This window comes from Arvicanthis niloticus, chromosome 14 (genome assembly GCF_011762505.2).
Source record: "Arvicanthis niloticus isolate mArvNil1 chromosome 14, mArvNil1.pat.X, whole genome shotgun sequence".
NCBI classification, from domain to species: domain Eukaryota; kingdom Metazoa; phylum Chordata; class Mammalia; order Rodentia; family Muridae; genus Arvicanthis; species Arvicanthis niloticus.
Genome location: NC_047671.1, coordinates 51,038,888 through 51,183,066, shown reverse-complemented (window position 1 = coordinate 51,183,066; position 144,179 = coordinate 51,038,888). Strand labels below are relative to the sequence as shown.

The following is a 144,179-nucleotide window of genomic DNA, read 5'->3' as shown; positions in this document are numbered from 1 at the left end:
CAACAAAGGATATATACAATGGCAGTATGAAGGCACAGGCTAGTTGCCAAAGCCACAGAGTCCCAACACATAGACACCTTTTGCCTAGCCATGTTTCTCTCTGTCTGCACCTTCTTGGTTTCCCTATACCAGGCTCCTCTGGGATCAAATCAGCACAGGTTTCCACTATACAGTCACACACCGTCATGAGGCATCTTCATCCACTGCTTGCCCAGGGAATACAGTTTAAAAGTGAGCACTGTGGAATACATAACAGTAATTAGAAGACTTTCCTAACTTAACACTATCACCAAAAATGTTTCCTTAAGACATTCATGTTTTGAAAGCCAGAGAATAAAAGGAAGGCATGGTGGCACTCACCAGTAATGACTTCAGAGACTGAGATGGAAGCTCAGGTTTGAAACCAGTGTGGGCAACATAGCAAGACCCTTCCTAAATAAATAACCAAACAAATTTTTTTTTTTTTTTTTAAGGCAGAAAGAACCATTCTCCTACCAGAATGATCAATGCAGAGTCAGGAATCTTCCACAGGGTCTGAAAAGTTTTGCTAACACAAACAACACTTCAACCTCTCATTCTTGGAGATCCCCTCTTCCAAAGGCACCAGCTACAAAGATCCTTCCCCAGCCTGTCCTCACCCAGCCCCCAAGTGGCTCAAGGCCCAGCCAGCCACCCAGTTTTACACGTCTAAATCTGAAATCAAAGTCCCCGGCAGGGAAAGGGATTGTCACAAGTAATTACAACATCCCACAAGAATTTGGGAGTTAAAGGGAGCCAAACCTGGGCCTTCTCCAAAGCTTGCAAGTCTGAGCTTTTTGAGAATCACATTTGATCCTTCCAAAGTGTTAAATGTAAATGTCTATCTTGGGTCTTCCTGGAAGCTCGAGGGGACTATGCATGGGCCCCTGCTAGCCCACAGTGGTAACAGGTGCAATATTTCCTTGAAAGAGGACAGAGTAAGGAATGGCCTGCCATGAGCCACATGCCCTCAGAAGTGGCCTCTGAACGCCACCCATGGGAGGAGAGATCAAGAAATCAGTGAGAGTCAGGTCCCGGATGGATGCAGGGAGAGACGTGGATGGGAAGAAAAAGGCCTGGCATTCTGATTCACCTATACATCCTTTCTCAATAGCTTATATACTAGCTGCCCTTTCCCTAGCCCCTGCCTTATCTCATTTATTTCCACATTTTGCCTTTAAAGGCATCATTTTGAGATTATACCTACCCTCTGTTTTCACATATAGGGGTAAAAAAGGAGCTATCTTAAAAAACAAAACACTGTAGCTGAGTGTGGTGGCATTTACATGTAACCCAGGCACTAGACAGGCTGAGGCAAGTGGATCAAGACTTTGAGGACTTAGTAGTCAAATCCTGTCTTTACAACTGGAGATGAGGGTACTGGAGACCTGGTGCAGTGATTAAGAGCACTGGCTGCTTTTTTAGAGGACCCAGATTCTATTCTGAACACATATATGATGTCAAAACCACCTATAACTCCAGTTTTAGGGTATATGACACCCTTTTCTGGCTTCCCTGGGTATCAGACACACACATGGTACATAGATGTACATGTAAACAAACACCCATACACATAAAAAATTTCAAAGGTAGCCTGTCGATGCAGATACTATCTTCTTCATATAAAATAGTAGCACTTGGCCCTTTGTGCAGGACAATGAACAACATTAATTTTGTGACTCCTCTCAACAATGTTTTTGTTTGGTTGGTTGATTTTTTGTTTTTTTGTAGACAAGGTCTCTCTATGTAGTACTGGAACTTGCTGTGTAGACTAGGTTGGCCTTGAACTCACAGAGATCCTCCTTCCTCTGACTCCTGAATGTTGGGACTAAAGGCATGCACCACCACTGCCTAGTGAGACCAATATTACTATTCCCCATCAAACAAAGAAGAGACCAGGCCTGGCAAGATGAAGTAGCCTGCTCTCGGCATCCCAGTTGTTTGTCTATCAGAGGACCTGGGGAAACATCACCATGGCACATTTTTCTTCCTCACAGCAAAAAGGAAGGACAAAGCAGTGTTCTCAGCCTCAGCAGTTTAAAATATCCAGGCATGGTTGGAAGGGATGTTCATGTCACATCTTTTCAGTCTTCCCAGGCTTCCCCTAGGTAATCCAGAGGTATTGATGTATGATGCCTTAGCAGTGGGGATTAAGAGGAGAGTAGATGGCCTGTAGGTTGTATGGTGGTATCTTGTAGTTTAGAACTACATTGCTACAAGCATGTGGTACCTAAGAGACCTCTGAACTCTATTCCTAGTTCTTCAGGCTGTTTCAGAGGAGTGACATAATTTCTCACTGACACTACTTTAGCCCTGGCTTCAAAAACTTTTTGAAGAAGTCCAGATTAGACAAAGCAAGATTTTCTGCTTGGAAGCCAAGAGTATAACTGACCCTCAGCCCAGTTTCTTTTCAGCATAAACTAACTAATACCTCTGTCCCCTGTGCTAATTTACATGGTAGGTTTATTTAATTAGTCAGAGGTAAAGTCAAAGTGCAGCTTGTCCTCAGAGTCAATTAATATTTACGGAGTCACCCCACAGTGCATGACGCCAAGGCTGCTGTGTGTTATCTCTATCAGCTTAGGGAGCAGACTTCAACCCCTCAAACCTGGCATGAGCAGGAAACAAGAGCAGCCGAGGAGGAGGAGTGCTTGATGTGTCTCTGAGCCACTGTGAGGAATAAGTAAGGTCATGACCCTAACTCAGTGATCATGCTAACCACGGCCCTGGTACTTTCTAAGGGGACTTAGAAATTGATGGCTGTGTTCATAATTTAAAAAAAAAAAAAAAAAAAAAAAAGAGTGTCAGAGGAAGGTAGCTGGTAGCTGGAAGATCATGTCCCTCTCTGGGGCCGATTCGAGGGGACAGAGGTGTAATGGGAACAGAAGCTACAGGGGACACATTCCCTTAGCTGTGCTCACCAAGCATCACACATGAGTAAATGAGTCGAGCATCCTCCTACTTCTCACTTAGTCCTTCCCAGGAAAAGGAGCAGGACCAAGTGACTGGTGCCGGAGGAATTCAAGCATCACGAGCTAATGAACTCACCTTTAGCTGTGGCTCGGTTGCAAAAGAAAGAAAACCTGGCCTGGGCAAAAGAGCACTAGACTCTGTGGTCTCATTAGGCCAGGCCTTTCTCTCCTCTCGCCCTCTTCTGTGTATGTGAGAATCACACTCTTACCCTGAAGCCTTTTTGCCTGCCTCTTTTCCTAGATGGTACTTCATTGGGCTCTTAGCCAGAGCTAGCCCTCTCTCATGGAGAGTGTCTGAACAAAGCCATTACTGGGACAAGATCTTGCCATAGTGCTTGCCCTCTACCCTTGATGTCCTCCTGGACTGCCATACCTGACAAGTATCTCACAGCTTCCCCTAACTTTCAGTGTTGGGTGGCATGGGAATTCCATGCTCCAAGCTGCCTTTATGGGTGTTAGTTCAGAAATGCCAGCTCTTGACTCTTCTGGAGTCTCCACTCCCTCCCCCATGGAAGTGACAGCGCAGCCAGATGTGTCTGGCATTTTCAGATGAACTGCTGGGCTTGACCTATCAGGGCCTGCCATAGGGTCAGGTTGTAGGGGTTACCATGAGGCAGCCCCACCCCCAGGCATGGACAGGCCCTTCAGGAAGCCACGATCAAGTAAGTAGACATGCCACTGAAATAAGACTCGGTGGTCAGCCTGTCTCCAGCTGCCAGAAAAAAAAAATGACTTTTATAAGTCAAAGAATGGAGCGTGAGTAGCCAGAGACCTTCCCCACCCAGATTTGGACAGGAAGACATAGGAAAGCCTGCAAGTGTCATTCCAGGTTTGTTGTCTCTGTGCAAAATCAGAGGCTGTATGGGATGTGAACTGCTCAGCCACCTGAATGACTGGCTGATGGGGAAATACAATGGGTGATGGGGTAGAAACTGACATAGCCAGATTGTCAGCTATGGTCAGCTCTGATGGGTCTAAGGGTCAGAAACTCCTGCGCCCCCTGCTGGTCCCGCAGTCAGGCTTTTGGCTTCCTCCCCAGGAAGCTTCCTGGTCTTCCTTTCTTGCTGCCCTGTACTGGAATGGCTGCTTCATGGTTTGCAGCATTCTTGCCTTTGAACCTAATGGGGAGCTGCTTTCCTGCCCCACCCCAAGTGTTTCTTCCTTTCCTTCAGGTACTCCTGAGTCTCACCAGATTCTAAAAGAAGCCCTGGACTTGTACTTCCCAGTATATGCTGCCCAGGATAGTTAAGTGGCAGCCTTTCCAGAATGCTTGCCTGCTTCCCCTAGAGAGGCTTCCTTCCCCGCATTTCTCAATGCTGAACCATACCCTCATTGGGCCTCTGAATTTGGCCACCCCCCCCCTTTCCCAATCAGCCCTCCATTCCACTTCAGACAGACCAGGAGTAGTCTCAATTTCTCTCTACAAATCCTGTCCAGTTGGGGCATTTTGATTGCTCAGTGTTCATTATCCACCCTCAGCATACTTCCCCCGCCCCCCAAGGCACCTGCTGCTAGGCCTTTTGCTGTGTCTCCAGTTGTATTGGCCTTATGAGACTGGAAGTACCCATAGGTCGAAAGCTTTAGCTCCCATAAAGCCAGGACAGTGCCATTCTCCCTGGGGGCACTCAAGAACCTTTCTGAACGCTGAGCCTCTCCTGAGGAAACTCCTCACACCCACTCTCCTGGGTGTGGCAGGCCCAACTTGGAGCCGAGGAAGCTGTCATTGTCAGGTCACCGCAGGAGAGAAGGAGGCTTTGATTTCCCAGGAGGTTGGGTGAAAGATAAGACCCCTAGGTGTTCTCCATCACACCGCTGGAGAGGCTCACACGGGATTTGGAGACAACCTCAAGTCTCATGATGGTTCTGTCCCATCATCTGCCCTTATTCCTCCCCAAGGCCGCTTGCCTCCCCTGTTCCCAGTCCGGCGCCAGATTCTGGCGTGACCTCGGGCGGCGCCCAGTGCTGCTGTGGACAGCTCATTCCGCTGCGAAGGCGGCCGCGCCCTTCGTGTCCCCGCGCCGCCAGGGGGCGAATGCGGTGCCCGGCGGCTCCTGGGCCCCCAGAGCGGCCGCACGGCGCTGGGGAGGGGTCCGGCGGGGTAACACGCTGTCTTTGGCGACCTCCAACCCGACCCTCCGGCGCGCCTCACGGCTTGGGGCTCCCCGGCCGGGGTATGGGATACGGCCAGGTCTCCCGGGTATCGGGGCTGAGCGGGCTCTTGGCGCTACCTCCCGCCATCCGGGGCCCCTTGGCTGCCTGGGCTCAGCCTCGCGGTCGCCCACACCTCGAAGCCGGCGGCCGAGTAGGCCGCATCCGGGGCGCCGGGAGCCGAGGACGCTGGAATGTCAGGAGGGGTGAAGAAAGACGCCGTTTGCATTCCCGCTCTCTTCTCACCCCTCGAAAGAGGCCGGGCGAGAGCCAGTCTCTGCCCGGTGCGAGGAGCGGCCCCCGCGCCCGCCGCTGGCAGCTCTGCGGCTCCCGGGCGCGGCGAGCACCTGTTAGCGCGGGTCTCCGCCTGCAGCCCCCGAGCGCGCGCGGCCTCCTGCGGCACAGGCCACCCGGGCGGCGGCATGGAAACGATCAGCTTTAGAATGTAAAGGAAAACAACCCGGGGGGGGGGGGGGGAGAAGGGTAGGTAGGGGTGGAGGGGGTGAGTTTACAATTACATTCCAGGGCTGCTTCCTGAATCAACTGGATGCTGCAGCTCACAACAGTTCCAGGCCCGCAGTAGACAGACTGGTAAGAGGTTCTTCCCATAGAGAAATACTCTGGGATCACAATCAACCGTTATGAAAACTGCCAGAATAGGAGGTGGAGAGCGGGAGGAGCTCTCTGTGTGTCCACACTAACCTTCATCCTTTCTAGGTATTTCTATTGATGAAGAAATCCTTCCTTTCCAAAAATGATGTCAAGTTGAGATTTCATGTTAAAGAGACTCCTTAAAGTAGTACATCTCTGCTTGTGTACTGATCCATCCCTCGAGTTTTGGGTTCAGTTGGTTTAGATAAGACCTGAGGGTTTTGTAATTTCTCAAGTTAAAGGATGAATCAACTCTCAAGTCTCCCATAAGCATCGGGTTTATGTCCAAGCGTTCAGAATAGCTTTCCATCTTGGCAATATCAGGTCAAACCTGAATTCATGGCTGATCAAGTAGACACTCAAATCCTTCAGGGAGGGAGAGGATCCTGAATAAAACAGGATCCTGAAGTGTACTGCACTCCAGGATGTCAGGATGCCCACAAGAGGCCTGCCTCCCAAGCAGCTCTGAGACAGTACTAAATTAAAGACAAGTATAGCCCCTGACGTTCTAAAAGCACCACTTTGTATGTTTATAGGACTATGACAGGTACAGACATCAGTAGAGAATTACAAACAATGATAAAGAATTCTAGAATGTATAGAGCACATGGGGGGGGGGGGGCACCGAGAGGAGAAGGGAATTTGGTGGAAGGGAGCATCCCTGACAGAAGCTTTCCTGAACCTGTGTCTCCACGGGAGACTGCAGTGCCCTTAATGGTCACTCAGGTTTACTGGCCAGCTTAGTGGTGACATACCTCATCTTGTCCTCCATCAGGAGAGGTTAGGGTTTAGAACTTGTAATAAAAACTTCTAAGACAGGAGCCTAGGTTTTTGTATGCTAATATTTGCACACTGCCCTTCTCAGGTAGCCTCCATACTCCTGGCCCTCTGGCTGACTCATTTTCAAGGTCTAGCTGGGATAGATACCCCCTCCCCCATCCCTGAGTAGAGTGTCAGGACTTAGGCAGCAGAGCTCCAGGCCTGGAGCCCTTCTAACAACACAGGCATCCTAGATGCAGGGGTCTGCTTGGATTGTGTTTCTCTAGCTTGGATCTGGGTGGTGTGGGCTGTCCTGCTTCCAGGTAAAGATCACACTGCCTGGACAACCAGAAGACTGCTGTGTTAAAGACTAGTACAGAGATGCCAGCAGCAGACCTTGGTAGTCCAGCCCTCCACAGACTGGCTTGGGTAAAGTTGAGAATCCCTCTGCTCCCCTGAGCCTGAGGGCAAGAATCCTCAGAAAGGTGAGCTCCTCGTTAAGGTGGGAACAGCATCCATGGCTGGAGGATGGGAAGGTGTTCTATAGAGCACTGGGAACTTGACATAGGCCTTAAAGAGCAACAGTGTAGCCAGAATCACCAAGTCTTTGTGTATAGTCTTGTATTCTCCCTAGGAGACAGCTCCAGAGTGGTCTGCCAGGGGATGGGAGTCCCTCTGCAGATGGCAGAGTCCCCATGCCAGTACAATGGCTATGTTGCAGCAGCCTGCACTTGATGAGGCAGCCTGTAAACTTAGTTCGCTTCTTTTTCTCGTTACAGCCCAGTCATCCCTCCTGAGCCATCCCTCCTGCTCCTCAGCATCTGGAAGTGGTGTGCAAAAAGAAAAGGCAGTGCCTGCCGTGGACAAGGGGTCTGTCACTCCCTTATCTTAGTACATTGACATCTATAAGGTACTGTAGGCGTTAAAAAGATTCATTGTCAGGCTGCACAGCACTGAAGAATCCTGAGTAGATGCTGGGAAGACAACAAAACCAACCAACCAACCAACCAACCAACCAACCAAACCTTAATGTGCATACTCAGAGTTAAATGCATGAATCTTATTATTTAATCCTTTTAAATTAGTTATTTAATCCTTTTTTTTTTTTTTTTTTTTTTTTTTTTTTTTTTTTTTTTTTTTGCCCTTGCAAGTCTCTAAGAGACATGTACTGTTGTTACTCGACTTTTCATAGCTTAGAAATAAAGTTTAGTGTGGTGACACACGCCTTTAATCCCAGCACTCAGGAGGCAGAGGCAGGTAGATCCCTGAGTTTGGACCAGCCTGGTCTATAAGTCAAGTTAAAGGAAACCCAGGGCCATACAGGGAAACTCAGTCTTTAAATGGGAGTGGGGTGTTGTTCAAGATCAACTAGGTTGTTCACTTCTGGGTTTCATGGTTTCTATTTCTCCATCATCCTAACCCCCAGGTCCTTGGGCATGGGAAGAGCATTGGAGAAAAGGAATGGGTATATTGGCATCCTTGGCCTTTTCCCACATCCCTTCCACTCCCACGGAATCGGCCTCCCTGGCTCTGAATATGGTTACTTAAAAGTGGACAATGGGTCCTCCAGGTGTTGGGCAGAGCAGTGATGGCTCATCAGCTCTCAGTTTCCGTGTGCTTCTGGTGTCTGACTCCCCCCACCCCCACCTGGGCGACATGCCTCCACTCCCACCCTGGGCCTAATTAGTGACCTCCCAAAGCCGTGGCACCTAGCAGACAAGCACCAGAGGACGGTAAGCCTGGGGCTCAGCACAGCCATGTGGAGACTCCCCAGCCCCAGGATTTCTCCTACAAACCACACACACAACCACAGCATAGCAAAGAGCGGCCCAGAGTTGGGGGTTGGGCATGGGGGTGGGCTTTTCAGAGCTGCTACAACTGGAATACTCCAGAGTTACTTCCCCCACCCCCTTCTCAGAAGGCCTCCTTCTGTGAGAACAAGGAGAGGGAAGAGTATCCTGTGGGAGAGACTGCTCACCATGCTTACAGCCACCCTCCAGCTTGTGACAAAGGGATGGGGGAAAGGGAGGGAAAAGAAGCCTTGCGCGGGGGGGGGGGGGGGCAATGTCAGCTGTGGGAAAGGGGTCCCCCCTGTACCTGTTCCCCCCCCCAACACCCACAGCTCAACTGCGTGTTCTTAAAGGCTCCAGATTTGACCACTGTTCTCTTGGGGCACCCACTCTTCGGGGGTCTTACATATTAGGACCAAAGATGAAACCGCCTTATCTTGGCCAGTAGCAGTTGTAAGATGAACCGTACTTGAGAAGGCAAGTATGCTGGAAACAGCATAATGACGGCCACTTGAAGTAAAAGTCCCGGTACTTAGGACAGATGCCTGGGATAGTCAGACCATTTGAAGGAGGGGAGGAGAGGGAGAGAAATCAGCAGGACTGTCTTAGGGAGTCAAGGGAAAGAGTAATGAGCAAGACAGGGACCATGGATTGATAGGCACAGGTTTCCCCACAGAAGGGCCCCTTTAAGCATGAGTCTTTTGAGGCTACTGTAATAGGGTCGGTGCGGTAGACAGTCAAAAAGAGAGATGAGTAGGTAAGAAGTCAAGGCCCCGGGGCAGGACCTGTGGGTTTCCAAGCCTGAGGAAACAGAGACAGCCAGAACCTCCCACGGTCTCCCGGACCTAGCTGCGAACCAGCCGGGGAACATTCCAGCCTAATCGCAGCTCAGATCGGCAGCTGCAGAGGACTTGGCGCCTGCCGGCCCGTGAGTTCGCTAGGGGCAACCCAGCTGACCCAAGTGGGGACTTAGGAAACCCTCCAATAGCTGGAGGCCCAGGGGTTTTCCCTGTCTTCAGGTCAGGGGAACTGAGTAAAACTGGAGGGAAGGGCGGGCTTGGAGCCAAAAGCCCTCGGTTGGGGAGAAATTCAAAGATCCTGTCATGAACGAACGGACCTCGGGACTTCAGAGTCACCACGGCTCCGGCTCCGGCTCCGGGAGGTCCTGCTCTGGCCTCTATTTCTGAAAAGATCGCTGTTATCCTCTACAGGAGGGGAGGAGAACATCCCGCCCCAAAGGCGGGGTCACAGGGCCAGCGGGACAGATTTAACCGACAGAAATGGCCCCTTTTTTCCTGGCATTCCAGAGGGAACCTCCGTCATCATCCCAACTCAAGGCCTTGTCTTTTACCTTGTTTCAGGGAAGCAGGCTCTCTGGCATTGGTGGAGACAAAAGTTAAAGGCAGACACCTCAGGCTAAGGGGTCCCCACGCCACTTCTCAGGCCAGCCAGGATACCTAGCTTTCTGGAGCGCTTGTAGCATGAAACTGGGACCGTGACTCTCCAGAGACCTCTGAGTTTCTGGTATGAAGCCCAAAGATGGGCTGCCTGCTACCCCAACACAAGATCCAGACACACCCCCACCCTTTCCGGAACCACAGGTCACCTCAGTCCTATCTCCAGCAACAGCTGCCTCAGTGACATCGTCCTAGGCTGTCATTTCCCTAATACTTGCTGTGTCCCAGCTTTGCACCACAATTTTTCATTCATTACCTTTAAAAAAAATATTTACTTCATGTGCATTGGTGTTTTGCCTGCATCTATGTCTTTGTGAAGGGTTTGGATCCTGGAGTTACACATAGCTGTGAGCCTCCATGTGGGTGCTGGGAATTGAACCTGAATCCTCTGGAAAAGCAGCCAGTGCTCTTGACCACTGAGCCATCTCTCCAGCCCCACCTTTTTTTTTTTTTTTTTTAATTTAAATCCCTCACCAACTTCATGAGAGTTTAGTCCTGTTTTACAGATGAGTTTCGAGAAAGTGTAGTTGGTCCCCCAAGCTTGACCTGCCTGACTCCAGAAGATACAAAAGCACTCAAGCACCTCCCCCAGGAAATAAGCTATGCCCTCCCTCCCCCACCCCCAAACCCAAAGCTTCCCAGGCAACTTTCTCACACTGCAAAGCCACCTGTCCTTCACCACCCTAGAAATGTCCAGAGGTGGGCCATCCAGAGCTGGTGAGAAATAACAGTGGGTTCAGAAAGATTCCACTGTTCCCACACCCCTAACCTCTGCTCCCAGGATTGTTTAATTCTAGTGTCTCAAAAGTGAGAGCCACTTAAGTTTTCATGAGGGGTGGGCAGGCAGCAAGCCAAGATGTCCTGGCACATGAGAAGAGACCGAGCTCAGCTTGGCACACTGGCCGGGCACAGCCTGGCCAGCATCGCAGGACACGTGGGTGTGTCAGAGTAGCCATAGTTGCTTTTGTTAGTTGGGAATGACTGCTTTCAGAAGTGGGGAGGAAAGGCCCAGACCGAAAGAGTGAGGGAGCTTCCCAAACTCCTGGAGTTAGAATGCAGTGATCTGCAGCTGAACCTGCCAAAGAAGGCATGCTCGGGGATCTGGGTCCCTTCCCCTCCCCCAGCACAACCCCCAGTCCTGGGACTCAGTGTCTACCTGCCCTTATCATTCTGGGTACTCTCAGGGGTTGCATGACTCTTGTGCTGGAGAAAAGGAGAATGGGACATTCCACCCTTACTCTAGAAGATCTGTGCACATCATTGGCATCCACGAATGTATGGCTTAATAGGACTCAGTTTCCCTCCAGGCAACCCCAGGATCTGCCTTCGACTCCCAAAAAGGAGTCCAGATTTTAGGACCATAGCAAGTTGGGTTAAAATGTCAATGCCTTTGCTTTTAGGTGTGGGACTCTAAGCCTCCCTGGGTCTCATATTTCTAGTCTCTGAACTGGCAGGAAGTTGTGGCAAAAGTGCCCATCACGGGCCTGGAAGGATCGTGCAGTGAGGACGTGCATACTGCTCTTGCAGAGGATTCAAGTTTGGTTTCCAGAATCCACACCAGACAACTCCCAAGCACCTATAATGCAACTCCAGTCCCAGGAGGATCTGATGCCTCTGACCTGCTAGAGCACCTGCATTTCCATGCACATAACCACACATGCATGTTTCTAAAACTGCTCTTAAAAATAACCACTGCCTATCAAGTGCCTACTGCACACCAGTCTATTTCATGGATTATTGTACTAAACCTTCAAAAGAATTCTGTGAGCCGGGGGAAGTGAATTCATTGTGCACACACACACACACACACACAGAGAGAGAGAGAGAGAGAGAGAGAGAGAGAGAGAGAGAGAGAGAGAGAGAGAGAGAGAGAGAGAGAGAGAATGAATCCAAATGTGGCAGCGCGTGCCTGTAACCCAAGGACCAGGGAGGCAGACACATGGGATCCCTGGAGCTTGCTGGTCAGTCAATTTAGCAGAATTGGTGAGCTTCAGGTTGAGAAACCTTGTTTTAAGAAAGGAAATGGAGAGTGAGTGAGGAAGATGCTCAGAATCAACCTTTGTCCTCCATGCACACTCAGATTTGCACGTGCATGTGCACACACACAAACTCTCTGTGAGATTGGTGCTATTAACTGCCCCACCTTATAGACAGACCACAGCTTGGGTTAAGCTGCAAGCTGCGTAGCTGGGATGTAGATCCTGCACCCTGACTCTATGGTTCTCTGTATGGTCAGCTACTCCTGTGTGCTCCCGACTGGTGCTGCTAGATAGCCACACCTGGGTGGCTCCCTACCCCTGCAGTAACAACCGGAAATGCTGAGCTCACCCCCTGCGCCTGCCCTTTGAACTTGTGACAAGCTTTTCCTGGCCACCTCCCTGAAAGTCCTTACTCCTTCCCCAGGGCCCAGCTGTGGCCTAACATCCTGTGGGTGTGTGCGGGGACGCAGCAGCAAGGGCAGTGGGTTCCGGTTCCGGGCAGCCTGTGTCCTCTACTGTGTTTGCGTTTGCCTTCTCCCATAAGACCACTCTCTAGGCCCAGGAAAGCTCAGGTCCATTGGGTCGTCATAGTGCTTCCCAGGAAGGACTTTTCCTGGACAGCCCTTCTTGCTCATCTGCAACGCTCAAGCCTTCATCTCACTCCCTCAGGAAATGTCCCAGGCCAGACCCTCCCCACAATGCAGTCAAAACTACTACTCAGGTTCACAATGGCTCTGCTAACCGGGATCTCCCTGCCCAGCACAGAACTCCCCTATGTTAAATGAGTGACGGAAATGGAAGCTTGCCTAGGCCCCATGTCCTAAGGAAGCTGAGAAGCTGCAGGATGCCCCGCACCCCAAACAGAGACAGATCTATATTCAAGCAGAAGGTAAGACCTGTCCCCATCCTACCTTCCTGAACCAATTCACAGCAGAAACCAAACCAGAAGAACAGCCTGCTCAGCTCTGACCCGCCTCTCAGCTCGGCAGCCTGGCAGCCTGTTACTAGAGCATCAAGGCTACAGCCTGGATTGCCAGTTTCTTCTTCAGAAGCAGCACCCCCACCCCCATGACAACAGCTGGTGTCACTCAGGCCTTATGTCCCAAGCCCTGTGCTTTCAGCACCTCACAATAACCCTTGGAAATAGTATTTCTGTTTCCATTATACACTAGAGGAAGCTAAATGTAAGAAAAGCCCCATCTGCAAAGTTCTCCAGCACAAATCCAGTGAGTGACACTACATGGTCAGGGCTGGCATATCTAAGTCCCAAACTTTTGCTCCTCTGAGACATGCAGTCCAAGGTGAAAATCTGGATGTGTTGCTACCTAGTAGGCTACGTGTATTCAAGCATGCTAAGTTCTCTGAATCCTGAAGGCAGTCTCCACCCTCACTGTCTAATTAGGGTACTGATTAAGTTGACAAGTATTTACAGACTACCTACAGTACATAAGATACTTCAGCAAAAAAAAACAGCCCAGAGTCTGTTCTCGTAGAGTCTACGCTAGTAGGAAATAGGTAAATGTGTGTCCTATTACAAATAGCCATAACGTAAAGGAAAACTAGAGCAGACACCAAGTGATAACCAGCAGTAGAATTTAGACTAGGGTGAGGGAGTGGTCAGAGATAACATTTATACAGTAATACAACAGGCTAATTAGCCAGTTGGTTAGTCTAGACCAGAGAGGTAGGCGGGGCCTCCTGCCAGGACTGCAGAGAACCCGGGCTTTTCCGCATTTTCTTTTCCGTGCCCGGTAGGAGTGGGGGATTGTGGGGAAAGAATGCTACAGCCCACGGCCATTTTGCTATTTTCTGAAGTAAAGAGCTCCTGAGATTGTGACTTCAGAATAAGGGCGACAGAAGTCATACTTTTTTTTTTTTTTTTCCCGTCCCTCTGGGCTAAAACAGGAAGGGTAGGGTCTTTCACGCCCTGATGCATTGGAGCAGCTAGCTGGCGTCTTACCTCCCTCCCCAACCCAGAGTGTGGTGCTTTGTCGCCACCTGGTGGTTGTGGCGGATACTGCATGGGGTGGCCGGACCCTGCCGCTTAGGGTAGGATACTGAATGCTGCTCTTTTGGCGCAGAAGCTAATGAACCCGCAGGAGGTTTGGGTGACTTCCCGACAGGGGGCAGAGGTGGGGAGAGGGAGCGAGGGTGGTGCTTGGGGAACCGCTGCTTGAAAGTCAACTGACTGGGGACCGACAATGGCTTCATTGTGTCCGGGGCCTTGACCTTGATTTCCTGCCACTCTCATCCCTGGAGTATGGCATCACCAGGGTCTGATTGGCCAGAAATCCTCTTGGCGACAGTGGGCGGGCTGGAGGGTTGGACACTTGTCCTTCGGCTCCCTAAAGACCGAGACGGTGCTGGCCCTGCCCCCCAGGAAACCCACGGGGCGGGGCAGCTTGTGGCTCTTGACTCTTGGGAGTCAGCTGGAGGTCCTTCACCAGCAGGAGGCAGACGCTGTGGATCCTGAAAGGCAGTGAGGCCTCAGACCCGGGATCTGCAGCTTGTGCCACCAGGCTTCGTCCAGCTTCACCTCCAGATTTGTTTTGTCTTTTAATTGTTCACACATAGTTATACATTTCTAATATAAAAGGCTTTACACAATGCAATTAAAACTAAAGCGGCTGCCTTTGGTCAGCACTCCTCAAGTAGCTTATTCCTTTACTGTGTAACCTTCCTGATCCCATTCAATGTATTTATACCCCAGGTTGTGCATATAAAAATGTTTGGTCAGGGCAGAGCCTAGTGACACAGGCCGGAAACCCAACTCTGGAAGCTAAAACTCGATGATGGTTCAAGACCAACCAAGGCATCTTAAGGAAACCCTGTTTCAAATGTTTTCCTCTTCTTCCTCCTCTTTCTCTTCTTCCTCCTTCTCCACCTCCTCCTCTTCTCCTTTCCTTCTTCCTTTTTCTTTTTAACCTGAAAAGAAGGCCAGTGATATAGCTGAGTGACAGAGAGTTTGCCTAGCCATGTGGTGAGCTTCTAGATTCAAAGGGTAGCACCACGAAATGAGGAAAGACAGACAGACAGGGTGTTCAGTTGGAGGGATAACCCAGCCGTGGAGAACAAGCTGAGCATGTGCAAGGTTCAGGGTCAATCCCATTCACTTATGTTCTAACTCTGAAGATGGGAATGAAATTAATGACTAGAGAGGTTACCTGGGATAATTAGCATGGTACTTGGCACACAGTGTCTCAATTTTCTTCTCGTCATTGTCTTCAGACCCCGGAGCCCAGCCACTCTTTCCACCCTCCATACACACACAGCCTGCTCACCCCTCCCTCCATCTCCCTCCTAGTGAACCAGACTGATAAAAATCTGTGTCCCTAATGCCTGTGTTTTTGAAAAGCTAGAAAGAGCAGCTGGTGTTTTTACAGAATGTTCTCCCCCTCCCCTCCCATATTTGACCTAGATGCGACCACTCACTGCAGAAAGAACATTCCTATTCTGTGACAGAAGAAGAAATGTCGGTGGCCCACTGTGGGTCTCCGTGGTGACACTACATACAGAACGGCCCCGGAAGAATGCTGAAGAGAAGGCCAAGAGCTCTACCAGCTCCCTGGAATGCAGCCAAAGGCACACTGCTTAACCTCAAAATACTTAGGTCCTTACCTGTCCAACCTGTACAGTGGCTACCACGCTCAGGGTGTGTGAGGATAACAGATGGAGCAGTGCCTGGAGGGACCTGGTATTGAGAAAGCCCCTAATAAACAGTGGGTTTTGTTGTGTTGTAAAGCAATATAGTGTGTTTACTCCACACTTGAAGTATGCAAAGGCATATAACCACAGCAGTTGGGAGGCTGAGGCAAGAGGACTGAGTTCCAGGCCAACCTGTGCTAAACAGTAAAGACTTCTTCCTTCTCTCTAAAGACTCTGACTCTCTCTCTCTCTCTCTCTCTCTCTCTCTCTCTCTCTCTCTCTCTCTCTCTCTCTCTCTCACACACACACACACACACACACACACCTCTGAAGCATGTAGGAGAAAATTTGGTTTTGACCCAAGAGTAACTGAAGAAAGGAAAATGACCTGGAGTCCCTGTTAGAACATCTGTTGTCACCTGTTGAAGCTGATGCTGGTCCCCCAAATGTCCTCCACCCAGAGACCACAGGACACTGAAGAATGCTATTCCAGAGGATGCAGTGGGAAATACACAAAACCGCACAGGAATGGCACAGGGCCAACCCCCAGGTTGAACAAGCACCCTTTGGCCACCTGCTGTGAGCCCAGGTGGCCTCTACAGTGATTCACAGTCAGCGGTCCCGACGACGACACAGCAATTTTATTTGGGAATTGGGAAAAACACGTGCTGTGAATACTGACTAATATTTTTCTGAGTTTTCTAGGTGCCCACGGTTTTAGAAGGCATTAAACAGGACGATCAGATTTTTGCCTTCAAGCAACTTGTCTTTCCGTGACTTTCCTACATATGGTGTGTTCTCTACTTACTGTTTTTTTCTTTACTTATTATTTTTTAAAGGCACAATTTCCAGGCAGTCACCCTTTTAAGGATATAGCCTTGTGAGCGTTGACAAATGCGGCTGTATAACCATCACCATAACCAAGATATAGCAGTGCACTTCCACTGTCTCTACCACCTTTCTCTGCGCTTTGGCACGAATCTATCCTTCAGCTCTAACCACTGACCAGCACTGCTCCCATTTCTATTCTTGTAGCTCCTCCTCCTTCAATCTGAATGAAATCTTACAGTGGGTAGCCTTTTTAAAACAGTAGTGTGTGTGTGTGTGTGTGTGTGTGTGTGTGTGTGTGTGTGTGTGTGTAAGAGAGAAACAGACCGGCAGACACAGAGACACAGAGAGAGCCAGAGTGCACATGCCTGTAGAAATCAGAAGACAGCTCTTTCTTTCGGGAGCCAGTTTGCTCCTTCCACAGTGGGTTCCAGATCTCCAACACAGGTCATCAGGCATGTGTGACAAGTGCTTTTGTCCCCTGGGCCTTGCTGACCCCAGCGTGTAGCTTTCTGTGTAGTTGTTTTGATTTTTGTTTGTTTTCTTGGTGCTGAGGGTTGACTCTGGCCCTTGTGCCAGCTAGGCACATGCTCTACCGCTGAGCTATGCCCTACCCACAGCAGCCTTTTGCCACCACCATTTTGACTTGCTTTGGGGCTCCATCTTTATTAATGTGCATATCATTGGCTTATTTTTTCCTTCAACTTTATATTATGAACATTTCCAATATATAGTTAAGACAATAATACAAGGAACTTACAGGCCTATCACCTAGATTAAATAATTGATTGCATTGTGCAATGTTTCTTTAAAAATCTCTAAATATAAACATACATTTGCTGAACCATTTGAAAGTAATTTATTAGGGCTGGAGAGATGGCTCAGTGGTTAAGAGTGCTTGCTGCTATTGTAGAGGACATGGGTTTGGTTCCTAGCACCCATATCCGAAAGCTACCTATAATTCCAGTCCCAGAGAACTGACACCCTCCTCTGGCTTTCTTGGGCACCTACAGACATATACTCTCACACACATACACATAAATAAAAAGAAAATATAAATCATTAAGTCTTTTATTGCTTTTAACTCATCTACTGGGACTGTCTTCTTCTTTTTCTTTGTTGTTGTTGTTGTTTGAGACAGTGTTTCTCTGTATAGCCCTGGCTGTTCTAGAACTCACTCTGAGATCCACCTGTCTCTGTCTCCTGAATGCTAAATGTGTGTGCCACCACCACCTGGCTGGTTTTTTATTGTTGCTTTTGGTTTTGTTTTTGTTTTTAAGAATTATTTATTTTATATATGTGAGTACACTGTAGCTGTCCTCAGACACACCAGAAGAGGGCATCGTATCCCATTACAGATGGTTGTGAGCCACCATGTGGTTGCTGGGAATTGGATTCGGAACCTCTGGAAGCGCAGTCAGCGGCTCATAACTGCTGAGCCATCTCTCCAGCCCATGGCTGTTTTATTTGTAAACTTTTGAAACTGGAAGCTTTTTGATGTGAGTGTTGAAAATTGAACCCAGGTCCTTTGCAATAGCAGTAAGCACCCTTAACCACTGAGCCATCTCTCCAGTCCTTATAAATTACTTTCAACTCATCCATACAATGTATTTTATATAATTTTGAAATAATTATTCTCACTGGAAGTTGCGAAGCCAGTAGGTTCCTAACCTTTCCCCAGTTTCCCCCAATAGTGACATAGTATATAACTGTAATATAAGACCAAACCCAGAAAATTAATATTAGTACATTATTTATAAGTTGAAAATGTGTGTGTGTGTGTGTGTGTGTGTGTATGTGTGTGTGTGTGTATGTGTGTGTGTGTGTGTGTATGTGTGTGTGTGTGTGTGTGTGTGTGTGTGTGTATGTGTGTGTGTGTGTGTGTATGTGTGTGTGTGTGTATGTGTGTGTGTGTGTGTGTATGTGTGTATGTGTGTGTGTGTGTATGTGTGTGTGTGTATGTGTGTGTGTGTGTGTGTATGTGTGTGTGTGTGTGTGTATGTGTGTGTGTGTGTGTGTGTGTGTGTGTGTGTGTGTGTGTATACTACTGAGCCATCTGTCTAGTGCCCTTATGAACATCTGTGTATAGGGTTTTGTGTGACCGTGAACTGCATGTCACTTGAGATAGGTAGGAGTAAGATTGGTGTGTCACACGGGGGTGGGGTGGATGTTGGTCTTTTTGAGAAGCAGCTGCACTCTTAGAAACTATACTCATTCTCACCAGCAGTGTGTAAGTTGCAGTTGCTCTGGGTAGCATCTTTCTGGTTTTGTTATTGATACGAGGTTTTGCTATGTAGCCCAGACTGGCCTGAAACTCATATACAGCCCAAGCTAAGCTCGGACTCTAGGGTTTCCTGCCTCAGTGGACTGCATGCTGAGATTACAAACATCCACCATCATATCTGGCTTATAATGCTTACTGGTCTTAACCCACCCCCAAAGATAGAGCTTGGCTTTCCAACAAGGATCTCCAGTGTTTAAGATGGTGCATGGTGCACAAAAAGCATTAGTGCTTGTGGGGTGAGTGTGTCTAGGAAACCTCTTGTGACCCTCCACTAATCCTGTGCCTCTCATTTTTCCCTGCTGTCACTGTGGCAACCAACTTGCAGTAAGTAGGGCTGTTTGGCCTGTCCACCCCTCTCAGGGGTCGCCTCCCTTCCTACCCCTCCCCCTCCCCCCCCCCCCCCCGATTTCTACTGTGCAGCCCAGAAGCCTGGCGCATGGCACTGGAAGCCGATGAAACATAATCTTTTCTCCAATGCTCACTGGACACTCGGATGCGTTCTACACTGCTCTGAGGTTTATTCCCACTGGGTCAGGCCCCAGGTGTCCCACATAGATGATCATTTGCTCTCCAGACCCTTACTATTGCTCTCCAGTGTCACAGTATCTTAAAGGCACCAAGCAACCCCTGTCCTATCTTTCCCTGCTTGCAATGAAGTAGCAGAGATGGAAAAGAAACTAGAACAAATATGTGGAACTTACAGACCAGTGGGAGAGGTCAGTAATAATTCAAAGATGGACATTTGAATAATTTGAAGTGGTACTTCATAAAATTTTAATCTATTCTCTGAATTTTTTTATACATATATAGAATTCATCTTAACCATATCTCTTATTTTCCACCTCCTCCCAGGTCGCTGTGTAGTCCTGGATGGACTGGAACTTATTGTGTGGACCAATTGGCCTTGAACTCACAGAGATCCACCTGCCTCTGCTTCTCAAGTGCTAGGATTAAAGGTGTGAGCCTCCATGCCCTACCAGCTACTTACTTTTTAACAGTGTTAGAATAGTTGAGTATCTGGCTGGATAAGATAGTTCAAGTGGGTACAAGATAGTTCAAGCTGTACAAGCCCAAAGGCCTGTGTTGGTTCCCAGAACTCATGTAAAGATGGAAGGTGAGACTTGACTCCTCAGAGTAGTCCTCTGACCTCCACAGAGTATTGTGGCAAAAGCACACACACACACACACACACACACACACACACACACACACACACAAACATACACAGAGAGAGAAAGAGAGAGAGCACATCATAATACACCACACACATACATCATACATTAATAAATACAATTTTAAAAGAATTATTAAATATCCATAGGGAGGGGCTGGAGAGATGGCTCAGCAGTTATGAGCACTGACTGCTCTTCCAGAGGACCTGAGTTCAATTTCCAGCAACCACATGGTGGCTCACAACCATCTGTAATGGGATCTGATGCCCTCTTCTGGTGTGTCTGAAGACAGCTACAGTGGACTCACATACATAAAATAAATCTTTAAAATAAATCTATATGGAAAACATTGCAATTCAATCTTAACTTCACACAATGCTTAAAATAGACCCAACAACTGATTGTTTTTTGAAGGAGTTTTTGAATGGGCCCCAGCTTAGTAACTACTGGAGCATGTGGGAAACCTTGTTTGGATTCTTAGCAGAGAGAAAAAGACAGGGAAATGAACACATAGTGGCTACACACTAGAAACAACTTTGTACTATCTATTTGCACATAGTTGTGGGTGTGTGCAAATGCAGTGTAAGTGTGCATGCACATGGAGGCCGAAGGAAGCCGCTCTGCTTTATTCCTTTGAGACGGGACCTCTCATTTAAAATTTTCTGTTTGTTTGTTATCTATATACAGTGTTCTGCCTGCAGGCCAAAGGAGGGCACCCAGTCTCTTTACAGAGGGTTGTGAACCACCATATGGTTGCTGGGACTTGAACTCAGGACCTCTAGAAGAGCAGTCATTGCTCTTAACTGCTAAGCCATCATCTCTCCAGCCCCTCCATATAGATATTTAATCATTCTTTTAAAATTGTATTTATTAATGTATGATATATGCAGAAGAGCAGCCAGTGCTCTTAACCTCTGAGCCATCTCTCCAGCTCTTCTTTCTTACTTATTTTTGAGACACACTCTTACTATGTAGATTAGTCTGGCCTTGAAGTAACAGAGGCAGCTTGGATCTCCAGTGAGTGATGTACGTTTGTTTGTTTGTTTGTTTGTTTGTTTTTGGCTAGCTGGGCAGTTGGCAAGCCTGAGCAATGCTCTGGCCTCTGCCCTCTCTAGAGCTGTAATTACAGGCGTGTGAGGGACCAGGCAGTCGTTGTGTGGGTGCTGGGACCAGAACTCAGTCTTCATGCTTCTGCAGTGCGCATCCTTAACTGCTGAGCCCTAACTATATATTTTTTCACAACAGATTTTTATTTAGTAAGAAATCTTACAATTCAGAGTACTACGACAATCACATTAAAATATGGATGAAAGAGTTTAACAAGTCCTCAGACTATAGTAAACACATGGAAAGTTTCTCAACATCATTGGCCATCAGGGACCTATACATTAAAATTCCAGTGGAGTAACTATGTAATACCATGCACCAATTAGAATGGGTAAGTTTATTGTTGTTGTTTGTTTGTTTTTAGGCAAGGTCTCACTGTGTAGTCTTGGCTGACTCACAGATGTCCCTGTCCCAGCCTTCCAAATACTGGGGTTTAAAGGCAACCTCCAAGTTTGGAATAGCTAAACTTTGAAAGACTGAAAATGTCGCATGCTTCTAAGCCCAGCAATCAGGAGGCAGAAACAAGTGGATCTCAGTGACTTGAAAGCCAGCCTGGTCTACATAGTGATATCTAGACCAGCCAGGATGACATAGTGAGTTCATGTCTCAAAGAAAACAAACAACAACAACAATAATTCTAAAAAGAACTAGAAATAACACGTGTTGGTGAAAATATGGAACAATTAAAACTCTAGCATGGTGGCTGGAGTGATAGCACTTGCGGCTTTGCCAGAGGACCAGAGTTAAGTTCCCAGCACCCATTTAGGGTTGTTGACAGCTACCTGTAACTCCAGCTCTAGGGGATCCAATGCCTCCAGCCTCTGAGGGTAACTGTACTCAGGTGCACATACCCACATAGATACACATACATACACATAATTAAAAATAAATATTAAAGTTAAAAAAAAAAAAAAAAACAAGAAAGCTTGCGTGTCGCTAACAAGAGAGTGAACTAACGCAGGAAGGCCAGGGCTACACAGAAAAACCCTGTCTGCAAAAAACAAAAAAGGAGTACAAACTAGAAAAATTACTTTGGGAAAAAGTTAGGATTCCTTATAAAACTGAACATACTCTTTTCATGAGCCCAGCAAGCTCCATAATAAACATTCACTAAAAGAAGAAAGAAAATATCTGGTTGAACAAAGACAAGGATTGTCAAAGCAGCTTTGCTTATAATACCCAAAGCTGGGAAGGGCCCAGGTATCCATCAATGGTGGATAAATTGCGGTAGATTCCAACAATGGCTTATCATTCACTAATAAAAAGGAACAACGGACTGTTGAATGCTACGACATGAGTTTGTGAGTATGCTGATTAATTTTGTCAAGTTGACTTCTGGGAAGAAGAAATCTCAATAGAGGAATTGCCTCTGATTGCTTCTATCAGATTGGCTTGTGGGCATGTCTGGAAGATATTTTTTTCCCCCTTTGATTAATGACCAGTGTGGGAGGCTACAGCCCACTGTGGGTGGTGTCACTCCTAGGCAGGTGGTCCTGGGTTCTATAAGAAAGCAGGCCGAGCAAGTGGTGAGGAACAAGCCATACACAGCACCCTCCATGGCCTCTGCATTAATTCTGGTCTCCAGGTTCCTGCTTGAGTCCCTGCCCTGACTTCCCTTAATGATGGACTCTGACATGATAACATAAGCCAAATAAAACCCTTCCTCCTCAAGTTGGTATTGGTCAGAGTTTTATTACAGAAACAGAAAGCAACTAATATAATGAGTGAACCACAATCAAAAACATGCTACCTCAAAGAAGCTAGGCAGAAGACTGTCTGGTATGCATGTTTCAACCAACATCCTAAAACAAGCCGACCTGAGGAAGGGAGACAGAAAACAGCTCAGGAGACCCTATCTCAACAAACAAAGCAACAAAATGAATGAGCTGTATCATGTAATAAGTCCTAGTGGGAAAGAGATGCATAATAAGAGGCACTGAAGAAAGGACTGTGGTTGGCCAGCCAGGGAGAGAGAGGGGTGACATCTGAGCAGTGGGTGTCAGGAGGGAGCCACCCATACAAAAACAAGGTGAAGGGCATCCCAGCCAAAGGGTATTTAACAAAGGCCTGAGCTGGAAGTGGCACACATGTCTTTAATCCCAGCACTCAGGAGGCAGAGGCAGGTGGATCTCCGTGAGTTCGAGGCCAGCCTGGTCTACAGAGCAAGTCCCAGGACATCCAGGGCTACACAGAGAAACCCTGTCTCAAAAACCAAAACCAAACCAAATAAAAAAGGACAAAGTCCTGGGATCAGGAATAAGTCTGGTGAGTCTGGGAACAGTCTGAAGGCTGTGGTAACTGACCAGGCGGATCAAGCAGAGCCGGTAGAGAGAGAGCAAAAGCCAGACCCTACAAGAACTCATCAGCCCTGATAAAGACTTAGAATTTGAAAATGTAAATCCCTCACAGTCTAATGAGCAGAAACAGATGGGTACATATAAGAGTCATGGGTGCCGGTCAGTGGTGGCGCACGCCTTTAATCCCAGCACTTGGGAGGCAGAGGCAGGTGGATTTCTGAGTTCGAGGCCAGCCTGGTCTACAGAGTGACTTCCAGGACAGCCAGGGATACACAGAGAAACCCTGTCTCGGGGGAAAAAAAAAAAAGAGTCATGAGTGATAGCAGAGAGTAGGCTTAAAGCTAGATCTCCAGCCTAGGCTCTCATAGAATAGGAACCAGGGTGTAGTGTGAGATCATGGAGAAGGCCTGAAGGGGTGGAGGCGGGGCCTCGGGGAGTGATGAACTGCCAATCATAAGTCCATCTAGGTTGAGGAAAAGAGCCGCTGAGGAGTTGGAGGACCTTGACGGTATAACTGCCAGAGTTGATTTTCACCAGGAGATCCATAGGCTGCAAGCTCCGGATTCAGATACTTTGGATGGAACCCAAGAATCTACATACATAAAAGTGTGCCAGAAAAATTGGCAGGCTATGGAAATATTACTTAAGTGGTGTGATGGATACAGGGGATTTGTCAAAATCCATTTAACTGTGCACCTTAAAAAGTGTGCAACTTACAGAACAAAGATCTGCCTAGGGAAGAAAGAAGTGACTCCCCCAAGTGTGGTGGTTCGTGCCTACTCTGATACAGGTAGGCTCCATATCTTGTGGCTGCCAATTCAGCCTCTCCGGGCTCCTGGAGTTGGAGGGCAGAATGGAGGGCAGAATGGGCACACTCTCACCTGCATCAAGGCTGAAGTAGCCAGAGAGCCAGGTAAAGGCAGCATATATAAGGCTCTGGACGTGACATGAACAAAGGTAGCAGCTTGTGTCTCTACCGCTGCAGCTGAAGAATAGCAATTGATTGGCCCTGGCTACCCCACAACACAACGGCTCCTGATCATCTTGTATAAAACAATCATGGTGGTCTATTCCTGCACTTGGAAGGTGGAGGCAGAAGAATCAGAACTTCAAGGTGTGAGTTTTAAGATCAGCCTGGACACATGAGAGCCTGTCTCAAAAACAAACCAAGAGACCCAGCAATTAAGTACTACAGCCTTTTAACTTGTGTGGTGTGAGTGGACAGAGCAGAAGGTTCCTGGGACAGTGGTGGCTGAACCTGAGCCTTAACGGTGGTTGGTCCTTTTGCTATTCCCAGTTAACAGATGAGGAAATTGAGGCTCAAAAAGATGAAGTTAATGGTTCTGGTCCCAAAGTGAGAATGTAGGCGAATACAGCCCCCTGGATACTCTTAGCCCCACATAGCACTGTGCTCTCTCCCTCAGAATAAGAGAAGCCACAGGGTAATCAAATGATTTTCACAGCAGAAGGGGTGGCTGTGTGTATAAGCTATGCTCCTGCCTCCCGGAAGGTATGGAAGTCCTCCTTGTGTGTAGTTTGAGTGGCTTCCTAGGAGAAGATTCCAGAGAAGTTGGAATTTGGAGCCTCATGGTGCAAACAGAAGTAGAAGGCTCCAGCCAGCAGCACTTGTCTGGATCTTCTAAGAATCTCACAGCAGTGCCACATGCCGCTGCTTTATCCAAGCAACAGGAGGAGGTGGTGGAGGCAGCAGCAGCAGCAGCAGCAGAGCTGTCCCCCTGCTCAACAGTGCTGTTTTGCTCTGATGAGACACACTGGCAGATGGCTGTAAAGTTACTATCTTGAGACTTGATAGAACTGGGATTTTTTTTTTTCTGTGCCAGATCTCATTTCCTTCTGAAACAATTCTTGTAGTAAACAGAGGTTTTCTGATCTTGTTAAGATCCAAGGATGGGATTCCTTTATACGTTTTAAGTATGAATATTTTCTTGTGGAGTAATGATTCATTGTGTTTTGTTGCTTTGTTGTTGTTTTGTTTTTGAGAGTGTTTCTCTCTGTAGCTCAGGCTGACCTGGAACTATGTAGCCTTGGCTGGCCTTGAGTGCTGCTTGCTGGGTATTTCTCCTGTCTCGGCTTCTATAAAGCTGGGCTTACAGGCATGGGTCAACACACTTGGCTTGTTGCAAATGTGCAGATAGATGATAGATAGATAGATAGATAGATAGATAGATAGATAGATAGATAGACACATAGTATATATGTGTGCACCTGTCTGTATGTATGTACACTTTGTGCATGGAGGAGTCCTCAGAGAGCAGAAGAGGGCATCAGATTCCCTGGAACTGGAATTACAGGCAGCTGTGAGCCACTGTGTGGATGCTGGTAACTGAGCCTGGGTCTTCTGCAAGAACAGCCAGTGTTATTAAACCCTGGCCCATCTCTCCAGTCCAAGGTGTTGTTTTTTTGAAGCAGAGTCTCTTCATGGAGTCAAAGTTAGCCTTAAACTCCATATATATAGCCAAGGCTGATGTTGATCTCATGACCCTTCTGCACCCACCTCCCATGGTGCTAGGATTACAGGTGTTTTCCAGCAAGGCCAGCTGGAGGTATTCTATTGGTGGTAGAAGCTATTCTGTGTCTCCCTCCCCTTTTTTCTCCAAAGGCCAGGATGCCGAGGCACCCCAGAGACCAACTCCAGTTACAGGCCACCCTGGATAAACCTTTCCTATGTTTCCCTGTTGCTACCATCTCTTGACAAATGGACCAACAGGAATGAAAAGCTTGCTGGGTGTGGGAGGCCCCAGGCAGAGGCAACATGGAAGGACCAAGAAGTGGGTAGATTGTGACTTGCAGGAGGAGAATTATTTTGAACCAAGTCTTGCGTGCTGACAGCTTAATGATCATTATTAGGGCCTCAGATATAACATGAAGCCCGCCCTAAAGTTAAATTTTCCCTTTCAGATAAGCATGGCCTGTCAGCCTTGTGTAAAATGGTTCTATGCCAACCTCCTCCACGACATGGGGTTGGAATGTTCCAGCTACTCCCTCCCAGTTACCATTCCCAAAGGTTTTTGCTTCTTTCTTACCTTAGTCTTTAAAAAAATCAACCTAAGAGACTGGGTGGTGGTATGCATGCCTTTAATCCTAGCACTCAAGAAACAGAAGCAGGCAGATCTCTGTGAGTTCAAGGCCAGCCTGGTCTACACAGAGAAACCCTGTCTCAAAACAAAACAAAACCAACCTAAGAGATGTAAGCAGCACATATACAGGTTTCTTATATTTAGATTTAGGCTTTCACAGGAACAGGTCTGTGGCCAGGATTATACTTAGCAGGTTTTGTTTGCCTATTATAGTATTTTGAAACTGGGTTTTGCTTTATTTTTGTTTTTCCATTAAATACTATTTACTGAGTTTTGTTGAAAAAAAAAAAAGAAAGAAAGAAAGAAAATGGGAGGTGGTGAGACGTTTCAGTGTAAAGAAAGCGCTTGCTACACAAGCACGAAGATGAACTTGTACCCACAAAGATGAACAGAGTGGCACATGTTGGTAATTCTAGCCCTCCTACGGTGAGATGGGAGGCAGAGATAGAAGCTCATGGGCCAGCCAGCCTGGTGTGCGTAGGCAAACACCAGCAACCCCTGTCTCAAACAAGGTGAAAGATAGGGACTGACAGTGGAGGTTTTTCTCTGATCTGAACTACACACACACACACACACACACACACAGAGGGAGGGGGAAGGGGAGGGGGAGGGAGAGGGGAACACACACACACACACACACAGAGAGAGAGAGAGAGAGAGAGAGAGAGAGAGAGAGAGAGAGAGAGAGAGAGAGAGAGAACAAAACCTGAGTACTTGCGAGACAGAGACAAGAAAATCAGCATGAGTTCGAGACCAGCCTGGTACACAGACTGAGTCCAAAGCCAGCTAGGGCTGAATAGCAAGACCCTATCTCAAAACTACTGTAACAGATCAGAGAGCCTGGCCACACTGAGCCATGTTCCCCTGGACAGATCGCTGCTACTTGGATAGAGTAGTTGCCTCCTTTTAGTAAAGTTTGTTCTCCAGTTTACTGTAGTCCCCTCCACCTCCAATCGCCTCCCATTCACCAGCTAGAAGAAAGTAAAAGCTAAAGGCAGGTAAGAGTCTATGGATCTCAGCCTCAGCTCTGCCACTTAATTTCCATGTTCCTTTGAACAGATAGATATTTGCCTCTCTGTCTTTTAAGACAGGGTCACAGGTATCCCGGGCTGTTTCCAACTCAGTATGTAGCCGAGGATGGCCTTGAACTCCTGATTTTCCTGTCTCCACTTCCTCAGTGCTAACAGTCCATTTTAGCCACTGTATCTGGCTAAAATATGTTCCTTATTGCTACATTTCCAGAGCCTGATATAACTCCTGGCACATGGTTGTCTCTCTGCAAACGTGTTGGATATCTGGAGTTTAGTGTCTCCCTGACTTTACCCTTAGTGTATCCCATTTTAAATTATCCTTGGCTTATTTTTTAGATAGAAGTTCAAAGGAACTGATGGGTTTACCATTTCCAAATTATATGTGCTGGTTTTCTTTTTTGCTTCTTTAAAAGGTTAAAAAAGCAGGAAGAAGTTTCAGAGTTGTTGGAACTTTATTGTAGTCAGCTGAGACCCAGCCCAGGAGAAAAATGCACGCTCCTCCGGGACTGGCTCCTCTAAGATCACTATCACGATGCCCAGCCACATCAGAAATCAATGCTTCAGAGGGTTACAATTTGAAATGCATGCATTTATGTGCTGCCCCCTGAGAGCCCTGGATGCTGTACAAACGCACTTAGGGTATTAAGTGCTCCTTGAAGTGCCTTCCTCAGAAACTATGCTTTCAGAGAAGGATACATTTCCGTAAAAAACAAACGCCAGTCCATTGCTCTCAGTGGCTGGACTCTGAGTGCTGGAGTTGCCTCCCCATTGGTGTCCCATTGCTGGAACACCAGAGAAGCTGAGTGATTCTCAACTGAATCGAAGCCTATTAGAATAGTCTATGACATAAGCCTTCTAGAATTTTCAATGGGCTGATGCTCATAGTGTGGGCAGCCTGTAGGGGTCAGCTCCTACTTTTGGCTACTGAACTTCTGCTTTCCTTGGGAAGCCATTTCTTCCTCCTGTGGAATTTAAGGAGAATGAGTTTATGTTTAGCTCCAGAGAACACAGAACCAGCCAAGGCTTCACACCCCGCCTACAGAATTCAGAAGAAAGCCAGTTCCATATGCCATTCAAACCCAAGATTTCATCCTGGAGCTTTCCAGGTGCTGTTGAAAGCCTTTAGTCTCCTGAGACTTTCAGCTGGGAGAAAGTCCTCAGACATTGGGGGACTGCCTGCCTGGGTAGTCCTGAGTGAAGACAGGGAGGAAACAGGGAGAGAACCAGAGAGGAGATTCCTGCTGTCAGGGTTTCACCACAGCTGTCAATCAGATGGATGTTTGGACTTTGAATTTCCTGAATTCACATGTTATCACTTGGGCTTAAGGTGATTTGACTAGTCCTTCAGCACTTGCAGTAAAGGCAGTTGTGACTAGAAGATCGGAATTGGCAAATATAGACAATAGGAAGGCATGAAACTGAGATCCATTGCTCAGATGAAGACCCACAGGCAGAGGCTGACAAGCAACTTTGCAATGCACTTTCCTTCACATGCACTTTAAATTCCATGAGAGCACTGGAGGAGGAAGCAGTAGTTTTGGTTAGTCACAGACTGTATAGCGCAGGCTAGACTCAAATTCTGTAGCTCTGGTCCTCCTGCCCTCACCTCCAAGTGCTGGGTTTACAGGTGTGTGTTACTAGATTAGAAGTGATCCCCTCCCCCCCCCCCCCCCCCATTTCTTTAATCCTACTTCATAGAAGGAGACTCTGGCCATTCTCCCCTGGGTTTTGAACATGTCTGGTCACATTCACATCTGTTTTTTGTCTCCCTTGGGAGTGGGAATAGCACTGAAATGAGCCAGGTCTTGGGTGATTTCTCCTGGACTTTAAAATTTGCTGTGCTTGACTGAATAGAATTTTTCCAGCAGTTCCTGCTAGCCTGGTAAGTTCCCAAAAGATGTTCAATTTATGTACCTACTTACACTCACTAATAGGGTTACTGAAGATGCCTTGTGCCAGGATCCGACTCCTATACAGGGACCACCAGGGTGGGGACGAGCTTTCTTTCTTGGGCATGGTAGCTTCTAGCTACTAGTCAGTCCTTGATCTTTTGAGGCTCTGCCTTTGCCATGGCACAAAGGACCCAACCTGCATTCTGCTCTCAAATGTTTCTTCACAAAACAGTGCATTCTGTTCCCATTTCCCAGTTCCTTCTCATTTCTTCACTCTGAATAGCCTCTTCTGCTTAGCTCTTAATAAAACTTTGATTCCAGAGGTTTCTCAATCAGTCCTCATGGTTGCTGTAAAGCAATTAACAATCTTATCTCCATTTTTACAACCTAGGGAACAATTGCACAGCAGTTAAGTCAACTTGTTCTAGGTCACATGGCCAGTAAGTCTCGGTGTCCCACTAAAATCCTGTCCTTCCAGATCCACACCCCATGTGCCTAACAGAAGAATCCATTATTTCGAAAACTCCTCTGCTATCTGTTCTATCTCTCTTTTCCAGAACTTCCTGGTTTTCATAGCCTGCTTAGGTTAGTCTTCTGGCTGTCTACCATTCTTATGTCATCTTTACTTATGTGCTGAATCACTCATCCACTCCTTCCCTCAATAAAGGATTCACCAGTCTGAACTTACATCATCGTAATTCAGTTACCTTTGCGTATTCCTGCATCCGTTCACTCATTGAGCCCCTGGTGCAGATGCGCTGAGACCCAGAATACCCACTTTTGCCGAGGCTTTGGTCTAGACTCTTCCTTTCTTAGAGTGTACCTTCTCCAATGGAACTGGCGGTGCTCTTTCCATGAATGACGAGAGTTTACAATTCAGTTTCACTATGGCTGGGGAATCCCCACACTGCTGGGTCTTCCAGTAGGTGTTGGATGTCTGGAAGACCCAGCCAGGGTAATTAGAAGCTAGCTCTCTTCCTTCTCCTTTGGAGATGGGGTCTAATGTATTCCAGGATGCTTTGGAACTTGCTTTGTAGCTGAAGACAACCTTGAACAAGAGTTCGTTCCTATGTTCCTGCGTCTACTTCTCAATTCCTAGGACTATGGGTATGTACCACCACTCCCAGTTTTATATGGTATTATTTATTGTTTATGTGGTACAGTTTTATGTGGAGTCTAACCCAGGGCTTCATGCATGCCAGGCAAAGCACTCCACCAGCTTAACCACATCCCCTAGTCCAAGAAGCAGTTTAATTAAAAAAAAAAAAGTTCACTGTGAATTCTCTATAGCCTAGGATGAACTTCGAGTCCTTCTGTCTTTATAGCCTAACTGCTGTGATTACAGGTATGCAACACCATGCCTGGTTTATGTGGTTTTAGGTCCAATACTGGGCCTCATGTATGTTAGCCAAGCATTCTATCCACCAAACTACATCCATAACTCCCAGAATGGCTTTTGTAATAGGCTTTTAAAAGTGTGAAGGCTCGCCAGGCAGTGGTGGTACATGCCTTTCATCCCAGCACTTGGGAGTCAGAGACTAGTGGATTTCTGAGTTTAAGGCCAGCCTGGTCTACAGAGTGAGTTCCAGGACAGCCAGGGCTACACAGAGAAACCCTGTCTCAAAAAACAAAACAAAACAAACAAACAAACAAAAAGTGTGAAGGCTCTGGGAGTGTAGTTGAGTGATAGATCACTTGCCTAGCCTGTGAGAAGAATCAGATTTGATCCCTGAAAGCACAAAAGCAAAAAGTTATGAATCTGGGTTTTCTGTGCCCTGAGAGTCACTTAGAATTTACAATAGTCTTGTGAGGTAAGTGGTGTCATCATTTGGCTCTTGACTGGAGACTTGCCCAAGTTCACAAATGAACAAACCTCAGAGTGTAGATTCTTTTCACTGACCCATGCTGCCTGCATAGTCTTTGGATGACTGCTGTAGATGAACACATGTTGAAATTTCTGTGGTTAGTGGACTTCCCAAGACATAGGCTTTACCACACTTTTTTTTTTTCCAGGAACAGAAACACACCCACTGCTATTGTGAAGAAATCTGATGACAGTCCAGCAACTTCTACACAAGGCCTAATGTTTATCCTGGGACATGGTCAAATCTGAGAAGAAAGGCATGCAGCTGTGCCAGCCTCTGGCCACATCTCTGGTTCTTGGAACCTGACAGCAGCAATGCTAACTTTTCTACTCATGTGCTAGCAGCTCCTTCCATCATCGATGGAGGTAGGGTAGTGAATGTTTTGATTTTTCTTTGATAATGGTTCCTTCACTGTGACCCTACCTACTCAGAAAAGGGGAGTAATAAGAGGCCATATTGAAAAGATGCCCTTTTCTTCCCCAGAACAGCTCTCCTATGTCCCAGCCTTAAGCAGATGCCATAAAGCTCTTCAAGGCAATTACACTTCTTCATCTCCCTCCACCTTGCTCACCAGACAGGAGACATGTTAGCAAGGGCCTAGAAATATTCCAGACAAAAAGAAAAAGCCTGTTATTAGTCTGGGTTCTCTAGACAAACAGAATCGACAGGACTATGTCTTGATGAATACTGTCGGATGCAGTTATGGATCTACCCACATCTGCTTTTCCCCCTGCTTCATAGTTCTGCAGAGTGGCTCAAACCACATGATGTCCCAGAGATAGTTTTGGGGGTACACTTGGGTGACCTTCAGTCCTCAGTGGCTAATGCACAATGCTGCTCTTTGTCAGCCTATCATGTGGCCCCGAAGGCACATCAGCTGCCAAAGGTGTATGTTGTCATCTCCCCAGCCCTGTTTCTTCCTTTCTTTCAGGCCTTCCTCTTGCAGCCTCTCAGCTGTCCTGTGATGTCCTTAGCCTGCCTTCACCTCCTCTTCCCTTTCAGCACTACAAAAAAACCACTGCCTGCTTCTCCCTTCTGCTAGCCCCCAGGATCCCTCAAACCTCACTCTGGCCCAACTCTCTCCTCTCATCTCGGCTCTGACTTGTTGTCTAGTTGGAGGTCTCCTTGGTTCTGCCAGATACCCCAGGTCTGCCTCTGCCATGTACCCATGTTCCTTCTTCTTCCTTCTCACTGTTCTCCTGGACTCAAGTTTTCTTTCTCTTCCTTCCTTCCTTCCTTTCTTCCTTCCTTCCTTCCTTCCTTCCTTCCTTCCTTCCTTCCCTCCTTCCTTCCTTCCTATACAAACAAACAAACAAACAAACAAACTAGAGTCTCATTCCATAGCCCAGGCTGACCTTGAACCTGTAAAGACCCTCTTATCTGACACCCTTTCATGCTGGAATTATAGTCCAGGCCTCCTGGTTTTTTTTTTTTTTTGTTTGTTTGTTTGTTTTGTTTTTTGAGACAGGGTTTCTCTGTGTAGCCCTGGATGTCCTGTAATTCACTCTGTAGACCAGGCTGTCCTCAAACTCAGAAATCTGTCTGCCTATGCTCCCAAGTGGCGGGATTAAAGTTGTGCGCCATCACTGCCCTGGCAGGCCTCCTGTTTTCAATCTCTTTTCTCCTTTAGCTCTTTCTCAGTAAAGCCATGGTGCTTCTCTGCTTTCTGCAGCTGTCTTTCTTCCATGTATGTGCTACTAACAAAACAAAACATACAACCTAAATGTAGAAGCTAGGACGTACTAGTTGGTAGGGTTATTGCCCAGCATGGGTTTGATCCTCAGCGAATAAAAGCAAGTACAATGTCACTCACCTGTAATCCTAGCACTCGGGGTAGAGGCAAGAGGATCAGAAATTTGTCATCCTCAGCTACATAGGAAGTTCAGAGCCAGCCTGGGAAACATGAGATCCTGTTTCAAGATTAATGCGTAATAAATAAAATAAGCTGAGAAAATGGTCGGGTGTAGTGGTGCATGCTTTTAATCCCAGCACTCTGGAGGCAGAGGAGGGTGGATCTTGAGTTTGAAGCCAGCCTGGTCTACAGAGCAAGTTCCAGGCCAGCCAGGGTTCTTGCTCTTTTACACAAAGAAACCCTGTTGTGAAAAACAAAACAAAAAGATATGAACTATGGTCAGGCTCCCTATGTATTTTTGATTTTCCAATGCTATATATCTTAATCAGCCTGGCCTTTAATACTCAGTAGAAGTTAGTTGTAAATTAACTTCTTGGTCAAAGATCCTATTGTGTGAAAGGCAGGGAGGACAGACAGACAACCTCTTTTAGAGGTTCAGGGAGTGGGAGAGTAAAGCTGAAGTGGAAGTCAGCAACAGTGAGGCCCTCTTCCGATTTTCATCTCATTTGTTTACATTTTCACAGTCTATTTATTAAGACTGGGTAGTGACAAAGGTGTAAAGATACTAGTATAGCAATCAACACGAGGAATTTGGACCACTTCCCCCTTTCTAGGCAGGTTTAGGGAGTCAGTCTAGGTTTGTACATGCTTTACAAGCACGCAACCTCTGAAATACGCATTTCACCCCAGCCCAGAACAATCAGTTTCCAAAATGAAAATTAAGCTTTTTTTTTTTCTTTTCTTTTCCCAAGTAGAACTAGAAAGGTTGTTATGGGTTGTTCTCTGGGACCGGTTTAAAAATTTCTCTTCCTGTGACAATAGGGGATTTGAGGAACTAGAGGTCCTGGTCTGGACACTGGCCCTATCCTGCGGATTCTTGCAATTAGTCTCGTTACATTCTCATGCATTGGTCACACTACTGCAGCAAAGTTTATGGGAGGTAGCCAAAGTGCAATTTAGTTATCAGCCTCAGCTCTCAAGTGCAGCTGGCTAGTAGGCCCCTGTGACCCTAGCAGAGAAGAGGCCAAGCAGCAGCAGCAGCAGCAGCAGCAGCAGCAGCAGCAGCAGCAGCAGCAGCAGCAGCAGCAGCAGCAGCAGCAGCAGCAGCAGCAGCAGCAGTCCTACATGCTGTGTACTGAGCTGCTCCTCAGAGCTCCTGCCCTTTTCCCCAAGCTCCGTTCTTAGCGATGTGGGGCGGGGTGCTCGCAAGGACCCGGAGAGAAACTCTAGATACAGCCCGGGGACCACAGGGAGCTAAGGGACAGGTTGAAGTCCCCTGTGTGGTGTGGAAACACAGAGACGCGGAGGGGGCGGGGCTCGCGCTATGACGCCGCCCTCGCTTGGTTCCGCCCCCTCGCGCGTTGCCAGGGAGATCAGGTGACTCCGGGCTTCCAGCGCTTGAGGCTCGGGTGACGTCAGGCGCGCCGCTGCGGCTCAGTGGCTCGCGGCAGGTGCGGCGCTGTTAGCGTAGTCGGGTCCAGTCTTCTTCAGTCCAGACCGGGTCAGCCGGCGGCTGCTTCTTGGAGTAGAGAGGTGAGGGCTCTGGGATTGGAGCGGGGCGGCCAGCCTGGGCTAGGGCACAGTGAGACGCGGGTGGCTGCGCGGGGAGAGCTGGCGGGACTCGCGGAGCGGCGGATTGGGGCGCGCGGCTCTTAAGGAGAGAAGACCCCGCTGCTGCCATCGCCCTGTGGCGGCCTGGGGCGGACTGAGTGTCTCCCGCAGTCTGCTGCGGCCCGCTGGGTTAGGGAGTCTGCGGGCTGGGTGCGGAGCGGGGCTCGCCCCACCCTGTCTCCAGGGATGTCGGCCGGAAGCTGCTGGATTTCTTCGCCTTAGGCTGCGGTTTCTGAGGCTCTGCGACGCATGTAGGGTCGAGCTTGCTTGGGAGTGGGAGCTCGGTGGCCGGGTGAGCCGGTGTTAAGAAGGTGTAGGCGCAGGGAACCCCGGCCGCTTGCTAAAGGGCGCAGGATCCGAGTGTACACCTGTTGAGATAAAACCGGAGAGGGCTTTGAGTGAGGACAGGGAAAGAGGGACCTCTGAGGAAAAAGACCCGAGCCTTGAACTCTATGGAGTGTTTACTGGGCCTATCTGGGATGAAGAGTTTGGAGCAAGAAGTTGTGACCTGTTGGAAAACGGCTTGAGCGTCTAGCTGAGGCATTGTATGCTCTAGGGAGCCATTAAGACGTCGACTGGTTTGGGGAAGTGGGAACACTATGATAAGGATACACTGAAGTGGTTGGCGTTATATTCTGGGAGAGAAATGACAACAGTTGAACTCTGATATATTTATAGTAAAATACCGGTAACATTTTATCAGGTTTTTGTTTTTATTCTAGAAGGGACATATCCAACTGTGTTTTATTTCTTGTATTGACTGGATAGAATGACAGGTTGAGAGATATATGCTTCCTTTTATTTGCTTGGAGACTGGAATGTTCTCAGCACATTGCCCTTCAGAGATCTCAGAATGTTTTGCAAAAAAAGTTCCTAACCCTAGGGTGAAATCCAAACTAAACTGATTGAAAGGAATTTTAATGTGGTAAGTTTACTAAAGAGAATTAGCACCAAACTATGATATGGATTGTTGAGTAAGATGTAAATTTTAGGATGGATTTTTTTCTACCCAACTTCCCTCAGAATAAGATTGTTTAACTATGCTGCGCGTGGAGGGTGTGTTTGTGTTTCTGGTTTTGATTTTGAGGAGATAGTCTCGAATGTAGTCCGGGCTGGCTTCTGCCCTCATACAGCTGAGTCCAAGGCTTTAAACACTTCATCCTCCTGTCTCTACTTTCCAAGTACTGGGTTTACAGGCAAACACCATAAACGAAGCACTTAAGCTTTGTTTAAATATTAGGCTATTTTATTTTGATTTCCTGAGAAACCAGGAAGGTGTATTTTGGGTTTATAAGGAGGAATGATTTGGTGATTTTTATTTTTGTATTCCTTAAAATATATTGATGCTGTTGAGACATCAAATCTTTTGTTTTCTGTAAAGAATTGAAGTGACCAAACCGATTTGCATTGTATTTGTTTGACTTCAGGAAACAAAATTGGACCTCTGGGGATGCTGTACAGTACAAGGCAGTTTAGGGAATTGTTGAGAACTTAGGAAGGTGTCCTCAGCTGGTTTATGTGTAAATGTAGAAACTGGTACAGCACTCTGGAGAGACTATCTAGAGTGGTTGAGACGGTAAAAAGAACTGCTTCAGTCAGCTCAGTTAAATCAGTCTCTGTAAAGGAAGTCCTGAGAGGTGATTTTAAAACAAATTCAACCACAGAACTGCAATGTGCCATAAGGCCACAGGGCTTCTTGTTTGTTTGTTTGTTTGTTTGTTTATTTTGAGACAGGGTTTTTCTATGTAGTCCTGGCTATTCTGGAACTTGCTTTGTAGACCAGACCAGACTAGACTGACCTGGAACTCACAGAGATCTGCCTGCCTCTGCCTCCAAGTGCTGGGATTACAGGTGAGTGCCACCACCACAGGGTGGCACGGTTCTTAAGTGTCTCTGCAGGAACCTAAGAATTTTTGCAAATTAGGTGCCTTGGGGTACATCAACTTTTTTTTTCCCTGTTAAATGGTTTTCCAAACTTCTGATCATATTTCAGTTGGTGAACTAATTTTGCCTCCTCTGGAAAGAAACAGGTTTCCCTCCTCCCCTCCCCCTTCCAGACAGTCACTGGGAGCTGTAAGGACAGTTAAGTAGGCTGAGAGGTTTCTTGGAAATTTTCCACTTTCATTCACACTCGCCACCCCCATATGTTTTTCTCATTGGTAGAGAACTTAAGAGTTCATTGTCAGGGGAAAAAATGTTAGTGTGTTTTCCTAAACACAGGCTGTGGTAAACACCAGGGCTGGCCTTCCGGCATTCAAGATCCAAGGTTTTCCTTACATGGAATGGAGCCAAAGACTAGTGATGTAGCTCACTGTCAGACTGCTTGCCAGGTATACACATGACCCACATGGGGGTCCATCCCAGCACCAAAGTGGAAAACATTGTTTGCTGTTGTGTTGTGGTAATAATTTAATCTCAGTCCTGGGTTTCTACCCCACATTAGATTTTATTTTGTTCCCAGATGAAAGACACAAAGCTTTTATATTTATAATAAGCCTTAAAAGCACTAGAGCTGGGAAGAGATCAAACCCCAAAGCTATTATGTCTACTTCCCTATGAATAACCCTGAGTTATACCTTGCCATGTTTCATCTGGGCAGGTCTTAAGTTCAGTTGGCCAGCCCTCATCACCAAGTTTTCATAACTCACCTACCCCATGGCCCCCTTTTCTCTCTCTACCTTCTTCTCTTTCTCTCAGTCTGGTCTAGCCTCAGACCCCAAGCCCAGGAACCAAAACTCCACCTCTTTCTCTTTTGCCCAGCTGTAGGCTGTAAGCATCTTTATTCAACCAATAGTTTTAAATTAATGAGCAAGGTTACGCCATTTTGCTTACAGGAAGATTTCCTCGTTCCTGGGTCAAACCATGGCCAATATTTAGCAGTACAATATATAGCAACAGACCCAATCTCAGCATGTTGTAATTCCAGTGATAAGGGAAATTGCTAGTTCCAGGTGGGTTACTTATTGAATTTGAGCCAAGCTTGGTCCATGTAGTAACACTGTCTCCAAAATAAAATAAAATAAATCAAAAGAATTGGGCTAAGGTGAGAGGCTCAGACTGGTATATCTTGAGGCCTTCATCTTTGTCAGTCTCTTCTTGTCATTGTCTATACCCTCTTCACAGAGATGTAATGTATAAGAAGCTGTATGATATTTGAACTGCTCCAAAGCAAGACATGTCAATTTCAATTTCTGGATAAGTGGTGTATTTTGAGATGTAGCAATTTAAAAAAAAAAAAAGGTGAAAGTTACAACCTTTTGCTGACATACCATTTATACCTAGAGGCCTTTTACTCCACCCCCCACCCCCCACCCCATTTCAACCCCTGGAGTTTTTAGAATTAGTTACTAATCAACCTATGATCAAAATCTAGAGTCCTGAGATTACACACCTGTTTTTATTTCATGTGCAAATAAATACACTTTTCCTTTTCTTATACTCTATTAACACATGTTGATTCCCTCAAGCATTTGCAGTAAGCCAATAACAGGGTATGCTGTGGGGCCGGCAGCTTCCTACCCAGGATCCTTTGATGCAAGATTGTTACTGGAAACTGTCTTAGCCCTTAAGGCAGAGGTAGAAGCTGACATTACTGCTCACTAAATTGGATGAAAATCGAATAGTTATCTTTGACATTTTGCTATCTTGTTCAGCCATGGGTCTGGCTATAGTGAGATTCAGGCTTTGCTGTTGTTGCAGGGTCTCTCTGGAGCTATGAAGGTCAGCCCTCATATTCTGACATTTGTTGCCCGAGTAAAGCCTTCTTACTTGAGAGAAATTTAGAACGAAGAGACTTCCTGTTCTCCTCAAGCTAAGCTGAGTGCTATGTCCCAGTCCTCAAAGCTCCCTACATTTGTCCAAGGCAAATAATTGGTTTGGCTATAAAATGGAGGTCAGCAATTAAAGACAGCAGGGTAGGAGCACTGGATAGGAGTCAACTCTCTAGCCTCAGATACAAAAGTTCATGCCACCTTAAGAACTGGATAAAATGGGCTCCAGAGCAGGAAGGTTTTAGGAAATGTGGAATATCAGTACCCCATCTACCAGGGTTCTAGTTAACATTTTTCTATTTTATAGTGGGACAAAATTTTACCCATATAACCATTCTTGTCTTTTTTTTTTCTTAGTATAATGTTCAGTAAATTACAAGAGATTTTCAATTCCCCTCTCCCCTGCATGTACCTCCCCCCCCCCTTTTTTTTTTTTAAAGGAATGAGATCTTTTAAAAGATGGCAGGCCTAACAGACTGGCCTCAAGTTGCCATATAGCTGAGGCTAGGCTTGAACATCTGGTCTTCCTGCTTCTACTTCCTAAGTGCCGGGATTATAGCCATGTGACAACTCTACCCAGCTCTCAATATTTTATCGTAGAATGTGCTTTTTGAATGATTTTGTACAACTTCTGTCTAATGGTAATTTAAATACATTTAAGGTAGGTTGAGCTAAGCTATGGTATTTACTATAGTAACTGCATTTTAAAATTTATATTTCCATTTCATTGGTTTGTCAGGGTGTAACTCCATCATAAGTAGAGGAACACTGAGGCTGATTTAGGCCTCATAGCCAAATATGTACAACTACTAGGATCTTCACATCAAAAACAAGGGAGACAAATGATTTAAGTCTGACCTTTGAGCAGCAGACAGCAGGAGTGATTGATAGTTTTCTGAACTCTTAATTAGATGGTTGGTAGTCATGGTGGGAGGATAGTTTACCTGAATGTGCTCATTAGGGAGTAAACACTTTCTTTATTCAAAGATGCCTATCATTAGTTAGTTCCCTGATGACTTGTGCTTAAGAATTGTTACCTAGTCCCAAGAACATTGGCTAGAAAACATACCACATTTGAAAACTATCTAGACATGCTCAGTGGCCTGAGAAGGGCAGGAATAGTGAACAGTTGAGCAGTAGAAATTTCTGGGGGTGGGTGGGAACCTGGGGATGTTCTAGGTGTCTCAGCATCAGGACAGGAGGCAGAGAGCAGTTGGTGAGATGTGTGAGGAACAGACGCTTGTAGGAACATGCCTGTCTCAGGTCATTAAGTCTTTGATGTTTCCCTGATGCCCATAGTAGCCTCCTGGATGCTCCAGCTGTTCTGAATCCTCAGCAGTTCCAGCAAAGCCCACTGTCAAGCTAATGGCAGATCCCAGTCAGAAGGCAACCTCAGCCTTCTGGCTCTGCTGACTCCTGAATTAGGATTGTTGATCATCAGTGTCTGACAGTGGCTATGAAAATACTAGGACAGAGTTTTTCAAGTGAAAAAAAGGAACCCCAGATGTTTCTTTGTGGCACAGATGATTCATCTGTGTTCCGTATGTCTGATTGATTTCTGTCCTATCTATGTGCTTTCCTTGCTGTTTTTTTAAAAGATATTTTTCATTAAAGATTTTTTTCCCTGTGTATGGCTGTTTTGCCTGTATGTATGTCTTGTGTATCATATGCATGCCTGGTGCCCATGGAGTGCAGAGAGGGCATTGGATCCCCTGGAACTGAATTTAAAGACTGTTGGGAGCTGCCTTGTGGGTGCTGGGAATCTTCTAATTTGGACCCTCTGGAAGAGTGGCCAGTGCTCTTAACCACTGAGCCATCTCTCCAGCCCCCTAAAAGTGACTCTGAAGTGACTAAGGTAACCACATCTTGTCCTGTTTTGTGCATGCCTAGACATTCCTCAGCCTTCCACCCTCCAATAACCACATTCACCTTGACTTTGGGACCGCCCATGACCCTGACCATGGTCCAAATGTTAACCAAAATAATTAATGGTTGTGCAAGCTGAAACATAAAACTAAAATGAGTAGAGGAAGTGTAAATCAAATTAATTGTTGTATATTGTATGGAAAATACTGCCTAAGCTCCGCAAAAGGACAGATTTTTTTTTGACAGATGTTATAAAGCTACTCCAACCCCCTCGAACACTGATGTAATTGTGGGTTTTGCCTTTAAAAATGCTGTACCCATAAGCTTTGGCACCAAGAGACATTTTAGAGGCATTAACCTCTTCTTGGTCTGACCATTATTAAAGGACTATTGTTATTGTTTATCATCATCATTATTTTGTTTGAGGCAGGGTTTCTTTGTGTAGCACTGGCTGTCCTAGAACTTGCTCTGTAGACCAGGCTGACCTCGAGCTCACAGAGATCCACCTGCTCTGCCCCACCCAAGTTCTAGGATTTAAAGGACGTGACTGCACCATCACAACCCAGCTTTCATCTTGGTTTTTCAAACTTGAAAATTTTGCTCTCAGACTCACATGGTAGAAAGTGAGAACTGCCCCTCACAGATTACCCTCTGGCTTCTACTGGCATATCCTGTGCTGTATGATACATGTGTGCTAGAGTGCATACACGCATACTAAATAAATGTAATAGGTTTTTAACTTGAAATTTCATTTATAAGGGAAACCATCCCTATCACTGCCTTTAAGTTGAAAACTACTGTATTAGCTGTCACAAGTAGAAGGTGAATATTATAAGCTAAAATTATGCATGATCTCTGAATCATAGTGCGTCCATATCACCCAATGAGATGACTCACACATGGTGAGCTTTCCAGGTGGCAGCAGGTGGGTGGTAGAACTAGTTTGGGTAGGCAGACCTTCAGAGAAGTCTCCTTAAACCCTGTCCTAAAATTTGTGCAACAGTCTGATACTAAGAAAGCCATAGAATAAAGAATCTAGTTACTGAGAATAAGTAGCTAGGTTTAGTAACACACAGCAAACCTACCTTAGGTAGCTAAGTTAAAAGGATTGTAAGCTCAAGGCCAGACTAGGCTACATTGCAAGACTGTGACTTAAAAAAAAAAAAAAAGAAGAAGAAGAAGAAGAAGTAGTATAATATAGAAATCTCTGTCTTATTTATTTTTTCCAATTAGAAATCTGTTTGTTTGTTTTTTTCCCCACAAAGCCAATCTAATGCTCTTGGAGGCTGGTGGAACCTGGCATTGTTGATGCTATCTATGATATAGTACTGTCCTTTCTGTGCAAGCGTGCCCCTGGAAAACTTGGGTTTTATTTATGCTATTAGTTTCTAGTTTTGCTGGTGCCACTAACTGCTTTGAACCCTCTGTCTTTTTAGAATGTTGAGTGTTCTTTGTGGGTGTTAATAGTGACAGAAAATTGTCATTTAGCATTTGTTTCTTCTAGACGTTATTATCCATAATGCTTATACCTTTAACAGTGTTAGAAGAAGGGATGGGAGACTGCTGCTGGGGTGGTACAGCTAAAATTTACTGTTGTATGTTGAGAGAGCTACCTGCTGCGTTGACAGAGCTGTGGCTCTCTGTGTGGGTTAGAAAAGTGACTTTCATGGTGTAGCAGTCAGGGCCATTTGGGTATTCATCAGGAGTCAGGAGCGCTTAGTTAAAATTGCCAGCACATTAAGCTGTAGGGGCCTTTTACTGAACCAACAAGCTCAGCTTTCCCACAAAGCCCAATCTAATGCCCTGGGAGGCTAGTGGAACCTGCCTTTCAGGGGCTGTGCTGGTAGGGGACCTGACCTGGGAAGTGGCTTTATCAGGCTTGTTGGGAGGGATGGCCCTGTCCCTTTATAGTATGTCCTCTCAACTTGGCAGGGGGCAGAGTTCTTCCCTTCTCTCTGGCTCTAACCTCTCCTTTCATTTACCTAACTCACTTTCTGTGTTAACAGCTTTCTTCCCCCTTTCCCTTCCCTTCTGTTCACTGCTGCCCCCTCTTTTGATCCTTTCTCTCACTGGGCCTCATTTTCTCTCCATTTTCACTTTGAGGGCTGACTTGTTTGAAGTTCCAGAGTTAGTGCTGTCCTGTGACTGGATGACTGGATGTTATTCAGAGGCCCCATCCTTTTTTTTTTTTTTTTTTTTTTTTTTTTTTTCCTGAGGATCAGCCTGCCATAGGCTTTCAGATAGCAGCACTGACAGCACTGACCCAGAGTCTGAGTCAAGTGACTGAGTGAGGTTCCAGATACAGCCTAGTATGAAGCTGCTGTGGGTTTCCCAGCAGTATTTGTACACTGGCCACCACCTTTTCTATTGACAGGTAATGTTTATAAGAGATTCTCTCTACAGTTCTTAGTCAGGCAAGGGTCTATGCTGGACCCCAGAGACTCCTTTTGGAAGCTCAGACAACCTGTGGGTTTTGCCACAGGACCAAACACAGTGAAGGCTGGAGCAGACTGGTGACGAGCTTGCCTGGGAACCTACTAGTCTGCTTGCAATTATGGGTCCTGCCTGGAGCCAGATATTCCCACATGGTTTCTGGAACAAATTCTATTTTCCTTGTAGTTAGAAGCATCCTTTTCTTCTCAGTAAAATAAGAAACAATTTTTCCCCTAAAAGCAGTGTGGCATTTAGTCAAGGATAATTAGCAGGAATTTGAACCTTTACTGTTAATATGCCATACAGGGCATGGTGGCATACACCTTTAATCCTAGCCTTCCAGAGGTAGAGGCAGGCAGATCTCTGTGAATTCAAAGCCAGCTTAGTTTATAAACTCATAGTGAGTCAGGACAGAGAAGCCACAAAGTGAGACCCTGTCTCAAAAAAAAAAAAAAAAAAAAAACAAAACAAAAAAAAAAACAAAAACACCCCCCCCCAAAACAAAACAAATAAACCTCAAAACCGAACCAAAACAAAACAAAAGACCTGCTTGATCTATATAGACCAGCCAGAGTTACAGAATGAGACCTTGCCTCAAAAAAGTATAACATGTATACAGTGTACTCAATAGTTGTATTCACTAATACAACCATTTCTTGTGATCTAATTTTTGTTTTTATTTTGTATAAGAGTCTTGAGTGTAACTGGATGACTTTGAATACAGTATGTAGACCAGGATGGTTTTGAACTTGTAATCTTACTGCTTAGTTCTCCTAAATGTTAGGATTATAGTCTTTGAAAATATAAATTGATTTTTACCTACTTATTGTTTGTTTGCTTGCTTGCTTGATTGATTGACTGAGAGAAGATCTCACTGTGTATTGCTGGCCACCCTGGAATTTAAATTTACTATGTAGACTAGGTTGGTCTCAAACTCACCTGCTTCTTCTTCCCAAGCACTGGGATTAATGCCTGACTTAAAACTTTAATTTTAAATCTAAGTAGCTAAGTGAATGCATGGTGCTGCAGAATGCTGCTTAGCTTTGTTGGCCGCTGCCGTCTAACTACACAGGTCCATGTAGAGAGCTACATGGTCTTATTGTTCTGAAGGGTGTCAGGTAGCAGTGTTACTTCTGTCTATGGTTTGTGAGTACCTGGGTTTATTTTGCCTTAACTAATGATAGACCTTTGAGATGCTATATATCCTTTTTGTGTGTTATAGGCCCGTTATGAATTTACAATAATAAACCTGTGCATATGTATGTGAAGTTTTAGAATCTTAGCATACTGCTGTAATATATATCTGTGGGATGAAACCCCTAGAAGTAGACCTTCCAGTTCAAAAGATAATATGTTCATTAATTATTTGAGGTATAACTTTAAATATGATCTGGGCAAAGTGACACACACTTGTAATCCCAGCACTTGGGAGGCTGAGGCAGGAGGAGTTCAAGGTTCAGACTAGCACAGGGACATAGGGAGATGTCAGGACAAAGCAAGGTAGAAGTCCTTCAGTAAACACCTTTGCTTGTGAGTTAGGGGTTGAATATGAGATATTTTCCTCAGCTAGCTGCACATTTACTGTTGTAGTCTGACTTCTGCTTGGACACCACCTTCAGTAACATTGTGTAGCCCTGAAATACAGCTCCTGGGCCTCCTAACTCTAATTTGTCCAGTCAGAGTAGCAGACTACTTTACAATACCTTTGAATTTAGAAAACTACCAGAGTTTCCTTCCTGATGCAGTAACAGACTACTGGAGAAGATTGGTAAAGCCCACACCAGTGTTAGAGAACGTCAGTAGTTACTTCACAATGTTAAGTAAGTAAGTGATTGGGCTGAGTAAGCGATTGGGTCAGCTTGTGGTACCTGGCAAGTAAATAAAAATTTTAAGATTCTCTTCAAAAACAGTGAAGAGTAACTATAAAAACACATCCTGAGCAACTGTGTTACTTTTAGCCTCTCTGTACAACAGGCCCCTGCCATAGTGACCCCTGTCCATTTCTGAAATGTACTTTTTTTTTCATATTTCCCAGATTGTTGCTTCTGACTAATGTGTGGAAGTGGAGTCATTGAATTTCTGTGTTTGCTTAGCTCTTGATAGGATGATTGTCACTTCTTAGAAACTGACCTGCCCTGACTTCTCCTTTACTTCTGTGCACATAGTACTCTGCTTCCCGCCTTGTAAGTTGGTCTGTAATGGCTGCTATCGTCGGTCTGTCTCTGTAGTCTGAACAGGAACTGACTCATGCACACATCATCTCAGCAGTGCCTGTAACTGCTAGTGCTGAGTTACAGTTGATGTTCTGGGACGGTTTCATGGTCTAAAGAAGTGACCTGTCTAAGTAGCATAAGGTGACATGCCAAAGGTACAGTTAAGTGAGAACTATAAATCATGGAGATAGATGGTTGTACAAAACTAATAATTTTAGAGCTTTTTTTTTTTCTTAAAGATCAACAATCTGTACTCAGAATTAAGGGGCAGACTCAAAAGTTGAGGGGCCTAGAATATAAAACAGTGTATTTATGAAGGTCCTGTTAGAAGAGAAGAGCAGCTGAAAGGAATGGGAGCCTTTAGGTTAAGATCTGCCCTTATGGGTTTTTAACTTTAAAGACAGTTATACAAGCTGCTAGGAAAGATTCTTAAGGCTAGAAGTATCCTGGCTTCAGGCTTCAGTAGTGTGAATGTAACCCAAAGCAATTGTATTTAACCCCCCGCCAAGTATCATCTTAGTTATGACAAAGTCATGACAAAAGCCACAGCAAAAAAGCAGCGACGAACAGATGTGCAGTAGATAGTTACTGAGGTAAAGCTGGTAATTGGGAGGGAAATTGGCTTCTCAGAAGTGGCCAAGTCTTAAGAGGTGAAGTAGACATTAAAAAGGAGCGAACCACATGAACATATCAGAAAGCACTATGAAGACTTAGTTTTCCAAGCTTACCTAGAGTGTCAGCCATCTTTAAGTATAAATAATCATATAATAATAAACTGCCTCTGATTTCAGAACTCTAAGCAAACCATTGTAGATTTTTTTCCTTATAGCTAAGTATTCTCTGTTTGCTTTACAATGTGTAGAATATGAAAACTTGACTGTTCAACCCAGTGGATTTATATTTCTTATGCAAACACGACCCAGCTCAAGATACAGACCATTTCTGGCAGTTGAAAGTTCCCTCTGTGTCTCATAGTGTCCTAAAGCCGGGGCTGCGGTTACTCCCAGGTGAACAGAATCATGAACATCATGCTGGTGCTTGATTCCAGCAGATTTTGCTTGCCTGACTCTGGAAGTCACAGGAGGAATCATTCTTTCATTGAGTATTGATAGGATATTGTTGTATGTTCCTTATAAATATACCATAGTTAATCTGTTTGGCTGCTGACTTAGTTTCCAGTCCGAGCTACTCGGTGTATCTGTGTAGGTTCTTGTGTTTCTTCCCTTCAGCATACATACTGAATACGTTTTGACCAACAACTGCTGCATATACCAGTGTCCCACTTAAACTGCTTAGTGATCTATAGTAGAATTTATAGTTTGTAAAAAGATACTCTGTAGTATTTGTATAGGCAAGTCACCAGTGACACAGTTCCTCAGAATTTGTACTGAAATTTAAATAAAGAGTGACACTGTTGCCTCCCTGATTTCTCAGAAATACCCTGCAGTTAAGTGAGGATAACCGGTTATCAGGACAAGAATTGCTAAGTCATAGGACAAATTGAACAGATGACGTGCATTTTCCTAAAAGTTTGATGCTTTAGCTGTTATTTATAGTTCTATGATGTGTTGTGTTATTTTTGTATATAAAGCTAGGAATTTCCCCACCCCCACCTTCAAGATAGCTAATGAAATCCAGACTGTTTACTGGGAACTCGATCTTTTCCTTTATCAATGGTATCGGTATCCTTATGATAAATTAAGGACTGTACTCTGTGAATTTGTTTTAGGACTTGTCATACAATTTAAAATTTTTAAAATTTAATTAGGGACTAACAAGATGGCTCAGCGGGTACAGGCACCTGCCACCAAGTCTGATGACTTGAGTTTAGTCTCTGGGACCCACATGGTAGAAGGAGAGAACCGACCCCCAAAAGTTGTCTCTCACCTTCACACAGTGTCATGGTATACTCATGCTCACAACAACAACAACAACAACACATACACACACACACAAATAAGCATAATAAATTTGGATAATTGCAACAAAAATTGAACTTTATTTACTATTAGAGAGAAAGCGAGCGAGAGAGACAGACAGACAGACAGACATGTGGAGGTCATATGCTTGCGTAGAAATTTACAAATAAGTTATGTCTTTAGCCCAGGGCTGTTCTACTACATTGATCTTTTTATTCGTATTTATTTTAACAAAACATGAGATTATGCAGGTTATATAGCTTTCTTTTTTTCTGTGTGTTTGTACATATGTATATGATATGCATGTGTGTGTGTGTACATGAGTAGGTCAGGTTGATGTCATTTTCTAGTCTCCATCTTTTGCTTTATTTTGTATGCTTTAACAGTTTTGTACTCACTCACTCACTCACACACTGAGCAGTCCTTTCTACCTCCTGTTACCCTGTCTCATATTCCCTCTCCTTTTCTCTGTTTCCATCTTATTTTTTAGTCAGGGTCTCACCCACCCTGAAACTCACACTTTGGCTAGACTAGCAGGCCAGGAAGCCCCATTATTTTCTCTCCTCATCCCAGCACTGGGATTATAAACCCATAACTATTGTGCTTAGCTTTTTACATGGGTTCTGGGACTGAACTCAGGTCTTTATGCATTCCTGATAAGCTCTTTACCAGCTGAGTCCCCTCACCAGCTCCTACATTTTCCTGCACAGCATTACATCTTATTTCAAAAGCATAGAACTGATGGCTGAGCGTGTAGATTAATGGTAGAGCACCTGCCTAGCATGTGAGGCTGTGGTTCAGTCTTCAGCACTAGACCTCATAGATACACATACAGAAATGAAAACAGAGCCCACCCACAGACAAACTAGTTATATAGACATACTGTAGTAACTTTTTTCTTGCTTAGGTGTGTAGGGTGTGATTTCTTTTCCCTGCTTTATTTAGTACCGGTATGAAGGTCAGAGAATAATGTGTTAGCCAGTGCTCTCTTTCAACCCAGTGAGTTCCAAAGATCAAATTCTGGCCATCAGGCCTGGAAGGAAGCACTTTTACATGCTGAGCAGTCTTACTGGTCCTTTTTGGTCTCTTATGTTGAAGGCCTCACCCTCCAGTGTCTGATAATTTTTATCCATTTATATATGAGGCAATAAAAAGTCAGAAGTCCTCTGTGCATGGTCTTACCGAAGTTGGCTAGGGAAGTTATTTCTTTGTTGTTTTCTCCTGTATCAGTATCTGATTTTTTTTTTTTTTTCTGATACAGGATTTCACTGTGTAGCCCTGGCTGTCCTGGAATTCACTGTGTAGACCAGGCTGGCCTCAAACTCAGAGATCTGCTTAGCTTGCCACCACCTCCTCAGTGCTGGGATTAAAGGTATGAGCCAGTATCTGATTTTTTACCATTGAGATTGTTCAGTTTTTCTGGAAGTGTATTCACCATACTTGCCACAGGAGCAGTGCCAGAAGCTACCAGGTGGATGGTAACAGTGATATTTTTCAAGGTTATTATATTTTTATTTCTTGGCTATCTATTTTGAGGAGACCTTACAGTATCTTATCTCTGAAAACAACTTTCACAAATAGTTTCTGCTCTTCTTGTTGCACTGGCGAATGACGGTAATCTTGTGACTGTGTTGTGTGTGTCTTTGTGTCTTGAACAAGATCTTGGGAGAACAGTGGGCAGTTTAGTCTGTTATGGATCCTGGCCGTTGCACCCCTTCAGGTCTTCCTTTCAAAGATCTTGTCTTTAATGCTTCATATTGTTTACATTTAACCTTTAGTACATACTCTAGCAAGGCTTATGTTTTACCAAATTCATGAGGGAAACCAGTCAAGTTACAAGTCCAGTGTCTCGCCAGGCAGTGGTGGTGCACACCTTTAATCCCAGCACTTGGGAGGCAGAGGCAGGCAGATTTCTGAGTTCGAGGCCAGCCTGGTCTACTGAGTGAGTTCCAGGACAGCCAAGGCTATACATAGAAACAAAACCAAGTCCAGTGTCTCAAATTTAAAACTCATTAGTATTTTGCTTGTGCAGTGCTTGGTGATGTTTGTCAGGCCGGTTTGTTTCTTTGCTGGCTGGAGAGCAATAGGTTTGTCCCAGGCGAAGTCCTGCTTTTCAAATCCTAGTTTTAGGACCTCTGATTTAATTCAGACTCTCTTTGTGTGGCTTTTGCTGTTCTTTTGTTGTGAGTGGGTGCCTGGGAAATGCAGGTGTGAGTGTGGAGGAAAGGGGGCTACGGTTGCTGGACCTACTGTATGGCTTCTGCTTTCTCAGAAATCCACCTGTCTCTGCCTCCCAAGTCATAGCTCTCATAGATTTTTATGTGCCCGTGTTAATGGCAAAAGGAGCTTGAGTTATTAGAACTGTCTACTGAAAGAACAGTATTACTTCAGTTAGTCCTGCTGACCAGGAAATGGCATTTACGATCAACGCAGTTCTGGGTTCCTTGAATCACTTGTGATGAAAAGGGGAGATGCTGACCTTGATTAGTGTCGCAGATTGGGTGCTTCCTCTAGAGCTGGGACGAGATGAGCTTTTCTTGAAGCACATGAACTATAACAAGAACTGATGGTATCTAGCTGGAAATCTGATACTGTTTGGGAGGAAGAATATGAAAGTTATATAAGTAATCTGTTACTTCAATCCAGAATCCCTAGGGAATCTTATGACTATTCTGGCCTTCATAAAATCACTTAAGAATTTATTGATTACATATTCTAAAGAAGAATTAATGGGATTACTAATTTGTAGTTATTAGATTCTTTCCTACTATTTAATTGGGGTTGTTAGAAGATTCTCAAAATAGGTTAAATATTAGTGCAGGAGATGGTAACAGTGAGGCAGTATGGTATCACAGGAATCATGTTGTTTAAGTGACTCATGTAGAGTATACCTTGTTCCCCAGTTATGATTTGTTTGCTTTTAATCTGGATGTCTCTGTGCCAGGCACTGTGGTGATTGTAGAGATGGTGGAAGCAATATGTTGGCCCTCAAAGCTTCAAGCCCAATCAAGAGACTATTTAATAAGCTTGGGGACCAGGAAGCATAGGCTCCCTCATAGAAACAAACCACTGAGGGCAGGAACTTGTGAACACAGTGAAGATTCCTGGTGAGTCTTTCAAAGAATCCTGGGAGTGTGGAAACTTGGAGAAAGTTTCTGTTCAGCATTCTCTATAGACACCTTACTGCTTAGAGCCATGGGTCTGGAAAGAACAACCATATTGTCCTAGAGCCCAAGACAAGGGGCACGTCTGTCACTGGTGGCAGTGCTGCCTCTCAGGAGACACCACTGTAGCCTAACGCTGTTGTTCATTGGAGGGTCTTCTAGTATTGGACCAGCATCTACTGATCTGGTTGATAGTGCTATTAGATTTCCTGCTATCTTAAAGCTAGGCAACCACATTTATGGACATTTCAGAGAATTTAAAACCAATATATCATGTTATGCATTCAGCTCATTTAGTGAGGAGACTATAGGCACTAAGCAAGCCTCTGAGGACATGATGGTGATCCAGAACTGACTTGATTGATTCTGTTGTCACAGCCTACTGTCTGGAATAGAAATGAAGATAAGCAGAAGAAGAAGCGGCAGATAGTAAGATAATAGCTGTGTGGCTGTGATGAGAGTGAACCAAGATGGACAGGGCTACAGGCTCCAGAGTCGTTGAGGCACCTTTAAGGCATTTAGTAAATGATCTTGTCAGTTGGAAATTTTTTTTCTAGTGATTTCCATATGCAAATAATTTTTATTTTTTTGTCTCTCAGGTGCATTGCCAGGTTCCTGATGAACCCAGAGAACCCTCCACCATATCCTGGCCCTGGGCCAACAGCCCCATACCCACCTTATCCACAACAACCAATGGGGCCTATGGGAGCCCCACCTCCTCAGGGGTACCCCTACCCACCGCCTCAGGGGTACCCCTATCAAGGATACCCACAGTACGGCTGGCAGGGTGGACCTCAGGAACCTCCTAAGACCACAGGTAGCTGTCTGTGAATACGTAAATGTGCATGTCTTGGTGTCACACCCCCAAAGAGAGAGAGCATTTGCATGATTCACTGGCAGAGAAGAAATTGTGACCTTTGTGATTTCTGACTGATGTTTGATGCTGGTGGCTCAGAGTGGCTTTCACTCAGGAGGCCCCAGTCAGTTCTGCCTTCTTCCTTTGTGCCTCTTGTACCCGCTGTGGGGATGACTTACTGGCCAACATGTTCTCTAGGGGATTCCTCTTAGAGCACTGGTGGGGAAAATACTTATTGGTGTCTTCCTCTTGCAGCTGCCTTGTTTGCTTTAGCTTATTGGGGTTATTTTATCTGTTAGCTCGTTGGCCCTCAAGTCATCCTTGGGCCTTGCTGCTGAGGTTGGTTTTCTTATGATTTTTATAATTCTGTTCAGTCTACTACTTGAACTTGCCCTTGTTTTCTGGGTCTGTATGCTAGAACAGTGCCACTCAAGGCAGTTGGTTTATTGAGGAGTAAACTGTTACTGGACTGTGAGAACTAAAGTGAGCAAACGTTAAGAAAAGAACAGCTTGACATTCCCGACAGTCAAGCATGTAATCACTCTTTATAAAACCACCAACCACTGCAGGATTAAAAATAAAACATGGCGAGAAGCATTGTGCTACATACATGTCTTGTGACTATTTTATAACCCTTTGGTTTACAGAATAGCTGTTTCAGCTTTTAAAAACAGTTAATTTTACCAAGTGCTTATTATACACCAAATGGTTTCCTAAAAGCTTTATATATGTCAACATTTAATCCTTGCAACAATTCTATGAGCAAAACGAGGGCCTTGTGTATGCTAGACAAGTGCTCCCTCTGAGATGGTCCTCCTGCCTATCATATTTTAGGGTTAATCTAGGTATATACACACCTCTTCAAGGTGTAGAGTTAGGGTTTTGCACTTTACTGGTTTATATGCCAATGTAAAAGGAAATTTACAGTTTAGCATCTGGCTTGTCTAATAGATTCTGCCCAAATTGAAATTCATAAATGTTCGTCTGGTGTTTCATCCTTCACCCAAAACACTCTTTGTCAATTCCAGGCTTACTCTCTAGTGTGCATTTGATGAGTTTAGAATTTTAGTCAGTTTGTCTAGAACAAGTACATCTTAGTTTATGTGGACTTCATGCAGAAAATACAGATTTGAGTTTCTTTTTGTTGGTTTAATTAATATTGATATCTGCTATAAGGTTTCTTTATTCTTAAGATTAAAAGGCTCCTTTAGTTAATGTTAGCAATCATAATTCACAAATGCATTTGGAAGGTATTTAACATGCTTTCCTGCAACTGTGAATCATTAACTACCTGCATTCATTATGTACCCAAAGAAAGCAGGCACTGGCACCTGATCAGCTGTTTTTCTCACTTAGGGCCCAAGACCTGTGGACAGAATTCTGGGGTTGACTTCCGAGCTTTGTATGGAAATTTAAGCCTTTCTCTCCAGTTAGATTTTAGAGTTATCTGCTTCTGCTCTCTCTTTCTACTGAAGTTGAAGTGTATGCTGTAGTTCTTTTGGTTAATAGCTGCACAGGTGGATTGCTCCTCCTTCAAAGCAAGGAGGCCATTCTTCAGCTATTCTTTTTTGGGATAAGAGGGGGTTTTGAGACAGGTTTTCTCTGTGTAACAGACCTGGCTGTCCTAGAACTTTGTACATCAGGCTGACTTCAAACTCCCAGAGATCCACCTGCCTCTGCCTCCCAAGTGCTAGGGGAAAGGCATATACCACCACACCCAGCTCCTTCAGCCATTCTTAATTGACTTTTGGTAATCACTAAAGGCTTAACATGGATGTGATGCATGGATGGGCAGGTAGCTAATCTAAGAGCTTTCTTTGCTCACCTACTTTTGATGCACAGTTTATTTTTTAGGCCTTGTAGTCAGTGGCCTACAAAATGGCTCAGTGGACAAAGGAACTTGCTGCCAAACCTGACAACCTGTTTGATACCCCTTAGACCCCTCATGATAAAAGGAAAGAACCTACTCCTGCATGCTGTCCTTTGACCTTCAGGTACTTGAGCTGTGGCATGAGGGTGTGTACACACAAACATACAAGCAAGTAAACAAAAATTTAGGAAGAAATTGTAGCCCAAATTAAAAAAACAAACAAAACAACCCCCTTTCATCTGTCTCAGAAACTGGCCTTTTGGAAATGACCTAAGTGGAAGTGCCTGTAGGATAAGGCTTCCCAGAGGGGATGCCTGCACCTTAGTTAAGGACCTCGTATGATTTTTCCTAGCTATAACAAGTATTTCTTGTTATATTATGCTCACCATCTGCCTCATGCAATGTTAACAGCAACCCTGTACAACAGCCCCATCCTACAGAGGTGGAGTCTGAGGCTAATCAAGATTGTATTTCAGCTATTTATTATATATATAACAGTACATCCCAAAATTCAACTACTTAAAACAATGATGATCTTATTAACATTCTGTGAGTTGGCAGGGAGATTCTTTTGCTTCATGTGAGCTCTTGTGGGGTCACGTGATTTAATCCAGCTGTTAGCCTGGATGTTAGGGGGCTGGGATGTCTAAGACTTTCATGAATAGAGTGTTGGCTTGCCTGCATGAACCTCTCTATACACATCTCCCTTCACTGAGTAGACTAACCTCCCAGTCTTAGAAGTAGATGTCTTGCTGTTTGTATCTCTCCCATGAATTAAGTAAATTCCTATCCAAGACTACCAGGTATGTTAGCCAATAACCTCATTAGCTTAAATGATCCACCATTGAGGGGTTGGAAAGTCTAGTAATTAAGAGCTCTGGCTGTTATTCTAAAGGACCCAGGTTTCATTCCCAGCAGTCATAGGGCAGCTCACAACCATTGGTAACTCCAGTTCCAGGAATCTGACACCCTGTTCTGTCCTCTGTAGACTCCAGGCATGCATGTGGTACACAGACATGCATACAGGCAAAAATTAAAACCCATCACTGAGGTAGCCTTTGTGGACCAGGCCTATTACTAATCTTTCCCATGCTGCTCTCACACTCGATCCTCACCCACTCTGCCCGCCCTGCTCTATACATCTCTGCAGATCAAATAAAATATCTGCATGACACCTGCCATCACCTAAGCCTCATTCCACAGAAGTTACTCCTCCATGGACTCCATCTGCACACTAATAGACTCAAAAGCATCTCCTCTCCCCAGATTCAGTTAATTTTCATTTTATATTTAGTCTGGCTTCTCAGTGCCCATATTCAAGTAGCCCTGCTTTTACTGTAGTAGTTTAGGCTTTGACTAAAACTGTTTTCAGTCAAGACTTGTAAGGGCACAGGTGACAGAACCTCAGCCCTTATTAATGAGCCACAGAGAACTGCCTGCTGCCTGGTGATCCAAACAGGGGAAAGGAAAAAAAAAAAAAAAAAAAAGGGAAGTGTGGGGGTAGAGGCTACTGGGAGCAGAAAGCCACCGACAACACAGAGGGGAGGAAAGCCTGGAATATGTTTAAGATGCACGGGGAGGTAAAGAAGCTGGGATACTGAATAAAGGAAGCTCAAGGCAGAAGCACTTAGCCAAGAATATGAAAGATCCCAGCGTAGGATTAAAGCTGAGGCAGATTTGGCAAACCAGAATCTTGCCAAAGCAGAATTTAAGGTTTTTACTGCCAGTAGAAGTTTGGAATACATTTGGTCATCTGAGCAATTAGAGATTATAATTGTAGTTTAGATGGGACTTTGCAGGAAGGTTGATGCATCTCTTTCTGAGTACTGCTTACTTGGTGCCACACAGATCACCATAACAGTGTGCTTGCTTCCCGGTCAACTCTTGCCTGTTTAAGACAGGGTCTTATATATAGTGCAGGCTGACTTCAGACTCACTATGTAGCAGAGGATGACCTTGAACTCCTTTGTTTGTTTATTTGTTTGTTTTTTCGAGATAGGGTTTCTCTGTGTAGCCCAGGCTGTCCTGGAACTCACTCTGTAGACCAGGCTGGCCTCAAACTCAGAAATCTGCCTGCCTCCACCTCCCAAGTGCTGGGATTAAAGGCGTGCGCCACCACTGCCTGGCTGACCTTGAACTCCTGATCCCTTGATCTCTGTCTCCCAAATACTGGTTTATAGACCTGCACTACTATGCCAGACACCAGTGCACCCTGTCTGCCGCGTAGTAAGTTTTATAAACATTGCTGCTGGCTTTGCATCAAGATCAGGCAGTGCTATTAGTTCAGTTTACCCTGCACTTTGGGGAAGAGGTGCAGCTGCTCCTCTCTGGCTGAGAAGGGAGAGACGAATGAGGGCAAACGGACTCCGGAAGTCGAAGAAGATTCTGTTGTTGGGGGGAGGGGGGGCGGCGGCGCGGACCTGAATGCCTTTATTCTTGTGTGTTTCCCACCAGCCTTGGGCTTCTCCACTCTAACTGGCTGTGTTTGGCTTTTTTTTTTTTTTTTTTGTTTCCTTAAAGGTTTCATTCAGTTGAGCCACATGCTGTCAAGATTTTTAGTTTTGGTGGGAATTTGTACTCTGGTTTATTTTAACCAGAACTCCATAAAAAATAAACAAGTTACCTATCAAACATCTTAGTTGAGTGGTTGGAGCACTTTGTGCTGAATGCTCCTCCCCCTGCCTCTTTTCTCCCTCCCTCCATCTCCCTGCCTCTCTCTCTTCCCTCCCTCCATGGACAGCTTCAGGGTGGTTAGGTTCCAAATCTTCCCATATAAACATTGCAAAAGTAATACAGATCACCCGGACTTCCTCAAGCCACGTATACTCACAGTGCAGTCATCTGTTATGTTCCTCTTACCCTCAATAATCCAAGAGTGATATTGCTCTACCATACTCTTTGAGGTGGGATGTTGCTATGTGTGTGTAGCTCAGGCTGGTCTTCAACCTAGTCCTCCCCACCTTTCCGAGCACTAGGATTCCAGGCATGCACCCCTGGCTCTCTTAGTCAGTCAGTCAGAGTTCTCTAGCATACATTCCATTCCGAGGGGGGAGGGTAAATGGACTTCCCTCCTTTGTAAGATGGTGGCATCACTTTGTAAAATGCCACATACATGGAAAGTCTTTGGAAACAGTTCTAGTAGTGGCAGGTGAATTCCTATACAGTGAGACATCCTAAGTAATAATTCTAGATTCTTATGAACATACAATAGTGGAAACGGTTAAGAGCAAAAGATTAAACATAATTGTATCCCTCTCTTCTTGTATCAGAAAACAGGTGCCAGACTTGTCTGTCATCCTGGCTACTTGAGAAGTTGAGATAGGAGGATCACATTCAAGGCCTGCCAAGGCCACAGAGAAAATAAGTAATTGGTCTTTAAGGAAAGTTTTGTAAACTGTCAGAAAGAATAAAAAGGGATTTTAATACCTTCCCCAAGTTAAAATGGCTCCCACTTAGGTACATCAGCCTGAGAGATGAAGACTCCAGGTTAATCATAGCAGCAGAGCCAGGCCACAGCAGACGTCACTGATTTGTTATCCATACTCCTGCTATGCATGGATTCTGCTTCGGACTCCTCCCCCAGGCATGCTAGGCAGCCATTACTGAGTGCATCTGAGTTTCAGATGGACCCATGTATCTTTTCATATTTTTCTTACTAAGCCAATTTCCTCTTTTTTAGAGAAACTGATGCCACAAAACCCTCAGTGATCTGCTAGGATCAGTGAGCTCTTTCATTTGGGTGAGTTTGGTTGTGTTAAGACAGGGTCTTACTTTGTAGCCAAGACTAGCCTCCTCCCGATTGAGCTTACTGGTGTGAGGCATAATTCTAGGCTAAGAGCCACGGGTGTTGACTTAAGACAGAGAGCTCTGATTTCTTGTGGTTTTTTTTTTTTTGTTTTGTTTTGTTTTTTTTTTTTTGTTGTTGTTGTTTTTTTTTGACAGGGTTTCTCTGTGTAGCTCTGGCTGTCCTGGAACTCACTCAGTAGACCAGACTGGTCTTGAACTCAGAAATCCACCTGCCTCTGCCTCCCAAGTGCTGGGATTAACAGCATGCGCCACCACTGCCTGGCACGAGAGAGCTCTGATTTCAAGCTAAGCACATTATCTCCTTGGGCTCTGCTAAAGAGATCCAGCACAGATTTGCCAGAAATTCTGAAATACCCACCAAAGGAAGATATTATTTCACCTTTTTATCTATCCCTCACAACTCAAAGAATAAAATTATCTAGTAACTATAATAGACTAGTAGTTTTCTCTTCCTCTTTCTTCTTCTCTTCCTCCTCTTCTTCCTGTTCCTCCTTTTTCTCCCAATCACCTCTCCCCCCCTTTTTCTTTGAGACAGGGTCTTACTATGTAGCCCTGGCTGGCTTTGAATTCACAGAGTCCACCTGCCTCTGCTTCCCAAGTGCCAGGATTAAAGGCATTTGCCACTATACCCAGTTTCCAGGCATGTTTCTTAGCATCCCTGGTCTTTGTGCTCTGCCACCTCTTGGAAATCTCATAAAGGCAGTTTCTTCTCTTCTGTCTCTTTTAGAACAGTGCTGAGTACATGGTATACATATATATGTATATGCACGTAGGACTGACATGCATGTACATATGTATTGGGTGGAAGTGCTTCAGAAAATGGTTGTGAATTTGTTATTTGGGTCCCTCCCCACTCTCTCTTTGATATCCTTTCCTTGCTTTTTAGCCACAAGACCTGGTTTTATACATAGTGTTCTAGGACAGGACTATGGTATCTGGCAATATACTGATTTAATATGAATTCTACTTACGGCACTGTCCTTTGGGATGCCCATGTGGAACTACAAAGCCCAGTTGGCCTTAGAATTAGGTTTCTAAGTTGGGAGCCTCCCATTGACCCCATTTTTGTTCTTTGTAATCTGAAGGAAGGAGTGGGAGTACTTTTTCAGGACTTGATTACTCTTGGCTAGTAATAATGGCGTCAGAACTGAGGGGAAGTGATGGAGACCCATGCTTCTCTTTCTGTGCTCCATTCTTGATATCTCACTGCTTTGATCATTCTGTGAGGATAGAAGGGATGGAGATGCAGTATTTCTGACTTCTCTGGATAACTGGCCCGTGTGGGACTGCAACCTGGATTGTGTAAGCCTCTCTGCCTTCCTTCATCAGAAACTCTAAAACTTTGATCATGCAGTTTTGTTCTCTGAGAAGCCTCTCCAGCATGGACAGTCTGGTGCTTCTCCCTCCCTCCCTCCCTCCTCCTACCTTCCCTCCCTTCCTTTCTCTCCCTCCCCCCACTTTGGCCAGGACACTGAAACCACCAAAACCCACATTGATTTAGTACTCTAAGTAGCACTTATGTATTCAGTTCTGTGGATGACAGCTTCCTATCCTATAAAAACGGGGTTCTAGGTCCATGGTAAAAATAGAGGAATGCTATTTGCACAGCTTATGACACATCAGTGGCAACTTTTTGTCACTGAAGATGGACAGAAGTAGGGAGAGCAGGTGCTGCAGAGGAGAGCAGACCGGCTGCTAAGGCTCAGTCCTGATTGCCGTGCAAGGCCTGCTGGCATCTCACCTGTCACCGTAACCGGTAGCTGGTCCCCCTCCTTGTGCTTGTACCCCTGTTATGTATTTCCTACCCAGACCCCTAAGAGCTTCCATTTTACTCAGGTGAAAACCAGAGTCCTTGCAGGGTACCCAGCATGGCCCTATGTGAGCTGGCCACTGCCACTCTCTCACCTCACAGCCTGCAGCTTGCTCTGCTCTTCTAGGGTCGTCCTGGGCCCCTGCCAGGACTCACTACAGGCCCTTGGCACAGGTTGTTCCCATCCCCCAGGCTTTGACCGCCTTACTGTCCTTTGGTCTTGCTTATCTGTTACCTAGCTTAGAAAGGTCTTCCAATTACTTCTTCCTCCCTTGGTCTTTTGTATACAGTACTCAAACTAGCCCCTAGTGTCCCTGTTTGTCTACCTGTTTCCCTCCCTGGCATTGGCTGCTCCTTTCCCCACTATGTAGATTAGGATGCCCTAAAAACATGTGCCATCATATGCTGCAGGCACCATTGTTACAGGCACCACTGAATTCTGAGCACTGATTGAGTAGCCCTCAGTGTCCCCTCAGGGTGATTTGTGCAGCTCTCTCTCAGGCCTTCCCTTTTCTTCCAGTGTTTCTGGAATAGAACTTACTGGGTCACTGTCACAAGTCAGCCCTAGTGCTGGGCATTACATGCATAGCCTTTATCATGACAGTTAAACCTGTAGAAGATGGAGACTAGTAAAGAAGCTGGTTTGTTCAAGATGTGAGCTAGCAGGGGGCAGAGCTGCCATCTGATAGTGGTGTTTGGCTTAGAGCCTGCTCTCTGCAGTCACTGCCTCGGCTGCCCCCACCCACTCCAGGATAGGCACCAGCTGCTTTAACTCTGCTTACTCCATTGCTGCCTTCCTACTCCAGATCTGACTGTGACTGCACTTGGTGTGCCTTGTGCCTCCAGTGCTGCTTCCTCCTCCGCCTTTGACTTCACCCTGTCCTGTTCCTCAATAGCAAGACTTGGTTGATGTGCAAAATACCCTCCTTAGTTTATCCTGTTCAGTCTCCTTAAAATTCTTCCCTTGGTCACATCCCTACTGTGTAGAAGTCTGGAAGAGGCTTTCTGTACTCTCTTCTTCCTCTTCCTCCTCTTCCTCTTCTTCTTCCTCCTCCTGATTGCTTCTTCCTCCCTTGGTCCTTTGTATAATACTCAAAACTAGTCCCTATTGTCTCTTTTTTCTTTTTTTAAAAAGATTTATTTTTGTTATCTTAATTACATATATGGCAGGGGGTGGCGGCGGTGGTGGTGGTGGTGATGTGTGCACATGAATGCAAGTGCCTACAGAGGTTAGAGGTGTCAGATCTCTCAGGAGCTGGGGTCACGGGCAGTTGTAAGCTACCTGATATGCTTGGAATTGAACTCAGGTCCTCAGGAAGAGCAGTGTATTCTCTTATATACTGAACCATCTCCAGCCCCTGCCTTTCTAGCTCTTAACTCCTATCCTGGAACATTCATTTGGATGTTCTAAAAATCCTTTGGGAAACTTCCCCCTGGGTCTTCTGCTTATTTATTTTTTAATTTATCTTTTGAGGCAGAGTTTCATTGTGTAGCCCTGGCTGTCCTAGAACTCACTCTGTAGACCAGGCTGGCCTTGAACTCATAGAGATCCTCCAACTCTGCCTCCTCAGTGCTGGGATCAAAGGCATGAGCCACCACTGCCCAGCTCCCCTGGGTCTTAGACAGGCCTGGACAGCATCTCTGTAAAATGGTATCTGGGCATGCCACAGGTGTGAGATGCTTGTGGTTCTTGACCCTGCATGTGGACCTGGACACATACTCTTGCTGGAATGGTGGCATGAAACTCTTGGTGGCCACCAGGACGGACTGTTCTGGCTTCTCATCTGGAAGAAGATAGGTTGCTTATGTGATCTTCCCAGGGTTTGTGATCCTTCTTAAGGATGCTCACTTCAGTTCATACTCATGGTCAACTCAGAAACTTCCTCTGTCCCAGAGAAACTTGCTGATCCTCAGTGTGGAAGGAAGCCCTCTCCTTCCTCCCTGCAGTATTCTGTTGCCCTCCTAAGGTGGAGGCTTCACCCACAGTATAGATTTCTTTTTCTTAAAATAATGACCAGGGGCTGGGCAGTGGTGGCACACACACACCTTTAATCCCAGCACTTGGGAGGCAGAGGCAGGCGGATTTCTGAGTTCCAGGCCAGCCTGGTCTACAGAGTGAGTTTCAGGACAGCCAGGGCTACACAGAGAAACCCTGTCTCGAAAAACCAAAAATGATGATGATGATGATGACGACGACGAAGACGACGACGACGATGGCCAGGATTCAGAAGGCCTGAGACCTGTCCTGGTCTGTCCTGCTTCCGGCTCAGTTTTTGTTCCCAGGTCTTACAAGGCACTTTTTCCTACTCATCTCTTGCAAGTGCCACCTCCTCTGTATTGCTTGAGACATTCTTCACTTCTTTCTGACTAGCTGGATACAGGTGGTCTCTGTGACTTCTTTTGTTCCTATCCAGACTGAAGCATCAAAGGAATGAAGAAAGGACAGTCATACATACAGAATGCTGGAGTCAAATGGGCTATGTACACTCAAATAGAGTGGCACCAACTGCCACACAACCTGCAACTTCAGTGACATTATTATATACAGCACAGCAGGAGGGGTTAGCTAGTCTTGGTAAGCATCTGAGAGGAAGTAGCCTCAGTTGCCAGTTTTTTTGTGCTTACTGTTCAGTTTTCCTAAATATTCACACTTGGACCAGAGAAAGGCCGTTGCCAATTCTGAGCTGGGGATGGGGAAGGCTTGGCATTTCTCAGTAGCATTGGTCTTTAACATGGCTGTGCCCATCTCCATGTTGGGGTTAAGTTTCTGTCCTTCACTCTGTTGTCTTCATTCAGAATTTTATAGCATTGCCTTTACTTATAGAATTCTTTTCTCTAATCTAAAAGCAGCATGATAGATCTTGTCCAATTTGACTGACCATTGGGTTCCCCCAGAAACTATTTGAAAGTGATTGTGGAATGTTAGCTGGGTGTGGTGGTTCACGCCTTTCATCTCAGCACCAGAGAGGCAGAGGCAGAGGCCAGAGGCCAGAGGCCAGAGGCCAGAGAGGGGCAGAGAGGGGCAGAGAGGGGCAGAGAGGCAGAGGCAGAGAGGCAGAGGCAGAGAGGCAGAGGCAGAGAGGCAGAGGCAGAGAGGCAGAGGCAGAGGCAGGCAGAAGCACGCACACTGTTTGAAGACAGCTCAAACACACACACACACACACACACACACACGAGAGAGAGAGAGAGAGAGAGAGAGAGAGAGAGAGAGAGAGAGAGAGAGAGAGAGAAACAATTTAGAAAGATGTAGGACAGCACAGAGTGAAACTGGAAGAGCCTTTTCAAATTGTTAAACCCAGCTTGATTTTGCAGAGAAGACTGAGTACTTTCCCTCCCTTACCCTGTTCACTTTTGGTCTGGGACTAGAGCAAAGTGTTTACAGCATGGTGGGAGCCTGGCATTGTTAGGACACCAGCAGTCACAAATGTCTGAGGAATGTGAACTGGCTGAATGAACCTCTGGCTCAGAAAATGCTAATAATAGTCTCAGGACTTTAAGAAGTCCCATTTATAATCCAGATACTTCAGCATCTCCATTCACTTTTATGGTATTTCCTGGGCAGTTGTTGCTCACATACCATGTCCTTTGTATCTGGCTGACACTGCTATTATATTGTGGACACCATTGTGTATTTGTTACAAACAACTCCCTGTAGGGCAGGATTTCTCCGTATTATTAACCCATCTACCAGAAATCTTTTTTTTTTTTTTTTTTTTTTTTTTGGTTTTTTGAGACAGGGTTTCTCTGTGTAGTCCTGGCTGTCCTGGAGCTCACTCTGTAGACCAGGTTGGCCTCGAACTCAGAAATCCACCTAACTCTGCCTCCCAAGTGCTGGGATTAAAGGCGTGCGCCACCATCGCCAGCTACCAGAAATCTTTTATGGGTGTTTTCCTGCGGCACTGTAGGGTGCACAGCAGTGTCCCTCTGTGTTAGCTGCAGCAGATGCCCTTTAGTTACACTTCCAGCTCTTACCAAATGTTCTCGAAGGGTCCATAGCACCTTCCCTTGAGAACCACTGCTGTAGCGTCTAAGTTATTAAAACTTTAAGTGGATCATTGCCTTTGAGTCCAGAGAAGTAAAAGACCTTCCTAACCAGCTTTGTCAGCTCCTGAAAAACACAGGATGAGATCTGCTGGCCTGCTGGGAAAGGTGGTTTCAGAACTTGGAACTATGTAGAGCTTCTGGACTGGACAGGCTTTATTTCTATGCAGTTTAGGGTTAGAAAACTGGATGTTACCAGTTCCTCTATTAAAGCCATTAGAACAAAAATTTTCCGGCCAGTGGTTTTACTTTTTAATATTAAATATTCAGCAGTTCTTTTGTTAAAGAATAAATACTATCTGAATAATAGAGCAAATATTTGCCAACTAGTTACGTATGTAGGGCACTTTTATATGCTAACTCATTTAGTCCTTAGAACAACTCTCTGAGGTAAGCTTTCTTGTTATCGCTGCTATATAGATAAGTAGAAGTGTAAGGGCCAGCATATCCCTGGGCAGCAAAGAGCCAGTAAAGCTGAGATTCAGACCCAGCAGTCTGTATCTGGAGCCTGAGCTCCTTGGCAACAGCCACTTTACTGAGCACTTACTGCAGTCCCTGGTTCTGGTTCATGGATTAATTTTTGATTTCCTTTCCTTTCCTTTCTTTTTTTAAAAATGGGGTTTCTCTGTATAGTTCTGGCTGTCCTGGAACTCACTCGGTAGACAAGGCTGGCCTGGAACTCAGAGATTTACCTGCCTCTACCTCCTGAGTGCTGGGATTAAAGGGGTGCACTACCACTGCCCCAGTAATTTCTGATTTCTTAACAGTCTTCCAGGATACATGGTAATGTAATATCCATGTGAGACTAGGAACTTATAGACAGTAGAAGGTCTTGCTGTGGTCACTCAGGTCAAAAGCCTAATTTGCTTCCATGTATCATGTGGTCTCCCATGCACAAGTTAAAAAAAAAATTATGGGGGAGATGGTTCAGTGAGTAGATGTGCTTACCACCAAGCCTGACGGCCTGAGTTTGAGCCCCAGACCACGTGGTGAAGCTAACTCCCTCAAGGTTGTCCACCCATCCCCACACAAACATTTAAAAAGGTTAAAACGTTTATAACCTTGGAACCACCATTCTTGCAGCCAGCTATATGCATCTCATAATTCAGGGCGGTCACAGATGTTGCTGTGTCTCATCAGACCTTATTTATGTGCTTTGTGACCATTATCTTCCTTAACCCAACCAGCAGTCCCCGGGAGAGAGAAAATAAAACGACTTTCCTATGTTCTGTTGCAACAGCAGCTAGCTGAACCTGATGTGAACCACGTCTATCTGGTTTCAGTAGCCTTTAACTACAGCATTAGCAACAGCATACACTATTAGTTGTAGAAGGACTTGTGGATGAATTCTCTGTTGTGACACTCAGCGGACAACATCCCAAAGTCAAGTGAGAATGGCCTTTAGGAGTCTCTCAGGGACTTAGCATCAACTAGGTCCAGCACTTTAAGGGTGGTCTCCTTGGTAACTGAGCTAAGTCTCATGGACCTGTTGGTGATATTAAGGCAGTTTAGTCAAGCATGCTGGTGCTCGCCTTTCAGCTCAGCACTTGGGAGGCAGAGGCAGATGCATCTCTCTGTGTTTCTTTTTTGAAGAGCTGGCTTGGCTTGCCCAGCACTTAGAAATAATGGGGTGTGAAAACACAACTAGTTAATGCATATTCCCTTTCCTTGGCTGGCTGGTGGGTATATCCAGTGCCTGCTGGCTGAAAGCAGGCTGGGTTGTTGAGACAAGTTTGTCATTGAATTCTTAGCCCCCCTTTATTCATATACAGCCTGGATTTTCTGCTCAAATATCACTCTACCTCATTTTGAAACAAAATGCGCATGCATGCTTCACTTTTCACGGAGTAGGAACAATGAAGACACTGGTTTGGTGGGCAAGGAAAACAAGTCACAGAAAACACTGCTCTGTATGAGAGGCAGCTAAGGAAGTTTAAGCTAGGGGTGGGATGGAGTAGGGCAGTCTCAGAAAGACCAGCTGAGCACTCACCGTTTGAATTTCTTTGCAAGCTTCACGCTCCTGAGTAAGACCAGTGCTTCAAGTCATTAGTTATGGGGGCATTCACGGTGACCCCTATGTAGTTATTTCTGAATAGTAATAAGGCATTGGCTGTACTGCAAGGACTTAGGCTCCAGAGGTTGCACAGGGCAATGTGCCTCTTGATACACCAGCTGCTCATTCATGTGGCACAGTGCCCAAAGCCACCTAGCACCATCCTCCCAGTGGCCAGTGTGGTTAGCCATCCTGGAAACCTGAGGAAAACCTCTTTACCACTGAAGTCTCTCTTGGGTTTTTATGGAAGTCACTTTCAGGAGAACTGGCTACCCAGGAAACGGTACCCTTTTAAGTCTACATCTACCATTGTTGTGGTTGTCCAGAGTTAAGACAATCTAAAATTTGGAAATTGCCACAGGATGATTGATTATCATTAGGCTAATGACAAAGAAAACCCTAAGGATTGGTGTCTGCACTACTGAGTGAGGACTCAGCCTTGCAGACAGTGGCTATGTGAAGGCCAAATCCAGACTCACTCGTGACAGAAGAGCTGGTTTCTTCCAAAGCCCAGCTTAGTTGGCTCTCTTAACAGTCAGAGTTTCTGCCTCTGGTTAGACCTAGGTTCTTATACCAAGAAACCTGGCCACTTAAAAAATAATTTTATGGGGAGATGGCTCAGTGGTTAAAAGCAAGTATTGCCCTTCTGAAGGGCTGAACTCCATTCCCAGCACCCATATGTGGTGGCTTTCAATCTCCCTTAACTCTAGTTTGAGAGACACCAAGTGCCTCTAGTGTCCATGGGCCTCTGCACTCACATGCACACACTCATACACAGATACACACACATACACATAAATAAAAATAGTAAAAATAAATCATTTAAAATAACGTTTAAAGTTACCCAGTTGTATCTTCTTGAATCAGGTAATGGTAGAGCTTGGGTTGGGTCAGTGGTAGGGCCTGTGACCAGCATGCTGATGCCTCACTCTGTTGACTCTACACTGTGTTTTCCTCCACCCAGTCTAATCTATGCCTGACCTATGATGTCGATATTGGGTTGTCTTCCCCAATTGTTCTCTACTTTTTCAGGATCTCTTCCTGAACCTGCAGTTCACTGTTTCTGCCAGACTGGCTGGCCAGCAAGTCCCTGGTGTCTGGCAGTTCACCACTGTCCCCAAGGGCTAGGGTTATGGGCATGAACCTCCATGACTAGTTTTCTATGTGGGTTTTGGGGCTCTGAATTAATGTCCTCCCTCATGCTTCCATAGAGAGCACTTTAACCCACCCCCTATTTCTCAAAGCACTATAAAAAGATTGCTTTGCCTTTTAGTCCTTGACTAATATAGAAATAGAATAATAGACTAACAGCCATACTTTTCTTCTGTTTTGTGCTATGTACTGATTGCTTTTCAAGGATTATCTCATATGAGCTTTCTAATAGTCCTAAGAGGTTGGTGCTTTTTGTAGTCATTTTTCAGTAAAAGAAACTGAGCCACAGAGAGGGTAAGGGACTTGCATTTAACTTAAATGGACTATGCCAAGTATATTAAGCAAAGCCTAAATCTAGTGTACTTGTATCTGTAAGAGCTGGGCCTTGGCCATACAGCACTGAAGCGGCCTACCTCCTGCTGCACTAAGCTGAGAAGCTGGCAAGAACCCGGAGTCCACAGAAGCAGTGACTAGACCCTGACAATATTCAGGCTACTGCTCTTATCCTCTTGTCTTGCCTTGGCTCCCTAGAAAAGTAGGTCTCCTCTCCAGGAAATACTTTCCTATCAACTCTTAGGGACAGTCTTACCAGCTTGCACCAGGAAGCCCGGCTACTCTATGCTGTCAAGGCTGTAACCCTTGAGTTTTGAAAGGCCAATTGTATTCCCTTCTTTTTCCTTCCCTGCTGGAGGAGTTGGCTTATATACTTAGACCAGGATACTGATTGGAAAAGATCCCCCTCCTAGGGAGGATCCTGACTCTCTCTTAGCATTTTAGACATTACCTTTCCGAAGCAAGAGGGAAGAATAGATTGCACATTTTCTTTTTCATAAGCTCCTCTTCTTGGGATATAGCCCAGGTTTCTTTTTGGGATCCTAGGCATCAGTCCTTGTTTCCTTTAACTAAGACACCCTTTCCCAGAGAGACCATAGGAACAGCCTAGAAAAGATTTTTATGCCTTTTATTTATACTTTTTTTGGAGGTAGAATCTCTTAGGTCTTTATTTAATTTTTAATAGTATCTAGATTCTCTATGAATTTTGAGGATAGAACCCAGGTATTGAAGGGAATACCCTGCCACTGAGCCACACTACTAACTCAAGCACTTGCCCACCAGAAGCCGTCTAAGATTGAATTATGAAGACCAGACACGGTAAGGCCAGGCCTCGTAGCACTGGCCTTTAGTCCTCCCACTTGGGCACTTGGGAAGCAAAGGCAGGCAGACCTTTGAGTTAAGAGGCCACCCTGGTCTACCTAGTGATAGTGAGTTTTAGGATAGCCAATACTACATAGTGACACCCAACAAACAAACAGCCACCTCAAAAGATATTTGTGAGCTCTTAAATGAAATGGACAGAATGATTCTTTTTTTTGCTAGTATCACGTACCATGCTTATCTTAGGTCATTTATGGATCTCAGTTTCTTTCCCTTACTAGAATCTCCCAAAAAATCCTGTCCAGGACCGTCTGTCAGCCTTTGAGTAGCCATGAATTTCCCAGGGCTGTGGGAAGGATATTCTAGGACCATAGAACTGAAGAAAAAGTCCAGAAAGTCCCCTGTGGAAAGGTGTTGTGTGGTTCAAGGCCTGCTCGCCCTGGCCGCCTGCTCAGCAGCTCCATCTGCTTCCTCTGTCTCTTGGTCTACAGTGATGGTCCTGACGCCGAGAGTGCCACCAGCCCCTTTTGAGAAGTTCGGGGTATGCCCAGATCTTGTTTGCAGCTTTTGAGCTGAGACAGGAGGAACGACAGGAATTGTGGTGACACATGCCTGCTGTCTCAACATTCCAGAGGCTAAAGCAGGGGGTTGTGAGTTTGAGCCTAGCTTGGATTATATAATGAGACCCTGTCTCAAAGAAAAGTTTTATGATTAACTATCTTCTTTTAGTACTTGGGGCCGGTTGATTTTGTTGCTTTTACTAATATTTACAGTTCTTCAGAGAACAGCTAGCTAAATCTATAAACTGCAGCTTGCTTTCAAGTGAGACTTGAATAGGTATTCTAGTGGCAATTGTAAGCATAAAACAAATTGCTTACTCATTTATTCATTTGGTGTCTTCTGTGTGTTAGGCCTACTGAATTCCCTATGGCAGGTTATAGGCAAAGAGTGATAAATGCCATTGAAGTCCTGAACAGTTTTATCCAGGTAAAACTAGATGCTGGGAGCTCACCAGAGCTTAGCTTTTCTTGAACATCAAAGGGGGAGTCCTGATTTTTTGTTTTGTTTTTGGTTTTTCGAGACAGGGTTTCTCTGTGTAGCCCGGGCTGTCCTGGAACTCACTCTGTAGACCAGGCTGGCCTCGAACTCAGAAATCCGCCTGCCTCTGCCTCCCAAGTGCTGGGATTGAAGACATGTGCCACCACCGCCCGGCTCAAAGGGGATTCCTAAATAAGATCATTGCCCCCTTTCGTCATGAGTGATCAGGGTAGGGGCACTACAGGGTTCCTGATGTCAGCTAGCTCCAGCCTTCTGGTACTGTGGGTATAAGTGGTAAGGATGACTGTGTGGTTATGAGTTTTATAATCAGCACTCCTGATGCCTCTGGACCCAGCCACAGGCACTGATACCTCTTTTACCCATTCCCTTGTCTCTTGGTTCTTCAGAAACGCCTTGGTTAATTATATAGGAGTGTGTATAGGCTCTACCAACCTTATGTAATGCCATAGTGGTTCCAAGTATTTCAGCCCCAGGGAGATCTGCCTTGCTTTCTTTAGGTGTCTGTCTGGGGAGTAGCAATAGCTGCTGGTGTACACTGAATACTTGTTGCATACCAGACACCAGCCTGTGTGTATTAATTCAGTGAGAAAACGGATACATCTTACAGATGGGGAAACTAAAGCTGGGAGAAACTGTTGCTTTAAGAATGACCTTGAGGGTGGGTGGAGGATGCCTGGACTACGCCATCTCCTTTCTCTGCACTGTGTTCCTTGATAGGGCTAGTTGCCAGGTGAGATACTGGTCTGCTTATGCACAGGTAGCTAGATGGTGGAATGTTGCAGACTGTCCAAGAGTGTGAGAGTGTGGTATGGTGGACTTCCAGAGTTCTCAGAGAGTGCTTCTGTTCTGTCTCCAGTTTCTCTAAATGGTGGCACTATAAATAAACCCACTCTGCCTTGGGCAGCTGAACTCTCCTTAGTGGTTTGGGAAAATCAAATGTGCCTTGGAGCCTTCCTGACAGAGCCAAGGCTCCAAATGTGCACGCTTTACCTCCAGGGCCAAACCCTTTTATTAAAAAGATTTTATTTCAGCGTTTTATTGCCTGTTTCAGCGGCAATGTGATGGTAGTGGATCTTTTGAATGCCTTAGTAACAAGCTGGCCAGACTGAGCGTTGATCATGGGAGAAAGGTGTTTCTCTAAGTGTTGGCTCTGTTTCCCAGGCTAACAGAGTCCCGGGCACGAAGTCTGTGCCCCCCACCCCCACCTCCCTTTCTCCACTGGGAAACCTCTGGCCTTTCTTTTAACAAATAAGTGTGTCTGTGTGAGTAAGAGAGTGGTTTTCAGGACGCTTTGGCATTGACCTTCAGGTGGATGTTGGCTTGTCATAGTTAGAAAAACAGAATTTGTGACCAACAGGGCACCTCACTCTTTCTAGATGTGCAAGGATAACCTTATCCTCTAACTCTAAACAATGTGCTCTGTACCCAGAGGGGAGACATGGGCTAGTCAGTTCTTCCCAGTGAGGGCTGTGCCATGTCACCACATTCAGTGACAATGCCTTCCTGTCTCATTCTTGACCTCAGAACTCACTGGGTTCAGGGCTCTAAATGCACTCAGGAGAAAACAGCTATTTTTACTGTCATATAATTATGTCTGTTGGTCAAGGAAGAAAACAGCCTGGAGTGTTTTTGCATAAATACATCTGTGGGAGCTGTTAATTAGTAACCTAGAAATCTGTTCCGGGTAGAAGCCAGTTGTGGTCTGTATACCTAAGATAAAACATGCTTTGCATTCAGTAGAAATGATATGGCAGTGTTTGCTCTCCCGGAGAATGTGGCAGATACTGTTTGAATGAGGCTCATGGGGCTGGCACTGCATATGAGTCAGGCTGACATTGCTGATAACGGCTACCTGTGCCTTTCTGTGCCTGGTCTTGAGCAGGTAAGAGACAGCAGCTTCCTCCTTGTTGATTCTGCGCATTTGGGCAGGTTCCAAAGAGCTGGCTCCCCTCACAGTAACTCCATTTCCCCTTTTCCTATAATTCTAGTACTAACCCCCCAAAAGCAACAGTTTCCCTGACTTCTGATTAGCTCTCTAAAATCACTGTGACAGTTTTATTTTCAGGGCCACCTACATTAGAGGCTGGGCAAACTCTACTATGGAGGTGCATCTCCAGTCCGTCACCAGGGCCAGTCAACAGTGATGCAGGACAGACCTCCATCTGCCATAGCTCTCTCGTAGCTCACGACAGGGGGACCCTGTCCTGATACTGAGTTTCAGTTGTGTTACCTATTGGTTGGTAACTGTACCTAGTTGGTTCTCCCTATTCTAGCACGTGCTGGTGTGCAGCTTTCTCATTTCTACTTTCTGTTCTGCGAGCTCCCTGAGTTAGATAGTCTCTTTTTTCTGGACTCTCCTCCAGGGTTGGCTGTGTCAGGAAAAAAGAAGTGAGCAAGCAGCATTGAGGTGGGAGACTGAGGAACCACCACAGCTGATTTCTCCTGGAGCCCTGGGTGGGAGAGGTGCTCTGAGGGAGCAGTCTTGGAGTCCATGGGCCAGGAGAGCCGGCAGACGCCAGGGCAGAGCAGACTTGGGTTCTGGTAACTGTGACGCCTCTGGCTGATGGGAGTCCAGGCTAAGGAGAATTGAAGCTGCTGCTGGAACAGAATGTCCCTGTGCCACCAGCTTAAAGATTTGCTGCTGTAAACTAAGCTGTGATGCCCTGAATGTTGACGAGCCCTGGAAGCCTCATGAATCAGAAGGAGCCTGAAGGTTATTTTGATATCCCTCAGGATCCTTGAAGGATATATGTAGTTAAATATTCATAACATAAAGTCTGCTCTTCTGACCGTATCTAAGGACAGCGCTCTTCAGTGTTAGCTGCACTCACAATGTTGTTCCGTCTTTTCTTCCCAAACTGAAATTTGGCACCTGAATAGCAGATCCCCATGCCCCCCTTCGCCCTGCCCCTGACAACCCCACTCTTCTTTCTGCCTGTGGATTTGACTGGTCTCTATTTCAGATAAATGGAATCATAATAATCACAGTATCTGCCCTTCTGTGACTGGCTGATTTCATGTGGTGTGTCTTTAGCATTTATCCACTTTTTTCTTCCTTTTTGAGGCTGGGTAATACTCCATTGAAGATATATTCCACATTTAGTTTATTCATTCATTGGTAGATATTGAGTTGAATTCACCTTTCAGCCATTGTACATCATTTCAAATAGTGTGAATAATGATCATTGGTATTTAATATTTGTTCATGCCCTTGCATTCAAGCAAGATGTCTTTAAAGATTAGTTGCTGATGAATTAATTACCTTTCTCCACTAAGGGCTTGATTGGAGACCAAAAGTCAGCTCTACTCATCTTCCGAGTTTAGACTGCAGCGTGCCCTGAGTGGGCATCTCCATATCACACTGCATTTTGATATTTGATCGGCTTTCATAACAGGCTGCAGCTGCATTTTTACATGTCACTTTCCACTAAGAGCTCTTGAATTGGTTAGTTTCCTTGTAACTGCAGGAGTATCCTTGGGCTAAATAGAAGCCTGCTGGTTTGGGGGGTGGGGTGGGGGCTTGTCGCTAGAAATGACTCCATTTTGAGACTTGAAACCTTGAGCTGCTGAAGCCTAAGGACTTGTAGCAGCTTTGTAGAGGCCCATCAGTGTCTGTTTGTTGGCTTTGATAATCTGCTTTTGTTTCATCTGGTTCTTGTAGAACGTAAGTGGAATTACATGTAGATATTCCCTAGGAAAATGGTCCACTTGTGAAGTTCCTTGCCATTGGGAATTGCCACCCAACTGGTTGCACCGGCTAATGACACACCTGCTTGAGAGTAGGCTTTATATAGCTGCAGCTGTTGTGTATAGAACAGGAAGGCTTCCTGAGCCTGGGTCTCTCTGTATTTATCTGGCATCACTGCTGAAAGTGGAGATGTCTGGTTGTGTGAAGCTGAGGTCTGAATGGTCATTGGTGTTTTCTTAGTTAATTAGAAACTCTAGACCATAGATGAGCCACTCAGATTTCTTCTGCATAGCCACAGACACAGTAAAGACCTAGATTGTGGGCCATGCAGCCCATGTGAATAGAGCAGAGATCCTGCTGGCCCATGTTCCTGGAACCGTTCCCTGGATCTCAGGTCTTATGGGGCCAGTGTGTAAACAAGAAACTCAGAAAAAGAAAAGTATCACCAGCTGTAGCCTGTGTTACTCCAGCTCACTCTGTTCTTGCCGGTGTGTTGTGCAGCTTGGACTGGCCTGGAGTCAGTCCTTTCTCATCCGAATATTGACTTGTCTCTGCCTCAGAGCTCAGCTGATAAGGCTGGTTTTGCATGCTTACAAGTGAGAGTGTGCTTGCCTGAAAGAGCCTTGATGGTCTGGAGAAGGTACAGAAGCTCCGCCAAGGAGCTGTCAAAATTGGGTGGGGCAAAGCAGAGGAGGATGCTTCTGACTTTTCTCAGGCATCTTTTTCAACGACTCTGGCACATGGTTGCTGAGACAGGAAGAATAATCAAGTGTTATTTTGTTCACAAGACAGTTTCATCTTTGGGCATTTACTACAAAGCACCAATATCAATTCTGAGAGGAACAAGGACATCCAAGTTAGGAGCAGGGATTAACTAGGGAGAGGAGGGGCATCAGGCCGGCTTGAGCTAGATAAGGGACCTTCAGGACTGTGGCCTGGATTTTGTGCTCTGCTGTTCTCTTAAGTTTGTTCTGAATCCTATAGAAGACAAGCAGATAACTCTCAGGATCAGAGGTTTCATGGGAGCAGAGGGTCAGGATGATATTTTCACAAAGCGATCCAACCTTGGACTGAGTCTCTGACGTCACCTTGGGAGGAAGCAGCTGATGAGCCAGGCTGGTGGTTTGGGAGCTGACTTCCCTGAGCCCTACAGGGTATGTATGCCTTTGACAAGGAAAGGAAAAAGAAGGCTTGTTCAACAGATATGCAGCCAGACCAGTTCCTGGAGGTGGATGGGCGTGCTTGCTCACAGGTGGATCTTTGGGAGACTGAGACATCGCAGGTGGTCTAGGCAGGTGCAGATGAAACCCATGGGAGGAGCAGAGTTCCTGTCTGGGTGCCCAGGATAGCCAGGCCTTCACTGGGAGAGGCATATTTCTATTGGGCATGGACCTGTCTGGCTGTCCCTATGTCTGTGTTCCTGGGCTATTGTCCTGATGCCTCCCTATCAACGCTTTCCGAGTTTCGGGTTCAGTATGTAAGACCCCCTCCCTCCACTGCTCTTAGAAGTACTCTACCTGGACCTTGCTGGGCTTCTAAGCATTGGACTTCCTTAAAGTGTGACCTAGACTCCAATTATGTTGAAGCCAAAGGAAAAATGACAGGAATTATGTAGGGCTGTGTGTGCATTGGGGCAAGGGAAGATACATAGGCAAAAGCCTGATTTCAAGGCTGTCTCCAACCCAAGGTTCCTCCATTCTCTTCGCAGTCCACCAGCTCTGGTTTCATTTTCTCTTCCTGCATAGTGGCAGTCCCTCCCCACACAGGAACTGTCCTTTGCTTCTAGAACAGCATGTGGCTTTGCCTACTGACTGACCTCCTGCCTATTTCAGAAGCTTCTCCCTAGAGTCCAAGGGAGTCCTTCTTAGTCTTCTTACTAGATCTGCCTATAAGAAGCCTACTTTTGTCTGGCATGGTGGCACATGACTGTCATCTCAGCATTTGGGAGTCTTGAGGCCAGGGGATTGAGAGTTTGAGGCTAGTCTGGGCTACACAACAAGACCATTCCTCATTTGATCAGGAGGGCCCCTGCCTGAAAACTCATATTCACGTGGCTAACAGTACTAGTTCAGTTTGTTTACTGAGTGAGTCACAGTGAGCTAACGCTGCTCTAATGATGCACTGTCTTTTAATTTTCCCAACAACTTTCTGGGTTGCAGATCACCAATATTACCCCTCTTTTATGACAGAGGAAATCGAGGCTAAGAGAGATCGCTAACTACCCAAGGTTACTTGGCTAGGAAGTAGATGATTGCATATCTAAATTCAATTTGATACATTTTATTAAATTGCTATTCTAAAATTCTGAACATAGCACTCCCAACAAAACTGAGACATGATGACTTGAGGTTTATGACCTGGATTGAGGACATCTGTCCTCATGTGCTTTCTACTGGTGCGATAAAGACCATAACCAAATGCAACCTAGGGAGAAGAAAGGGCTTATCTATCTTATACATTTGGATCACAATCTATCACTGAGGGAAGCTAAGTTAGGAACTCTAGTAGAGCCCCTAAAGGGATACCGATCCTGTTACCTCAGTCTCTAGTTCTTGCTCAGCCCGACTTCCTATACATTCAAGGACCACCTGACCAGGAATAGCACTACCCACACATGGTCTGGGTGCTCCCCTCTCCCATCAACCATCAATAAAGAAAATGTCCCACAGACTTGTTTACATTCCAAGCGAATAAATTCCTCAACTGATGGAATCCCTCTTCCCAGATGACTTCAGCTTGTGTCAGGTTGACAGAAACAACACAACATCCCTTTAGGATGCTCAGGAAAACCAAAGTGCCCCCTTGTGCACATCCTCTTATCCCCTTATTACCCATCAATACAAAAGACTTCTATGACCTCAAACAGTAGCTTGGGGAGTCTCCTAATCAAAGCAGCAAGCATCTGGTTCTGTAGCACCAGAAACCAGCCTGGGAGTTGTCTGAGCCACTTCTCAAGTGTCCACCCAGAATGGCATCAGATCCTGTAGGCTGAAAGCTGTCTCTACATGTGCTCCTCCATCTACATGCCAGTTTCTGTCTCTACTGCTCTGCCTGTAACTCCAGTCAACTTGCTGCTTACATGAGTTCCCATGACCCCTCCTCCAGTTCATTTGTTTGCTTGAGTGGCTCAGGGAACTTATGTTTGCTAGTTCATTATAAAAGCCAGTACAAAAGACATGGGTAAAGTGATGTAGACCGTGAGAGTGCAGAAAATCGTATTTTGCCCTCTCCAGGTCTGACATTTCCAGGAACTGCCTTCAGTTTAGGGCTGTCCAGAGGCCCCAAACTCTGCCCTTTGGAATGATTTATGGAGACGCTGCACAGGCATCCATGATTGGACTAAAGTAGTGACCTAATGCTGTGATGTTTTAATACAGTTCTTCATTTTGTGGTGACTACCAACCATAACATTATTTTCATTGCTACTTCATAATTGTAATTTTGCTAGTTATGAATTGTAAATATATCGTGTTTTTCCATGGTCTTAATTGACCCCTGTGAAAGAGTCATTTGACCACCAAGGAATCAGTCGCAACCCACAGGTTGAAAACCACTGGACTCTTTAGGACATAAATAGAGCAGGAAAACCAGCATGGCTTGTCAGTGTGGCATTCCTCCCTCCAGGGCTATTGGGCAGGACCCTTAGGGAATAAGGAAGAATGTCTGACCTACTTCAAGATAAGCCAGAGAATTTACCTTTGTTTTACTTTGGTTTTTGTTTGTTTGTTTATTGCGACAGGGCCTCACTATATAGCTTTGACTGTCCTGGAACTCATTTTGTAGACCAGGCTGGCATTGAACTCACAACTGCTGGAATTAAAGGTATAACCATGCCCAGCCCTTAAGGGAGTTCATTCTTAGTAGCCAGTTCCAACACAGAGGTGGGGAAGGGTTAGTATTTCTGTGAACCTGATTTAGGGAACAGGAGTCCTGGTTTCTGTGGCTTACCTCTGGGCAGGAGTTAGGAGCCAAGGACTGTGGAACAAAACTCAATAATAGAATGTCATATCTGTCTATATACAGTTGTCAGATAGGAAGGGTCCCTTCTGTTTTATCTGAGCTTCCATTAGCAGAGTCCTGGCAGAACCTGCCACCCCCTTCACCCCTACTCTGCTTACTACTTCCAGCTGTACCTCAGGTTCCTGAGGTAAGGAGAAGGGCAGAGAGAGGGAGACAGAGGCATCTTGAGAACATAGTTAGGAGACTGCCTTTTTGCATACTGCAGGGTGAGACATCGGTCAGACACTTTTATGTCCTCTACATTCACAGGGCTAGTGTGAGCCACTTGAGGGTATGGTAATGCACACGTTGCCAGGCGTAGCTGAGCGCCATGCTGGATGCTGGCCTGGCAGACTTTGCCTTTAATTTCTGATATAAACACTGGCTGCCTCAGAGCAGTTCCTGCCACCCAGCTTTCAGACACCAGAATTCTTCAGACTTCCACACTACCAAATATAGTCCTTAGTGCTGGAAACAGAATTTTACACATGAAATTCATACTTCTATTTGGCTTGTTCACAGCCCAGTACTTGCTTTTACAGTGCACATGTGCCCGGAGTTAGGTTCCCTTACTCTTTTGAAGAGGGGGCATTGGTAATGCTTTCTACGATTGCTGCAAACTCTAAGTGCTATATACTCCTGTCACGCTGCTAAGCAGCCTGCCTTGGGGGCAGAGGTCATATAAAAGTTTTACAAGTTTAAGGAAGGGCATTTGGCTTGGAGGTATCTGAGGCCCTACACACCCATAGCATCCATGGAGTCTGAATAGTTCAAGCAGTAAAGGAAAAAGTGCTGTGACAGGGAACCTAGGTGTTATTGAACAAATGCATGATTGGCTGGTGGGTTAAGTTTGGGACAGTGAGAAGGTGCTGCAGATTAGCTGGGAGATGGGAGGAAACACTGACAGCTGACACTGGACAAAACCAGACTCTATCTGAAGCAGTTTCTTTCTTCATAAAATTGGATCACAATATGCTGGCTACCTGTAATGCATAGCGCCTCCTGTGCTTGGGCCCAGTGATGGCAGTTATGAAGGCTGTGTCTGGGAGATGCAGGCAGCTGTGCTGGCCTGGAGGCTTCAGTTCTGTATCCTAGTGTTCCAGATGTTGGAGGGCCACCTAGAAGAAATGGCAAAAGGAAGTTTTTGCAGCAGATATTCATGTCCTCAGTGTTGGTGGATGGAAACTGAGCAGGCTCTGTCCTGATAGTGTACCCCTGAAGAGTCAGGCCAGCAGCAGTGCAGAGCAGCCTAACTGGAGGTGAGATGCAGGGACTCTGCTTAGGATGTGAGAAGAACATAAGGCTGTATTGTGGTGAGCAGAGAAAGGGGATCCAGGACCTGGAATCCTTCCAGATGTTCACTTCTTCCTGTGCCCTCTTCCTCCATGACCCAGATCAGCTGAGTTTTCAGCTCCCTAGAAAAAGCCAAAGAAGGTGAGGCTGGGGTTATGTGTTAGTAACTTTGAGTGCCACTTTGGGGAGGGAGCAGGGTTCAGCAGAAACCTTAGCATGTTTGGGACATGGCATATAGGGGACTGTAAAGGAATTATTTATTCCAGCTAGCCCACATAACACAGAAACCTGATGTTTTATTCAGAAGCTCTAAGCCTAGACTGGGCAGGATCTATGCTGTTCTCACCTGTATGCAAACCATATGCCCCTTGTTAGTTGCCATTTGAGTCTCACATGGGCTGCCTCTGTTCCATCAGCCTGTCCTGGCCACATGCTTATGGTCCTTCTCCTTTGATGATGGCCTTCTCCCCTCTCTATTTTCTTCCTCCTCCCCCTGGTCTCTCCTGGGTCAGTAATTGGATCTGGCTTCTGCTGCCTGCATTCACTCAGGGCCCATAGGCAGCACTTTCTGAGAGGAGGCTGACTAGAATCCAGGCTTATTGAGCAGATGGGAGCAGGGACCAGAGGCTGCCGGTATGGCTTCAAGGGGAGCATAGATTGGGTGGAGCTGGGCTGAGTGGGACTTAGAGTTTATGAAAGTGACTGGGGAAGCAGGCCAGGTCAGGGCCACTGAGGCAGTTAGTGCTGGGCAGTGAGCAGCATGGCCAGAGCTTGCTGAGAGGACATGAGGGCTTCAAGGCAGCCAAAATCAGACTGGTACCTTCCTGCTGGAGCTGCTTCCTTCTCTCCTTTTTAGGTAGAAAAGTACCTTTGAGTGTGGCTTAAATCAAATAGATGTAAGAAAAGTGGAAAATGTAAAGTAAAAACCTCTACTCTTCCCCCACACTCTGTCACTTAAGTTCTCATAGTATCTCAGGAACATGGATAACACTTTCCATATAAGTACTATAAAACATTACTATATTCCTTCCTTGCTTACTTTATTGGCCATATAAAGACCTACCTAGCTCTCTTTAATAGCTAGTATTCTCTCCCTATTCTGGTATATGCTCTGCCTTACTTTAGCTGATTGGACTCTAAAGTAAATTCTTGATACTGATTTTTTTCCTTATCCTAATAGTTGTAGCTCTTCCCTACGCGGTCTCCTCGATGACTACACACACACTATGAAGGTGTATGAAATGTTACCATGTGGTAAACATGGTTGTGAGGATTAAATGAGAGTGGGCACGGCTTCTCCGGTGCCGCCCACACCAGGCTGAGGACAAGGGCTGTAAGCTGGCTCACTCGTTCAATTTTTGTTGTAAATTGGACAGTATCAAATGAGGTGCTGGGTGGGGTTTCCTAACTTAAGAAAGTGAGGTGACTGGAAACAGTGGTCTGCCAACTTCTGGTGTGTGCCAGGCACTGGAGTGGCCCCGGCCTGCCCTGGTAGAGCCGACAGTCTCGTGTGTGTGTGTGTGTGTGTGTGTGTGTGTGTGTGTGTGTGTGTTTTTAAGTTTCACAGTGTGGTAAGTGCTGCCAGACCACCACTGCTCCAAGCCCCTTCTTAACTAGTCTCTCTCTTCCCCCGCCTGCCCCCTTCCCAGTGTACATTTTGGAACGGGAAAGGAAGACGAACACGGATGCCGGGTGTCAGGCAGTCCTGGCCGCATGCTGGGCCGCGCTTTGCTGCTGCTGCCTCCTAGACAGCTTGGACTGAGTAGCCAAGATCCAGTTCTCTCGCAGCCGCTGTTCCTGATGCTGGAATAAACAACTAGTGTTACACAAGTTTAATTCTTTTCTTTCTTGGGGAAAAAAAAAAAAAAACACAAAACCTCATCTGCAGACTTTGAAAGTTTAGCACCTTGACGTAAATGGGTGTGAAATAGTATTTCTCTTTTTCCTTCCAGATCACCACTGACCTTGAACAAATACACATTTAGGAATGTATAGTCCCAAATATGCATGCATATTTAAGTTTTGTGTGAGCACATGAGTCTGTGCCATGACATACATGTGGAGGTCAGAGACAACATTCAGGAGTTTTCTCCATTCACCATGTGGATCCCTAAGAGATGAACTCCGGTCATCAGGATTGGTAGCATGTGCCTGTACCCACTATGCCATCACTTTGGCCCCTTGTATATATTCTTAAGACCATTTTTTTTCTATTAATTTGTCTTTTCCTACTGACTTTTAAAGAATCCTGGTTTGGTTTTGCAGGGGAAGAGTCTTTCTATGTAGCTTTGGCTGTCCTGGAACTAACTCTGTAGACCAGGCTGCCTTCAAACTCACAAGGATCTACCTGCCTCTTCCCCATTAATTTGAAATGAGATTTGCCGTCAGTCAAATTCCCATATATAAATGGTATGGTAATTATCCACTCTGCCAACTCCTTTTCATTCTTTAACTGGAAAAGGAAACCAATCAAGCCCCCTAGATTGTATTGCTGTGACCATAGATCTGCTGGTATGTCAGTTTGCTTGTTTTTCTTTTCTTAGAGACAGGGTCTCTACGTAGCCCTGAGTGACTGTATTGCGACTTGCTCTGTAGAATAGGCTGATTTCGAACTCACAGAGATCTGCTTGTGGGATTTAATGCTGGGTTTAAAAGTGTGCACCACCATGCCCAACTTTTAAAAAAAAAATTTTTTTTATAAAGATTTATCTTACGTGTAACTGTTTTGCCTGTATTTCTGTATATGCAACTGTGTGAATGCCTGGTATCCACAGAGGTCAGAAGAGAGAGCTTTAGGTCTCCTGAAACTGAAGTTACAGGTGGTTGTGAGCCACCGTGTGGGTGTGGCTTCTGTGAACTGAACTGGGTCCTCTGCAAGAGCAAGGGCTTTTAACTACTGAGCCATCACCAAGCCCAGCCTCTTGGGGGTTTTGTTTTATTGTTTTCCCCTGTGGGTGTGTATTAGAGTTTCATGTAGCACTAACTGTCCTTGGATTGGTTATGAAACCAAGGATAACCGTGGACTCCTGACATCTCTGCCTCTAGCCCCCAAATGCTGGCATTATAGGTGTGTGTCTACCATTCTGTCCTGTTAACACTATGTTACATAGTAAAAGCTCTTCATTTTGATAAAATCCAGGTTACCAATTTTCCTTTATATAGATAATGCTAAACTAACCTCAAGTACTGAAGATTTTTAAATTTCTTTCTAGAAATGTTCCTGTTTTATATTTAGAATCATGATCTATTTTAGATTAATTTTTAAAATAAAATGTTTTAGTTCTAGGGTGGGGCAGCTGTGCATGCTGCCCTCTAAGTTCTAGGACAGCCAAGGCTATTTTCAAAAAAAGGAAAAAAAGATATTCAGATTTGTTTTATTTTCTGCATTCCAGTTCTTTTCAACATTCTTTATGAAAAACCTCCCCTTCTTTCAGGGCCTGCTCTGCATATTTGTGAACCAGCTAGCCATGGTCGTGCCAGCCTTTTTCTGTCATCTCTGTTCTATTCCCTAGATCTAAGGAGACATAGAAATTAATCATAACTACAGTTAACTGTCGATCTCTGTACTTTATAGGGAATCTTGTTTTAAATAGCACAGTTCTTTTGTCTTTCCATAAATTTTATCTATGATAGGTCTTAAGATTATTATTGGAATTACATTCAATCTAGAGCATTGTGGAGCCTAGTCTTTTTACTTATTTGAGACAGGGTCTTACTGTGTAGCCCTGGCTGAGACCCCCAACCTGACAAGTATTTACTAGGATCTTTTGATTGTTCTGTGTGTTCTTGCTTTCACTTGCTGTATGTGGTGACTGGACCTAAATCCCTCATTATGATGAGATTGTTTTTGTTGAAGTGGGACAGCACGTAAGGTTCATGAGGACATTCCCTGCTTCCAAGTCTTCACACTTGTCAGGACACAGAACTGCTGTGCAGGAAACATGAGCAGCTTTGATTAACAGACACATCCATAATTATTTCTCCAAAAACTGCATTAGAGCCAGGTGTGGGGGCACAAGCCATCGATCACAGAGGCAGTCAGATTTCTGTGAATTTAAGGCCAGTTTGGTTTCAATAGTAAGTGGTAGTCCAGTTAGGGCTACATAGAGAAATCCTGTTTCAAAAACAACAAAATTCCTACATGAGGATATATATGTGATATGAGACATTGATCTCTGTTGTCTGCTGTAATGTTCCCCATGCTGGGTTTGGAACACTAGAGAAATTGTCTTCCCAAGTACATCTGGAGCCTCCCATGCTTGACTCCTTCCCCAGTTCCCAGTCACATTTCCTCTGATCTGATCCGAGTGCCAGCTGTAGTCCAGAAGGTACTGAGTAGTTGCTGCTCTCCAGTCCCCTCCCATGAAGGCTTCTGGCCAACCTCAGGATCAAAGGAATCTGGTTTTCTGTCTCACTAAATGTGAAGCCTTATTTGCTAGGGATCTCTTCCCCTTGGGGCATATCAGAGTGCTGCCAAGGTCTGCAGCAGGAAACGACCATTTGGGATTCTCTTTGTGGCTTGTTTCCTTCTTTCAACAGCATGGGAAATTCAGAAATACAAAAGCAAAATGAATTCTTTGTTTTACTTAAGTCAAAATGTAGGCCTTTCATTTTATAAGCATATCTGGATAGAGCCCCAGGCAGTTTGTGCACAAGGTGTGGTATAGTGTGAGGGCCATAACAGTGATGTTTGCTGCCATTTGCAAAGCCAAGATCTGCATGCAAGCTGGCCAGCCCTAAACTGGAGGGCCCTCCACTCTCTAATAGCTCTGTCAGTACAAACAGTGCAATGTTTTAAGACCCTCTGAATGCTGTTTGAGAATCTCAGGGAGGAAACTTAATATTTCTTCATATTGAAAACCTTCATTTTTGACCTGTCTTAATACTTACTGCCTTTTCTTCAACAGCATCCCAGACAATAGTTTCCATAACTTCATCTTCTGTTTCATAGTAGAGCCAGAAACTTTTCAAAGAGGTCCCATAATTGATCTGCAGGCCCCTGCTATAGAAGAGTAGGTCCAGGACCTCAACTCAGGCCTGTCAGTCACCCCTAACTCCCAGCTTCTCCTTAACTTCTCTATTTAAATACCCGCTTACCGTGGAACATCACCTTTTCTGGAGAACAGTAAGCACTTGGGAACCTCTAGCCTCTTGCATCCCCAGGGCTTGCTGGAATATTTACATTCTCGTTCAGACTACTCACATTGGATTAACATGTAAAAATAACATAGCTCAGTCAGTTCAGTGTTTGCCATGCAAACGAAAGGACTGTAGTTCATTCCCAACACCCAAAAAGCTGGGTGTGGTGGCATATACTTGTAATTCAATCCCAGCACTGGGGACCAAATTGTTGAGCTTCAGGTGCAGTGAGAGACCATGAGTTTAAAAAACAAGGTGAAATGAGGCTGAGGAGACAGTATAGTGCTCACCACGCAGGCGTGAAAACCTGAGTTTAGCTCTCCAGCACCCATGTGAAAAGCAGACATGTCAGTTAATGCCTGGAACACCAGCAAGGAGCAGGACAGAGACTGGAGAATCCCAGGGGCTTGATAACCAGTTAGTGATCTTTAAGTTCAATGAAATCTTCTAAAAAGTCAGGTAGAGGGGCCAGTGAGAAGGCTCAGCAGGTAAAGGTGCCTGCTGCCAAGCCCGATAGCTTGAGTTTGATTCCCAGGATCCATACAGTGGAAGGAAATAACCAACTTCTGTAAATTGTCCTCCGACCTCACCTCCGTGTGCAGGCTGCAGCACTAGAAGAGGGACAGATAACAGCTGACCTCCATGTGCTCAGTTAGGTGGATCTCTTGGGGGGACAGGGCTTTAGAGGCACTTTCCCCTTTACTTTGTAATGACCTTTAAAGATGTGTGTTCACATACATTATATGTGGAGACCAGAAGCCAGTATTGGTGGCAGCTGCTGCTGCTGCTTCCTCCTCCTTCCTTCCTTCTTCCTCCTCTCCTCTTTTTTTTTTTTTTTTTTTTTTTTTTTCCTTTTGGAGACAAAGTTCCTCTGTGAACCTGGAGCTCACCCGTTCGTTCAGTTAGACTGGCTGGCCAGTGAGCACTAGATTGTCCTGTCTCACTTCACCAGTCCTGGGATTCTATCACACTTGGCTTCTGTACAGGGATGCTGGGGATGGAACTCAGGTCCCCACAATTGTGTGACAGTTTACCACCTGAGCCAATTCCTTATCCCTTAAATGCTGACGTCAATTGCCCAGTTTCCTGTTTTCTTCGGAACTTAGTATCTGTGTTAGTGATAGGTGTGGACACCACACCCAGGAAGATGTTGCCTTGCCATGCATCTGTGTGAGGTTCTCATTCCTTCCATCCAAGGAACTAATTGAGTATCTCACCCTCCCCAGTCACTGCAGGATCCCATCAGCTAAAGCTGTGTGCATCTGCCTGCTACCCTGGCCTGCCACACAGATCATCTTTTGTCATCTATGTCCCCTCCCAACACACACACTTCCTTCACCTTGTGCCTAGATTATTTTATCACCCCTTACTAACATGAAACTACACTTATTATAAATATGTTTTAATACAGGTTGGTGGAAGCCCCTTTCCTCACAGACCCAGAAGAAAACCTGTATTTTCATGGTTTCTCCTATATGGGGTGCCACCTATTAGTTCCTGTCGTGTCCTACTAAGTCCCAGCAAACACTTCACCTCCTCATTTTGTTCATAATGCACTTTGTGTTACTTTCTGGTTTGTAAGAAGGTCAGAGATGTGACTTCTTCTGTATTAGCAGTGTGTCAGTGGCAGTCAGGATTGTAATTGGAACATATGTGCAGAACCAGCTTTCTCAGAGAACCAAGCAATGAGGATCAAGCAGCTGAGGAAAAGCTAAACAAGCTCTCGTGAAAGGCCAGCAGGGGGCCAGCAGGGCACCCACTCAGCAGACATCCAGGAAATTTACTGTCACAGTTGACTACTGGAGCAGGTCCTTATCAGGGGACGGGCTCTGACTCCAGAACACGTTCTGGAGCAGGGCAGGAGCTAGATCTTGACCAACACGCTGACCTTCATTAGCTTCAAAGGGGAACCAGAGGCACAGGAAGGAGATCGGCTTCTCCCTTCACAACAGCATATCCCATGGCACCTGTACTGTAGCCATCCTGAGGTGCACAGCCCAGGTCTAGGAGGCAGGAGGGTGGAATGAACAGGTAAGGTTCTGCCTTTAGCTAACTACATAGTCTCAGCAGACTTTTTGACACTCGGAATCTTTAATGTGGCCAAGGTGATCTCAGTTCTTCTACATATCACCTAGATCTACCTCTAGCTTGGAGGCTCACAGCTGCCTCAGACTCTAACCAGTCTTATCCCTGTGCTAGGCTAAAAGGACCAGTACAACCTGTACAGATGTACCCAGTTGTGGTTTAGGGTTCGGGGACAGTGCCCCACCAGTGCGTCGTGTAGCCTTTTGAGTGCTGAGCTTCTAGGCATTGTGCTGCCACTCCCCTTTTCAGTTGTGTTTATCCAGAAGTGATGCTGTGGGGCTCCCCACTCACAGATTTGAGTGCAGAGTGCTAACTAGCAAGCTGACCTTCTGACTAAGCTCTGGCAGGATTGCTTTGGGACTCACCTGGATGACCCAGGAGTTCCCTAGGTTGCTTTAGCCTCTCAGCTGCACTTGTTGAGACTAGGAACAGGCCCTATACCCATACTCTTATCTTCCCCACACCAGTCCGTGAACACAGAAGCAAGTGGGTGGCAGTCAGAGGAGTCCCAGTCAGCAGGAAACTGCCTGTCTGGCTCTGTCTGGTCTGCCTCAGAGAATCTTGGGACACTAAAGTAGGGAGAGAGTAAGAATTTAGGAGACCTAGTTTCTCATGATTCAGTTTCATAGAAGAGATGAGGTTACAAGTGAAGCTTCTAAGGGCAGCTTGAGACATAAGAGTGAGAAAGACACAAGGACTGAGAGCAGCCAGACTCAGCAGGCGAAGGTAGCTACTATGGTCATGGAACCTGGCTGAGGCCATGTGAAGTCCTGACAGCCCCATGACAGTCCAGTGGGAGAGGAAGAGGCATGAGGAAGGGTCTGTTAACCTCTCCCACCCTCAGCCTTTGGAGACTAGAGGAAACATTACTGACAACCTGCTGAGCTGAGCTGAGCTCTAGGGGGTGGGGGGAGTTGGGCCTGTCCCACTGCGTTCCTGGTCGCCACGCATAGCCTCCCTCACATACTTGCTTGGTGCTGTGGGCCAAGCAGGTGCCTTAAGCAATGGGACACCTTTGCACTGGCAGTGAATGTCACTGGCATGGGTACCCTCCTCCATGGGTGAGGCAGAGCCCCTTTTGCCTGTATGTCCTTCTTTTCCCTGTATGAGGGCTACAAGCCATCCTGTGTTTTGGGGCTCTATAACGGTAACACTTAAGATTTCTCCTTTTATCTGCCTCTTGGTCTACATAGTTGAGAAGCATTCTGGCATCTTCTGTAACCTCAGGAAGGCTAGTTAGCTGCCATCTGTCTATCTAGATCCTTATGTGGGGTGGTGGCAACCAAGACTCAACTGGTAGTACTCCTCATGGGGTACCTGTGTGCTCCCGACAGTTGAGGACAAACCCTCTAGGGAACCTGTCTCTGGGCTGGAACATATTGCTTCAAGGTGCAGTCTTGTAGAAAAGCTGTGGTGCAGACTGCCTGCATGCTTGCCTCTCCTCCTCTGTGCTCTTAGGCCAGACTGTTCAGATGTACCCGCAAGCATGCACAAGGACTTGTAGACTCTACCAGCATACCAGAGCCTTTGATGAATCATTTAGAAGGTCAGAGTAGAGCAAGTGAAGGTTTCAGATGTCAGGCTGACATCACCCGAAACCTTCGCTCACATTCTGGTGACTCATCTCTGCCCTTGTAAATGAAGCCTGTGAGGTTGTAGACTATCCTGGAACCAAGGGGCTTCTGGTGTGATATGTCAGGTGGCCTGGAGAAAAAGACCCCAGAGATTGGTGGATAGGCATTTGGTCACAGGAGACCGTGTGCCTCCTGGCATGGCCTGTGTACCTTTCTTCTAGCATAAAGACAAAAGGTAGGTAACTGCCCTGCCTATAACCATCTGAGTCCTCCCAAACTTGCTCTGCACCCAAGACCTCTGGGGCCCTTCTGACCTACACTAGACCTTTAGGCCCTACCCCATGCTCTCCTACCCACCACCAACTCTTATATTTATACCCAGGTGGCAAAGTTCTAGGTCCTTGACCTTCTGAAGACTACACCAGGCTGGGGCCAAGAAGACTGACAGCTGGTTCAACAAAAGAGGCAAAGCAATAAAGGAGCCTAGATCTGATGTCACCCTAGCCTGATCACTGGGAACAGAGAGCTTCACAGACCGTCCTGCCTGGGACCAATACAGAGGCCCCTACTAATGGTTAAACAGAATAATCTGTGACCTTAGTGAATGAATGAAGTTAGTCCTTTGATTGAAATGAATGGAAGCCAGTTTTTAAAGTTCTGTGTACACAGGACCTTGAGTCCAGCCTTTGTCTCAAGTCTGGCCACAGGGGGGCACTTGATCTCCAAGGAGGAGCTCAAACTGAACAAGCTCTAGGATGCCAGAACCACTTTCCAGGCCAAGCCCAGCCTGTTCCCATACCTATCCATTGCTTTTGACTCCAAACCCCCTTTTCCTTCTTCTAAAAAAAAAAAAAAAAAAAGTAGAAAAACTGAGAGGGTTCGGGTAGAGGGACAGTCTCACAGCGCTAGCACAGCTTACATAAGGTAGTCAACCGTACACGCACTCTGCTTTGCCTATAAAAGGCAGGTACTGGGACAATCCATCTGACCTGGGTGCAGAACACCTGGCTGGAGCCATCTCTGCCGCAGCACCTGCTGTGTGCCCAAGTGGCGCACTCGGCTCAGCTTCAGGACATGCCCACTGAGCACAGAAGACGTGACTGATGTGATAGTGGGAAGGTGTGGGAATTCTCAAGGCAGATTCTCTCATAAAGGTGACAGGGACAGTGGCAACATAGAGTACAGAGCCGTGAGGCTCCTGGGAGGATAGAGAATCCTGAGGCAGAGGCCAGGCTTTGCTAGTCAGTAAAGAAGACACCCTCTGGAGACACAAGGCCTTTCTCCCATAAGCAGGTGGGTTTCTAGAAGATGCTCTTGGAAGACTGACCATCTCTAGGCCCCCAGCCCATGCTGTGAAGCTCTGGAAGGCCTTCCTTCCGCCTTGCTTCTGGGTCAGTTACTGCTGCTTTGGTTAACTTGAAAGTAAGAGGTGGGTAGGAGACTTTCAGACCCCACCTTGTCCCCATCCTCCTAGCGTCTGTGACAGGGAGGGAGTCAGAAGAGCTTTGGAAGACTGTCTTCTGGAAATGGGTGCCTTGGGTATCTTTTAACCTCCATCAGCAGTCTGGGAGGGATGAGCTGGAAGTCCTTAGGTACCCAGGTTTCCAGGAATTGGTGAAATGAGACCTGGCAGCAGTGACCTTGGCTGATCTGGAAAGGCAGCGAAGGAAGCAGGACTTGGTATGTGTGCTGATGCAGCTGGACAGGCTCACGGCCCACTGGCTCTCATGGGAGGGAGGCCTGCACCCAGGCCTGGGAGAAGGTCTCGGGGGGAAGCAGACGTGCCTGGTGCCTGTCCTTCAGGAAGGGTGAGGGCTGGATTAACACTATGTGGTGGGCTTTTCATTAAGTCTTGGCATGATGAGCAACCTCCCCGATGGCTGGAAGCTGGAGATTGAGTGGTCTAGGGGTAAACCTGTGCCAGATCCCTAATAAGCCAGGGCACTCTCCTACACCAGCCCCAGAGCTGCCAAGGTGTAAAAATAGGAAACACAAGACTAGAGCTGAAGGCCCCCTGCAGAACTGCTCTGATTCATAAAATCCACAGGCTCCTGTGTTGTGCTAGTTTGAAGGTATGGATTTGATGAGGGCTGTTGGGGAAGAGAAACCGAGGTGTCATCAAGTGTAGGCTCAGACTTGCAGTTCCATTCTGAAGGCCTCTGGCAGTCTGCACTCCCTGCTGCAGGGGCTTTACAGTGTAATTTGCAACTGAGTATCACTCAAGTATTTGGGGTTTTTTTGTTTTGTTTTGGGGGGGAAGGGAGTTATTGTTGTTTGGTCTCTGTGTTGCTTTGGCTTTGCTGGAACTCAGATATCCCCCTGCCTCTGCTTCCTGAGAGCTGGGCTTTATGGCATGTATCACCACAGTTTGTTGGGGTTTTGTTTTGTTATTGCAGATCATTCCTTTAAAATACAGATTTGAATTCTGCTTGGCTTAGCTGAATCTACAGAAGTGCCCCCTCATCACACACATACCTATATAGTGTCAGGGACAGTGTTTCCTGCTTATCAGCTTTCTAAGGGTCACCAGCTCCACTGCCTTGGTTAGGTTATTCTATAGTATCCCTAGTATTCATTCCCAAGAGGAAGAAGGTTGTCCTCTTGAGTGATGAGAGAGGCCACCTTCCTCTGTGCATCCTTGGCAAGCACAGAAAGACAGGCTGCATAGCGAGTGCCACTGCTGTCCCTCTTCTCTGGTCCTGGGAGGCAACTGCAGGCCTGAGGTGTATACCGGACCCTCTTACTCTCCCCTTCCTTCTCTTTCCAGTGTATGTGGTGGAAGACCAAAGAAGAGATGACCTGGGCCCATCAACCTGCCTCACAGCCTGCTGGACTGCTCTGTGTTGCTGCTGCCTCTGGGACATGCTCACCTGATCACCTGATGAGCCCAGCTCTTCTGCTTGGCCGCTCTGTGCCACCTCCAATAGGTGTGCCTGGTCCCATCTCTTCTGATTGCTATAAGTGGCTAGCTCTGCACAGGCACCTCTACTTTCAGTCCTACAGAGTTTTAGATTAGTGAAGGTTACTGCTGTTTAGTTCAGTGACTTCATCTTTTTAATGTTCAAAACTCATTTCTTACTGATCTTTAACAAATGTGCTAAATTATTTACTTTTTTGGCCAAAGGCTTAGTTATGAAATATATATTTATAATGTTTAAATTATACACTCAAGGTAATGGCAATATGTGACACACCACTAGATCTCTCTGCTCACACCCTTTATGTTTCAATAAATCTGTCTAAAATCTGGCTGTCTGAATTATTCCAGATAATCTAAACCACCTTGGGGATGTACTTCTGTATTTCCCAAATTCTGTTATATTCTATCCACCAAGGCTTGTAAGATGTGAGCAGGTCAGCTTATGATACCTACTGTCCAGTTTACAAAGAACAACTTTTCTTCTGTTCTGGCTACTTCCTAAAGTGCTGTCCATGGCCCAGTGTCAAAGATGGCTCAGGCGGACATATTTATCAACACAGCTCAGACTCGCTTTTGCCCAGGCCCTGGGAAAGGGACCTCTGGGCAACAGTGGGCTGCCCAGGGCTGCTCTCCAGGGTAAAGAGAACAGAGGCTCTTCCTGCCCCCACCCACTCCTAAACTAGTTAACCAACCTGTTCTTCTCACATTCAGCCACAGGGTGTCGCTAAGCTGTCAAAAAACAAGTCAGCGTCTCAGCTACAGAGCAAGGGCAGCCTTGCCTGCTGTCCATCTAAAGCAGCCGTGGAAGGCAGGATTCAGGGGGCTGGGGGTGCGCTTCCATCACTTAGAAAGTGAAGGCCAAACCTGGCTAGAGGACATCATGTCTCAAGAGAAACAATCTGGTATTTTTACACACTGAACCAGTGCTCCCAATTAAAACTTACCACCAAATAACAACACCCTGTGCACTCAGCAACTACCCCAGGAGTGTCTGCAGTGGCCAAGTGCAGGGCTACCCTACCGGGAAGGAGGAGTTCTGAGTGTTCACTAGTAGTTTTTGTTCTAAATACTTAAGTTTACATCAGTTTTCAGTAACAGTAGAGTTTAACTGACCTGCAGTAAAATTCCTGAAAGTTGCACTGTGAGTGAGCTGTCCTGAGAACGTACAGGGGAGCTAGGAGGAGGACCACAGTGGCACCATGGCCAGACAGAGCCAGAGCCCGGAACTCTGTTTTGGAATTCTGGGGAGAAAACAGGGAAGGAATCCTGAAGCCAACTGTGGCTCTGTTCACCTCACCTATCAACTTGTCTTCCTCCTCCCTCCTATGCTCTACAGAGAGGCCCATGAGTTACCTGTCAAAGGACAGAAAGGGGAGGGAAAAAGGGACACAAGCTGAGGAAGGCACTTGCCCCTCTCACCTCTGATGGAGAAAAGCACATGTCATAGAGTAAGACATAGCTTTTTATTGGTCTAACCTGGTCTAACCCACATGCCTAGTGACAGGCTTGGACAGCTTTCTCCATCTGCCCTCCGGTCTTCTCTCTGTTGAGAGCTCCTGGCTTGCCCCAGGAAAGAAGAGTGTCCTGGGCAGGGGTTGGCAAACATTCAGTTGGGACCTGATGGCATGATGGGGCCGCTGGGCAGAGGGAGGGCAGTACCCTGCACAGCCCCTGTCGTGACAGGATAGGAGGGATCAGAAGGGAAGAAGTTTCCCAGCAGCTCCTACTGTGCCCTCCGAGCCATCAGCATCTCTCGGATGTTGTCCTCAGCTTCCTTAACGCTCCGCTCCAGGTAGGACTTTTTCTGCTGTAATATGAGAAAGAAGGGTTAGGACCAAAGTGAGCAGGTGTAGCCATTACAGCCACGGGTTCTGGTGTCCTCCCTGGACAGTGATACCAGACATGCTACCAAATAAGATGCAGGTACAGGGAGCACAGAGGCCCTGTAGAGAGCAGGCCACAGTACCCTTCCCCAAAGTAAGTACATGACATTATACCAGATGAAGGCCAGAAAATTCCAGGACAAAGCTCCCGCCCCACAGTGGACTGTCTCCTCTGAGAGTTTTCCATGGTCTGAGCCAGGCATCCACAGTCTCTGCTGTACAGAGCAGACAGCACACATCACACTGTCCGGTGAGCTCAGTCAACTGCACATCTCACTCAGGCAGATGAGTCAGGGTGCAATCTGCTTTTCTAATGAATCTGCTGCTGCTACAATTCAGAACAGTGACACATGGGTAAAGCAGTCTTGTGGAAGTTCATCTTCTGTCCTAAATTAAAACTCTTAACTTTGACAAAGAAACAACTACTTTCAGAAGCCACATCAGGTCTGGGACCACAAAGATTAGTCAAAGGAAATGATGTATATACATTTTTTTGTCCTGTGCTCATCCCAAAAGCATGGTGGCTTTACCACAGGCTCCTGCCCTGGGAACAAAGTTGTGGCTGTGTTCCCTCTTAGTGGACAGGAAAGTGCCCATTAGAGGAACAGTACCCGTCTTCAAAGAATACTCGGAACCACTCCCAGGGTACATGACTGAGGGACCTGCACTGGGGCTGCTACAGCCCATCCGGATGCCACCAGTGCCCTCCACATTTCACCAAAAGTGCCTATATGACCCAGGGAAAGTCTACAGTGGAGGGCTGGGCCACATGTCACTTTGCTTCTAGAGGCATCACAACCTGCTCGACAGACCTTCTTTGCTTGGGATATAAAGTTACCTATAAGGTGGTCATTTGCACCAAAGCGCTAATGTTTAGTCTATAAGTCTCTCCCTTAAACTTCTTCCACTATGGCCAGATAGCTATCAAACTATGCATTCCAAGTCTGGCTCTGCAGAAGCAAGACACAAATCTGTACCAGCTCTTGTGGTAACCTGACCTTCCAATTAAATTTCCTCTTGGGCAGGAAAAGCCCAGACCCTGACTCATCTCCCATCTGCCAACTTGTACCCACTTCCTTACAACACCAGAAGCGCCATAACAGCCATCAGGACTGTGACAATTCATCGGCCCCAACTGTGTACTGTTGCTATGGAATTTTGCTTAAGTACACGGCTAACACTGATAAGGCCTATCACTGAGATTGAGTGGGGACTGAACTTCCTTTGATAAACAGCCCGTAGAGTTTACTTGTGAGTTTAAGAGGCACATACTGATAACTGCTGGCTCATCATTAAAGAATGTGCCCACACAGGATACAGTCATAGTGCCACATGCCACCTGGGCACCTTGACCCAGCCTCATGAGAAGTGCTGACAGCTGGTGGAGGAAGCAGGACTCTCCCAGCCATAGCTAGTGCTCAGGGACCTGGGTCTGTTGCTTTTGGTCTGACAAACTGCTGTCATAGATGGCAGAACCATAAACTTAGAACATCGGCGAGGGCCGCTTCATCCCGCCCAGGTTTCCAAATAAGTGCAGATGGTCCTCCTCAGCAGCAATGCGATACCCTAGCACCTCATCCTCCACGCTCCAATGAATTTTATACTAGTATAACCCGAAGTCTTCAAGTTTAAAAAAAAAAAGAAGCAGAATGGAGGCTGGAGAGCTGGCTCAGCAGTTATGAGCACTGGCTGCTCTTTGCAGAGGACCCAGGTTCAGTTCCTACCACCCACACATTGTAACTCAATACCATCCATAACTCGAGGGGATCTGATACCTTCTTTTGATATCCTTGGACACTAGGAACACACAGAGTATACATACATATATGCACACAATATGTAAAAATATTTTTAAAAGACAGTATAAATAAGCTTATCTTTCTTTAAGTCTCATTGTCTGGTTGGCTTTTATTTTTAAAAACGGGATTTTCCTATATAACCTGAGCTGTCCTTGGTACTCCATGTGTAGCCTAGGCTGGCTCTGAACTTGTAGCACTCCTGCCTCAAGTCTTGCAAGTGCCAGGATTATAGGTATGTGCCATCAAACCCAGCCCATTAAATCTCTAAATAAACTTAGTGAACAATTCTTTAAAAATAAATAAATAGTTCAATAATGGAGCTTTTCTAAGTATTTCAGTAGTTCCTTTCTCAGCATCAAGTATTACTAAGCCCAATGATATGCAACCCAGACCTGCTGTGAGGTAAACTATCTCACAAAATGTGCCCTGAAGTTCTAATCGCTGCTACCCCTGAACACACTCTTAATCAGGAACAGAAGTCTCCAGACTTGATCCCATTATGGATTCTAAATCCAGTTAATGTCCTTGAAAGACTGCGATGTAAAGACAAGTCACAAAGAGAAAGAGAATGGCATGTGTGCTCTAAGTGGAGACTTGAGTGACTGGTCTCTAAGAAAGCTGGAAGAGTGAACCAAGCATTCTTTCTGCAGCCCTTCAAGAGAAGCACAGGCCCACTAGACCTTAATTCTGGACTCTTGGCCTCCAAGAAATGGGAAAAGACTTTTTTTTTTTTTTTTTTTTTTTTAATGTATGAATTTGTAGAGACTATAGCTAAGAAATCAACACAGAACATGAGAAGAGGTGTCTGCAAACACTTCATACCAAAGGCTCGGGCTCTTCTGAACCTAAAGGATCCTATACCTCTGGCCACATCAATTGGCAAATGTCTCTAAACATTTTTATGCTGTGATCATACTTTTCTCAAAAACAAGTCTGAGAAAACCAACCCAACCAAAAATGCAAACAAAACCATCACAGAGGAAATGAAGGAATCAAGATTTAGCTAACCTCTCCCTTGACTCTCTGTAGTTACTTCTAAAAGGATTACAAAGTCAGGGCCACCCTTTTCTGGAACAGCAGCTCCATTCTTGCATTGGGTCTAGACAAAGCCACTGTGCACCATCCAGAGTCTGTCACACCTTGCTAGCCCTGTCCCAGAACATATCCAGAACCTTCAGGAAGTGCCTCCTTTGAAGTGACTGTCTTCTGACTCCATATTGTGGCTGGGGTCTTCCTTTTACACTCAAAGCTTTCTCTCCATCTTAAAGTAAAAATCAAAGCTATTTAGTCTGTGGGCTGCTAAAGCCAAACAGCATAGCAGAGGTGGCTTTTAAACATCAATCTTCTGCAGGCTAGGGCCACGACTGATGCAGAGTAAGAATCTGGCTGGCTTGGTCTGGCTCGCATCCTTGAAGCGTGGATATGAGCTCCTTGGTCTCTTCTTATAAGGGCACTAACCCCATCCAAAGGACTCCACCCCCATGACCCAAACCCAGCTCTTCCAGGCCCATCTCAAGTGTCACCTTATCTGAGAAGGAAATGTCTAGTAGGCAGAATTTGGTTCTGTCCATGCCTGGGTCCTAGAGTCTAGGATAGCCAGTGCATAGGAGCAGCTCATGCTGGTTGAAGTGGTGCATTCACTGGGAGAGCATCTTAGGGGAACTGGTCCATTCACTGGCCTTTTTGTTTTCCTCCAAAGTTCAATAAGTAGGGAGCATGTACCAGAGGAAGCAAAGGAGAGTGACTGTTCTTCACAATGGCTTTCCTGTTTGGGCTTTGGCCTCTACCCTTTTGCCCCTGGATAGATATAGATTTACAACTAAAACTTTTCTGATGCTAACAGAGACCTCAGAGCCTTGATATCACAACAGAGCAGGCCTTTAAGCTTTAGTGGGTCAACTGCTATAGCTATAAAGCAAACCTTTTCAAGTTCCCACAGTTTACAGACTACCACATCTGGCGCCAGACCCTCAGCTTCTGTGGACTGCACACAGACAATGGTCACCTGTAAGCTCCAGGGGCCCCTGGGAAAGACATGTGCTATCCTTACTGCAGCTGCCTCCTGCCTTGCACACAGTTCCCCTCACAGCCTTTCCCTAGGGAATGCTCTAGTTTCATCAAACCACCGAGCTCTGGGTGCAGTGACATTCCTGTGGGACCTTGATTAAGAATTTCTGACACTTCCTGCAAGACTCAACATAGCTAGGGAGGTGCCACTGCTGAAGTTACTGCCCACATGGGAGACAGTCTGATACTGGCTTTTCAGTCTCATCAGAGGGACAATGTTCAAGTACCCAGAACTTTCCCAACATGGCACAATCTCTTAGAATCCCGAGGTAATTCACCTGTCACTCTCTCCAGGTTTTTCTCTCTTAGGAACTCTCTCCTAAATCTACACTTTTTTATTTTCTGCTTGTTGTGCCTTGGGGTATATAAAAGGTTTGGGGGCTTGCTTTCTTTCCTCCCTTTCCTTCTTCCCTTTCCTTCTCTTTTCTTTTCTTCTCTTTTCCTTTCTCTTTCTTTCTTTCTTTCTTTCTTTCTTTCTTTCTTTCTTTCTTTCTTTTACCATGTAGCTTGGGGTTTTTTTTTTTTGTTTTGTTTTTTTGTTTTTTGTTTTTTAGTCCAGGATGGCTTTGAACTCACAATCCTCCTGCCTCAGCCTCTCAAGTGTTGGGAATATGTGTGCAGCCCCATACTAGCTATCAGGTTCTTCTCTCTGATCCTCTACCCTCTAGGGTTTTGACATGTCTCCTCTCTATACCTATTAATTTTCCCTCAGCTACAGACTCTTAAACATTAAAGTAAAACATAAAATGGAGATAAGGGGAGAGGAAAGATGTGCTGGATCAAAGCAGGCCTCCAGCTAGCCCTGTGCCTCCAACCCAAGCTGCAAGGGCAACAACAGACAGGACTGTCTTAGATTCTTCTCTTCTGCATCAGAGATTTGGAGAGACTCCTGTCCTCAGAGACCCTTGGCTCTGAGACTGTCCTAGCCACAGTCAACATACTTTGTCACACCGAGGAAGATAACATCACAAAGGCAAGAAGTCAGAGTTTGATGTGAGAAACAGGTACTGACCATCTGTGACCCCCACTGAAGATGCCAGGATCCATGGTGACTGCACAAGTACAGTACTGAGGGATAAGCTCAAAGCAAGCAACCACCTCAGCAGGTACAGTACCTGCCTCTTCTGTTAGAACACCTTTGGAAGCTCTTGTGCTGAAGAACAGGAGCCCTAACTTGTTCAGTAAGCAGACACGCTGACGCTGCTCCCATGTGGGGTCATACGCCAAGCCAGCTGGACCCCCTGCTCCCTCTTCAACTGAACCCATCATGACAAAGTGCCACACTGGTCTAGCACCTTTCTTCTTCCAAACCACTAGCTGGCTAGCCCCTCAGTCTCCCTGAGGCTATGTGACCTCTAAGGGGATCTTCCCGGACAACTTCCATTTCAGCTGTACAAAGCCCAGGTTATCAGACACCCTGGGAGAGACAAGAGTGAAAGAAAGTTTACAGGAGTGCAGAGGCGGTGGGGACAACTTAACCAAAGCAGATGGCACCGACAAGCTTCATTCAAAGAACCATCAACAGTAGAGACAAAAACCCAGAAACCCTGTCCTATGGCTGGCTGGGACATGTGGGCTAGCAAAGAGTCAAGGGAGAAGAGGCCTGAGGGCAGAGCAAGCATCATCAGGGAGAAATGCCCCAACCAACGCTGGCCCCAACCAAGCTCACTGAATCAGAAACTGGGTAGAGTCCAGTAATCTGTGTTTTTACAGCCATCAAGTGATTCCAAAACCTGCTGCAGTGTGAGAGCCACTGTCCAAATCAGGAATCAGTAAATTTTTCCTCTACAATGCCAGACAATAAATAGTTTAGGTTTTATGGGGTTGTCTGCAACTGCAGCACAAAAAAAAGCCATCGACAACACATGGACCAGTGGTATGATCTAAGTAACGGGCACAGCTGGCCTTTAGGGACACACACAAGGCCAGCCCGTCAGCAGCTGTAATTTGCCAACCTCCCTCCTGGGTGGTAGAGATTCAGTGAGAGCCGACAGACATGTCAGTCTCCGTTCACTCATTTTTCCATTCACTCACTCACTCACTCACTCACTCACTCACTCTCACTCGCTCGCTCGCTCACTCAGCTCACAGGGCAGCTTTGCCAACCTCTTCCTTCAGCAATCGTGGTATCTGACATTCTCAGTACCCCATTCCCAAGTGCCCGGGTGAGCCCTCATTCACGGGGCTCTCTGCCTTCCCGCCCACAGAGGCTGCATCATCAAGTGACTTAAAGGACAGAGCAGACGTCAGCCCCCTGATACTACCCGTGTTCCTTACGGTCCTCACCGGCCGCTAGCTCAGGCCCTCCACTAGAGTCCCCAGCTACAGCACCTGTGCCCACTCAGGACTCCGCTCACCACCACAACCTCGAGACCTTCTGGACCACTGGTGTCTGACACTATGCTCTACCATGTCCAGAGCGCACTGTTTCCCTTCCCTGCCTACCCAGCCTAGCTGCCACAGACCAGCAAAAGATTTTTAAATTTTCTTTAAAAATAACAACAATATTATTTTCCACACACACACTTTTCTCCTTTACCCTCTCCCCCGTTGCACTTATCTGGCAAGATGCCAGTCTCTATTAAACCTATCCATGCCTGCAGTGGCTGGAAACTGCTGGAAGAAAACACCCCACAGACCATGACCCTCAAAAGACACTCTGTGGCCAGAAACCCTATTATAGCCTGACTGTGTCCACACTCCAAAACAAGTTCTTACTTTTTGTCTCTGATTCTCAAACTATACTCCAGTCTCTCTCTGCTCAACAATGGGGCGGGGGGGGGAAATGTAATAATTACTCTGCTTTCTGCTGCTGAATCTAAGCAACCTGTGGTGTGACGGTCCCCTCCCCACTGTTAGAATGGACAGTGTCCCCGAGTCCGTATGGGAATCAAAACCATCCTCCTACTTAAGTACTGAATGTATCACTGCGTGTCTTCCCAGAAACCTCACTCCCAGCTCCTGTCTTGTTCTTCCTAAGCTATTTAAGATCCATCTTGGCAAGGAAAATCATTAAAATGAAATACTGACAAATGTTTCCTCTGGACCACCAACACAGCTCAACAGGGAGAAGCACTTGCCACACAAGCCTGACAGCTTGAGCTCAATTCCCAGGACCCAACAGTAAAAGAGATCGCCTTGAATCCACAACCCTGGCACTCCGACAGAGACAGAGAATTGCCTGGGCATTTGGAACGCACAGTGATCCTCCTGCTTCAGGATCCCAAAGTACTGGCATCTTAAAATGGAGCACCTGCAACAGCTACAAGACTCTTAGCCAATCGTTTCAGCAACTGCCTCTACCTCCCCTTGTTCCTCTGCCCTCTCCAATTCCACCTCCATAGGATCTACATCCGCGGCCCAGCCAGTGAGCCCTGCTGCCCACACACCAGGGCTTCTCTATGATTTGCTCCAGTCCCTCACCAGCATCCACCATGATTCTTGAGGCACCACCTCTTGGCTCTCACTCAGTCATCCTTCAGTTTCCTCCTTCAGGACTGCCTCTCTAGCTAAGCCCCCTCTACTGCCTGCTAGTTCCCAGTAGCCATCCTGAATCCTTTGTACTGATCAGCCCCCTTGCTAGTCTCTGAGTCTCAGACATGTAAATACTTTATTACACCTGGAGACAATTTTGCTTTTTGTTTTTTTAAACAGGTCAGAGTGCTTACAGCGACAGTGATGTTATACTTCTTCTCTTCAGACTATCTGTGCTCAGTAAACTACGCTCACCCATTGGCTCAATTTTTAAAAATATAAAAACTACACAGCAGTCAGGCGTGATGGTACTGCCTTCAATACCAGCACTTGGGAGCAGAGGCAGGCAGGTGGAGGCCTGATGAGCTCAAGGCCAGGCTGCTCTACCTAGCAAGTTTCAGGTCAGCCAAAGCTACGGTGAGATCTGTCTCAAAAAATAAAAAATAAATAAAAATTTAAAAAAGCCTCCTTTCCTAAATATTCAACTAAAGGCAGCTCCAACAAAGTCTAAAACATACCCCCCATCCCCAATGCAGTCTCTGGCTTGCTTTGTTGTGATTGACAACAGGCACAGGCTCTGATGTAGCTTGTCTGACTTGGGAAACACTTTACCCCTCACACAAGAACTGCACCCAGCACACGGCAGGCCCACAGACCACTGGGCTTAAAAGAGTGAGCAAGTCACATGCTTTCTGTCACAGGGCACTCACAGCAGGGAACTAACTCCTAATGCAGATAAGAGCTCCCCGAAACAAAATAAAAGTGAATTGTAAAGATGTTTTTAAAGGGGATGGGAGACTCACTTGGCCTTGTGGGCTTTTGAAACTGCAACTGCCTACCCCCAGTGATACACCTCCTCCAACAAGGCCACACCTCTGAATCCTCAAATAGCAAGACTTTCTGATGACTAAGCATTCCAATACATGAGCCTATAGGGGCCACTCTTATTCAAACCACCGCAGAATACAATATAGTTAAGAGCTCCGAGGAAAAGCAGTCTGCAGGAGGAAGTATCTGAGGTAATCAAGGCTATTGCAGAGGTACTTTTGAAGACAGGACATAGCAGGGCGTGTTTGAGGAACAAGGTACCCTCAGTCAGATTACACAGAGCCTCTTTTGTTTTGGTTTTGGTATAGTTTTTTGACACAAGGTCTAACTACATAGCCCTAGGTATCCTGGAACTCACTATGTAGCCCAAGCTAGCCTCAAACTCAGATCTTCCTACCCCTGCCTCGAGAGTGCTGGGATAAAAGGTGTCCATAATCACGGCCAACCCATTATGCAGGGTCTTAAGCCACCAAAGTCTTAGTATTTACCGTGAAGCCACTAGGTTTTAAATTCTAGTGAGTACAGCACCTCCTTCTATGAGTTGTGACCAGGTAACAAGTATGCTCAAGACGGGTCACTTTATCCCCAGAGGTCAGGTGGGTCCAGGGCAGCTGCCAGCAAGGCTAAGCATCCGGTCCTGTGATGTGCAGATACAGTTGTCTGAGATCTGCAATTTAAAGATGTTATTAAGTACAGGATTACAGAACACATGTGTAAGTGTGGAAAATCTATTAGAGCAGTGGTTTTCAAGCTAAGCTAAGGTTTAATGTTGTGACCCTTTAATACAGTTCCTCATGTTGTGGTGACCCTCCAACCATAAAATTATTTTTGTTGCTAATTCATAGCTGTAATTTTGCTACTGTTATGAATCATAATGTAAATATCTGTGTTTTTTGATGGTCTTAGGTTACACCTGTGGAAGGGGTCTCGACTCACAGGTTGAGAACCTCTGTGTTAGAGGCTGTTGCAATAGTCTTTAACAACAACAACAACAAATCTGGCTACCTTAATCCCAGCACTTGGGAGGTGGAGATAGTTGGATCTTTGGGTTCGAGACCAGCCTGGTCTACAGAGTAAGTTCCAGGACAGTCAGAGCTACACAGAGAAACCCTGTCTCAAAAACAAAACAAAAACAAAACAAAACAAAAAAAAAGAGACAGCACCTTTATGGTGATTGTGAACAGTGAACACGTAAAGAAAAGTAGAGGGATTTAAGAAATACTAGGAGAAAGAGCAACCACGGAACCTTACCAAGTCCCTCACTGTAACCTGCACTAGGATCAGATGTCAGGGGAGAAGACCAGACAGAAATGCTCTCCCAATCAACACACTTAGCTTGGGCCTGCATGCTGACTGGATGGTGTTATCCTTGACTGAGCTGAGGACTCCAGGACCAGAACCAAGACTGGAAGGAAAGATTATGAATTTTATTTTCACTATGTATAAGGCACCTATGACATGCCCAGGATGGTGAGAGATCAAACTAGATTGAAGTCACGAAAGAGAGCTAGGCTGAAGATGTAATGTTTAGGGTTGGTGAGATAGCTTGGCTAGTAAACTGCTTGCTGTGGAACTTGGGAGGCAGAGCAGGTGAGTCCTTATTTATAGGCAGCCAACTCAAGTCTACGAGGTGAGCTGCAGACCCATGAGAAATCCTGTCTCAAAATATGAACGACAAAATATGAAGGTTGACTTCTGGCCTACACACACACACACACACACACACACACACACACACGGAAGGCCATGGTAGAAAGCTAGAAGGTCAAGCCGACCAGGGCCTCACATCAAGACCCTGTTCAAGAAAACCAGAACACAACAAAAGGAGAAGAGGGGAAGGGAGGAAGATGGGCTGTGTGGAAAGGGAGGGGTGCCATATTCAGTTTCTAGGATATCTTCTACCCTGAGGACTGACCCCAAAGTTTCATGAAAGAAATTGGTAATATTTTAAGTGTCAAGATCTTTCTTGTAAAAGCCCCAGACTGCTCAGGCACATGACTATAATTACACCTAGCAAATGCTGAGCGGGTGAAATGCTTTGTTCAGGAAATAAAGCAGCCAAGGCAAGGTCCTCAGAGGCCATACGAGGCCAAGGCTGAGAATCCCATTAAGTACAAGGAGATCAGCAAAAGGCAGCAGAGAACTGCTGAGATCCAGGGAAGCCCGAGGGAGCACAGCGCTTGCCTTCTCAGCTGACGATGGTACAGACAACAAGCCACAGCTCAAGTCCCTTCACAGGAGAAAAACAGGAGCATTTGCATGTAATAAGGAAAATGCAGACATGCTTTTTTTAATAAATCAAGATGTTCTTAATATATATTACTTTTATTTTTTCAGGATTAAAAAAGGCTCATGGGGCTGGAGAGATGGGCCAGCAGTTAAGAGTGCTTTGCTCCAGAAGACTCTGTTCAGTCCTCAGAACCCACACTGTCTGGTGACTCACAACCACCTGTGACCCCAGCTCCAGAGGATCAGACACCCTTTTCTCTTCTCCCTGGGTACTTCACATACATGGCATATATGTACACAGGCACACATACATTGTTTTTTATAAAAAAAAAAAAAAAAAAAAAAAAAAAAAAAAACAATGGTCTTAGTAAGAAGGACTGAGGGACTATCAAACTCCAGCAGCAATAATAAAGCCAGTGAGTGCCTGCCTTTAGGTCTTAGAAGGAACCAGAAATCAAGTGTTTGGAGGGAAGGCCCAGTAAAGCAGAGACATTAGGGTGTGCCAGAGCTGGAAGAGGAAGCAAAAGCCAACACCTCACATTCTTAGAAGTGGGGGTGTGAATGACTCAGCTCAGTTGGGGGTAGGACTCATTCCTGCAGGTGTGTGGACTTGTGGTCTGGCTCCCAGCTCCAATTAAATGAAGAACTGTGTTTTCATACAATTTAACAACAAAAGAGCAATTAAAAACAATCAAAAGGGCTTGAAAGGTGGCTCCAAGGGTAACTGCACCAACTTACAGCCAAACCAGACATTCTAAGCTCAGTCCCCAGGCTCACAGGGTGGAAGGATAGACTGACAAATTATCCCTGACCTCAATTAAGTTAACCCCCAAAGCCATATTCCACAAAAATCAAAAACAATTAATCCAGGGCCATGGATGTAACTCAGCTAAAGGTGGCTGGTGACAAGCCCCCCACAGCCTGTATTCAAGTCCTGGGACCCACACAGTAGGAGAGAACAGACTCCCAAAGTCTGTCCTCTGACCCCACAGAGATGGCATGGCACATACACATAATACACATGTGCATGCACAGTAATGAAGAAATAAAAGTGCAGTGAAATTTTTAAAAAGAGCAATGTAGTCTCAGAAAAGAAGAAAACGGCTGCTGTGTGGAGAGGAAAGCAAGATGTGCTCTTCTGGGGTGACAGGTATTCTGGGGTCACAGTACTGATGGTTACATTAACAGCTTTCTGTTAAGTGCATTTTAACTCAACTACAAAAAGCATCCTCAAACTGATGCACCACACAGGTAAAGCTGTATGCTGCATCCTCTGTCTGAAAACAGGTACAACAGAGAGGGAGTCTCCAGCAGATCATTCCCCAGCAGTACTCCAACGGACCCGCAGCCCTCCCAGAAACAAGTAATTCATACAGACTGGCCAGGGGAAGACAGACTGACACACTGATTTCTGAAAATTATCTTAATGCTCTAAACAGAACGACTAAGCACTCAGAGCAACGAGTTAGAAAGGAACTCAGAGAGCCAACGAACAATCAAACGCTATGTGATCACACTACTACTCTCCAATGGAGTTAACATATTTATACAACTGAAAAAATAGAGATACGGTGACCGGAAACCCATAAACGGACCTGGAGACAGTGAAAACAAGCTCAAAGCTACGGCAAGCACAGATGCATGAGTCACAGGCACCGCCTGGCTGGTCTGTGTGGGTCAACAGAGGGCAGAAGTGGAGACTACAAATCCACTCCGATATCAAAGGGCTATTTATAAAGCGTTCCAAAAACCCTGGCTCTTGCTTCAGATGGAAAGGAAGGAAGCTCACAGCTATACCTGTCGGCATCATCCCAGGAAACACTGCTCTGTCTCTAAGCTAAATTTCCAGGCGAGACAAGCAAGCAGGACCTTGTACAGAGCCAAGTGCTCTGACGGGAAGACCGGGTCCACATCACTAACTTCTCCGTCCAGAGTGACTGATGCAGAGTTCAGACCATGACGAAACCATTCAATGGACCAAACGTCACAGTTGTTATTTGTCCCCAACTCCACACCCACCCATGCTACCATGGAACTGGTGTAAACAGACTGGAGTTTCATATGCCATTAGCTCTGATCTAAGTACTGACATAATACCAATTAAATCTATAATGACTCTGGAGTAATAAAAGAGTCCTTGGCACAATTCTCTATGCAAACATGATTCAAGGAGTGGTTCCATTTTGCCCTTTCTTCAACCCCTAGGTGCTAGGCCACATAGAAACCATGTACAATCTCTACTGAGAGCTGATGTTTCCAGACAATTATCATTTTATAAAAAGATCTAGGGTTTTATAACCCTAGAAAAAAAACCCTAGAAAATTCAAACATTCCACCAGAATCCCTGCATGTAGGGCTGGCAGGGGACTCAATAAAGAAAGGAATCCGCGACTGCAATCTCTGGAATTGGGAGAGAACCAAGTTCCACAGCACACATATGCATGCGCGCACACACATAAATAAATAAATAAATAAATGTTTGAAAGAATTTTCATTTTTTAGAACCAAAGTGAATAACAGTATGAGTTGAGGTCTACAGCCCAGAATCCTGGGTTCCTACTCTGGGATCCCCCTTTTTTCTCTGAATGATTCTAGCACTGCAAAGCACAGGTAATCTTTATTTCCAATCTATGAACAAAAGACACCAATTCATAAGATGGTTTTCTCTACTGTCCATGGCTATTAAGAAATCAGGGCAGCAGATATCACATGTACATCCTCATGCCCAGCAGCCTGTCCTCCTGGCCCTAGGAGTTTGTGCTTCTTGGAGGAGTCTTAAAGCCTCACGGCCACACTCACTGAGATAAACTGTGGTATCAACTCTAGATTCTTCAAACAAAATACAGAAAATTACTTTTTCTTTCTGTAGAAAGTTCTTTGTGAATTTTCTACAGGAGTTTAGAATCAATGAGCTGCATCTATTTATGTAACTAAACTGTGAAACATGCTCTTAAGTGAACAAAAAACTGAGCTGTTAAAATATATGAATGGCATGTCGTCCATCATGCACATACGCCACGATAGTAGCTGCTTCTGGCAAACAACAATGAGACTTCAAGCTCATCAGAAATGTTCTGTTCTGGTGGGGGTTGTAGGCTTCTGTGTATGGAGGGGGTTTGTTTGGGATTTTCAAGTCATTTTGTTTTGTCTCACTATGTAACCCTGGCTGGCCTAAAAATTCACTATGTAGATCAGGTTGGCCTCCAACTCACAAAGATCTGCCTACCTCGGCCTCCAGAGTACTGAATAAACATTAGGAAATGCTGAGGCTGGGGTGTGGCTGAGTGGCAGAAGGCTTGCCGGGCAGGTGTTAAGGGTCAGGACTCACTCTCCAGCACTGCCAAAGGAGAAAACAAAAGTTTTCATTTGTTTTATTGGGGATGGGGAGGAGTTTCGAGACAGGGTTTCTCTGTGTAGCTCTGGCTGTCCTGGAACTCACTCTGTAGACCAGGCTGGCCTCAAACTCAGAAATCCACCCGCCTCCCAAGTGCTGGGATTAAATGAGCCACTGCCCGGCTCATTTGTTATTTCTGAGTGGTTTGTTTGTTGAGACAGGGTTTCACATAACCCATGTTTGCCTCAAAAAGCACTATTTAGCCAAGTGTTGGGATTACAAGCCTGTGTTCCTACACCTGGTCTAAATGGCACTGCTGACCAAACAAACTGAGTTGCATCCCTAGTCCCAGACATTGGTTAAATTTTGCATATCTATGTATCTTGATTCTTTTTCAGCTTAAAAAAAAAAAACTTTATAAACTTTTGATGGTGATATGCAGGATCAGTAAACAGATGTGAGGACTCTGGTGTAGTGGCACACAGCTCTAACCCCAGCACTCTGGAGGCAAAAGCAGGTGCATCTCTGCCAGTTCAAGGCTACCCTGGTCTACACAGTGAATTCCAGGATACTCAGAGCTACATAGTGAGACTCTGTCTCCAAACCAAACAACCAAACACAGATGTCTGCCTTATACCATACATAACTAATAACCTAACGTGCAATGCACAGTACTGAGGAGTTTACACATATGAAGCTGTAGGTGGGTGTGTTTTATAAGGAAGACATGCTTTTCTTCCTAATCCCACTCCCATTAGTTATGGTCTTGACACACTACACTGGGAGAAGAGGCTCATCTGCAAAGCACACATTTTCTTTCTGAGTTTGAGAGGGTCTGCCTACCTCCGCTGACCTGTGACCATCCCACCCTTTGCCTATAGGCCTAACTAACTCTGGAGCAGTATCAGAAACCATATTATTGCTGCACCACCCCCTTCAACCTCATCTTCATCAACAAGGAAGAAGATATAATGTGTATATGTATGTGTTATATAGATATGTATATGTGTATATATGTGTGTATATGATATATAAAAAGATATATATTATATATGACATATATATGATATATAAAAGATATATATTGTATTATATATGATATATTAAAATGACATATATATATTTAATTTTTTTTAAAGATGAGACTTTGATATTCATCTGACTTCCAAATGGTTCCAGTGGGAAACTTCTTTCCTCTCACCTCCACTACAGTAACAGTTTACACAAGTGTATATTTGGGCTAAGAAGCAGTAATTTACCTGAGATAGCAATAAGTGAGAGTTATAGTTCTTGTTCTTTTACATCCTACTCCAAGAGTTCATAAAGTCATGTATTAATACTGGGTGTATCACAGCAAATAGCATCTACAACAGGCTAAGGCCTTCAAGGTAAACTAAGTTATTCGAAAGCTGAAGTTTTTCTTAGTATAGCTCTGAATCTTAAAGAAAAACGTATATGCGTGACCGCATATATTGTTTTGTTGTTGTTTTAAGTGCATGAATGGGAAATTCTAACACGTGGGAGGCTGAGGCAGGAAGACAGATTTTCCAGCCTAGCCTGGGCAACAAAGTGAGCCTCTATCACAATAAACAAATCAAACAGACACAAATCTGTGCCATATATCTATCTAAAATTTGAGGTGGGCATTTCCTGTTAAAAGGAAACATGCCTGAAGGTTAAAGGCCCCTAAAGAGATGTTCAATGTCTTCTGCCGTTCCCTCCCTGCAGGATGGTCCCATGAACATAACACACTCAGCTCAAAAGCTAACTTGCTGTTAACTGTTACCGTCTGCATAGCCACCTAAGCGAAAACCTGCTTCCCTCAGCCATCCAGGTGTGGACAGTTCTAGAGTCAGAGCAAGTAAGGGGAAGCCAGAAAAAAATGTATTTGCAGGTCAGGACTGAAAAACAGTCCTTGGGCTGAGGATGTAGCTCAGTGGCAGAGTGCACGCGCGCGCACAAACACACACACACACACAGCTTCATATGAAAACTAGACTTCACTCAGACATCCCCAAACCCTCCATCCAAAAAATCTGTAATGAAAACAATCCATTTTTTGGCCCCAGTGTTAAAGTAGTCAAATTCAGACAATTCCTAACCCCAGATCAAAGCAGGAATTATGCAATAAAAGGATTTCAGAAGAGACTTTAGTAACCTGAGAATATGAAAACCCAAGAAAGTCCTCAGGTGAATCAAGAAAAACTGCAGAGTAATAGGAGCATAAGAAAGTCTGCTTGTTCTTCACACACTCCAGCACCGTGACCCACAGCAGGAGACAGGAAAGACATCTACGGATCCTTCAACAGTTTCAAGAACAGAGTTCCAGAGACAAACCCAGGCACGGCTTTCCATGTAAGGCTTTCCATGTAAGGCTTTCCATGTAAGCAGCGGGACTTAAAACCAAAATCGGGATGGACCAGGGAGATGGCTCAGTGAAGCTGAGAGCTTGCTGCTAAGCCTGGCACTCGGTCCCCAGGACCTACATGGTCAAACTGCCTTCTGACCAGCACACATGAATGACACAAGCAGGAACCTGTACATGCACTCACACATTGTTTAAATTTTTAAATTAAATGCAGGTATACTGGAATCACATGTGTGGGTAGATTTTTTAAGCAGCCTGACTCACAACAGCTGTTAGGGGTAAGTACATTTCTTTTCCACACCTTCACCTTCACTTTCCCATTCAAACTACCAACCCTCATTTGCTTGCTAGATTTCTCCTCTCAAATCTCAATCTCCCCCCACCCCCCAATTCCCACTATCAAAAGCAATAACCACAAGGCTACAGCTGTATGGTTAACCTTCAGCACGAACAGTAAGTGTGCGTTTTGAGCCCCTAGGCTCCGGTGCTCCAGTGTAAACTGACATGGGTCCCCAAGTGCTCTGGGGTGTGAGAAAAGGGAGCTCAGACAATGGTTTGTTCAGTATTTTAAACAAGGTTCCTTTTCTCTTTTCCCCCAGGAACCACACTGAATATCACACTGTGCAGCTCATTGGTGAAGCCCTTAGAACATAGCCCCCTTATTTGTTATTTTTAGCAATTTAGTGGACAACGCCTGACAACTAAACATGCCCAGAATAGCTAAAGGAAGGGGGATTATCAGATACCACCAGCAAAAGACAACAACAAAGTTATCACTTCCTCTAACCATAAGGAAGACTCATTTTCCACATCTTTGCAGCATCACAGTTTAACCTTTAGAGTCACATATAAAAATAGTGTTTCACTATAAAACACTAGTGGAAACTGATAAGGTTTCCTGAACTGGGCACTGTTCCATACTCACATCTATTTTCTTAAAAACAAAGCCAGAAGCTGGGTGTGGTGGTGAATCTCTGCAATCCCAGCACTTGGGAAGACAAGGCAGAAAGACATACCAAGTTCATTAGGTCCAGGGCTACAGAGACCCCCATCTCAAAACACAGACAGGACTGGCCAGACAGTAGGATGGCTCAGTGATCAAAGGCACTTGCAGCTTAAGCCTGACTTCAGCACCAAACCCCACTTGGTGGACGGAGAGAACTGACTTCCACAGCCATCTACTGAGCTCTGCACGTGTAATTCAGCATGCTCACAGGAAGTTCAAATGCATGAGCATGCACACACAGACAGACAGACACACACACACACACGATAAATAAATAGATGGAATAATTTTATAATTCTTTAAAGGAGCGCAATCTATCTGTGTTCATTTTAGAAACTATCATTTGTAAGATGATTACAAACGGAAAAGAACACCTTCATGAGTAGAGAAGGAATTCTCCTGCAGGAGGCAGGTGAGAGAATTGTTTGAAAGGAAGACAAAGTGAGATTGGAGAGCCTCTTCCATTTAATCATAATTAGCAACATAAAACCAACCTGAAACATTCTATTTATAAATGAAATATAGAGTGGGAGAGAAGGGCTGGCTATTGTGGTATATGCTTTTAATCCCAGCACTTGGAGGCAGAAGCAGTTTGAGATCTGAGTTTCCGGTCAGCCTGGTCTGGCTGGAAAAATCCTGTCATGAGAAAACAATAAATAAATTTTAAAAATAAATAAATGAAATATAACAAAACTATTTTTAAATGGCACAAGAAATTAAAATGGTGAATAAAGTTTCAACAAAGACCAGAGTTATCTACATCAGCAAATGACTTGAAACCAATACAAACTAACAAGATACAATTTATAAAATGTCCATGTACAGTCAAGGAAATCTAATTCTTTATCAGTGTTTGTTGAACACAGAGACAAACATGTCAATATTCTAAAGGTTGTGTAATCTGGAAGACCGTATAAAGTGCTACAAATGAATGAAGCATCTTCCTGTGTATGCTGACTCATGCATGTGCAGTCAAACACTGGTGTGTATGTGTCTCCATGTGAGTTTGTGCATGTGAATACAGGCAGGTCCTCTGGAGATGAAGTTTAGGCAACTGTGGTTGTAAGCCACCTGACATGGGTGCTAGGAACCCAACCAGGGTCCTCTGGAAGAATAGGAAGCACTCAAGGTGATGAGTCATCTCTCCAGCCCTCATCTGAGCCACTTTCAAGCATCATATGAACATCTCTTTGACGTAAGCGACTGCTACAAAAATATGAAAGGAGATGCCGTCATGCCATGAACACGCTTACTAATACAGATGTGGTCTTCCCTACACTGAGTATTGAACACTCTGGCTTTTTCCCATCCAGTACCTTTTTTGTTTGTCTGTCCGTCTGCCTGTCTGTCTAAAACAGGATCTCACATAGCCCTGGCTGTCCTGGAACTCATGTAGCAAAGGAAAACCTTCAACTTCTGATCCCCAGGCTTCTGCCTCCCAGAATGGCAGGGCTATAGATGTGTACCCCAGAACCTGCTTGGGCAGCAGCTCTCCCCTGAAGCTGGAGGTCACCTGTCCATAAGAACGGACGGCAGCTGAGAGAGCGAGGACTAGAGTACGTGAAGTCACTGATTCCTCATTGCCACGTGGAGCTGCTCACTAACGTGAAAGAAAATTAGAAGTATATTATCAGAACAAACAAGCCTCTATGGAGCCTGAGAAACATCTTAAGATTTCTCAAGCACAGGGATGAGGAAGGTACGGCTCCTGTACTCATGAGTGGACACAAAAGTATGTAACAGCCGAGGCTGAGGTCACTAACTTTCTGAAGCACTCAAAAGGGGGTCTGATATGGGCTCAAACATTGCAAGAAGGACACAAAGCTCCCTAAAAGTTGATCTATTAGATCTAATTAGAGGAAAAGTACCTCATGCATCAATATGCAGGAAGCTCATCTCTGGGATCATTGCAATGCACATTTAATTACTGCAAATGTCTTACCTTAACCATAAAATAAAGGTACACACCATCAAGGAACAGAGTGAATCAAAGGTATGTTGCATATAAAATACCTGTAAAGTGTATCTGACAGATAGGTAGAGTTATCTAGTTTAAAGGAACAGTCCAGCTGGGTAGTGGTGGCACACGCCTTTAATCCTAGCACTTGGGGGGCAGAGGCAGGCGGATTTCTGAGTTCGAGGCCAGCATGGTCTACAGAGTGAGTTCCAGGACAGCCAGAGCTACACAGAGAAACCCTGTCTTGAAAAACCAAAAAACAGTCCATTTGAACAGTTCACATCTAAATTCTCCTTAGACCAAAAATATTTCTACTGGGGATAGGAAATATACAGTTTCTATTTGGGCAAATTTTAGTAAGGGGATCACAACAAATACACACAAAGGCACTGGGATACTGACATAGGGAACACTTGATCAAAGCAAAGAGTACATGTGGGCTTTGAGGGACTACGGCTACACTACCTCTGAAGGCAAGCCAGATGATCCTGCAGCTACATTCTGCCTCACGACATCAGGACTTAGGGATCTTACAGAGATTTCCAACCACTGACACTCTAAATAGCCAAAGATTATTTTGAAACAAACACCCACTTTTGTAAATGCTGAGAATGCAAATGGCATTCTCTGAAGAAATGACCAGTTACATCTGAAACCTCAATGTAATTGGGAATTTAGCCTTTGTATTTAAAAATAATAATAATAATAATAAAAACCATTAAATTCCTTTCTATCTAGCTACTCCGGAAGGCTAGAAGTTTGTGGAATGAATTTCTGACACATTTACTATTTCTAGGACTCAGACTCTGCTGGGGTGAAGCCCCTCCCCAGCAAGAGTGTGTTATAAACAGTCGCACTTTGAGATCTGCACGGATGAGAACGGGCGCCTGCTAGCACTTCTACATAATGTGATACTGGACACCAGGGAAGAGGAGCAAATCATCTTAGAAACAAGCACTTTACACACACCAAGCTGACGAAACAAACAAACAAAAAAATACAGAGTGACTTTGTTTATAAAGGCCAAGAAGAGGGTAAGTTAATATTATTTTTAGGAGACATTCACAGGTAATAAAACTAAAATTTGTATTCTATGTGCATGGGTGTTTTGCCTTCATGTATGCCTATGTACCATGTGCCCACAGAAGCCAGAAGAGAGCATCAGATCCCTTGGGAATGAAGTTACATGAAGCTGTTAGCCACCATGTGGGTACTGGAAATTAAATCCGGATCCCCTAGAAGAGCAACCAGCACACTTAATGGCTCGACTGTCTCTGGGCCCATGAAGAAATAGCTGGGGCTGGAAAGATGGCTCAGTTGTTAAAAGCACTGATATAAATTTGAATCCCAGCACCACCAAGTACTTATAGTTCCAGCTTCAGGGGATCTGACACTGGCTTCCTCAGGAACTTGCAACTCTCATGCACATACACACACCAACACCCCCACACAAACATACACACATAGCCACATCCAAACTCTCATGTTGACATACACACAAATAATTTAAAATAATAAACTAAAGTTTTTTAAAAGTTCTACATTTTTAAATTTTTTATTTTATATGTAAGAGTATTTTCCCTGTGTACACATATGTGTAACACATGCATGCCTGGTGTCTTTGGAGTTTGAAAGAGAATGTCAGGTCCCTAGAACTGGAGTTATAGATAGTTGTGGGCTGCCATACTGGAAACTGAACCTAGGTCTTCTGCAAAAGCAGCAAGTGCTGGGCCATCTCTCCAGCCCCAAAATAAATAAATCTTTTTTTTTTTTTTTTAAATGAAACAGCCAAGGCTATACAGAGAAACCCTGTCTTGAAAAACCAAAAAAAAAAAAAAAGAAAGAAAAATAAAAGTTACCTCAAAGGTTAGGGTGGTAAAAAGCAAACAAGCAAGCAAGCCAGGCATGGTGGCACATGCCTTTAGTCACAGCACTAGGAGTCAGAGGCAGGCAGATCTCTGAGTTCAAGGCCAGACTGGTCTACACAGGAAGCTGGATAGCCTTGTCTTGGGAATACAAAGAAAAGTAAAAAAAAAGGTAGGCTAGCAGCCAGGCATGGTAGCAACATGCCTTTAAACCCTGAACTCAGGAGGTAGAGGCAGGAGGATCTCTGTGAGGTCAGGGTAGTGGTTCCCTGTGGAGAGGGCAAGGGAAATGGCAGTGTAATTGGGGAATGGGAAACAAACATGCCAGGATACCTCTGGTGTCTTGTCCATGTTTGATTTCTCAGCCTTATAATTTATATGGGTATTTTCTTTATAACCACTAAACTATGTTTAATACACATTTCTTCAATTCTGTATCTCATTACAGAATAAATAATTAGACTAAAAGTGTAACGGGTTCTAAGAGAATTACACAAGCAGCTGAAATGGGTATACTCCATCACTAATTTTGTGGAGTCTTTACAGATTGATTTTACTTTTACTTACGTGTGTATGGGGAGGGAGGTGTGCATGTGAGTGCTAGTGCATGCAGACCTAGACAGTTTGCCTTGAGCTGCAGTTACAGGCAATGTGAGCAGCCTGCCGAGGGCAGTGGGAACTGAACCCAGCCTGGTGAAGAACATTGCAGGCTCTTAACCACTGAGCCATCTCTCCAGTCCTCAGGCTTAATGTTTTTAAAACACTCCAGTGATCTCCAAAGACAGATCCATCACAACCAATGCCAGCTCAAAAATGAAATACTTATGACAAAGTTGGACATCCATCCAGGTGCCACCTGTGCTCTGGAAAAAATTACCCTCAATGGGCAAAGTAAATTTTCCTTAATCATAGGAATTCCTTCAAAATATGTTCTCATCAGGGACCAGAGCTAAGCCAAGTACGGCATCACAGACACCTCATATCCAGTTCTCAAATCACTCTTCTTTCAGAATGTTTTGGATTTTACTCACAGCCTGGGCTAGGGAAGTATTTCAACAACCCTAATACTGCATCCCTGCGTCAGAAGTGGCACTAGGCCAAGGGCCAGAAGCCTGTATTTCCTCAGTCTCATTCTGAGCTAACCAGGGTGGTGGGAAGGGTGGAAACCCTGTTGGAAAGAGAAGGAAATGGTAAAGGCAAAGAGCATACAGATGTGCCTACAACTGGACAGAACCCAGAAGAGCCAGCCAACAGTCCATACCAGCCAAAGATCCTGAAAGGCACCTGTGAAATGCAGCAAGGGACAAAAGACAAATTAACAACAATTAGATGGACATAAAATTCTGACAACAATGTATACCAGAAATCAGTGAGATGCTTCCTTAAGAAGAGCTGAGACATTCCTAAAAATATAAAACCTACTCCGAGCTGTGCAGGCAGTAACCATGGAGACTCACTGCCTTTAAGTACCACTGCCCACTAAACTGACAAGATGAAAGACATATTCATCTTCCCCTACAGGAGATCCCACGAACCTCTCATCAACTAACTGAATAAACAGAAGAAAAATCAGAAGCAGAAAGATTATTACAATTAATTTGAGTCTGTTCAAGTGCACAAGTGGGTTTTAGGCTAAAGGAACAGTCTACTAATGTGTGAAGTTAAAAAGAACATAAGAAGAAGTTTGAAGTAGCATACACCTTTAATCCTAGCCCTGGGGAGGCAGAGGCAAGTGGATCTCTTGAGTTCAAGGCCAGCCTGGTCTACACATCAAGTTTCAGAATAGTCGGGGCTATATAAAGAAACCCTGTCTCCAAAAACCAAAAACCAAAACCAAATAAAATCAAAACTAAAAAAGAACATAAGGATTGTTTCAGGAAAACTAGGAGCATGTGGTGACTGCTGTTAAAAACAGGGATTACAGGGAGAATGGGAAATGCACACATGTCATGTCACTGTTCTAGAGCTACTTCATTCCCTTCATATACTTGTTCTCTTACAGTTAGTGTGTGCAGGAGGGTGCACACATGTGTGGGAGGGTACACATGTGTGCATCAGTTAGTGTGTGCAGGAGGGTGCACACATGTGTGGGAGGGTACACATGTGTGCAGGTGCACACGTACCTGTGGAGGTCAAGAGGACAACCTATAGGAACTGGTCTCTTTTACTACCGGGTGGGTCCCAGGGATTGTCATCTGGCTTGGCAGCAAGCACCTTTACTTGCTGAGCCATCTCACTGACCCCAGCGTTGTCTAACAATCCAAAGTTTGTTACAGGGCTGTGTTGGGCACGTACACTGCCAGCATTTCTTCAACAGCATATGCTAACTTTCTATGACACATTGTAGTAATTTTCAGGATACTTCAAACTTTCTCATTATTGTAACTGTTATTGGTGATCTAAGCTTGATAACTAGTTTTTTAAACTTAGATTTAATTATTTTTACTCTCAGTGTATGAGGATTGTGCCTGACTACATGTGCATGTGCACCGCCTTTGTGCAGTGCATGAGAAGGCTGTTTAGAGTTGCAGATGGCTGTGATGAACCACATGGGTGCTGAAGTGCTCTTAACTGCTAGGCCAACACTGAACCTTTGATGTCACTAGCGTTTTAGAATACTACAAGCCATGTCCATATAAAACGGCAAATGTAATAGATGACTGTGTTCACCAAGTCTACTGGCTGGTTATTTCTCCCCTTTTTCTCTTCTCCCAGGCCTCCTTATTCTGAAACAACAGTATTTACCTCTGGGTGTGAAGAGCTTCCTACAAAAGACTCTAAGTGTTCAAGTCAAAGGAAGAGTCCAACACCACCTACTTTAAATAGAAAGTTAAACATAGTTAATGAGACATACAAACCAGAACTGAGATAAGCCAAAAGAAAGGCCACTTTTGACAACAACCAGGTTGTAAATGGAGAAGAAAATGGCAGAGATGCAAAAAGCTCCTCTAGGGAGCACATGAATTAGAAGCACAGCACCCTTCACAATGACGGAGGAAACTCGAGCAGTCTAGACAGAAGATCAAACCAGCCGCCATAAGCCCTCAAACCAAAGCCAGCCTCTCTAGCTGTAAAGGCTGAGGAAGCTGCCTATAGTTACAGCTACAGCAGCTGACTCATGAGCCTTAAAGAAAGATGACATCTCAACCGTATGAGAGTGCAAGATGAAGCAGCTCTGATAACAGGTCATTAAATAATGTCTATGCCAAACAATAGCTTCCTACTGGACGAAGCCACCTAGGGCTCCCATAGCTAGAGAAATCCGTTCTTGACTTTAGAGCCTCAAAGGACAGTCTAGATCTCTTACTAGAGATTAATGATACGGCTGATGATTTAAAGTGAAGCCAATGGGTCATTTACTATTCTGAACTTTCAAGGACACTGTATCTTCTCTGCCTGCTCCCTATGCGCCAACAAAGCCTGGATGACAGTAAGACTGTTTTCAGCATGCTTTTCTGAAAATGTTAAGGTCGGTGCTAAAGCCTCCCGCTCAGAGAAAAGATCCTTTTCGACATATTACTGAACATGTTCCTGGTCACCCGACAGCTCAAGTCCTCACATTTGCTAACAGTAAACGGGGCACAGTTTCCATTCTCTCTGCTCACTTACAGCTTACTTAAAGTCAGGCAAGGTGGTGAGTGCATGTAACCCCAGCACTTCAGAGGGTTCAAGGCCAGCCTGCCTACAACAGTGAGAGCAGAGAAGAGAGTGCCTGCACAAGGGCCTACGTATAGCTGTCCATCATGGCTGCCACAGAGGGCAAATCTCTGATGGCCCTGGACAAGGTAAACTGAAAGAATTCATTATTATATATTAAGAGCACTGGTAGCTCACTGGGGAAGCTGAAATATCAACATTACACAAAGTTTGCAGACTGGTTGGGGATGTAGTTCAGGGTAGCATGCTTGCCTGGTATTCTCAAGGTCCTGGGATGGATCACCAGCATGGCTAAGGACCTGAATATAGTGACACATGCTGGTAACCTCAGCATTCAGGAGCTCACAGTTGGGAATGGAAGATGGTTCAGAGGTTAAGAGCATTGGTTCTCACAGAGGACCTGGGTTCAATTCCCAGCACCCATTTGGCAGCCCATGACCAGCTCAAGGTCTAGGGGATCTGGCACCTCTTCTGTACTCCTCAGACATCAAGCACATACATGTTATAGAGACATATATGCAGGCAAAATACCATACACATAAAATAATAAAATAAAACTAATAAGAAAGTTTTAAATAAAAAATTCAAGGTTGTTTTCAGCTGTTCAGTGAATTGAAGGCTGTGAATTTTAAAAAGCTACTAAATTGATGAACTCTTAAATGTAGCACGATACCGTTCAAAAGCATTTTGCCAATAGTACAACTTCTTACAGAATTAGAGTGATGGGTGTTGGCTGTTTATGAACCCACATCAAGTAGATCACAACCACCCATAACTCCATGGGCACTTGCACACACACATGCACACTCTACCGCTGCCACAGATGATTTTAGCGCATTGCTCAGTTCTAACGGGCACTGGGGGATTAATTAAGTCTATAGAAAACTACTCGGGCTAAACAGTCTGTAGGGTGTTAAGTTCTTCTTTCAGCTCTTTAGTTTTACATGTTATTTATATTATAAAAATAATAAATCTGCACTAATAAAAAGAAAAAAGTTAAATAGAAAAAAATTAAACATGAAAATATAATCATCTTGTTTTCCTGTATTCTTCCAAGTGTTACATGAACAACTCGGTATATATTATTTCAACTTTGTTCAGTATAAGTATTTTCACACATAATATGTATATACACACATATACATTAAAAAATAAAACATTATTCTCTGTCATTTGATAATTATCACTAGCCTGGTTTAACGTTGTAAATTTGTATTTGGTTTCTTGTTTTGCATTTCTCCCACTGTTGCAGGCTCTTATTGCCTCTCCAACCCCCTTGAAAATTATTTTTTCAAGACAGGGTTTCTCTGTGTAGCCCTGGCTGTCCCGGAACTCACTCTGTAGACCAGGCTGGCCTCGAACTCACAAACATCTGTCTGCTTTTGCCTCCTTCCTGGGATTAAGTGTGTGCCTTTAAACCCAGCCCCTTGGAAAATTAAGTATAAAAGGTAAAAAGATAAGACCAGGGGGTATAACCCTGCCACATAAGCCTGACCACTTAAGTCTGATCTCTAAACCACAGAACCAACTCTCAGAAGTCACCTGATCTCTACCCGTGTCATATCACATATACAAATTATTTTTTCACAAAATAGGCAATGTATACCTATAATTTATTCAACACAGATTATATAAAACAGAAATCTCACACTAACAAGACTCTCTGCAGGTAAAGGCACTGCCTAACAAGCCTGACAACTAACTCCTGCAAGTTCTCCTGACTTCCACACATAAGCCATAGCATATGCATGCCCTATCACCATATAAATAAATACAATTTTGGAAGAAAAAAATCATTTTATCTATATGCCCTAAATCATTTCCTTACAATAACCACTGCTTAACAATTTAAAATCTAGCTTTATATATCATTTAAAATATTCAAAAGCCAGAATGTTGGCATATACGTGCAATCTCAGACCTTGGGAAGTAGAGACAGGAAGTTCAGAGTTCAAGGTCACCTTCAGCTACATGCCAAGTTAAAGGCCAGTATGAATTAGAGAAAACTCAATCTCAAAACCATAACACAACAAAACGTAAACTTGTACTAATGGCTTCGGTTCTGGTTTGTTTCCATAAAATGATTAACCAAATGAGTCTGAGGAGACAGCTCAGCTGGTAAAGTGCTTGCCATACAAGCATGAGGACTTGAGTTCAGATCCCTAGCGCCTGTGTGGAAAAGGCAGGTGCGATGGTGTCCACCTGTACCAACCGGACTGGGGAAGCAGACGTGGATTCCTGGATTACTGGCCAGTCAGTCTAGTTAAATCAGTGAGCTCTGGCTCTCACATGTGTGTGCGTGTACACGCACACGCGCACACACAGATGGTATTTATTCATCAGGACAATTTTTAGATTTATTTACCTAGCTGCAAAAAAATTTTTTTTGTTTAACCTATATGAAATGGGTTGATTTGGGTTTTTCAATTATTTCATTTTTTTCCTGAGTGATAGCTGCAGGAGGGGTATTCAGGAGGGGTATTTAGTGCAAAGCAGCTGGGAGGCATAAAGGCTGTAGCAACCAACTGGGTACTACAGGCTGACAGGCTTGTTTCCTTATGGTTTCTGTTTTATTTATTTTACATTGTATCTTTTACACAAATATATTAAGTTAGTTTAAATTACCAGCCACGCTGGACAGTGGTGATGCTGCCCTTTAATCCCAGGACTCATGAAGCAGAGACAAGCAGATATTTGAGTTCAAGGCCATATTAGTCTCCAAAGTGAGGTCCAGGACAGCCAGGGCTACACAGAAAAACCCTGTCTCAAAATCCCCCATCACCAAAAAAAAAAAAAAAAAAAATTATATACATATATATTAAAAGTCAAACTAAAATAAGACTAAGAAATCTTTAGGTTTCTTAGATACTACATGCTCCAAGGCCACACTAGATCAGTGCCCCTGAGAAATCCCCACAGACTAGAGGGGCTGTCTCCCCAGTTCAGCAGAGGATTGAGTCATAGTCGAAACCACTGACTGCCTCAATAGTACTGACAGAAATTAGATCACATGACCTATGAGATCATGATGTATCCACCCTCATCACAGAAAATCTTGGTGCCTAAGAAACAGCCAATTTTCTGGTCTACTGTAACCTCTATGACATACAGGACAAACCCTTCTCCAAAGCCCCAAAGAAAATCCCATCAACGGTTGGTTCCAGCACGTGAGGAAACCTGAACAATGAACTTGAGTTTCCCTGCACTTTCCTATTCTAGCATCTCTTACCCAAGTTTTAAAGCTTTGTTTTCCTCATTGGTGCACACAACATCCCTCAGATTGTTTATTAAGTATTAATTAATAATTATTACTGCTTATCTCAGATAAAAGAACTGCATGTAAAAGAACAGCACAGAAGGCCCTCTAGCAGCTGTCCTACTGCCCGTTAGTCTGCCCATCGGCCAGGACCTACTACTTAAACAATGCACCGCCCTTTTGTTTATAGTTTTTTAAATTTATTCTTTTGTTTATGACTTTTTTTTTTAAAGAAATTGTCCATCAAAAGACAGCAGAGGGGGCTGGAGAGATGGCTCAGTGGGTTGAGAGCACTAAAAGCACTGACTAAACTTTCAGAGGACCCAGGTTCAATTCCCAGCACCCACATGGCAGCTCACAACTGTCTGAAACTCCCAGATCTGACACCCTCACACCGACATGCAGGCAGAACACCAATATACATACATACATACATACATACATACATACATACATACATAAATTGAAAAAAAAAAAGCAGCAGAGAAAATACATTCAGATCAACACCTTATCTTTAAAATTGTCCACAGGTTTTTTTTTTTTTTTTTTTTTAAGTTTTATTTCTTTTTCTTTTCTGGTTCGTTTGTGTGTTTGTTTGTTTGTTGTTTGTTGAGACAGGGCATCTCTGAGTAGTTCTGTCCTAGCTATCCTGGGGCTCTCTTTGTAGACCAGGTTGGCCTCAAACTCACAGGCTAGCCTTTGTCTCCAGAGTGCTGGGATTAACAGCATGTGCCACCACTGTCCAGTAACAGTTTTGCTTCTTACCTTCAAATACTGTCATAGATATGGCTGTTCCACAGTTTTAACATAATTAGGACAAATTAGGTAAAACCAAACTATGACCTAGACTCGTGTCGGCCATATTTTCATTTCATATAACACAAGGGGATTACCACTTTTGTCCCTGAAAGGTTATGGCTGCTGGGGCATACATACCTCCAGCTCTTTAATTTTTTCTTCTGCTATTTTCTGTTTGTCTAACAGCTGGTTGTGAATCACTTCCTTGGACTGCAGAATAAACCTAGAGAACAAAAGAATTGAAAGTTATACTACATGACTACTATACTCAAAACCAATTGTTAAAAACCATATTAACACAGGAGGCAAGTGCCTCTAGATTCAGGACAAAAAAACTGTTCCATCAAATAAACTTTGGAAACCATAACGGTTTTCAAGCCTTACTGGCCAAGAAAAAGTAAAGGGATAAAGGTAAATCCTGCTTTGTTATTTAAAGAACGTTCTGTGTTGAAAATATTTACAGATAGAAAAAAATGGCAAAAGCATTAAAAAGTCGCCATATAAGCTACAAAAATTTCCACTAACTTTTGAGTTTTTTGTGTAGACTTTTTAAAGCAGTATTTGTAAATTGGAGCGTCCTTCCATCTTTTTGGCTTTTTGTAACAGCAGTAACTCATGACCTTTCAAGTTACAATCGAGTACTGTGTTAAAAGATCAATGCCTTAGTGTCTATATGGGCTCCTTACACAAAGGCACTGCATAAGCCATAGTCTTTCATTACTATTCCCAGTGTGTGATACCTCTGCTAAGCTCAAAACACACAAACAGAAAATTTCAACTTTTTCCATTTTACAGTCAGGCATATTATTCACCACTGTTAAGGGTCCAAATATGGGAAAGTTTTATGTATTAACACTGAATTGTGATATTAAATTCATAATTCTTGCTGCAGGAAAAGGAAGAACAAACTGTTTCAGAGCCTCAAGGAAAAGAACTGAATGAAGTATTTCTTCTGGAACCATGGAAAAACTCCAATTACTCAAAACAACTTTCAAGATTATTTAACCTTGTTAAAATAGATTTCAAGAAACAATTATGATTACTTTTTAAAGGTAGTTTATTTTTTATATTCATTGTTATTTTGCCTGCATATGTTTCTGTGTGAGGGTGTCGGAGGGGTGCTGAGAATTGAACCTGGGTCCTCTGGAAGAGCAGCCAGTGCTCTTAACCACTGAGCCATTGCTGCAGCCCAACAATTATGAATATGTAATTGGAGTTTCACCTCTCTACACTTAAGGATTCAGCAGCAAAGAGCAAAACATTATCTTTTAACAAATAAGCCAAACAAACTGAGATATCAACATGTGATTTTTCTCTGCCGACTTCAAAGAAACAACAGGATGCCTAGGTAGGATCTCACCAAGAAACTCTGTTACCATGGATACTGAACAAAGGACATGCACAGAGCAACTGGAGACCTGACATCTGAGAAAAAAACTTTCTCTACTCCTTCATGAATACACCTTACTATACATATTAATACAGTCCCACAAACTTTTTCATGCCAGTAATCATTAAACTTCTTCATCCATGATGTCATTCACCCAGATTTTTTTTTTAAAGATTTTACTTTTATGTGTATGATAGGTTTTTTTGCCTGTGTGTATCTGTGTGCACTACATGTATGCCTGGCATCCATGGAGGTCAGAAGCGGACATCAGACACCCAGGAACTGGAGTTAGGGGTGGTAATGAGCCACCATGTGGTGCTGGAAAATGACCAGGGTCCTCTGCAAGAGCAACAAGCACTCTTAATGGCTGAGCCACCTCTCCATTCCTAAGTCTAGCTATTTTAACTGATGGTTCTTCATTATATCCTGGGAAGATGGTTCACGCTCATAAAATTATAATAATAATGATAAATTAACTGTAGGTCTTTCCCTACAGAATCCATCAATATCTAAACATTCTTACTGGACCCAAGAGACATGTGTTATTTCAGATAAGGCTGGGTCACGCTGAGGGGTTTTTCTCTTTCAGAATCAGGGAATGTTATTCATGAAGGCCTGTCTGAACTACACAGGGTCTTAATGACATGACATGAAAAGCATCACACAGGCAAGGTCCAGGAGTGGCTGATTATTGTATTCATGCACAATTTTCAAACAGCACTGACTGCCTACCACTGAGTAGTATTCTCGAATGAGAGTCCATTAGACATCAGCTTTCTTAGTGTCTGGGAAATTTTCAAGGCTAAGATTAGAGGGCAAGTCATTACTTTATGTGGCCTTTAAAAGGAAAGTTATCTGAACAGATACTAAATCCCTTGAGCAGAAAATAAAGTCACTAGAAAGCAAAAACAGTAAACAACAGAAACACGTTGTCCATGGCCACACATCCCTAAGGTCGCTGTGTCAGCCTGGCCAGAGCCAGCCAGCCTACTACTGTGAACCTAAAACATCTCAGTCATTCAGGATTTAACAAGATGAGTACTTTATAAGCCCAAATGTTTACCTAAAGGGGCTGTTGCATACAAAAACAAAATGTATGGAAAGTTGTTTAAGCCTTCAATTCAAAATATGGCACAGATTCTCTATACAGCCATTAGAAAGACTTCCAAAAGGCTAAGATTTCTGAAAAGTCCTTAGGAAATGAATTTCTATGATCTAAGAGGCAGTGAATTATTTGGAGACAATGTATCATGAGTCTTGTTATCACAAATATTAAGTACACAGTTTCCAGAAGAGAATCTCAGAGATCCTAACTGTTTCTATAAACAAATAGATAATAAAATGATTATAATTGAAAATATACCAAAAAAAAAAAACCCAAGGAAAAGAATTCTCCTGTGACAAATGATGAGAAGCCAGTGTACAGGTGACAGCTGGTATTACATAACCTTTATTAGAGTCATTGTTTTGAAAAGGACCTCCATTTTCACCTGGAAGCCAATGCCCTCTGGCTCTGCAAGGCCAGCTCTTAAAGACATGTGACCTTCTGTATTCACTTCTAATTTATTTGCAATGATGTCACCTGGATAACATACTTCTTGGATTTTCCCCCTCTATGAGGAACACCACAGGCTGTGAGTTACATCACACTACAGGGCTGACAGATGAGCTTCACTTTCTTATAATTCAGTATGGATCAAAAGTATTATGCACCTCCCAGAAATACAATTCATGACCAGATGCAATGTAGTTTGCTAGGTACACTCCGAAAGTATGGTCACCTGACCATATGCCCTTCAAAAGACAAAATGCTCACAACATTTTACTTCATCTGGATAGGTTTCTTAAAAACATCTTAATGGCATTTCATTTTCAGGACATCCACAAACTAAGTAGCACAAAAAGGGGTGAAGAAGATCAACCAAACTGGAACTAGACAAGGCGGTGTACACCTGTAACCCTGACCCTAGGAAGGCAGAATTAGGAGACCAGTTCAAGGTCACCCCTGGCTACAGAAGGATTTGGAGGCCAACCTCAACCACATGAGACCCTCGTCTGGAGAAGTCAGAGTTTCTAAAAGAGACTCTTTTAGATTACAAGTTAAAAACTTTGTTAAGTTACAAAGCAGAAAGTGGGTTTTCACCCCCAAAAGTCCCTGAGGAATTTTGGAGGCCTTGAGTATTTGCAATGACCAGAAAACAGAAAAGAACAGGTAAAAACAGACCAGCGTGAGGGTACACCTAGAAAAATCTTCTATTCAAGGCAGAGTCCCAAAGGGTTCCACCTTTTGCATAAGAGTACAAAAAAAAATAAATTTGCCTCTTTGTAGGACAATAAAACTACCTTAGGAGTGAAAAGAATAACCAAATAAAAATTATCTGTTAAGAATATATAAGCAAGCCTTTAATCCCAGTATTTGAGAGGCAGAGGCAGACAGATCTCTGTGAGTTTGAAGCAGCCTGGTCTATGTAGTAAGTTCTAGGACAGCCAGTGCTACATAATGAGACCCTCTCTAAAAACAAGCAGACAAAACAAACAAACAAACAAACATAAAAAAATATATAACCAGGAGCTGGGGCAATAGCTCAGTGGTTAAGAGCACTCACTGCTCTTCTATAGTACCCAGATTCTATTCCTAGCACCCACATGGTTGATAACAACCATCTATAACTCTAATTCCAGTGGATCTGATGCCTCTTCCAAACTCTGAGAGCACCAGACATGCATGTGTGCACATACATACATTCAGCAAAACATTCATACATATAATCTTTACACACACACACACACACGAAGAGGAGCTGGGGAGATGGCCCAGCTTAGAAGACAGCATACCGTTCTTGCAAAGGACCTGTGTTTGATGCTCTACATCCATGTCAGACAGCTCACAACCACCTGTAACTCCAGCTCCACTTCTGGCCTAACACATGTACACTTACCCATCCATAGACAAAATTTAAAGCAATAGGGACTGGAGAGATGGCTCAGCGGTTAAGAGCACTGATTCCTCTTCCAGAGGTCCTGAGTTCAATTCCCAGCAACCACATGATGGCCCACAACCTGTATACTCTCTTCTGTTATGTCTGAAGACAGCTACAGTGCATTCATATAAATAAAAAAATCTTAAAGCAATAAAAATTAATCTAAGTAGTATATGCCTTTAATTCCTGTACTTGTGAGACACAAGCAGGCAGATCTCTGAGGTCTCTACACAGCAAGTTCCCAGGACAACCAAAGCTACACAGAGAAATCCTGTCTTGAAAAACCAAAAAAAAAAAAAAAAAAAGATATTAAAAAAAAAAACTTTTTAAAAAAAAAAAAAAAAAAAAAAAAGCTGTACAGAGTGAGTGTGTCTCTATGTGAACAAGCATTCATGACATGTCCCAATGCCTCAGATTCATGGGAAGGGCAACACTTCCCCTGGTCTAACTGCAAATGCTAAGAAATGGCTGGTCTTTAGCTAAAAACAGTATCTGCAAAAAGTGTGAAGTAAAGCTTCCTCCTCCTTGATAACTGAATGAACAGCTCCCAGACACTCCCCTACCTACCAAGGTAAGATAGCCCACGTCTTCCTTCATGCTGTATACAACAAAAGCACTCAGTATCCAGGATGCTGGTGCACCTCCATCTGAATGTGCAGCCCATCCAATGTAAATCCCGGCTTTACATTACTTATGTCTGTCTTTCTTAAATCTCTCTTTGTTCCCACTTAAGTTTCTAGCACTAGCCACAGGAACCATGACGATAACCAATAACCATAAGCTAGCTTTCACAGGCCAAGGTATAAAACAACTATAGACGCCCAAATATGTTAAGATCAAAGCTTACTTTACAGTTGCTCCTAGTTAGACAAATGGCATAGTTCAAGTTAACTATAAGAAAGGCTAATAAAATGTACTCAAGGGGCCAACAAGACAGCTCAGCAGGTAAAGTAATAGCTTTGGGAGTCTGAGGACCTGTGTTTGATTCTCAGAACCCACATAAGGGTGGAGAGGAAAACCAACCCTCCAAGTTGTTCTTTGTACTCATGGCACAGAATGCACACATGAGAATCACACACACATATACACACACACACACACACCTACATACCTGAATTTTAAAAAAAAAAATCACTCAACATAGGGGCTGGAGAGATGCCTTGTGTTACGCGCGATTGTCGTTCTTCTGAGGACCGAGCTAAGTTCCCAGCACCCACACTGGCTAACAGCCATCTACGATACAGCTCCAGGAAATACAACGCCCGCTTTTGGGCTCTGCAGCCCACCCCCACGCCCCACCCACATGTGTCATAAACATTTACATAAAAATAAATAAAAACAATTAACCATTTCTTATTTATGTAGAGTAAAAAAACAAATAATAAAACATACACAAAAAAAGGCCTTAAGTTCTCTAAGGTAGGAGAAAAAGAAGAGAGAGGAAAGAAACAGGTAAAGAGATCATGAGCTTGCACTTTCTTCTTTTGTTTGTTTTTTGAGACAGGGTTCTCTGTGTAGCCCTGGCTGTCCTGGAACCTGATCTGTAGCTGGCTGCAAATCCAGAGATCTGCCTGCCTCTGCTTCTTCCCAAATGCTGGGTTTAAACGTGTGTACAACCACTGTCCAGCAGAACCTGCACTTTCTTAAACAAACCAACCACCACTCTCAAATACTCGGCATCCCAGCCAGTTTCAAAAATAAACACACACACACACACACACACACTGGACAAAGTATAAACTACTGCAAACTAAAGATAATGACAGTCTTAAAGGCAGCCAGAGAATGACACATTATTTAAAGATAAGAATTATAACATAAACTATGCAAGAAGACAATGGTGTGACATTTTCAAAGAGCTTTTTTAAAAAAAGTATCACCCAGGTGAAAATATACTTCAAAAATAAAAGAAATTAATACAAAAGCTGAGAATATTTATCTTGGCAAACATATGCCACAGGAACGCTACAAATAGTTCCTCCACCACGAGAAGGGTAAGGGCTGGGGACATAGCTCTGTGGCAGATTGCAGCCCTGCCTGACATGTACAAGACTGCAGGTTCAATCTCCAACACTTATAAACTGAACATCCTGCCTCAAATAAATGAGACAGAATGACTTTCTGAACAGGACACCCCACCCCCAAAAATCATGGGAAACAAGATGCTATTCCATTAAACTACCTTGCTGTTTGAAACAGGATTTCCTTATGTAGCCCAGGCTGGTCTCAAACTCCCTATATAGACAAGGCTGGCCTCAAACTCACAAAGATTCACCTACCTGTTTCCAGAGTACTGAGATTAAAGATGTAAGGCACCATCCCCAACTCTACCTTGATTTTTGAGACAGGAACTCTCACTGGAATCTGTGACACACCAAACAGGTTAGGCCAACTGACCAAAGAGCCCTGTGAACCATCTGTCTTTGTCAGACTTGTAAGTATATACCATCATGCATGTCCATCTTTTTATCTGGGTGCTAGAGATTGAATTCAGGTCTTCATTTGCTTATTTGGCAGAACTTTTTCTGACTGAGCTATCTCATAGACGGATGGATGGATAGATGGATGGATGGATGGATGGATGGATGGATGGATGGACGAACAGATGGACACACATACATACATACACACACTTTAAAATGAATACTAATTTTTGCAAGGTGAAGAAGTATGGTGACAAATATATTTAATCCCAGCACTCGGGGCCTGAGACAAGAGAACTATAACTTCTAGCCCGCCACAGCTGCAGTGAGAGTCTTCCTCATCTTTATTTAGTCCCAGCACTCCAGAAGCAGGGCAAGTGGACCTCTAAATTCGAGACCAGCCTGGTTGTTATGAGTGACTATCATCCAAGCAAATCAACTGCCATCTTAGAGAGTTCAGTTGTACCCCCGGCAAAGAGATTATCCAAGCTGGGTCTGTTACCTTTTTACACCACCTCATGGAGGGGGAGGACCAGAAGATCATCACCTAAGTATCTAGCCACCTCACTGCCTGGTGTATGTAACTGTCACTTAATTGCATGTGGCCTCTGAGACGTGTTAGATAGACCACGGAAGATGAGAGGAGGGGGCTCCATCTATGCAGCTATAAGGATACCCTCATCCTTGCTGGGTAAAGGTTTTCCAGGTGCAGTTTGCTAAGAGATGGGGCACCCACACCCCTTTAGGTAACCCCAATAAATTCATTGGTTCTCCAGAGTGAACTCAAGCAGAATGAAGCTGTCCTTGGGACCTTAGGAAAAGGGGCTAACATTGCTTATTTCTCCTCCTGGGAAGTAATTGTAGCAACATAATCTACTTAGGAAGAGACATACAGTGACTTTAAAAAAAAAAAGTAAAGCAAAAACAATAAGGAAACTTTCTATGCTGATGGCATTTCTGTAAACATGATAAATGCTCCTAAAACTTGCCAGATTTAAAAAAAAAAAAAAAAAAAAAAAAAGAATGCTCCAAGATTTGGAAGCTGTGAAAGGACAGAAAAGCCACTGGCTGAAGTGAGGGAGACACAGACGCAGCAGCATGGCTTATTCATAAAGAGCAAGAACTTCATGAGATGTGTATTAAACCACCGACAGAGATGTAGACAGCTGGATAAACAAGTTCACAATGCGGGAAGGCAGTCCGAGTTAAAATAAAACTGTGGGACTTGTCAGGATGTAAGAAAGCATTCGGAGGCTGGTGATGTGGTTGAGCCATTACAAGGCCTGCCTGGTATGCAGAGTCCTGGGTTCAATCTCCCAATAGCATAAACCAGGTGATGGTGCATGCCTCTAATCCCAGAGCTTAGGAGGTAGAGGCAGGAGAATCAAACGTTTAAAGTCTGAGCTTGGGAAAGTGCTTGCTCTGCAAGTTTAAGGACCTACATTCAGATCCTCAACACTCACAGAAAAAGCCTGGTGATGCACACCTTGTGATCCTAGGGCTGGGGAGGCAGTCAGGGGGCTCCCTGGCGCTAACTGACCAACTAAGCTTGCTAAACTGGTACGTTCTAGGTTCAGTGAACTGAGGAGATGGCTGAGAAGATGGCTCAGGTGGTTAAAAGCATTTGCTGCTCTTCCAGAGGACCAACATCTTCACACACACACACACACACACACACCTGCATGCACATATGAACGAATAAACACACATACACAAATGGAACCTCAAGGTCATTCTCAGCTATAGAATAAATGCAAGGTCAGCCTGGGCTGTGTAGAATACCCTATCTCAGAGGTTGTTTGGGGGAGGGAGGAAAGGGGGAACAGGAAGACAATAAAACATAAGACAAGAGGGGAGAAAATCTAATTGATGAGCCCAGGGTCAATCTAGTATTTACAAATGTGAAGGAAAAGAAAACAGGAGAGTGAGAGGATGCTGGTCAGGTCCAGAGGAAAGACAGGGAGAAAATATGGCACAGCTGGGCTCCTCCCTGAGGGTCAGGTCAGGGCGGAGAGTGCACTCCAGGGACGAGATGTCCATGGCTCCTTGAGGGCCCCAATCCCACCTACGGACATTCTGTGTTCGAGATAAGTAATGTACACTGCAAGGTTCAGTTTGTACTAATTTAAAAAACACTGTCTATTTTTAAGTCAAAACCATTACTCCTGAAATGGAAGCTGTAGTACGTTAATCTATTTTAAAACAGATGTTTATTTTGGGTTACTATCTGGCATTCTAAGTATTCTGGTAAATAATCACCTCTGATGTTTACCACTTTTCTTCTGGCCTCATCAAACCTCAAATGTTGAAGTAAATAGTAAGAAAGCTTACTCCTTTTTTAAAGATGTAATCTTTATTTTACTAGTAGATTAAAATACAATACTGGAAAAAATATAATCAAGGGTACGAGTACTGATGAACATATACAGGCAGAAAGCCAATAAAAGAACAGGAACCCATCAAAAAAGTTTAAGACATGTCAAAAGTCATTCAGAAGCATACAGGTTATACACTGGAAGCTGGTATGGCAATCCCAGCTCATGGAAGTCTAAGTCAGGAAAGCCAACCTTAGTTTGAAAGTAGCATGATCTACATGATGAATTCCTCCAAGTCAGGCTAGGCTACAATGTGAGAACATGTCTCAAAATGAAGCAAAACAAAACAAAAAATAGACTGCACATTGTCATCCAAATCTCTTCGCCTCAGCAAACATAAAAAGATGGGCAGAGAGCAGTCATGCGTTCTTACATATTTAGAGATGTTTTTAATACTAGGCTCTAGATGCTTGAAAGTTTTGGTATCAAAGTAATTTAAGTCCACTTAAATTGCTTGATCTTCCAAACATCTGCTCCATTTCAAAGTAACTGATATGCCTCTAACAAGAGAAGCAGAGGAGGGCTCAGCAGGTGACTGCCACCAAGTCTGGCCACCTGAGTGTGCTTCCCAGGACCTACATGGTGGAAAGGGAGAAGTGACTCAAGTTGTCCTGACTTCCACGTGTGCTCCCACATATAAGAGACTAATTAATTAAGTAAAATGATTACTTTTTTAGAAAAAAAGGGAGATAGGGGCTGGAAAGTGGCTCAGTGGTTAAGAGTTCTTGCTGCAATTCCAATGACCCCAAGTTCAGAGGCAGCTCCTAATCACTTGCAACTACAGCACGCACACACAAACTTTTTAAACACAAGAGGAGAGAAGTAATAAGAATTCCTTTCAGACTCAATCCTTTTGTCTCAGCTTCAAGTACCCAGCAATGGATTACACACTGCACCATCACTCCTAGAGCCCAGCAATTTTTGATACAAGTAACAAATTATTACAAACTATGTATGCATACAATGGTTTGAGCCTCTCATGCTGGGTCAGTTCTTTCAAGTCCTTTTTGGGTATTTCATTAAACAGGCTACAGTCCTTGATATAAGCCTTTCAGCCATCTCATTCAAACAGATTAGACAGCAAACTGTTCCTAAATTTATCACTATGACATAAGTGGCAGCTAAAATCAGAAAATTCTTTAGTACAACTTAAATTTTACTTTTTCTTCTCAAGTTAACTAGAACGTGATTTCTCAGGAACAAAGTAACACAGGTTGCTACAGGTCAGTGGTACTGACCCAAACCTGAGGTAAGTGCATTGATTCTTGTTTATCATCCACTTCACTTCACCATGTTGCTGTCAGGGTGCTGAATAGCTGCTATCTTCACGGGACAGAGGCAGACTATGTTTAATCCTTTCTGTGGGAGATAGTCTTTTTTTAAAAAGCTATTTCTAATTATTTTGTTGTATGTTTATTCTGCCTGCATGTATGTCATGCACCATGTGTGGGCCTTAGCTCATGGAAGCCAGAAGAGGACATCAGGTCCCCTGGAGTTATAGATGGTTGTGAGCTACCATGGAAGTGCTGGGAATTGAACTTTGGTCCTTTGGAAGAGCAAGCAGCCAGCGCTCCCAACCACAGAGTCATCTCTCCAGCCCCCATCAGGTCTGGTGATGTCAGGAATTGTAGCTGCTAAGTACCAGAATGAATGGATTACACTCTTTAAAAACAGAAGAGAGAGAGAGAACAAGAAAAAAAGAAAGAAAGAAACAAACAAACTTAAAGCCTGAAATAAGTAACTCCATAACAAGGATACATTAAATAAAAATTTATTTTAGCACACTTGCACTATTTAAAGAAACTCCTTTTTCCTTTTAACAATTGATTGTAATTAGCACATTTTCAAAATTAATTTCCTGTGTTTCAGTGAGAATGTTTACATTCTGGGAAACTTGGGAGGGGAAGACAGGAAGGAATTATTAAAGTCTTCTTTTGCAGAAGAAACATGACTATGTAAGACTTACGCAAATGTCTGCTAAGCTCTGAGACCTAAAAACAATTATGTCACTGTACACAGCAGGAGGACAGTCGTAATGAGCATCAAGTTTTTAAATCATTGACAACTTAAGGAAATTATGATTACTCAAAAGTCCCCTCTCTCTGGAGTCCTAAATCTGGGAAGAAGGAGATGTGCCCATCTGGGGTTCTATACATATTCCACATCAACAAAACTGAAGTCATTTTTCCCACACAACAGGAAGTGTTGTTTTTCTTTCCCTAAGAACTGTGAGCAATGACAGCAATGGCTTTAAATGGCTCTGTATAAAAACACAGGGAGGGTGAGTCCTGTCCCGTCAGTAAGAGTAGCCGAGCAGCAAGAGCCTCTCTTCTTTTAAAAATAAAAATATTTTAAAGTAAAAAAATAAAAATACTACCTTTTTAAATTATCATTACAGCTGAGTGATGGTGCACACCTTTAATCTCAGCACTGAGGAGGCAGAGGCAGAGGCAGGTGGATCTATGAGTTCAAGGACAGTTTGATCTATAGAGCAAGTTCCAGGACAGCCAAGAGTACACAGAGAAACCCTGTCTCAAAACACAACCCCCACAAAAAAAAAAAAAAGAAAGAAAGAAAGAAAGGAAGGAAGGGAGGGAGGGAGGGAGGGAGGGAGTGAAAATTACCTTTACATTGTTTTCTAAAGCAAAAAATACAGGTTACTCCCTATGGAAAGAATATAAAAGGAACCAAAAGTATTCTACACGTTTTTCCCATCTGCACTTAGCATTAAATATCTAAACCTGGGGCTGGGAGAAATGTTCCAACAGTTAAGAGTGCTGGCTGCTGCTCTCCCAGAGGTTCTGAGTTGAATTCTCAGCATCCACATGAAGGCTCACAATCATCTTTAACTGTAGTTCCATGGGCTCTGATGCCCTCTTCTGGTGTGCAGACTGTAGATACAGACAAAATACATAGACATATAAATCTTTAAAACTAGCAATAAACAAACCAACCTGATTCTTGTGAGACCAACAGTAGCTATGTTTATTGTATCTACAGCAGTATAAACAATGCCAACAACGTTTGCTGGGCTATGCTTTCTAAATATCATTTCCTAATCTCTTGCAAATAAAATACGACTTTCTTCAGCTTTAAAATTACCTCACTTAACTGGAAGGTAAACTTTGTATAGACACATGAAATTGTAAAAGGGTTGCAAACCTCAGATGCACAACTGTCATATCTATTAATATTTAATGTAAGAAAACTACTCGTCCTACTTTTGAGGGATGTCACAAGTGAAATCGTGTCAACAGTTATACTAACAAGTAAGGTAACATTGTGAATGTTATGATTTTAAACAAAGGGCAAATCAACTGAGCTGTGATGAAGAGTTTAGACTTCTTTATCCTAATTAGTTGAAAATTTGCTTGAGTTTTCAGAGCAGCTCTTGGCTATCTTGCACCTACCTACTATTTAACTCTCTACCTATGCAGCATTTAACTTAAGTTTATGCTTCTAGATCTTTCAACCAACAAAGATCAACCATAAAATTACTTCAACAAGTAGAAATAGCCACGCTCCCCAACAGCAGCCTCTGCATTGCTAGACGCTTATCCAGCTGGTAGATTTATACCATTGTTCATTCTTAGTTCCTTAAATGTAAAAAAATACCCACAGAATGGAAGCATACCTCTAAATGGTTTAAATATGGCACCAAGTTATTTTTAGTCAAGCTTTAAAAAGGGACTTATCATTCTTCTCAAAGGCTAATCTACTCAAGTTGCTCCCATGTTAAAAAATAAAAATAAAAGGCCAATTTATCTGTTTTGAAAGTTAGAAATGTTATTTATGCACTGCTCCACAAAATGTTAAGAGAGTCCTCACATCAAATCAAGGTCAGAATCATGCCTATTGTTTATAAAAACTAAGTCTTTTCAAGCACTAGGATGGTTACATGTTATCTATGTGTACTTAAATATAATTCTTATCAAAACATTGAAGTTATATTTTCAAACTTCTCATCCTATACTATACAGAGTGAAAAGGAAAACTCACATGATTAGAAATTGTTTATTTGGGGGAGGGGGACAAGAACTATTCACATCACATTTATTTGAAATCTGGATTCCCTCCTTGCACGATAGAAAGATGCAAAGACAAACACTTCCAAATAGCCAGACAGATCATCCCACAGTTGTAACTTTCATCATGCTTCTCAAAGCGGAGTGGTGAGATCAGCTCACAAACAGCTTAAGCAGCAGAACTAGAAATCGGTGGTAGTAGTATCAGGCTACATAACAGCCTCTCCGAAGAATATGAAGTAAGAGAACGAAAATGTGCTGGCAACGACCCAAAAGACGGACAGCCACAGCTTTGAGCGATGAAGCTTGGGGCTTACAGTGGAGAGCAATCCATCCTCCCTGACCCCACAGCTTGGCTTCCCTTACTTTAACCCCAAAATAGCCACACAGAAGTTATTTAACACTACCAACCTTCTCTCTAAATAGAAGCTGAAGGGCATGTGGGCTTGCAAAGATCTGCTTAAATACATACATACCCTGAAAAGGGAAATCTGTCTTCCAGCTATGTGAGGATGGAAAAAGTCAGACAGGATAATACTGAAATTACACTGTACAGAATAGCCTTTGGTCCCCCAAGAACTGTGCCCACAGCATCATTCTCAAGTTCTGGGAATTTCTTTGTGGTCAGTTTTGACACTTTGAAACTGACTCGCATTGAAAATTAGTCAACTTTCTCAAAAGAAGGAACCCTATCAGATTAATCAAGTCAGATCAAGCAATTCTGTTAAGAAACAATTCCTCTACTTTAGTCGAAATGTTACTTTATTTGTTTGTCAGTTTTGAGTCAGTATTACTTTGCAACCAGGCTAGTCTGGAACTCCCTCTGTAGGCCAGAGTAGCCTGAAATTGAACAATCCTCCTGCCCAGCTCCGGAGTGTTAGGATTTAAAGCATTCACCACCACTTATGGCTTTATATATTACTTTTATAATTCCATCTTGACCAAATCATATATTAAAATAGGATTATAAATTCTAATTCTTGAACCTCTGATAACTTCTAAGCATAGCTTTTCTCTAAGGAATCAAGAAGCTGAGTATGTCAGTGCAGGCAGGCCTATAATCCTAGCACTCAGGAGATAGAGGCAAGAGGATCAGGAACTCAAGACCACCCTCTGCTACAGAGTTTAAGGCCAACCTGGGCTATCTGAGACCCTATGTCAAATAAACAAACAAAAAAGAACCCCCCCAAAAATGCTGTTATTTTAGGCTAAAAAACGATCAGATTCACCTCATATCAATATGTATTTATTTAACAGTAAATAAATAAAATAAAATAAATAAATAATAATAAAATAAAAACAGTCCTAGCAGCAGGACCTGAGGCTAGACGGGCCGATTAAAAACGGAATATATGACCATGAATGTGAATGTGAGGCTAACAAGATTAGATTCTCCCCTATAACGACTGGGGATAAGCAAAAGGCTCTGTGAGGGATAATGGATTCTGGCACCGTGAAGAATGGATGTGAGCAGGCCTGGGAGGAGAAAGAACAAGTGAACTGATCTGCAGGATCAGCCCTACCTACGGCCAGGGCCAGAGACGGAAGCTCTACATTATCTCAGGCTAGGCTGGGCTACATGAAACCTGTTCTACCTCAAAAAAAAAAAAAAAAAAAAAAAAAGGTTGGGAATGCAGCTCAGTGACAGAGCATCTGACTAGCATGTATGAATGAAGTCCCCAGTTCAACATATAGCACTCCAAAAAAACAAAAAAACAACAACAGTAATTGTGGGTCAAAAGAAAAGTAGAAAAATCTGCTGCAGGCTCTAAAACAAAGCAGGGTTTTGGATTTTAAAAATCTTGTTTCAAAATACAAACTATGGGGTAAAGTCACATGATCAGAATTCTCAAGTAGTACTTAAAAAGTAAAGGCTGGAATTAAAGAAATGAATAACAATGAGACTCAAGATTACTCAAGACCATAAATTCAGAAGTAGGTATTCCAGGGTTAGCATCAAGAAACAGAACATCCTCATGACCAGACTGGCACTCAGCAAGTCTCTCCAGCCCTGTGGCACCAATACTCTGTCTGGCCGAGTAACAGACTCACTTCACCTCACATGCCCTACAATGCAGGGCAAACTCATGCTGAATGAAGTGCAGAATTCAAAGCTCATTTTAAAACCAAGGCTCATCCAAAACTCTTTGCACACTTCTCTTAAGAAACATAATTTATATGAAATAATACCATCTATTATTAAGTACCCATATGTAAGCCTTTAAACTCTGTAATACTTGGCATGGAATACAATCTATCTGTAGAATGTTGGACAATATGAAAAAAGAAAACTAACTCCCACAACCTAAGTAAAATGTTTACTAAATGTCATTATTCTAAAGAAATATAAAACTTCAGGGCTGTGGATGCAGCTTAGTGGCCAAAGACTTGTCTAGCATGCTCAAAGCCCTAGGTTTGATTCTTAGAATCAAACATAAAACAATTTAAAATTTAAAACTTTTTGAAACTTGGAAACATTGTTTTCAATCAAGCACACAGGAGTGACCCTAGCCCTTAGAAGATAGACAGTCAGATGCTCAAGGTCTCTGAAGCTAACAGGAAGCTAGCCTGGGCTTCATGAATCCTTCTCATAAATCAACAAAATGTTGAAGGGTGGTGGGTACATATAATCCCAGCACTCAGGAGGCAGAGGCAGGTGGCTCCCTTCTAGTTCGAGGCCAACTTGGTTTAAAAAAAAAAACAAAAAACAAAAAAACAACAACAACAAAAAACTTTATAACTTTAGCTGTTATTAACAAAGGCTAAAGTAATAGTGTGAATCACTGTTTTAAGACCTAAGGATATTCAAATTAAGGAATAAAATTACCCTGCAGTGAATACCAACAATACATTTCTCGCTACATGACACACAATCAAGGATTCTACTTTCTCCCATTCTCTTCTGTGCCGTTAACAACCTCACAAACTGGAACTAACACTAAACACCTGCAATCCCAGCACTCGATGACGGGAGGCAGGAGGACATGGAGTTTAGTCAGCACTCGGTGACGGGAGGCAGGAGGACACGGAGTTTAGTCAGCACTCGGTGACGGGAGGCAGGAGGACACGGAGTTTAGTCATCCTCTACTATACAATGAGTTTGAGGCCAGACTGAGAAACAGTAAGAACATCTCAAAATTAAAAACAAAAACTCATGAAAGGGACTCTCGTTCTCTTAAAATAAGACAAAATGAGAATTACAAACTAAAGAGAAAAGGTATGCGATTCATTTAAGAAAGCAAATCAGACACTTACCATCACTTCTCTCTTAGAAAGAATGAATTAGTCACGGGAAGGGTCACCTTGTCATGATGTCATTCTAAAGTCATTACAGAACTTTACACATGTTATGCTTCCTCCCAGTCAATCACAAAAGAAGTCAGCCCAAGACTGAGGTCAAATTCCATTCTAACTAAAAGATCTCCAAACTTAAAGTAAAGGCCTATCTAGTCCATAATATTCAAAGGCCAAATACAGAACCCCTTCCTCCCCACCTTAAAAAAATGTTCTTCCCACTAGCTAACTGTAATGGAATGTGGCCCATACACAAGGGCTTTCCCAGTCTTCATTTTCTCAGAAAACAAAGAAAACTTAATCTCTCTCATAAGGAGAGTATGTTTTTTACAGAAAAAAAATGTAATGTAAGTGGGTAAATATATTAGCAATCAGGGCTTTAAGCCCTTTCCCTGCTAACTAGCCCACCCCATTCTCAGGAGTGCTCTTCCTTGCTCAATAACCTGTCTCTATTTCCACTCATTAAGAATACTTTGAAATGGGCTGGAGAGATGGCTCAGTAGTTAAGAGCACCGATTGCTCTTCGAGAGGTCCTGAGTTCAATTCCCAGCAATCACATGGTGGTTCACAACAATCTGTAATGTAATCAGATGCCCTCTTCTGGTGTATCTTAGAACAGAGACTATGTACTCACATACATAATCAGATAAATAAAAATCTTTTTTAAAAAATGCTTTAAAATAAATAAATTACATTGATAATTGGTATGAAGTGTAAATTAGTGGGCACCTACACTCACTCGCAGAGACCAACACATAGCCATACCATACATACATAGTTAATAAAAATATTTTTGAAAGGGGAGTGGCTGAAGAGAGAGTTCAGCAGTTAAGAGTTCTAGCTGCTCTTGCAGAGGACCCAAGTTCAGTTCCCAGCACCGATATCAGGAGGCTCACAACCACCTACATCCAGTTTCAAGAGATCCCACAACTTCACAGGCATGGGCGCAGGCACAGGCACACACCCATGCCCACACAAATTCATGCCCCCAAAGAGAGAGAAAAAAAAAGAGAGAAAAAAAAAAAAAACCCTAAAATTTAAGAAGATACATACATACAACCACCTGGGGTTTTACTCCTTTTTTTTTTTTTTTTTTTTTTAAAAGAAAGCTTTTGCAGGGGCTGGAGGAATGGCTCAGTGGTTAAGAGCACAGACTGCTCTTCCAGAAGTCCTGAGTTCAATTCCCAGTACGAACATGGTGACTCACAACCATCTGTAATGAGATCCTTCTTCTGGTGTATCTGAAGACAGCTACAGTGTACTCACTCATATAAATAAAAGAAATAAATATTTTTTTAAAAGAAAGCTTTTGCAAGTTATTTCTATATTTAACCCAAATTTTTTTAATTAACCCAATTTGAAAATAAACAATTCCACCCTTTAATTCACCCAAAACTTCTCACAAGAAAACCCTGTGAAGGACAGACGTATTTACTTACATTCTTCCTACACCTTCATACATGTTGGTCTCGTCTACTAGCGTCATAATCTCTGTGTCCGTAAGGTGTGCGTGCTTTTTCGTTCTGTTTAACTGTTCAATCTGTATGTCTGCGAGCTTCACCTTCTGTTGAGTATCAATAACTTTGGCTTGAAGCTCTGTGAAGGCCTAAGAAAAACGAGTGTTTGATTTAGTAAGTTAAACTTTTAAGTCAAAATTAGAATTGTTAAAACAGAACATGCTAACCAGACAAAGCTGTAAATTTTACTAACATAAGCATAAATGAAGAGTCAGCAGAATTGTAACACTATGTAAATTCTAAATGTACCCTATTCATTGACGTGATCAATATGAGCAAGCAAAACAAATGTGCACTAAAAAAACAGCCATATGTCAAGTAACCAGAGAGTAATAAAGGGATAAATAAAATATTCAGGAGATAAACCCAGAGATCCAAAGCAAGAAGCAACTTATTACAACCTACAACTGTATTACATAACTAGAATCCAAAGTACCTCACATTATTTCAAAATCCTGGCTGGAGAGCCAGACCTGGCGTCTCCCATCTATAATCCTAACAACTGGGAGGCAGAAGCAGGAGGTTCAGGAGTTGTTTGGGACTGACACTCATAAGGCCAGACTGAGCTACAAGACACCTAATCTCACAAAAGATTTTTTTTTTTTTTTTTGAGCCAGTGAGATTGACTCAGCAGATAACGGCACTGTCCACCAAGCCTAACAACCCAAGTTTGATCTCTGGGAACAACATGGTAAGAGAACACTTGAGCACACTTTTACATGCACACATGAATATTTTAATATTAATTTTTAAGATAGATAGACAGGTGGACAGAAAGACAGAGGTCCACAAGATAGCTCAGCATGTAAAGGTACTTATTACCCAGCCTAACAACCTGAGTTCCATCCCTGGAACCTGAATTCACATGATAAAAGGAGAAAACATTTTATATAAAGCTTTCTATATAAAGCTGAGATTTACGTATCAGGCACAGAAATGTATACTTTTAATCCCAGCACTCAAGAGGATCTCTTGTGATTTCAAGGATAGCCTGGTCTACCTACATAGTAAATTACAGGCTAGTCCAGGACACATGTCTCAAAAAAAGAAAAAGAGAAAAAGAAAATTTTAAAAGGCTGAGATTTGTAGCATGAGAGAATGCTGTATACGGCTAAGTTTATGTTTCAGGACAAGAATGGCAAAAAGCAAGATTCACATACTTAGCATCCCCAGAACAGTAACAAGTGGCTTCTTTTATTAGGAACAGCCATTTCAGCTGTCCTATTGCTTAGGCAAAGGTTAACCAGAGGCAACTACTTAAGATGTTACTTAAGGGAGCTAGGGAAACAGTTCAGTCAGCTGATTTAAGGTTTTCAGGACCCAGAAAGCAAGCTGAGGGAGCTGATGGGATGGCTCAGGGATGGCTCAGGGGTTAAGAGCACTGGCTGCTCTTGCAGAGGACCAGGTTTGGTTCCCAGTACCCACATGGCAGCCCACAACCACCTGTTAACTACAGTTTCAAGGGGACTCAAAGCCCTCTTCTAGCCTGAGAGGGCTGCACACATATGATATACAGACATTCATGCAGGCAAGACACATACATGCAAATACAACTTGTTGTTTAATGCTAGGCATGGAGGGGGGAGGGAAGAGGTGGGAGTGGGGGGAGTTCCTGCAGCTCACTAGACAAACAATCTAGCCAAAGTGGCAATCCCTAGGTCACAGTGAGAGGTCTTGTCTCAAAAAACAAAATGAACAGTCCTCTCCTTGAATGCAGGAAGCCTTGAGTGCAAATCCGAGCACTGGGGAAACTGGGTGTAGGGGTGCATGCCAACTATATAGCCAAGTTCCAGGACAGCCCAGGCTACAGGAGACCCTGTCTCTTGGGGAAAACATAACCAGAATCTGGGCCAGTAGATGGCTCAGCTGGTCCAGAAGGCCTGACACCAAGAGTTCAATCTCCAGGACCCACTTCATAAGAGAGAACCAACTCCCAAAAGTTGTTCTCTGACCTCCACTAAGCACTTTGCAAGCATGTCTACACACACACACACACACCTTTTGAAAATGTTTCTCACCTAAAAAACCTACTGACCAAAAAGGGTCACAATAATACCAAATTCTAGACTTGGTTTTTAAAATGTGTTTATTATTGTGTGTGTGAGTATTAGTGTACTAGGGTGTGCCTCTAAGACATTAGAGAACAACTCTGTGCAGGTCTCTCCTTCCAGCATGGGTTCCTGGGATAGAATTTAACCAGGCAGGCCACCTGGCAAGTGTCTTCACCCACTGACCCATCTTGCTGCCTGGGGCTCAATCTTTTAAGACTTTTCTTGCCAGGGACCCTAGCATATATCTGTTATCCTAATACTCAGAAGGCTGCATCATTGAAGTGCATTAGGGGTTCAGGGCCTGACCAAACCAAACCAAACCAACCACAAACCAAAAAAAACACTGTAAATTTACCTTTCAAGAAAAGTACATTTAAACAGATAAATTCTAGGGTCCTCTCTAATTACAGCTAACTCTCCACAAAGAAAGCACAGTCAGGGTCCGAAGACTGTTAAGTAGCAAAAATGTTATGTTTCCAATTAACAACCCATTTATAAACCAGCATTTGATTCAAGATTGTAATTCCCAGAACTCAAGAGGCTGAGGCAGAAAGACTGCTGGGAGTTCAAGACCAGCCTGGCTACAAAGTCCCAGGCCAATCTAGAACACACTGAGACACGGTCTCTTAAAAAAAAAAAAAAAAAAAAAAAAGCAAAAATGACAACAAAACCATTTCTCAGCAAGGGATTGAACAAAATGATGATGAAGAAGAATCCATTTCCTCTAAAAAAAAAAAAAGGTCTTTTGGAAAGCTTACTTAGCGAGCTCCTTACAAAGGTGATGGGGAAGAGAGAATTAAGGCCTTGACAGGAGCATTGCTATAGCAGTGTCTGGTTTTCTGAGTTGTGTATAGAAGAAACTTGCAAGGTATGGTACAGAATAAACGATCTAAAAGCAAAGGTTGAACTTGGAGTTTTTCAAATCAAATGAGGAAACCAAACTGCAGGTGCTCCTGCAAGTCCTCTGACGGGCTGTCTTCAGTTCTTGCTATGAAATTGGGACCCCGACGGCTCCAAAACACAGAGAGACGTCTCTGAAGTTCCAACATAAGGACACACTGCAGCCCAGCCCGCGCGCGACCCAGCAACCTAACCCACCCGCCCGAAGCGGCTCCTGCCAGCAAGAACCTCCACCTGAAGCAGAGTCCCGTCTCAGGGATCCGGGAGGCCAGACACCGCCCCCTACAATCTCCTTCCTCCAGCCAGACGCGAGCCTCCCCCGGCCCCTACTCTTGTCCCCACTCGCTTCATCATTCAAAGAGAAGGGTCTGTCTGCTGAAAAACCCCCTTTACCTTCTTCAACTCCAGATCCACGGAGGCGGCCATATTGAAGCACTCTATGCGCCTGCGCTAGAGGCAAGCCGGAAAGGGGTGGGGGAAGGGCGCTTTCAGGTTTTAAGCGTAGGCTTCCTTCTGCGCCTGCGCAAAAGTGAAACTCAACTAACCCAGGTTTTTCTCACTCTGTAATCTACCATTCTGTAGATTGTACTCTACCATTCTGACATGTGACCCTGAACATTGAAATTCTGATTATATTTGATAAACGTGTAACTGCTGACATGAGGCTCGCTCTTCTCTTCCACGCACAATTAGACAAACATCTTCATTTGGGCTGCGGAATTGAAGCAGGTTTGTGGGTCATCTCATCAACTATTCATTCAGTCCCTGTGCTGTTAGGGACGTATAAAGGTCCCAGCTTTGGGCATGCCTATAAGACCAATAGAAGTATGGTTCAGCTAAAACAGAACTTAATTCTGCTGAAGCCTCCTCATATATCTTCTAAACACAGTGCTTCTCAAGACAATCAGATTCCTGGCTGGGGTATAGTTCAGTTGGCTTGCCTCGCACACTCGAAACACTGGATTGATCCAGAGTACCGCACAAAACAGGTATACTGGTGCATACCCGTGATCCAAGCGCTAGGTAGGTTGGGGCAGGAGAATCAGAAGTTCAAGGTCAGGTCAGTCCAGGGAATAAAGGTGCTTGCAACGAAATAAAGTTCAGTCCTGAGATTGCAGAGAACTGATTCCCACACATTATCCTCTGACTCCCTTCTATGTTTGTAACCACACACACGCTTATGAATGCACGCATACACTAAATAAATTCAAAATTTAAATTAAAACTAGGAACTGGAGAGATGGGTCAGCAGTTAAAAAGCATATAGTCCTCTTCCGGTGAACCAGAGCTTGGCTCTCGACACACATGTTAGATGGCTCACAACGACCTGTATCTCTAGTTCCAGGAGAATGCACACTGCTAGCCTCTGCAGACGCCTGTATTTACACGCACATGTAGACAAAATTAAAGATAACACGAATACATCTTTTTGTTAATTAAAAAACTTCAAGTTATCTTCAATGGTATAGAGCACTGGGGCCCAGCTTGAACTATGTAAGACTTGTCTCAAAGAACCAAAACTAAAAACTCAAAAAAAAAAAAAAGATGAGGATCAAACATGGTGGCCTGTTCCTGTGATCCCAACACTGGAGAAACTGAGGCAGAAAGATCATCATGAAATTGAGGGCAGTCTGGTAGTGATTCCAGGCCAGTGTAGGCTGTTTATACAGGGACACCATGCCAAGAGACAGGGATAGGATTCATACTAAGATCTTACACAGAGATCCACTTTGGCTTTGGCTCTGTCCTTCTCTCATTCCTGCTTGGCACACAATATACTTCTTTCAGCTAAGGGCGTATGTAATTCTGGAGAATGTGCTGCCAGTGTCTGATTAGAGTTGTGTTGAAGCATTGTGTCTCTCACCCTCTGCTTTACGCTTCATGCCTTCCTATCTCCGTGAGCTACACCATGGCTTCCTATAATTTACTCCACTAATTTAAGCACTGTCTCTTCAACTGTGTCTCATTTGTCATTTCACTCTTCAGTTGAATTCTTACTTCAATAACTCTAATGTTTTAGTTAGTGTTTGTTTTTGCTCCTCTGAGAATTCCCCTCTGTAGCCCAGGCTAGCCTTAAGCTCCTCATCTCCCTGCTTCAGCCTCCCAAATCCAGTCATTCTAGCTATGCACCCCCATGCTCAGGTAAACTCCAGTTTAGAGAATTCTACTTAGGCTAGCTAAGTTAAATTAAAGGCTATAAAGTTAAATTCTGCCTCAAAAACCCAGAAAAAAAATGTCCACTTGGTCATTTTCAAATCTATCAGCTCTTTCCCATAATTCCAAGCTGCTACTTGAATCATTGTAAGCACTGTTGTCTTTCTTTACCATGCCTTGGGCCTGAGGTTTTCTGGATGTGACATCTTTTATTGAGGATGTCTGCTGGATCTTTCTTGTGATGATTTTCCTTGATCCCAGCACCAAGGAGACAAAGGCAGGAAAACTCTGTCTAGACCAGCAAGGACTACATAGACTTAAAAAATAATAATAATAAAATAAAAGAAAGAAACACCTTTGTAAATGGCTTCTATTCATATCTACCAAAAACCTTATGAAATTTGTAAGTTCCAGACTATTTTCTATTTTTTATCTCGTGTGTGTGTGTGTGTGTGTGTGTGTGTGTGTGTGTGTGTGTGTAGGTCAAAGGACAAATTTGGGTTGAAACAAAGTCTTTCTTGTTTCTGTCACTGTGTACTGTGTCACTCAGCATTGCTGGCTCACATTATCCAGCTTTTCATGTGGGCTCCAAGACTCAAACCCAGAGGTCGACTTCGGCTGTGGTCCTCTGTCACTCCCCACCTTATTTTTTGAGTCAGTCTTTCACTGGATCAGGAACTGGCTGACTGTCAAGACTGGCTGGCCAGTGAGCCATGGGAACTTCCTGTCTTCTCCCCCCAGTACCAGGATTACAGACATGGCCTACACACTCAGCTTCTTATGTGGGTGCTGGGGAGCTGAACTCTGAAACTCATGCAGTAAGTACTTTACTCACTGAACCACCTCTCTAGCTTTGAGAAATACATTTTTATTCATTCCATGAATATTTATTAAATATCTGCTAGGCCCCATCTCAGCTCTGAAATACAGTCATATCAAAAGGAACAATTCCCTGGCCTCACTGAGCAACATTCTCTTGAAGAAAGACAAACAAGAAAAAATATTATATATGTAAATGTCAGTACATGGTGGCACGCACCTATAATCCCAATACTTGGAAGGTAAAAGCTAGAGGGTTGAGAGTTCAAAGCCTGCCAGGTTGCATGAGACCGTGTCTCTTTCACACACACAAAGATAGATAGATAGATAGATAGATAGATAGATAGATAGATAGATAGATAGATATTTGAATAAGAAAATTTTTTAAAAAAATGATTAGATGGGCCTAGAGAGATGGGTCAGCAACCAAGAGCACCCAGCATCCACATGGCCACTCACAACTGTCTATAACTCCAGTTGCAATCTGACATTATCTTCTGGCCTCCATCAGCAGAGGCAAAATACACATACACATAAAACACTTAAAATATATAGATAAAATATAGATGGTGGAAGTCACTTAAGTGTGGGACATTTTCAGGACAATGAAACATTTGAAGCAAGACTTGAAAAAATTAAAAGGAGCCAGCAAAGAACTGACGAGAGAGTATCTCAGACAGAGGAAATAAAAAGAGCTAAGAATTTGGAACCAATGGGATGACTCATTTGGTGAAGTGTTTGCCTTGCACAAGAACCTGAGTTTGGTGCCCAGAATCAATGAAAAAAAAAATTTTAATCAGAGCCTCGTAGCCCTGGGGAGGTAGAGACAAGCTAAGTACTGAGACTTGCTGGCCAGACAGCCAAGCCTATTTGGAAAATTCTAGTGAGAGACCTTCTCTCAAAGAAATAAAACGTTGGGGGACAGAGAGGCAGCTCAGCACCTTAGGGGACCTGAGTTTGATTCCCAGCACCCACCCACATCAGGAGACTCATAATTGCTTGTAACTCCAGCTGCAGGGACTCTAATGCCTCTGGCCTTCACAGACACTGGAATGTGCCCACACAGACACATCCATACATGGTTAAAAACTCTCACTCTCCCTTTCCCTCTCCTCCTCCTCCCTCCCTCTCCCCCCTCCCCTTTACCTACAGAACTTGCCCAGAGTTGCCCTCTGTCTTCTGCATGCACTCCTTCACACACATACACACATACACTCACAAACACAGTTTAAAATGGGGCAAGGTTGGCCTATTGGAATAAAAACAAAGACTCAGGCTAGAAGGTAGACAATGACTTTGGAGAGATGAATGGGGTCAGATCACGGTCAGATTAGAACCTCGTCTGAGTGTGATTGGAAGCCAATAAATCATTTCATATTTTTTTAAAATTTTTGTGTGTATACTGTG

The 144,179-nt window shown here is 44.4% G+C and overlaps 2 protein-coding genes, 1 long non-coding RNA gene and 1 other non-coding gene across 5 annotated transcripts; 3 read left to right on the top strand and 1 right to left on the bottom strand.

The window, feature by feature from the left end:
• Positions 1–4,905: 4,905 nt before the first annotated feature.
• On the top strand, positions 4,906–8,584 carry LOC117720152 (uncharacterized). The gene is made up of 3 exons (XM_076912798.1): positions 4,906–5,583; positions 5,664–5,729; positions 6,872–8,584. Exon 1 carries the CDS (start codon positions 5,023–5,025, stop codon positions 5,578–5,580), a length of 558 nt encoding a protein of 185 aa, XP_076768913.1. The 5' UTR covers positions 4,906–5,022; the 3' UTR covers positions 5,581–5,583; positions 5,664–5,729; positions 6,872–8,584.
• Positions 8,585–33,944: 25,360 nt separating this feature from the next.
• LOC117719530 (uncharacterized) lies at positions 33,945–88,649 on the top strand. Its single transcript, XR_013103784.1, has 2 exons — positions 33,945–34,378; positions 88,170–88,649. It is a non-coding gene; the product is annotated as an uncharacterized LOC117719530 (transcript).
• LOC143434345 (uncharacterized) lies at positions 56,024–78,434 on the top strand. The gene is made up of 2 exons (XR_013103785.1): positions 56,024–56,286; positions 78,254–78,434. It is a non-coding gene; the product is annotated as an uncharacterized LOC143434345 (long non-coding RNA).
• Positions 88,650–89,766: 1,117 nt separating the features above from the next.
• On the bottom strand, positions 89,767–140,283 carry Pfdn1 (prefoldin subunit 1). 2 transcript variants are annotated; one of them, XM_034517613.2, is made up of 4 exons: positions 140,193–140,283; positions 136,771–136,937; positions 118,982–119,066; positions 89,767–90,129 (listed from the first exon to the last, which is right to left on the bottom strand). In XM_034517613.2, exons 1-4 carry the CDS (start codon positions 140,223–140,225, stop codon positions 90,046–90,048), a joined length of 369 nt encoding a protein of 122 aa, XP_034373504.1. In that variant the 5' UTR covers positions 140,226–140,283; the 3' UTR covers positions 89,767–90,045. The 2 variants fall into 2 exon arrangements, with proteins under 2 accessions (XP_034373504.1, XP_076768911.1); XM_076912796.1 differs by lacking the exon at positions 89,767–90,129 and adding an exon at positions 107,767–107,946.
• Between the last annotated feature and the right edge of the window lie 3,896 nt (positions 140,284–144,179).

Coding starts and splice junctions, on each gene's coding strand:
- LOC117720152 (XM_076912798.1), top strand. CDS start 5,023: ATGCGGTGCCCGGCGGCTCCTGGGCCCCCAGAGCGGCCGCACGGCGCT.
- Pfdn1 (XM_076912796.1), bottom strand. CDS start 140,225: ATGGCCGCCTCCGTGGATCTGGAGTTGAAGAAG. Junction 136,938..140,192: donor TGGATCTGGAGTTGAAGAAG/GTAAAGGGGGTT, acceptor CGTTTTTCTTAG/GCCTTCACAGAGCTTCAAGC. Junction 107,947..118,981: donor AAAAAATTAAAGAGCTGGAG/GTATGTATGCCC, acceptor TTCTCATGACAG/GATTTTTCCAGCCAGACCAG.